Source organism: Gouania willdenowi, chromosome 1 (assembly GCF_900634775.1).
Source record: "Gouania willdenowi chromosome 1, fGouWil2.1, whole genome shotgun sequence".
Lineage (NCBI taxonomy): Eukaryota > Metazoa > Chordata > Actinopteri > Blenniiformes > Gobiesocidae > Gouania > Gouania willdenowi.
This window is the reverse complement of record NC_041044.1, coordinates 17009617-17125562: the sequence shown is the minus strand read 5'-3', so window position 1 is coordinate 17125562 and position 115946 is coordinate 17009617. Positions and strand designations below refer to the sequence as shown.

The following is a 115946-nucleotide window of genomic DNA, read 5'->3' as shown; positions in this document are numbered from 1 at the left end:
CTACATTTGGTTGGTTGAATTCTAGAAAAAAAAAAAAGTGTGTGGCGATTGAATGACCGTGGCAAAATGTGGGTCCCAGGGTGAGACCAGTTGAGAAGCACTGGTTTATGAGACCAGGTTCATGAACTCAGTGTTTTATTCAACTTTATTTATATAGCGCAAAAGTCATCTCAAAGCGCTTAACAATAAAAAAAAAGTAGTCGATCATCTTCTTCTTTTTTTTTTACTTTTAGGTTGTATTTTCTTGTTTATTTGTTAGATTAATACAGTTATTATTTATAAATGGGGTAAACCATCCAAAATTAGCCTACTGTGTAGGTTGCTGACATTTAAAATATTTTGTTGGTGTAAAACAGACAGGTTAGACAATCTAATTGCAATTTTAAATTAATTAATTATTCTTTAACGCTAAAGTACAACCATGTGAGAGTGGGTGTATATAACTGTATTATAGAATATTTCATTTTATGGCATGACTTCATTAATGCTGAAGAAATTAGATATTTAAAACAATAATGATGATGATAAAGTTGCCTTTTTTAACCGCACGGGGGCACCAGAGTACAGTTAATGTAATTACCTTTTTTGTTTTAAACAACACAAAAAGCCTTGCTGGAAGGTTGATCGCCTCTCATTTTAAGTCTCCTTAATGTAAGTAGTTGCACTGTAAGTGTCTGGCCTGTGCATGTCTTTTTTCATATTTCCTTTGAATTTTAATTTAAATTAATTTATTTGTCTTGCCTGCATTTGCCCCAAAAATAATTTGTTACGATATAAAAAGTTAATTTTCCCTGTTATGGTAATACTTTTGTCTTCATTTTTCTAATGTAGATACAAACCTGTGAATGATTTCACTCTTTTACCGATTCTATGGATACATAAATAAAAGCTATGAGAATACAGTAATGTCAAAGTGGCCTATGGTTTCTATACACTATCAAGCATAATCCATGGTATTCAACAACCTTTAGGAGCATTAAAGTGTCTGATATTGTAATGAGTGATATTCCTGAATGTCTAATGTAAAGCATATACAGTATGTGTAGAATAGTCACTGTCGTTGAAAAATGACTGATCAGTCAACATTTCCCCTGTAATTAAAATGATTTTGCCTGGATGTGAAACAACTAAACTTTACATCTGAAAAGGGTAGGGGATGGGTATAGACTCTAGAGGAGCAAGTTTTCCCATTGATGAAATCTACTTTTAACACTGTTATGAACTGTATTGTTTTATGCTTTTTGTACAGTGTTTTGTAATTGTCTGTCTTGGGGACTGCAGGTGGAAATGAGCGCCAAAAGCTAAAGTCTGGTACAAAGCATCTTTTCATATGCTGATTAATGCTCCTGTACATGGTCCCTGTCAAATAAATTAAATTAAACTAAATTAAAATCAATTTGATTTAACTTGTATTTGGTTATTTTGCTGTAACTAAAATACAAATTAAAAAAAAAACAAAAAAAAAACAGCTTTTTCTCCACGATTGCACTTCTATCTGGTTTGTATCACACAGTGCTATGTAGACTGATTAAGCAGAGATCAATAAACTCAGCACACTAACCCTTCTGTGTCTTTTAGGACGTCTCCTATTTGAGTAACGCTGTAAATGAACCAGCCTGCTGAGTAAACAGGGTGCATTTACATTAACCCATGATGACATGATTAGTGTCAAACACTCACAGAACATATTCTTTTCCACCCCATCTTGTAGCTTCGTCTTTGGCTCGACTGCAGGCCACCTGATTGGTTTATCCTCCAGCTAAGCTGAGGCAGCTTACTCGGCTTTGTGCCAATAGCTGGACTGGTGAAGACCTGTGAAAAGAGTAGAGTAGACGGCTCGCATGCTCAGCACTGAGAATGTGGACAAGGAAGTGATGCAGTGTGTGTTTTCGTTAGGCAGTATTCTTGCTGAATCAAAGTAATCAAGGGAGGGATTACTTTTAAAAAAGGTGCACAATGTGAGGCGGAAATGCAGAAAGTGATGTAGCAGGAACACATTACATCTGTCTGCTGTCAGCTCTAAATCATGCGGTGCATGGTGGGGATCTCAGGATGAGACCTGAAAGGCTGGAGCACAAATTGGATTCTCACAGAACACTTTGGCACTGCAATGGATGGACGACGAGATGGGAAAAACATTACCTTGATGAAGACTGCGTGAGTGAGTGAGTCTCTTTGCTGTTTATGTTTCACACGGTATACTTAGAAAATGCACTATGGTATACTTTCATTAATGGATGTGTATAGTAACTCTCTTTTCTCTTCATTGCATTTGCAGAGTACATCTTTAGGGTGTTGGAATGCCTCTGAACCAAAGGTGAGTGTTCTTATATCTTATCACTGCAGGCGTTTATTATTATTAGCGTGTTTACACCCTTACTAGCCCATCAGCCATTTTTTTTTTATTGTCTGATGAATATGGACAGCAGACTCCTTAAAGATCAGGCAGTGAATATTTGACATTTGAAGCTGAAGCTACCTCTACCTTCACAGACTAGTGCAGGCCTGTAGTAGAAGCCATGAAGCATGTTCTGTCTGTCCTCTGCAGAAAAAAAAACACACTGCAGTATATCTCCCCCTCCCCACTTTGCTGACCAATGATGTTTGGAGGTCAGCCTCTCAGCTCCTATCCACTGGCGTCAATCAGTGACAAGGTGGTAATGGCACCTTGGAGAGAGGGGGAGGCAGATAATCTAATGCAATTTATGATGCACGTTGAAATCAATCACGTTAGATTCCCCTTCCTTGATATGGCACTTAAGCACGAGCACAGTCTGTATTGATGAGGGAAAACCTGGTCTATTTAATGAAGGTAAAACATGCCACTGAGGGATTTAACATCATTGATTAGTTTTTTTGGCATTTGATTTCAATAAAACATCTAAACTGCACGCAGTTTATTCAGAGGAAAACACATCCAGTTTTATTTAGCGCTTTTCACTATTTGACCGATTCATTGTTGTTTTTTTATAAAAAGACAGCATGTTTTTCTCATCTGGTGGGCTAAGCACCCACTAAGTGCTGACTCGGGTTTGTTTTTACTATAAGTGGTCCCTAAGGGTGGGAGGACATCAATACTGGAGTGGAATCAGCAGCATGAATCTGCCACTCTGCTGTTAACTCTGCAGTGCAGCTCAGTGAAACGCCACGGAATTCACAATGTTAAAATTTTACTTTTGTCGACTAATGATTTTCATCGTTGTTTTTGCCATTTTTTTTCTTGACTAAAACTACACCAGTAACTTTAAAACCGAAAAACATGACATCACTGTATGATTATGATTATTATCATGTTTTCAAAGTAACTTATTTTAGATTACCAAGAAGGTAATGTTTTCACCGGTGTTTGTCTGTTAATGTGTATGTTATTGAGAAAAGAATTTTTAGCATAGTTATGTTCTCTGAGTGCTCTCTTGTTTACAGATAATTTTTAAAATCTCTAAATTTCTTAGAGCAGTGGTTCCCGAACTTTTCACAGTCCCGTACCTCTTCAGACATTTAACTTGAAGCCATGTACCCCCTACTCCTACTCCTGCACACTTAAAAACATATTAATGTAATGTAATATACAATGTAGTCCTACCTAAAGTGAATATTATCCATCCTGTTGAGGAATAATATATAATAATAATAACTAGAATATTTGCATTTGAGGATGCAAGTGAGGATGCAGGTGCTGGCTCGCATCGTACTGCATTAGCTTATCATTGGCATTAGTATTATCTAGTATTAGCATTATCCTAGCAATTGCAAAAACCAAGCAATAACATTAATCTAGCATCAACATTAACATTAACATAGCACTAGCATTAGCCTAGCATTAATATTGACCTAGTATTAGCTTTAACATAGCATTTTAATTAGCCTAGCAATAGCATTAGCCTAACAATATCATTAGCCTAGCATTGGCATTAACCTAACGTTAACATTAACATAGCAATAGCATTAGCATTAGCCCAGCATTAACATTGACCTAGCGTTAGCTTTAACCTACCATTGACTTTAACCTAGGATTAGCCTAGCAATAGCATTAACCTAGCAAAAGCATTAACCTAGCATTAGCATTAACCTAGCATTAGTCTAGCAATAACAATAACTGAGCATTAGCATTAGCCTACCATTAGGATTCACCTAGCATTAGCATTAGCCTAACAATTGCATTAACCTAGCAATAGTATTAGCATTAACCTAGCTTTAACATTAACCGCTGTATTTATATTCAAATTTCCAATATTGTCAGTGTTTATAATTTTCATTCACGGATGCCCTATGACAATTGACGTACCCCTGGGGGTACCCGTACCCAACTTTAGGAAATGAGGGCTTAGAGGACTTAAGACTTAAGAGTGTTTTATGGCATAAATGGCCCACAGTGTTGAATTTGATTTGAAAACTCCAGTGAATGTAATACATGTTATTAGAGTGTTGCAGGAATCCAACATGTGTAAAGAAAACCCCAAATTTATGAAGAACATGCAAACACCTCTAAGAAAAACCAGGGCTTAAACCCAAACAGTCTCTCTATGAGGTAGCTATGCCACAAATGTCCTTACCATTCAGTCCTTCTAAGTCCTTTATCACTAAAATATTGGTTATGAAACAAAATAAAAAACTTTTTGTATCAAAATGACCAAGGTTATTACTGTAAAGTCAAAGCTAGGCCAGTATTCCATCGTCTGCCGGCCTGTGACTGTACTTTGTCAATGTAATACTGCTTATTTGTTTTTGTTCTGATCCTATCAGTTCACAATCAAAGATGAATTCTCACAGTGTAACTCTTGCCCTTTAACATCTTGGTTGTCCAATGGACGTGCCGCATGATTTTTAATAACTCAAAAAGTTTGGTACCACTTTGCAATAAGGGTCCCTTAATTAATGTCAGTTAATGCATTATTAAGTATTAATTAACTATGGTTTAGTAATGCTTATGAGGCAGTCCTATACATTTATGAAAGTTTTTGTCCAGTTTCTAGTGTTACGTAACACCTTACTGACTAAACACCATAAGTAAATGATTACTGACTGAGAGACGTTATTACGTTTCAATAATATATTAATCAATGTATATCAGGTAATGCATACATAAGGACAGCTATTACATTACGTGACCTTTATTAATGCTTAATAATTTTAGGAGCCACATTTTAGTTGTAATATTACTTATACCTTTTTGTATTTTATTTTGTAATTCTGTTTACCTGAGCTTGATATGGGCAGGGCAAGAAGGCTATTTAGGTTACCATGGTGTTGGTGCAGGTGTTGTTGGGTCGTCTGTGTTCACTGTTTTGGTAGAACTTTCTGTATATGTTGGAAATGCTTTAAGTTATTATTGGAATAAACAAGCAAATATATCAAAGACAAAGATGGACATGTTCATTTTAATTCATTACCGAGTACACGTCAAAACATTAATGCATTAACTGATATGTTAATTAATGTTAGGTAATACAGTATAATAATTAATAACATATTATTAAACTGTTATTTAATGCTTGGTAAGGGACCCGTATTATAATGTATTACCAAAAGTATATTTCAAAATTATTTAGAGAACAATTCTAAAGAATATGAAGGTGACATGGATGAGATAAAAAAGATAATAAAAAAAAAACGTTATTATGTCGGGATACCGACTTACTAAGTCGGGGGCACAAGATATTAACTTGGGGCCCGAGTTAATAAGTCGGGACACGAGATAGTTAAGTCAGGGGGTGCACGAGATAGTAAGGCTCGAGATAATTAAGTCGAGGCCTGAGATAGACTGCGGTAACGCTATCAGCGGTTTAAAACTAGAATGCCCATTTACATCGCGTATTACGGTAAAGCCATCAGAAGCCAACAGGAGCTTCATGGTGCGTTCATGTACACCTGAAATCACACCAACAGCACTGTATAGCCGTATTGTACCAAAAATGCTTCATGGTGCGTTCAAGTACACCTCAGTTGCAAGCATAAATTACACCAACAGTACAGGTGTATTGTACCAAAAATTCATTGAAAATCAAGTTGTTTTCGAGACACTGCACCAGATTTTTGTTCTACAGCCTCCCAGGTACCTCCCTGTCAATTTTCAACTGGAATCACAGTAGCATTTCCTCATAATTACGCAAAACACACACAACACATATAGTACTGTATGGATTGGGTGAAATTTGAAGCACGGTACAGTACGTCTTTACCGTACTACGCGATGAAGATGGGCATTCTAGTTTTAAACCGCTGATGGCATTACCACAGTCTATCTCGTTCCCCAAATTACTATCTCGTGCACCCTTGACTTAACTATCTCGAGCCCCAACTTATTAACTCGGGCCCCAAGATATTAAATTGGGGCCCTGACTTAGTAAGTCGGGATCCCGACATAATTACCTCTTTTTTTTCTCATCCATTGTCACCTCCAGGGCTCCGTAGAAAAATTAAGTAAATCAGGTTTTTTTAGATCCTGATATGATGTTTAAAGACATTAGAAGAACTAATGTGTGAATAAATGGATCAGTTCATGTCCCAGCTCAGATGGGATGGTTTTAATCAGCCTGAGTTGATGATGATCTAGAAAAAAAATACAAAATTTTAGTGGTGACAACATATAGCAAACGTGTAGATGTACTGAATTTAATTATAATTAATGTAGTGGTTAGCACATATTTATTTTATATATCAAGACAAAACAATGCAATTCTGTGACACAACAAACCATTGAAAAAAATAGAACCTAATTTAACATTTAGAATAATGCACTATAATACAATATAAACTTACACGTATAGTGTAATTGTCTCGAGGGAACAATAACAACAATGGTGCAAAATCCAAAAGCATTTGTAATATTAATATTCAATTAAGAGAAAACATGTAGAGTAATTGTAAAGGGTGTGTTTAATGTTTATTGTACCTTTTAAATTATTAATAAAAATAAAAATTGGGGGTTGCAATTTGGCGATGCAGCTCATCCATTGCCTTGGGCACAATTCTGTTCAGTTATTACCACTGAGTAGGCTTGATACAGGGCAGACTGCACAGACAGAAACACACAGTACCAAGGACGGAAGTCAAAAAGCTGACATTTCCAGTGTCTTTGAAGCAGGGGTATACATCAAAGAGTTTTATAGGTCAGTCTTCTTCCTTTGTAATATCTGCATCAATGAAAGCCCGTCTAGCCTTGAACTCAAGGTCCAAAATTTGGGCAAAATCGCCTTGGTTGGGTTTTGTGTTGGGATTCTTGTACATTTTGCTCAATGTTTTGTAGTGACTCACCTGCATCCTCAGACTATAAAATAAGACGATGAGGCAAAGACGTTTCCATGGAAACACTATTACACTAGCATCAGAGAAGATAAATCATAGTTATTGGCATGTGTATGACTAAAATATAATGCACAATTATATTAGAAAGTCATTACTTACTTCCCCCACTAGGTTTGACAAAACCAGAAAACAGTTATATCATAAAGAGTGTAAGGTACACCTATCAGAGGTCAAACTTCACTTCACCTAAAGTCTAAAAAACAATAATAGTTTGAGTAGAGCAGTGTTTTCTTAATGGACTTTCAGATGTTTTTTAGGAATGGTCAATTACCCATTTCATTTGATCAGCTTAATGTTTTACTTATTGTTAGGAAATTCTAAAAATGTGTTTGATATTGATTATGTGGAAAATGACTGTGTCAGCTGATTTAAGTGGAGACGCTTTTCCTGGGGAAAATAATGAAATCATTTGTAAACACATAAGCAAAATAACAGTAAAACACAGGTCATTATCCAACATTGTGTACATTACAATGTACTCTGGCACATGAGACAGAGGCAAATATAATCTCAGTACAGGTTTAAACTTTTTTAGATGTACACAAATCAGAACTATGACAGAATTGTTCCCACTTTTAGCACAAACCTCCATTTAAACTGTCCTCGCTGAGGTCAATCATTGCTCTCAATAATTATGGTTGAACTGCTTGTGTCACCACTTCTGTCACCATCAGTGTCATTGTCTGTGTTGTTTGAGCAGAAGAAACTCTTCTTTAACACCCATCGTTGTGGTGTGGAGCCCTGCCTCTTCCTCAGGGACCTCATATTTTGGAGTCACTTGTACATTTTGGTGTAGATGGTCAACTATGGTGAAATATTAATAATAATAATAACAATAATAAGTGGTTTTTCTTGCTGCTGTCCCACCCAAAGTTTAGGTTAATAAAAGAAAAAAAGTTACAAGTTTTGGCATCATGGTCACTGGTATTTTCACACTATTAAAATTGTGGGAGATTTTAAAAAAGAAGACAATTAAGAGCATTAATAATATGAGACAATATTCATAGTAATAATGCCATTAGTTATTCCAATGTGTGTTTATCTTTTGACTGATGAAATCAATCTCAGTTCCAGGAAAAAGATCCTTCAGGTCATCACGACTAAGGCTTTTCAAAGCCTCCTCATCAATACTGGCAGCTGCAGACATTGATAAAACAAATATAAGTTTATATGTGAGACATATTCCAGCTCCCATTGTTGACATTTATTTATAGTCTAAAAAAGAATATTTGCAACTATCAGATAATTATTTTTATTCTAATTATTAATTCACATGAAATTCACCTACTGCAATATGGATTTTCAGAATAAATACTTGCCAAATGATTCTTAGTTGAAAGGGAAATTAAACCTAAAATACAATGTAACTGGTTATAGAAAAATGGACCAAATAACCACATTATCAACAAAACTATCACTTATGTTGCTGCTTCTGACAAAAAAACACTATCAAAATACAATTTTTTTCATTAAAATCATTTAAACTATTTTAAAGTTATTTACCAATAAAACAAACCAATTCACCTACTTAAAATCATCACCCTAAATGGAAAAAAGGAATAAAAGATCATTTAAGACAAGGTCATTTTCAAATATTTTTTTAAATTGTATGAAAGTAATTTATCAAACTGGTTCCAAGTACAATGAACATCAAACAAAAGATCTGACATGTTCTTATAGTCACACAGTCTTTTAACTATAGTGTTGTTTGCATGGGTTTTTTCCGGGTACTCCGGCTTCCTCCCACAATCCAAAAACATGACTATAAGATTGAATGGAGTCTCTAAATTGCCCATAGTAGTGAATGAGAGTGAGTGGTTGTCTGTCTGTGTTGCCCTGTGATGGACTGGCACCCTGTCCAGGGTGTACCCCCACCCAGCGCCCAATGATAGCCAGAGATTGGCACCGGCAGACCCCCGCAACCCTGTAAAACAGGAATAAGTGGGTCTGAAAATGAATGGAATGAATGAACTATAGAGTAGCATTAGCATTAGCATCACTTGCTACATAACAAGGCATCATATCAGTCTCATGATTTCTATTTGTTATTGAGGTAACACACTCATAATAATAAAATCCTACACCTCAATTTACACAGTTTAGACAATCATATCATTTACAAGATAAAACAACAATATTCATATCTCTATATTTTTCCTCAAAATGGCAATTGGTGATAAAAACCATTTATTTTTTCATCAATTTAGACAAGTCAATTAACACTACAACACACACACACACACACACACAAACACACACACACACACACGTGGTTTAAGAGACCGATTTTGGATTTTCTTGCGTTTTGGTGGTTTATGAGACCACACCTAACGCTACATCTGGTGAACTTAAAAGGCATATCAAAAATTTTGATTTTTTTAGCAGAACACAAATCTGACTTCAAAATCATCATTTTTCTTTTAGAAAAATATGTGACATATCACAGGCTTATGAGGACATGGTTTATGAGACCAAGAGTGTTTATGAGGCCGGTTTACATGTAACACACAAACACAAACCAGGTTATGGTTTAAGAGGACTAACAATCATTATAAGACCTGTTTACATGTAACACAAACACAAACCAGGTTATGGTTAAAGAGGACTAACAAACATTATAAGACCTGTTTACATGTAACACAAACACAAACCAGGTTATGGTTAAAGAGGACTAACAAACATTATAAGACCTGTTTACATGTAACACACGTGTGGAGGCGGTGCTGCTGCTCTGCACCCTCCCCCTCACAAGCCACATCTCAAATGAGGAAAATAAAAAATAAAAAGTTAATAGCAAGGTTAGCATATGTTACAAGTCAAAGCAAACTGATCCCTGCCTCTGATGCTCTCTGCTGCTGTCCCCCTAGCAGGAGATCCTTCTACCTGTTTACTGCCAGTCTGCTCTGGCTGCTGAGCAGTGACAAACCAAAACTGCAACCGACAGCATCGGTATGTGTGCAGCTCATCATGCGCTGATTGTTTGCATTATTTGTTTATTAATTTCAAAATTATGAGAGTGACTAGACCACAACTGTATGATTTATATGTAAAAAGGAAGGATTTAAAAGCATGATATGTCTCCTTTAACTGGCGTACCGTAGTTTTGCCTGAAGTAAAGATTGACAACGACTCGAGATATATTAGCTAAAAGTTTTCATGTTTTTGTGTCAATATTAAGTTTTTCTGCAACAAGCAGTGGCTGAAATAATAGGTCATTTATTCTATATAAATTTTCAAATAACAGCAAAGCATAACAACAGGTTGCATGTATTCTGTTTTTTTTATTTTGCAGAAATGCTGTACTTGAAATAACATTACAGTAGAATAACCAACTTAGAATCTGCATTGTTTCACCCCATGAATTAAATTCAGAGGGTCCAGCTCTGATAGTGGGGTCTCCTAACCCTCTTCCCCTGGTCAGGGGTCTGTAACCTTTACTCTACAAGGAACCATTTAACCTCATCTCACCTGATTTAAAGTCCTCCAGGAGCCATAAATACCTTAAAAATAACTTCAAAATACTTTAAAATAAAATAAATTGACATCAAGAACTACAACAGTATATTGCATCTTCCAGTTCTTACACATCTCAGTTTACATGAACACAATGTTATATACAGAAGTTTTTCCATGTTTCCTTTTTACTGCTGCCCTCAATGTGAGCGCGCACTCAGTGTAGGACTCGTTATTCCTGGCTCCGTTCACGGACCACGGGCACACCAAAGGAGCACATTGGTGTTTATAGTCGGTGCATTCACCGTAGCAAAGATGCGTGAGCGTGCACCGTCTCCTCACCTGCAGCACTGCGGTCAAGCCAGCCTCCACTTCAAAATCCTCGGTCGATAGTTTTGGGAGTAGTCTGGCACGATGTCTCCGATTGTAGTGTTTTGCCTGCTCACGTCTCCGCTCCACATCCTTTTTTCGAAAAGCGACCAAATCTGGCCATTTAGGAACCAGTTTGGCTGCAGACTGGGGAAGGAAGGTGCGCAGGTTTCTTCACATGAGCAGCTGCGCCGGCGAGAACCCATGTTCCAGCGGGGTGGCTCTGTACGCCAGCAGCGCTCTGTTAAAGTCACTGTCCTTTTTCCACAAGTCCTTGATGGTCCGAACAGCGCGCTCTGCCTCACCGTTGGCCTGGGGGTACCTGGGGCTGCTCGTAACATGTGTGAACTGGTATTCTTTTGCAAAACGCCTGAACTGTTCTGATGAAAACTGCGGCCCGTTATCTGATACCACAGTTTCTGCAGTGCCATGTCTCGCAAAGGCCTCTTTGACTGCCTTAATAGTGACCTCTGCTGACATGTGTTTCAGTTCGGCTATCTCAATGTATCTAGAGAAGAAGTCAATAATAAGAATGTACTGTTTCTTTGACCACTCAAACAGATCCATGCCAACCTTCTGCCAAGGACGGTCAGGAACAGGAGTAGGCAATAGTGGTTCACAGTTCTGTAACCTATGTTTTTGACATGTTTCACAACTTTCCACCATCTGTCCTATCTGTGCGGAGATGCCTGGCCACCATACTGCCTCTTTAGCCCTGGCTCTGCACTTTGAAATGCCCTGGTGGCCTTCATGCAAACATTGTAAAATACCTGCTCTCAGCGGATGTGGTATCACAAGTCTCTCTCCTTTCATGAGAAGACCTTGTGCTACATATAGATCCATCCTGTGTTGCCAATAACCTTTTATGTCTGGGTCTAACCTACATCTTTCTGGCCAGCCTGACTCACATTGTTTCCTGATCTTTATACACAGTTCATCTTTTCCCTGTGCTAACTTTATCTCCTCCAGCCTTTTATCTGTAGCTGGGAGATGAGATACTACACAGTCCACAAAAACCTCTACCTCTTTCTCAAGCTGAAGATCTCCTGCGGAGGGTGGGCCTGCCAGTGGAGCTCGCGACAGGGCATCAGCGGTGACGAGGTTCTTCCCTGGAACGTGAACGATTGTGAATGTGAAGCGAAGCAGCCTGAGGCGGAATCTCAAGATGCGGGGAGGAAGATCGTCCAGGCCTCTTGTGCTCAGAAGAGGAACCAGGGGCTTGTGATCCGTGATGAGTGTGAACTGTAGTCCCATCAGATAAGAAGAAAGTCTTTCGCACGCCCACGTGACTGCGAGTGCCTCCTTTTCTATTTGCGCGTAGCGTTTCTCTGTGTCAGTGAGTCCTCTGGAGATGTATGTCACAGATCGCCAAGAGCTGTCAGACTGCTTCTGTGTGAGTACGGCTCCAATACCATATGGCGATGCATCTGCGGCTACTCTTGTTTCTGCTGAGTTGGAGTACTGAGCAAGCACTTCAGGAGAGCTTAATATCTGCTTTAGTCTCTGAAAAGCGGTTTCCTGTGGCTTTGCCCAAATCCACTCATTTCTCTCTTTCTGCAGCTCCTTTAGTGGTGTGGTGATTGTGGCTAACTGTGGCATAAACTTAGCTAAATAGTTAGCCATGCCCATGAGACGACGCACATCCTCTACACTCTGTGGCTGTGGCAGCTGCTGTATTGCCTTTACTTTATTTGGATCCGCCTCAATGCCTTTAGCAGAAACTTTGTGTCCCACAAAGATAATGTCACTTTTGGAAAACTCACACTTCTCATTAAGCGTGAGTCCCACCTCTTGAAACTTTTTGAGAACACAGTGCAGTCTCTTATCATGCTCCTGTTTGTCTCTGCCGTAAACAAGAACATCATCTGCGTGACAGATCACACCCTGGAATTCCTCCAGCATCTGCGACATTCTCCTCTGGAAATGCTCGGGTGCAGATGCTATGCCAAATGGAAGTCTGTTAAACTGGAACCTTCCAAAAGGAGTGATGAACGTTGTGAGAGGCCTTGACTCAATTGTAATAGGAATTTGCCAAAATCCGGAACGGGCGTCGAGCTTGGTGAAAACTTTAGCGTCTTTCATCATTGCTAAAGTTTGCTCGACTGCTGGGAGAATATGCCGTTCCCTTTTCACTGCTGCGTTCAGGGGTGTGAGGTCTACACATATTCTAGGGGGCTTGTTAGCTGGTCTGGGAATCACAACAATACCTGAACACCACTCTGTTGGTTCAGTTACTTTGGAAATGACTCCCATTTCTTCCATTCTCTGCAGTTCTGTTCTCACTGCATCTTTGAGGGGAAGGGGGATACGTCGTGGAGCAGACAGGGCTACAGGTACTGCTCCCTGCTCCAGCTCTATGTGATAAGGCTCTTTCAGCGTTCCTAAACCCTTAAACACATCAGGGTATGCTGCTCTGAAATCTGTCTCTGTTTCAGTGACTGTGTCTACTCTGTACACTAGTCCTAAAGCCTCACATGCTGGTCTGCTCAATAGTGGTTGTACAAGACCTGACACGAGGTAAACATTTTGTGACGTGCTGCGCCCTTTTACTACCAGCGTTGCCCCAAAGCAGCCCTTTGCTTTTAGTGGGTAACTGCCTGGCCCTAGTAGTCTCTTTCTAGGATTTTGCAGCCTGCCGTCCCTGTCTGGTCTATACATATTCTCTGGAATAGATGTGACATCTGCCCCTGTGTCTAGTTTAAATTCTAAATTTTCCCCATTTAACTTGATATTTTGCACCCAGGGCTCTGACCTCTCTGTCCCTATTTCTCCCAGGAACACACAATCCTCGCTGTCTGTATCATTTTGGTTTTCTGTCACTTCACGTAACCCTGCAGCTCTGCTACTGCGACAAGCTACAGCAAAATGTCCTTTCTTCTGGCATTTTCGGCACTGTACATCCTTTGCTGGACAGTCTTTCCATGAGTGTTTGTTCTTCCGACCACAGCGACTGCACTCTTTTTCATTTTGTATTACTTGCTTTTGTTCTCTCTTTTGCCATGTCTGTGATTTTCTTCTTGTTTTATTTGACTGTATCAAGTCCATATTCTGTGGTTTTTCCTCTGCCGAGCTGCTGTGCATAATTGTTTGTTGTTTCTTTACAGTTTCACTCTGTCTGACTTTTTGTATGGCTTTAGCAAGAGTTAAGTCTGAGTCCATTTGTAGCTGCTCTGACAGTCTTTTGTCTCTTATGCCAACTACAATTCTGTCTCTTATAAGTTCTTCTTTAAGCACTCCGAATCCACAATTTTCTGCTAGTTTGTGTACAGATGTGATGAATGATTCTGCACTCTCACCTCCTGGAGTTGAACTGTGCTCTTTCAAAAATTACATTGTGTTTTCCAACATAATGCTGTTCAAATGCTGTTTTGACAGCATCATACTTCTTTTTATCATCAGCACTCAGTGGTAAAACAGTCAAAACGTCATCTGCTGCGTCACCCATTGCATACAGGAGTGAATTCACCTGATATTCATCTGGTTTAGTGTCAAGAGCTGTTGCAATACGAAACCTTTCAAATCTTCTGATCCACTTTGGCCATTCTGAAGGATGTGAAAAGTTAAATATTTCTGGTGGAGTTATTTGTACAGTAGTCGCCATCACTCTGTGTGGATTCCTGGCTTCTCCGCGTTCAGAATCAGACTCTTCAGATGCGCTCCCATTCACTTCTCCCTCCGCCGACTCTTCAGATGCGCTCCCATTCACTTCTCCCTCCGCCGACATGCCATGTGCAGCCGCCCCCTAGCACTCTCGCAGCTAGCAACTAGCACCGGTGACCGCCTCCACCTTTGTGACGGTCATTTCCGGTTTTAAAAGTGCACGAAAACTTCTTCCGCAAGTTAACTACACTGTACTGCACCTGAACATACCGTGGAGACTTGCAGTCCGTCACTTCTGACACCATGTATAATCACGGAACCGGGACACGGTGGACTCACGTCAGCTCTGTTTATTACATAACAGGAAAACACGCTCCAACCCGAAGCGGTGCATTGTGGGAAATGTAGTCTACCGCTACAAATAACTACGTTGTTTGGTTTTTACACCATTCTAACTGGTCATGTTACTCCTCCTTGACTCTGAGACCAAATGAGTTGTTACAAGGTTAACATTTAATTGTTTGGTTCCCTGTATGTTGCACAGTTTGGTAGTTTGTTAAAATGAAGGTGTGAAAAGTCAAACAGGAGTATTATCTCCAAGTCCTTTTTAGAGACAGGTACATTCATTGTACCGTACAATGCAAAATTGTATTGAAATGAATGACCAAAGGAAACCCTACACATGATCATTTTAATTAACACACCCAGTTCAAACAAGAAAAAACATTACAGCAGACATCTGATCTCAACTGTCTGCATGCTTCAAACTGTAGGCTCAGTGTAAACTAATAATAAACTAGAATATTAGCATTTCCTCAAGTTCAAGTGAGGATGCATAGCTGAGACACACCCTTATTGGGATGCTGGACAAAAAAAAGAACATCATCCACCAATAAGGAGCCAGTACCCTCCCTCTCTACACCCTCCCACACACACATCACAGAACGCAGAACTTGTCATGCCATCCACCAATCAGGAGCCAGCAGATGGAATGTCAGTGTGAATTTCACTGTGACATCATCACACACTGCTGATGACATCATCAGGAGCTGGTCACACATCAAAGGACTCAGCAGCACATTGAGTATTCTTTAATGAGGGACAATCTTCTGAGAGAGACACAATAACCCACAAACTCCTTGGACTCAGTGAATTTACTTAATCTCTGTCATTCTGACAACAGTTATATTTTTGATCTAATGATAGAAGTGCATCAGTTCAATGTAAAGACTCTGGAACAAACATGCTTTGAAGCTCTGAAGGATCATCTCTGCCCAGAAAAATGCATTGGGCTGTGGCAGTTTACTAAAGTCTGGTATATTCCCATTTTGTTTCAACTGAAGAATGAGGCCTTTCACTTTATCTGTGAGAATTTTGAGGAAGTTTCACTCTGTGTAGAGTTTTTGCAGCTTGTGGTGCAGGAGCTGGCTGATATCCTGGGTCAGGATGACCTTACTGTGACCCAGGAGAGCACAGTTTATCAAAGTGTTTTAAGATGGATAAACCACATGCCTGAGGAACGACAGGGAGCCATTTCTACTCTGTTACCAAAGGTACGACTGGGGCTGATGGACAAAAGTTACATCACAGACAATTTGCTTAACAATGATGTGGTAAAAACAAACCCTGAGTCCCACCTCTTGGTCTCTGATACCCTTAAAGTCATGTCTCAACCTTCGTTACTCTGCTCTGAGTCTGGGATCAACAACACCTTGTTTTGCCGTCGTTTGCCAAACGCCGTCTTACTGATGTTTAGATTCTTTTCTAAGACCATAGAGGCCTTTGACTACAGAACTAACAGCTGGATCACAGTTCAGACTAATCCCAGTCTGGAGGATTCCATGACTCATTTACTATTCTACAGCACTGTCTTCCTTGGTAGATGCTTCTACATTGTGGGTAGTGGTTTAAGTTGGACCGGCCCCTGTAACAGAGTGTGGAGGTTTAACCTAGTCACACACACTTGGCAGGAGATGTCACCAATGCAGGAGTCACGGTACTTAATGAGTGTTACCATGCTAAAGGGATACATCTATGCTATGGGAGGCTGCAGGGATGATGATGGTACCTTACTCAGAACTGCTGAACGCTACCAGCCCAACATCAACCAGTGGACGTTCATTGGATCAATGAATGAAGGGAGGGAAGACGCCAGCTGCACCACACTGAACAACAAGATTTACATATGTGGAGGATGGAGTAATAGATCACTGAATACTGCTGAGTATTACAACCCAGACACCAACCAGTGGACACTGATCACTCCCATGGGAACACCTCGGTGTGACCTTGGGGTCGTTGCATATATGGGCCACATTTTTGCAGTTGGAGGAAGCGATGGGTTCAGAGATCTGAGTTCTGCTGAGGCTTACAACCCAGTGACCAACACCTGGTACGATGTCCCTGAAATGGTCCACAAACACAGTTACTTTGACATTGCAGTGATGAACAAGCAGATCTTTGTTGTTTCTTGTAGCACAGGAAACAGAATTGTTGAGTGCTATGACTACACTGAAAATACTTGGTCTGTGGTATTTTCTGGCATGAACCATAGTGAGTATGATTGGGTGAGATGCTGTGTGATTTCTGGACTTCCCAACATGGCTGAGTACTGTTCCCCTCGTGAACCCATCATACCCAGGACACAGGTCTAAAAAAAGTCTAAACTAGATACTGAGATGGAGCAAATGTTATTTTCCATGATCCTAACTGGGAGTGTAACCTGCTCTGACCAGGTCTGTGTGTATCAATAAAAGTGTTTAAGATGCTGGAACCAATCTCAGCTCCCTCAGCAGCATTCAGCGACACCCAGAACAGATGGCTAACTCAGCGCTAACAGCACTGAAACACTGAACACAACATATGGACAGTAATGCTTTGACTCTGATGCTCAATTTGGAGACTCCAGTGAACCTAACAAGTTTTCAGTTTTGTCTCTCAACAAGGACAGGCTACAGCTCTCAGCCTTAGCAAGTACATCAGGCATTTTTCACCCATTAAATCTAATTTGCTGAGACTGGATGTTAAGGCAACACTGTTAGATGGAAAGCGCTAGAAATGCTCTTAACACTTGACCATAATTCCCCATCAAGTAAGGTTTTTTTTCCCTCCTCATCCACAGATTAGGAGAGAGAGAGTGGTTTAGCCCATGCCCTCAGTTGTTCAGGGGCATTGTCAGCAAGGATTGGTGGTGACTGACACTTTGATCAAGTGCTAAATGCTGTGGTACAAGTGGCCTTTTGAAAGAAGATTACACAATTTAGCACCAGACTCCTTTGGCTACTACAATCTAATACTTAGTTAGTTGAGTTGTGAACTTTACTGTAATATTTATCCAGATATTGACTGTCATTATATACTGTATTAACAAAGAGCCATGCTAAAAACAATTACCATACAATAATCATGGGGCCAGATGAAATACGTATTCATCTTCTGTAGCTACTTATCATGTGTATTGTCATGTTGTAGAATGGTTGTGTTAGCTACACGTTGATCACTTGATCATATTTTTCTCTTAAAAACATTTACCTAATTGTTTCTAATAATCATACATGACAAAACATTCTCCCTTTTCTAAACAAAGAAAAACTCAATATGTAAGCCTTTTATTCATGGAGGTACTTCTCTGGATATTTTGGCCATTTTACCATTTTGGCTTTTACTTTTAATATGAACCCGATGTAAGCCTCAGTTACATCCTAAGTTTTAATAAACACAGTCTTACTCCATAGGCTGTGTTTGAAATAGCATACTTTGTATATGCAGTACAAATAGTATATACCGTACTGTCTACTATATACTATAAGTATGGTTAAGATTGTTAGGATGCTGACCGTTCCTACTGAAGTATACTTCCAAGTTTCCCAAGATGCATTTCGAACCTACAACGACAACAACCAGAAGCACACTGAGGCTAAATATCTACGTCAATTTGCCACCTTTAGAAGTTCTGAAAGCATTTTAAGCGAGAAAGTGACCAAGTAAAATATCAACATGTGGTCATTTGATCTGTAAAACTCACGGAAACACATTTCATGCTGACATCTCTGAGGTTTTCAGAGACCCGCCATTGTGCTACTGACATAACATTTGGTTAACTTCAAAACAAGAGCCCTATTTACAAAAGCGTTTAAAAAAAACTAAAGGAAGACAAATAGAGATGCTTTTGTTTTGAAAAGGGGATGTTTGATTTTTCGCTTTAAGCCGTCCCAGGACCATTTGACATTCTGCTCGGAATGCATTATGTGGCGGTTGTGTATGACTAGCGTGCCTACCGTGCATACTTCTAAAAATGTCCCGATATAGTATACATCCCAGTATTTCTCATGTACTCAATCCATCCATACTATCAAATGTGAACGCACTACATACTCATTTTGACGTCAGACTTAGTATGAGTAGTACGTTAGTATGACACTTCAAACACAGTCAGCCATAATCTCTTAAAATGTCACTTTTTGGGTTTAATTCATAATAATCATAGTAATCCATCCAGCTTCTATAGCTGCACTCAGGGTAACAGGGTTTAACTAGTTTGTTGCAAGGCCACATAGAGGCCAGTCATCTTAATGCACATGTTTCTGGATGGTGGGAGGAAGCTGAATAACCCAGAAAGAACACATGCAAGCATGGGGAGTGGGAGAAGGAAGATCTGTCCCAGAAAGGCTTCCTGCCTGGCAATTGAACCCAGGCATTCACGTAGTGAGTAAGAAACCAAATTTGCAAATATTTTTCCGGGTCAATTGCTGTGAAGTGAGTTAGAGATTTAGACCTTCCTTGATGTAGCTAAGCAGGGTTGATACCAAACAAGGAAGTATCAGGGGGGGTCACATTCCTCACATGTAAAAAAAAAAAAAAAAAAAAAAAAAAAGAATGGGCAGGCTTCTTTGCCCTATAAGACAATAAAGAACATTATGTGGAAAAAAAAGGATACAAGAAACGAAAACTATATTTTCTTGCTGTTATGTTTAAACACAAACAACTTTCTCCTATTTACATTCAAGTCACTCTCACCGACTCGCCATTGGTAACTTTTGTGTCCATAAGTTGCGTACTATTGTTGTGTAATTCTCCCTCCCTATTGGCATCTAATGAATGCTCCTGCTCTCTCGCCTGCCAATGCAGATTTGATAGGATTCATTGAGCCATTACTTAATTGGAAGCCCTGGGAGAAAGCTGGAAATCAATTCTATCTAGGATTTGCAGCATGATTTGTAAATCAACACCTTTACACTAAAGCTGATTTTTTTCATTTATACAGTTGTCAGTAAGCAAAGGACAGACCTGTTAAGGTTGGTTATTCTACAAAGTCTTAATACTTCAGTGATCGATAAGCTGTTTTCCACAGTGCCATCATCAAAACAACAAAGCATATATCTGTTATAAGAGCATCCCTGTTCTCAGAATACTTCGAAGACTCCAGATCCACAAAGTAAACAAGATGCACTTGAGATGCTTCTCACTGCGATATGACCATGTGTGTTTTCTCACACAACACCTGCTTGTGTGAGCAATGGGAATAACTGTACTTGTCCTGCACCCATCATACTGTTTTTAACTACTGTAACTTCATCTCTGCATTGATCAGATCAGCTTACACACTTTAAACCTCTTCTTCTTTAACTGACAACACAATTCCATCAATTACCTTGATGTTGATTTTGTCTTTTATAGTGTTGGCCCCGTCTTGTGCTCTGCTGGGGGGGGGGGGGGGGGGGGGGGGGGGGGGGGGGGCATATAAGCAGACATCACATCAGCAGTCAGCAATGCAACATCTCATCAGGCTTAGCCCCTCTTATCTGTTCACTAAAGAGCTATGCAGAAGAGGCCTGGCTTGAAGAGCATTGAGACCTGTGAAGTGCAGCGTAATATTAGAAATGGGTTCCTGGGAGACTGTGAGTGATTATTATTGGAGGAGACACAAGGGAAAGGTGAAGAGTTAGATTTGATGCATATAGGGGATGAAGCTACCGTAGCTCCCTTCAATGCCCTAAAAAGGAAATGCAAAGTCGAAAGGTCAAAATGACGTACTGCAGTTACAGAAAACAAGAATGTGCTGCATTCTTAGGACTGCAGTATAACCATTACTGTATTGGTTAGTTTTGTTTTCCATTGTCTATACCAGTGGTTCTCGGACTTGTTTGGCTCAAGTATCCCAGTTCTCCTATTTCTGAATCAAATGTTCCCTTTGTCCAGCTACATTTTGCTCAGGATACTGGAAAAAACAACTATAGAGCATAATGATGAAATAATGTAGTGATAACACACATTTTATGGAATGTAACTTTGTAAAGTGTGAAGAAACAGTATATAGTGCCGCCTGAAATAGATTTATTTCTATATTTTTTTTTTTATCATTTTTGGTCATCTCCTGCCTGGTGACTGCCTCATTTTTAATGCTTGTATTTATTAATTTTCTATTCTCTTAAGTATCCCATTTCTCCTATTTTTGAATAGAATATCCCCTTTGTTTAGCTACATTTTGCTTAGAATACTGGGGGAAAAAAACAAAGAGAAACACTGGTCTATATGACTTAAGTTAAAGGGGCAGTGTTATGAAAAATTCACTTTATAATGGTTTTGCAACGGTGATGTACATTACTTTAGCTTCATTCAGAGGGCCAAAGTTGGAAAAAGTTATGTTTCCTCCCTCCTTGTTATTTCACTTTTTGTAAAAAGTGAGCTCCAAATGGGCAGGTTGGATTAATCTCATTATACCATTAGCATAGCACTAGCATTAGCATTAGCGTAGCATTAATATTGACCTAGTACTAGCTTTAACATAGCATTGTAATTAGCCTAGCAATAGCATTAGCATTGCAATATCATTAGCATTAACCTAGCATTAACATTAACATAACATTAGCCTAGCATTAACATTGACCGAGCATTAACTTTAACCTCGGATTAGCACAGCAATAGCCTTAGCCTAGCATTAGCATTAACCTAGATTATATGTTGGTTTAAAAAAGAAGAAGCTATTTCTGTAACAAGGATTCGATTCAAAGATTCAAGATTTCTATTGGTCACATGCTCATACAGATGTGCAGTGAAATGTAAAAGACTGTCCCGCAAGGCCATGGAACAACAACAAACACTCAATTTAGTAATACATATATAGGCAGAAAAAAATACACACAATGCAAAAATAAAAAGAGTTATATGAATGCACAAACGTAAAATACAGAATAGAATACTGTAAACTGTGCAAAGTGTCAACATGTAAAATATGCAAAGTCATACCTGTCAAGTTTTGGAATTGAAAATAAGGGAAATTTTCAAGTGCCCGCTACGATCCGTCCCACCCACCCAACCAAGCTCCAGTATCCCTTATATTTTAAGACAGGTGTACAATAAACCTAAAATACCCACTTGTCAACCACTTACGAAATACAATTATGTGATTAGAATCTGATAGGTCGACCTTTATTAACACTGAAATGCTGTGAACATTCCTACTAGGGCTGGGAACTATGGACCAAAACTCATACTGTATCTCAATATATTTTCTCAAAATGGTGATATACAATATAAATCTAGATAAATTTATTAAATAAAGTCTGACCAGAAAGACAAGTCTGGGTTAAATTTGCTGATGCAAAATGCCACACATGGACATTTATTAACAAACAGCTGATCAATATGTGACACTCATTAATCATCTAACTGAGCTTTTAGTTAACTGGATTTTAATTTTTATTTGTCCTTTAATGTTGCTGTTCTTATGATATATATGCACTCTTGTTTTATTATTCTATTGTGTTGCACTTGTACTTTTAACACAACTCTGTACAGCACTTTGTGATATTATCTGCAAAAAGCGCTTTATAAATAAACTACTTACTTACTTTACATGTTGTTCTGAGAAGTAAAAGCAGCGACTCCTAAAACTAGTATTTTGATACATAAAAGCTATAATATATATATATATATATATATATATATATATATATATATATATATATATATATATATATATATATATATATATATATATGAAACATTATATATTTCTATATCGCCAAAATAGAAAACTTGAAACATCTTGAATCTCGATATATCGCCCAGCTCTAATTCCTAAATTATAAAACAGCCTAAATAATATTATTAATTATTAATTATTAATATTATTATTATTATTATTATTATTATTAACATTAATATGTTATTACATATTTTCTTATAATTTCTCATGCTCACTCATGTGGTTCTCTGGTATTCACTTATGACTTATTAGACACATTTATTACAGACTTTACATTCTTTAACACTTTTTTATGAAGCAGTTTATATTTGTGGAGCTTATGATTGGCTGATTTTTCATGCTGACTTGGGTCGTTCCTTCCGCTGTGGTAGACGTTAAAATCTCAGTTATTAATCTAACAGAACGTGTAACTGTGTCCCATCCTGCTGCTCTTTAGGAAGATAAACTCTCTGTAACATTTCACAACATCTTTACACCAGTTCTTTGTTTTTTTCCACCTGAACATCTTCATTCATCATCTCTTTTCTAAGTTGTTTCCGGCTTTGTTGCCGCTGTCGGCACTAATCTCGCGAGAACTGCCACTCAGTCCATTTCAGGTGGCAGTTCTTGCGAGGCCAGTGATGGCGTTCAGTTTAGTAAGGCATATTTTAATTATTATTACATTAAAATATGGGAAATTACGGGAAAATACTAAGACGGGAAGATGGCGGGAAAGAGGGGTAAAATACAGGAGTTTCCCAGCCAAAATGGGATACTTGACAGGTATGCAAAGTTCAGAGTGACCAGGGTTCAGTTAAATAGCAATTTAAAATAGTTTAAAAATGATAATTGCACCCACTGAGATGTGGGCTCTTTTCCTGTAGTCAGTAATTGTCTGCAGTCCTTGCCATAAGCTCTTTGAATCACGCTGCTGGAAGGTCAAAGGTCGACATCTCTAGTGAAAAAAAGAGGAGGACCTTCACTGTAGCATCCTGTAGAGTCCTAGCAAGAGAGAAAGTCTCATTTATCTCTGTGGTTTAACACCTATGAAGTTGCTAATGAAAACAGAGTAGGCTGAACTTGGCATATGAGCATTGCTGTGTCATGCTGGTGTAATAACAGTGTTTGCTTATCATTCAGTCACCATCTCTGTTGGTGGGGCAGCCCAATAGCTGCTGACTCATTGACAGGTATTGTGGATGTTAATAGCACTTCCTATAAAAGCAGCTGTCATGGCAATGGTAACATGTTTTATGGATTCATGTTGTGATTTTTCTATTGATTTGTTCATTTATGTATTTTTCTCAACAAAAAAATTACCCTTTTGCAATTTTAGCATTCGCATTTTATAACATCATCTTTTTATGTTAACAGTTGTTAGCAATAAATCAGTATCAAATTTAATATTTGGCTTTTAGTCGTCTTAAACTAATAAATAGAGCAGAGTTTCAAAGGTTGCATCAGCTTAGAAAACAGAAAAATTAAAACTTTTCAAAAGATTAAAACTGCAGATTTTTTCGTACTTTGACCTATCACAAAGGCAATGTATAATCCAAATATTATATAACAACCCCCAGGGAAGATTGGTGGTGCACTGGTTCATGTTGCATCCATTACTGCAGAGATTGTGGGTTTTTTTTTCTTTTGCTGGTGGCTTTGGATAATCAAACATTCCTGTTTTTCTGTCTCTGTTAGTCATTCAATGGACCAGCAGCTATGGAATAAGCTCCAGCAACAGCCACCTTGTAGAGGAAAAGCAGGTTGATTAATAAAATTTCAAAATAAATTATTGTTATGTAGTCCACTGCAAATGGGGCAGCAAAAAGGAGATTTGCACAAATAGTAGGGTGATCATAATCTTATTAATGTACTGGGCAATTGGATGTTTTTATAAGGGATCATGACACAAAAAGGAGTGTTGACTGGGGTGTCCGGACGACATTTTTTTACTTTTGAAATAATACCGACATGGCAGCCTTGAGTATTGGCCCATACTGATATCAATCTGATACGATATCAGCTGGAATAATTTTTTAATGTAGAATGGTAGAACAGGCTTGATCAAGTGATATTATTCAAACAGAGAACAATATGCATGAGAAAACTGGACCTATTTATTAACAACCACAATATATTTTAACCTTAAACATAAAGGAATTTTACAATCAAAGAAAATAAATAAAAGGTAAATCAGAAGAGCCAGAAAAATAACCTCAATATATCAATTTAAAACAAAATTCATATTTTTGAAGTGAAAAATAACAACTAGTTTAACTAAATATCAACGTATTCTGCAATTTACATTCAATGTATCGGAGTGCTTATAGGAAATAGTTCAAATGCAGCCTATATTTTACGACACTCTTTTTTTTTTTTTTTTTTTTTTTGCTGACATCGGCTCGATATCCGATATCAATATTGATTCGGGACATACAGTATTGACGGATGGAGATTTTCAAGCAGCCAGCTCGTCTTATTTTGAAAAGTGCTTGAAAAAAAGAACTTCTCGTCATCGCCTATGTTGTTCTCGATGGTAGCAAAATAATCAATTACCAGAAATCTTTAAACAAAATAAAAAATAAACTCAAAGTTTAAACTTTAAAGGGGAGCTGAGCAGACATGATGCAGGAACCAATCTGAATATTGAAACTGACAGCTCTCAAACATCAAAGTGAGCCTGTGATGGAAGTGGCATGATGTCATTATCAGATAGCGTCCTTATTCGCTCATACTGTATGCCATTCGCTCAATCAGCAACACTGGTGCTACTTTAACATTGACCACATGAGCTTGTATCAGCAGTTCCAAATATGGATCTCCTTGAAAGGTAACTGTGGAAAGATGTGACAGTGTGCCTCTGCTTAGATAAAAGAGTTATTTCCTCACAACACCATGTGCCAGCCCGCTGTCTTCTATTTTGAGCTATTCAAAAATGGGCTGTGTTTATTTGTGTGTGAGTGAGTGTGTGCGTTCATTTGAACACATGCAGGCCTGTGATAGATTCAAATTACTATGGGTGTGTGTGTGTGTGTTGTGGTCTTCAGTTAGCCTCAATATGTCTGAGGGGATAAACTTGTCCGCACTCGACACTACAGTAAATCAATGATGTAGGTGTGGTGTTCAGCTCAACTATAAATGGTTGCAGCCTATTCTTGAATGTTTGCGTACAGGTGCTGAGTAAAGATTCTAGTAATACGATGCAGTGATCCAACGCTGCACCTTTTCCATGCCTGTTGGGATTTGCTGTTTTGGCGACGTTCAAATTCACAGCCATCAGTTCTGCTACTGTGTCTACACCTGTGACACCCGTAGATATCTGCATACCAGACATAATGTTTCGTCATCATCTCCAGCAGCCCTGTCAGAATGCGTAGCTGATATAATGTGAGCGGATAGCATGCTATGATCTAAAAAAAGACCCCTACTTAACAACAGTACGGGTTGGCTAAGGGCTGCCCGTTCAGCACGTATAAGAGTCGATGATAAAAGACCAAACGGATGCATGCTGCCACACATACACACTCACAGATGACACTTCGCAAAAGGTCAGCCATCAATAACAATCTATATCTGTTCACCTTTTAAGTTGACTGGATAAAGGCCTCTTTATGCACTTGTTAACAACAAAGCAGCTCTCACTCGGCTGACTCCATCTGTAGTTATTGCACTGTTGCTTTTATGATGACATGTAAATTACAAACGTAAAGCTAAAACCTCTTGGATGGTCGATTAATAAACATCTTGTACTGGATGATAAACAACATTGTCTGACTGGTAAATTACTTTTAGTAAAAATAGAAATAAAAAATTGGAGTTGTACCCAGATGTACAGTACAGCTTTGTTAGTTTGCTGTTTTATTGCTTCCACACCTTAATAATGTCCTTAAAAGTATCATTGAATATTAGCTACATCAATATTTACCGCTGTAGGACCTGCTTCATAGATAACAAAGCCATATATCAGCTTTCTGTGTGATTCTATATAATGTATTAACCTCTGCCATGCCATCAAAGGCTTTAATAATTTAGAGAAAATGACTTTACATCAGAGGCTTTACATAATTCATAGCTGCAGACATAGCTGTCTTTGAGGATGCACTTTGACTTTATGAATGAGATACCAGATCAAGGATGGACAGACGAATGGATGAATGAGTGGATTGCAAGGTGCAAAATCTACTTTTTAATAATTCATAAGTCCTGTATTTGTTGGAAAAGGAAACAGAGTCAGGGGGACTAGAATATAACCGTTTAAGTCGAAGACACGAAATAATGACATGGTTGAATTCTTAAAACAGACTTATGTGATACAGGTCAACACAGCAGACTTTACAACAAAAATTGTTTGGTATCACTTTACTTGAAGTTATAAACATAAGGCTGACATTACGCTGTCATTATCTGTCGTTAGCATGAATAAGGTGTCATTAAGCTGTCATTAAGTGTCGTTCACTAAATTATGACACCGCAAAAGTTTTGACACCTTTGGAGATATGTTGGCATTTTTTGGGTTAGGTGGAGGGACCTAGTGGGGTTAAGGAGGAATAGGATTAGGGTTAGGGTTAGGGTTAGGGGTTAGGATAACGAAGGGTTACAGTTAGGGTAACGCACAACACTTAATGACAGCCTTCATGCCACCTTATTCATGCTAATGACTAGTGTCGTGTCATAATAATGACAGTGTAATTAGGCTTTACACTGATCCGAGCGGTTATATCGGATCGGCCAATATTTTCCATTTTATGCAATTAATGTGTTCGGCTGTAATGTCTTAATTCTCCGATCCGATCAATGACATCATAATCGTGATGAAACTTTCTGTAGATGCTTCCATTGCATTGTTTTATCCATCTTATTTACAACAAAGAGTTGTTTGCTTTACGTGACAAGGCTTTATTTCACTCGTATTTGTGCACAAAGGTGAAAACCTATGAGTGAACGGCAAAAATGTCGATCGGCTTGAGCTGAGCACCGGGCTCCTTCCCCAGTCGACCGGCTCTGAAAGTGGGGCAGCGTCTGCTGTTTGTGTGTGTGTGTGTGTGTGTGTGTGTGTGCGTGCGCTTGTTTTGTTTATTCAGCCCGAGCATATTTAAAGTGAGAGTCCTGGAACGCTTCATATCAGAGACTTACTGTATGTACGTTTCAGGGCGGTGGTGGACACAGAAGTGTGTGTGTGTGTGTATGCACCCCACCCAGCTTATTATCTATTGCCATTTGCAGTATATAAAAAAAAATTGGAATATTTGTGCAAAAATACACCAGTGTGCACCAGAGACAACAACAACAAAACACAAAAATAGACAAAATAAATGAACACAATAAAAGTTCAAAGGGAAACATTTGACACTATGAAACGAGGTGATAAAAACACACATACAGCCTACTTAAAACAATACAACAATAAAGCAATAAAACAATAAAGTGCAAGAACAGCTTTCAAAGTGCTTTGTTCAGCCTGATAACAGCTTGTTGGAAGAAGCTGTTAATGTGGCGAGATGTCCTGCATCTCGACGAACGATATCTTCTCCCGGAGGTAAGGAGTTGGAACATGGCTTTACCAGGATGGCCAGTACCAGAAGAGTCGTTGATGATTTTCAGAGCTTGGTTTAAGAGTCTGCAATCATAGAGAGCCTCCAGAACAAGCATCTCACAGTCCTTTTTGCAGAGCGAACCACCTTGTTCAGAGCTCTTTGCTTTGGCTGTGATGTTAGTGAACCACACAGCCATCGAGCTAACAAGCAGACTTTCTATGGTGCAGCGATAAAAGTTAAGCAGCGTCTTAGAGTTATTTGTAAATTCCCTAAGTTTCTGCAGAAAGAAGAGATGCTGACGTGCTTTCTTGACAATGTGATTAGTGTTTTGTCCCATCTCAAGTCATTAGACAAAGTTAAACCCAGAAACTTGCACTCCTCAACAATTTGCACTTGGGAGTGATCAATGACAACAGGCAGTTAAAGTGCCACGCACCCACACACATACTCTGACATCAAATGCTATGGAAATTATTCAACAATTCCACTTTCTCACAGTCACAAGGCTGCGTTTAGGTCCCAAAACTTGGTACTGTTTGATTTTCCGTGAATCTGTATCAGGTAGTACAGAAGGAATTTGGTCAGTACCTAAATAAACCCAACTTGAATTCATATGATTGGATCGGTAATCGTTTTTTAAAACTCACTGATTGGTGATCGGCCCAAAAATCCTGATCGTGTAAAGCCTAAGCGTAATGTCTTATGCCTTATGTATAAAACTTCAAGTAAAGTGTTACCAATGGTTTGTTTTCAAGCACTGGAGAAACACGAATACGTAAACCATGAATGTCATGATGAGTTTCAGGAATAAAGTTGTTCGATGCCCAGGCTGCACCCGAGCCCTCCTGACCACTACACCACCCTGCTGCCGTCTAACACATTCCTTTACCTTAATTTATTGCGTTGGACTGTAGCAAAAGGATTTGTGCAGGTGTTGTATTTGTCACTCTATCCTCAAGACTTCCATTTCTACAAAGAACCTTGTCCAACTTTAACTTAATAGCCCTCTTATTAATAGCTTCACATTTCCCTTGAAATACTTTGATGACAACTTAATATGCTGTCAGAGAAAAACACATAGATATAAATGTTGGCACAGTTCTCGTCAATTCCCATGCAGCATGACCCTGCGACTAATAATTCCCTGATATAGATTTAGGCCTGAGTCTTAGTGTCCTGTCCTAATAACATGTATTGCACAGCCTATGATATAAGCTGCACACACATCTGACATGCATTTTATGTCTCTCCGCTAAGGGTGGGACGATATATTGTATTGTGCGACAAGATATTTTGATGTTGAAACACCACAATATATTGTGTTGATGGTACGAGAGGTATCGCTATATTGTAGTCGCAAGATGTGTAGCATTCCTACGGCATCTGTCCCAAGCAAGTGAGTCTTTTCAACTACAGGAGACATAGGCTGTGTTCGAAATGGCACACTCCGTACTATACACTACAAACTCAATGAGTATGTACTTTCTACTATATAAGTATGGTTAGGAGGATTGGGATGAGGAGCGCTCCCACTGAAGTATACTTCCAAGTTTCCCAAGATGCATTTCGAACCTCCAACAACAAAAACCTGAAGCACACTGAGGCTAAATATCTATGTTGATTCGCCACCTTTGAAAGTTCTGAAAGCATTTTAAGTGAGAAAGAGACCAAGTAGAATATCAACATGTGGACATTTGATCCATAGAACTCACGTAGACACATTTCATTGAGACATTTCAGAAATTTCCGGAGACCTGCCATTATGCCACTGACCAAACTTCCGGTTAACCTATTTACAAAAGCGTTAAAAAACTAATGGTAGACAAGAAGAGATGCTGCGTCAAGGGGCGGTTGGGTATGACTAGTGTGCCAAACGTGCATACTTAAAAAATGTCCCGATATGGTTTACATTATATTTCTCACGTACTCTATCTTTTCATACTATCAAATTTGAACGCACTACATGCTATTTTTTTTAAGTCAAACTTAGTACGAGTAGTATGTTAGTATGACATTTTGAACATGGCCGTAGTCAACGCCCAAAGGTCCCAATTGCTGCCTGATAATGTAGACATACTGATATTGTTGAAAAAGAACACGTCAAATAGTTTGTGTTCAATGATCACAAAACATACAATATTGCTCACTCTCTAACACTTGAAGTTAAATGTTGCTTCTTCTTCTCTGTTTATGCCACCCTCCTTTTTTGTTGAACTCATGCACGGTATACATTATGTGTGTCTTTATTTGCGATCAATTGTAAATAATTTATCTGTAACTTCGGTTTTAAATTTGGAAGTCTAACCAGGGAAAGGGGTTGCAAATTAGCCGAGGCTATAGAAACCTGTATGCATGCATCTATTTTGTATCTTTTGAAGCAATATAACATGCATGTGTTCCTGTCAAAAAAACAAATAAAAAAATTATTAAATGACATGACATTTCATCTTATACCACCATTAATTTAAAAGGTTATGCCTCGAGTAAGTATGAGGGTGGTTAACAATATATTGGTATAATTTTTTATTGCTCAACCAAAGAATGCGTAACTTTCACAGATATCACAAACTTTAATGATATAAAGGTAAATATGGTATATAATAGGTTTCCCCTGTATTTATATTAAATGAGTAAGAACATTAGAACAGTTTAAACACTATTGCTGAAAATAGAAAGAAAAAAAAACTGCAACCCCCAAGTTTTTTTTTTAATATATATTAATTTAAAAAGGTATAATAAACGTGAAACACACCCTTTATAATCACTGTACTTGTTTTCTCTTAATTGAATATCAATATTAAAAATCTGTAACTATACCTGCTAATCTTCTGCCCATATTTATAATTATTCTATTTTAATTTGTGTTCTATTCTATATAATTATTTTGTGTTGTTTGCACATTGTGCTCTTCAGTTTTAAAATTTGTGTTACTGACTGGGAATAAGCATTTATTACTTGAAAACCTTTTTTTTTTCTACATTTTTAAGTAATTGAGTAATTTTGCCTAGGGCACCAAAAAGGCTGTCAATCTACCCCTCGATTTCAAATCATTTTAAATCTACGGTAAAATGATCCTCATGATAATTAACAGCAAAACTTGATATGAAACGTATTTCAATAATTATTAACTACGTATGTCTATAGACATACGTGGTTAATATGGTTCCACTGGTTTACGTTAATTAATGAAAGTGTCCATTTGTACGGTTGCTGTACGGACAACCCCCGGTGCTAATTGGTACGGTTACCGAAGTACACATACGTAGCGTCTTCGGGTTAGGGTTAGATTATAACCCAATATCACAACAATTTTTAGGGTTAGAGTTAGGTTTAGGTTTAGGGTTAGGTTTAGTCTTAGTCACGCAACCTAAACTGGCCAATGACTGACCTATCACATGACCTAAACTGGCCAAATAGAGGCGCTGCGTATGGATAGAATGTCAATCTATTGATATGGCAACTGTACGGATAGCCACTGCCTTAATTAATTTGTAGATGACAGTTTTTCTTGAATTTTCATGCCAATTACAATTACAAAGTAAATTACCTGAACACAATTACAATTCAATTATGATTACAACAGCAACATTTTTTTTTTTCCCAATTACGATTACAATTATAGCTATGTCATAATTTTAATGGATTACCAATTACGCAATTACAGTAATAATTGACCCAGTTCTGGTACATAGGCTTACAATGTCAATGTGAACAATGCCAAAAGTGATCTGGCAAAATTTGGTGAACATTAATTTTGTGAACCACCCTAGTAATTGTGCCCAAAGTTAGTGAAATAAAAGCGTGTGTGTGTGTGTGTGTGTGTGTCTGTGTCTATTTTCCCTTTCTAAATAATATTGTCCTGTATCGTTAGAGTGAGTCTAGTATCGTCCCACCCTAGCCTCTGCAGCAGTCAGAAGCCACCGCACTGGTGTGTGTCACTGAGCGGCTGTTGCCAGATCTGCTGCTGTGTGTCCTCCGCAGGCGCTGATTGACCCGCGGCCGTTGCCATGGCTACCCTCAGATCCAATGGGAAGCTCCCGACAGGCTGTTGCGGAATGAAAATAACACAGAGGCCATTTTGCGCATGAAGCCGCTGCATCATTGACTGATAATACGTAAACGTGGTTAGACTCAGTTCATCTGTCTGTCGGTGTCTTTAGACCTCCTCCTCCATTAAAAACATGCAGTAAGTGACTGCAGTAGCACCGCTGCGGGGGTGACACGGTGTGAGGCCCAGTACAGTGACCCGCAGAGGGGAGAGGCTTCTGTTTTGAAGTTGTTAGCAGCACTGGCAACATCCACACACAGGTGTACGGTTTCATCACCGGGAAAGGTCCACCCGCTGCTCAGCCTCTGGAGCCCGCTCTGTTCGTGTGTTATTGTTGGAGTAGCGTGGAAGAGGAAGGTTTACACACGATATGTTTGGAGATGAGTTGACTGTTTAGAGGTAAGAACACACTCTTTTTTTTTTTTTTTTTTTAATTATTTTTTAATGGCTAACATCGATACTGTCTGGCGGCTGTTGCTGCAGCTCCAACCCTGTGGTTTGCGCTGCTACACTGGCATATATGACCATTTTTAGACCACACAGAGCTCCTATTTCTTGTAAAAGCTCATTTTTCATGCGATTAAGCGGGTTTGTTGTCATTTAAAGCGCATTGAGTATTTAAAGAACAAGTATTTACTGTCATTTAAAGGGACAGGTGATCATCAAACCACTCATCTGTTCTGAGTGAGCTAACTTCCTCATTTGAATATAATATAGTGTATTAAAGACATTATTGCAACCAAACATGGTTTAAGATTCAACAACCCAGGGTTCATAAACACGATTTGCAAGCGTAACATCATTTTTTCATTTAACTGCGTCAATTTCATAAAGCCATAAAGTAAATAAAATATATTTGCAAAAGTTAAAAATAACAAAGCATTATTATTATTATTATTATTATTATTATTATTATTATTATAGATACAATTACATAAGGCAAGCACAATGTACAGTACATATATAGTTGTTTCATTTTATAATTCATCTTGAGGTACCTCTTTACAATCTGATTCTCTGATTTCACATGAGTATGATTCTAAAGCTAAGGGTCAGTGTCATTTGCATTTTCAACACAGTTTGCATTAACATGTATTGGAAAAATTTGCACTGGACTACAGTAGAACTGGGACATTGTCTTCATCTAAGGATTGAGTAATTTGACAGACAATCTGAGCATCTGAAAGCTCCATGTTTAACCTACATCCTGAGGATAATCTCTATTGTTCACTGGGATATGGATGGTGATGCAGCACAGTCTGATGTTTGTGAAGTAATAGAGAATTTTTTTCTTACTGCTGATTGGCAGATTGATGATCAATAGATCAGCTGTTTGGGATCTATGCAAACATCTTTTTTTTTTTTATTGTGTACTGCTGATGTCTTTTAGATTGCTGTGCATCATTGTTTCTCCAGTCATTTACTAAGCCGATGACTGCAATAATGCTGTATTGTGGTGCGTTTAGGGTAAATCTGTTGTGTAATGTCTTTTTCTTAATTAAAAAAAAGGCTGGAATTGAATCCGTGTATCATTCGTTCAGTCGTTTTTCATTATGTAACAAAAACATGAAAAATGAATAAAACACTCATTATTTGGTATTTGTTTCCAAAACCAAAATGAAAAAACAGAAAACACTTTGTTTTTCAAATTCAAGCTCTTTTCCTTTGTAAAAAAAAAAGGAAAACGAACACCTTTTTTCGTTTTCTCCATTACCGATTTGTCAAAGTACGTGATCCGGAAGTGTACGCTCATCCGACACTAACGGCTATGCTAACAGCAGTTCGGCATGATAAGATCGCTGCTTCCAACTGTGCATCCGAAATGTGTCCTTTTCGCTTTAGCTGGTGTTGGGCACAGAACCTCCTCACGGACATTTCGGAGGATTTAGAGACTCCTAAGTGTTGCAGAGCGAAAGATATCGCGGAATGTGTAATGCTTCACTTTCGGGTCACGTACTAATCGGTAAATCGGTAATGGAGAAAACGAATAAAGGTGTTCGTTTTTTGTTTTTCATTTTCTGTACCAAAGCAAAAGAGCTTGAATTTGAAAAACAAGGCTTCTTTCGTTTTTTCATTTTGGTTTTGGAAACAAATATCAAATAATGAGGGATTTTTTTTTCCGTTTTTCATGTTTTTGTTACATAATAAAAAACGACTGAACGAATGATACACGGATTGAATTGATCAACTTTTTCTTGTTCCTGTTTGCACTTAAAGATGAAGACATTTCAAAGTCCACATGAATTGCTGGTTAGACTGGGGGGAGTGGGTAGGTTTCCAGGATGCCAGTGTCCACACGTGTGTGGGAGTACATACCTTACAAATGTCTTTATATCAATGATATAATGATAATGATATTTTCAAAATTGAGGAAACATGAACTCAGTCATCAAATAAAAAATCATTACTGCAACTTGAACTTGAGGAAATTTTGATGCTTTAGCCTTGATGGGCTGTTGTTATTCTTATTTACACCGTGGGCCATTGTTTTGGCTGTCGCACGGCACTAGACTGGGCCACAACCCAGTGATTGGGGGTGACTGCTGAAGAGCAGCCTTCCACTTGCCTGCTTCAAGGTTGAAGGATATTTTATTGTCATTTTTTAACATTTCATGAAAAACGAGATTTGTTCCTCGGGGCCAGCAGCATACAAGAGAATAGTAAGAGTAAAAAATATAACATTTATATGTTCCATATATTTACGCAATCCATGAGTGTTAATGTGGTTGGCCTGATGGGGTGGGTACCTTGTTAAAACACCACTGTAATGGACAGGTCTGTTCCAATGTTTTACAATTGAGAAGTCCTGTAACAGTTCAGCCATGTTTGGTGTTTATTGATTCTCAAGTTGCATTTTGTTGGTTTTGTTGAGGTCCAGACTTTTAGGGTGGAAATTACAGAATATACTTCAGACACTGGAAATAATATAATTTATTATCATTCTGAATTATTTATTTATTTTTTATTTATTCATTTTTAACAAAAATGAGGCTCATGAGGCTCCCTATAGCTTTCAAAAATATTGAAATCAATAATTATTTTCTTACAGAGGGTATTAATAATTTTGACACCAAATAAAATCACAATATAACGATTTGTTTACCTAAAAATAAATCACATTGTGCAATAACTCAGCCACCTTCCTACTTCAACTCCTGAAACATCTACAGACCATTAACTTTTCCTGCACCTGTGGTTAGCCTTAAGTTTTAAATCCCATGTAACTAAATCAACTAAAAGACTATTCTGGAATTAAATATACATTTTAATTGTGTGGGGGCAGATTCATTTAACTGCCAACATGCTGGCTAAATATGCATTCTTTATATGTGGCAAGAAATTAGCAATTAGCATGTGTTGACTGACATTATGTGTTATCAAATTCAAGTAATTTTTTGTAGCCCTTCAAATACAATATCTAAAAAATATATTCTTCACATAACATTATCCAATATAATTTTAACTGTATAGAATTTTATACACTATGTTGTCTTCATTAGAGAGGTATTTTTTTTGGCTCCGGAAGGACTTTAATCCAGGTGCGATGAGGCAAAATGGCTCTTTTGAGAGTAGGTTGCAGACCCCTGGGATAAACCATTGCATGCATGTTTTAGGACTAAACTAGGCATGTTTTGGGTCGGTGCGCCCATTTTCTTTCTGTTTCATTGGTTTTCCCTAATAAGATGTCATTACTGGCTATTAAACCTCCCAAAATCATGGCCAACATGGTAATTACGAATAATTAATGTTATTACCTTGATACTTCTTTGCTGTAGGATTTCACCACTAGCACGCACATTACGTATTTAACTTGCGCGTCAGTTCTTGTTACACTTGCTAGACAGGTTGCTATGCATTAGGCCACAGCAAAATATATCGTGGAAATATGCTGTGTGATAGGAGTGTGACGATATCTCGATACAGCGATATATTGCGATATTTTCCGCACGATCGATTATCGATATGCTCCCGCTAAGTATCGATTTTTTTTTTTTTTTCTTTAAAAACCTTTTCTGCTTTTTCACTAAAATGTGCAGGTATGTCTTCACAGAAATTTTGTCATTGTTTGTTGAAGGAACCAATATATTGTTTACTGGAATATTGTACTATAATGGTGTCACTGGTAAGAAAGACCCTATTTATTGTTTACAGAAAGCACTATTGGAGATACCATTTCGTTTACATTGGTTTGTTGAACCTTATTTACAGAAATGTTGCACTAAAATAGTGTCACTGTTCATAGGACACTTTTTCAATTTATTGTCTTTCAGAGATATAAAATAAAAATTGTATATTTTCACTTCATCTTTTTTTTTCTTGTTATGTCATAGATTATCGTAGATTGATTTCTGACCAATATATCGATAATTGCACTATCGTCATATCGTGAGGTAACCGTTATTGTGAGTGGTGTATCGCGTATCGTATCGTGAGTTACCCAGAGGTTCCCACCCCTAATCCAAACTGGTGACTTGGATAGTCAATCAGCTAGGAAATATGTCTTCTTTAGTGTTAATCCACTAGCTACGTAAGCTTGTTTGAGAGAGAGAAAGGAGGGAGAGAGTAATTGAAAAAGGATCTAGGCAGGACTGCAGGGAGCAGACAAATATAGCATACACTAGATACGGTTGATTTGATTGTCCTTATCCATTAAAGCAGAACAGAACTCACAATAACTCTTTGGATACTACTAATAGTAGCAGTAACTCAAATGTAATTTCTTCTGGGTTTGAGACATCCCAGCCTAATGTTTGTAAAGCTTCTCAGTCATCCAGGTCATGTTGTTTCTGGTTGCTTCGTTAAGGGATCTGGACATGAATTTTCATTTGCCTCAAGTATAAACTTCCAGAATACCCCATCCTACCTTAGACAAGTTTCTTTACTTCAATCTGCACTGCTTTATATCTGTGCTGTAGTAGGGATTTACTAGTATTTGTTTAAAATCTTTAACAACAACTGGAGCAGAAGAATCACACGTGTCTTTCCTTTTTCCAACTTTGGTCTGGTTTAAGTGTTTTACAATGTGAGATTCTTCATTGCAAAGCTCTTCTTCAATCCGTGTACCCTTCATTCTTTGGTTATTCTGTTTTAAAACAAAATCAAAATAACAAATAAGCGGTGTGATTATTTTGTTTTACTGAATTAAAACCAAAACAGAATTACAGAAAAATAAAAAACCAGACAAGCAGCGTTTTTCTGTTTTAAAATTAAATCTTTTGTTATGTGATATTTGGATATTTACGGGAAACTGGGATGAGAGCTTCATGTTTTAATCTCACCACACAGAGAGGACCCACAGACGGGGGCAGACTTTTACTCCTGGACAAAAAAAGGAGCAACGCATAAGTCACACAACTGATGCACTAGTGAATTGAAACTTTGTTAATACATAAAAAAGGATGCTACGTAAAACATGCACATGATATGTGGTTAAAGTAACCAGTGGTGGTGTAATGAATCTACTGGTGCATCTCATTTCTTGTGATCAACTTCCGTATGAGTGACGGCTGCCGTTAGTGGCTAGCGGTATTGTAACGTGCAAAAAAATATATTTTTTGCTGCTCTCAAAAAAGCTGTAATTGTTTTTGCAAAAGTGTCAATTCATAGAAGTTGTAACATCTATTGTTCCTCACACCAACCTCACAGTCGATAATCAGTCACCAGTTTATCTGGATACTATTTAGATTGTAACAATGTTCGGTAAAGTTGGCACAATATTCACAGATTTAGACTTCCAGCTTCAATAACTCTTTAACAAAACATCATCGACAGACAAATTACACCTCATTGCCATTGTTGTGAGGTGGACAACATGCTACAAGATCATTTTTATCAAACGCAGCAGAGTAAAAGTTCACCTCCGTCTGTGGGTCCTCTCTGTGTGATGAGCTTAAAACTTGAAGCTGTCGTCTCGTTTTCCCGTAAATATCCAAATATCACACAAACAAATATTTAATTTAAAAAAAGAAAAACGCTACTTATATGGTTTTTTTTAATTTTTCTGTATTTCTGTCTTGCTTTTAAGTCAGTAAAACAAAATAACCAGACTGTTTATTTGTCCTTTTGATTTGGTTTTAAAACGGAATAACCAAAGAACAAAGGGTAAATGGATTTTCTTCTTTTTTTATCCTGCCTCTTACTGAGCGGCAGTGTCTTGCCGAAGCTGATAATGAATTAGGTGTTGAAACTTGTTGGGGTGAGACCATGTCGACACGGCTGTTGTCCGCAGTGGCTCATAGGTCAATGTGTTTGAGCGTGACTTTGTGTTGGTCCCCTTTAAATATGGATTTGTTCTGCTCTTTAAGTTTAATCATCACAAAGCTGATTATGGTTCAGTATTGTTTGGTTATTTTTCTCCACACAAAGTTGTTATGGAAATGTTATCTGAGTCAAAATAGTCTCAGTTGATGGTTGTGATCCTAAACGGATTAGTCGCAGCAGCTTTTTTTGTGTTTGAACATTCAAGAAGTTCATGCTGGACTTCTCTAGTTTATTGTTGATGAAATCGACTGATTTTAATTGGTTCTCTTGACTGGTTTTGGCCTCAAGGTTCACCATTAGCACCTGTCAGTTGTCAGCTTTTCACCATAGCTCGGTGATCCTTGGCACGTGACCAAAACGGTTCTAAGGACCAGCTGCTATTTGATGGCTTACGCTGACACACTGATCACTGCAGTGTCCACTGTCCATTAGAATCCCCCGGCCCCGCTGGATGGCCGTTCAGGGAGCGATAGTGGCAGCAGTGCCGCCTCACACACAGGAGCCGTTATGCCCACACAGATGGGATTATTTACATTACTACTTCATCACTGGCACGATGACAGCAGACACAGATAGTGTTGATCCAGAACAACTCGACCGAGTCCATCTGGGTTAGATTTAAAGGCCGGCAACAGGTTGGCACTTGGCTGAGCTAATGAATGACTTAAGTGTGGCTCAGTACCAAAGGACTCGCTGCTGACCTAGTTTGTTTCTGTTTTGGGAGACTTAATTCTTGCACTAGTTTAAAAAAAAAATCAAGATATGTTTTTGTCTTTGCTGAATATCCAAAACAAAAGGAGAAGAATAAGTATGTTTCAGGAATTAGAAAAAACAAACAAACTGGATCTTTATTGAATAAATCATTTAGCTTCAATTCAAAATATTTTGTTGTGTTCTTCCTGAACTTTTGTGACTTAGGGCTGCACAATTATGGCAAAAATGATAATCACATGTATTTGGATTGACATTTGAATCACGATTATTATTAATAATAATAATAATGCATTGGATTTTATATAGTGCTTTATCATAGACACTCAAAGCACTTTTACATTGATGTGCATTATTCTTTAACTCCACACACGGTGGTGGTAAGCTACTATTGTAGCCACAACTGCCCTGGGGCAGACTGACAGAAGCGAAACTCCCATAGTGCGCCATCAGTCCCTCCGACCACAACCAACACTCACTCACACTACATTCATACAAGGCATTAGGACTGCACGATTTTGACAAAAAACCTAATTGCGATTTTTCTGACAGATAATGCGATTGCGATTCAATTTACAAATTTTAAAAATATTTTGTATATTTAAATGCATATTTTTTTCATATTCCGTGTTTTCCATATTAATTTTTTTAATTCCTTTTTTTTTTTAGAAAAATTAATAAATTTTTCAGAAAATATTAGTTTTTAACTCGTGAGGAAACAAAATGAATACTAATAAATAAAAAAATTAAAAATTAAACCAAAATGTATGTAAAAAAAAAAAAGGTACAATTAAAAGGTAGCTATAAGTTGTACTGAGGAAACAAAATAAATACTAATAAAAAAGAAAACTATAATTAAACAAGAATGTATGTCAAAAATAAAAATGTAATTTAAAATAATGAGTATGATACAATAAAAAAGTATATTCAGTATTTAGTCAGCCACCAATTATGCAAGTTCTCCCACTTAAAAAGATGAGAGAAAATCATATTGTATGATTTTTAATGAATTTGTTTGCAAATTATGGTGGAAAATATGTATTTGGTCAATAACCAAAGTAAACTGTATACTTTGTAATGTACCCTTTGTTGACAATGACAGAGGTCAAACGTTTTCTGTAAGTCTTCACAAGGTTTTCACACACTGTTGCTGGTATTTTGGCCCATTCCTCTATGCAGATCTCCTCTAGAGCAGTTTTGTCGCTGGGCAACACGGACTTTCAACTCCCTCCAAATATTTTCTATGGGGTTGAGATCTGGAGACTGGCTAGGCCACTCCAGGATCTTGAAATGCTTCTTACGAAGCCACTCCTTTGTTGCCCGGGTGGTGTGTTTGGGATCATTGTCGACCCAGCTATGCTTCAATGCCCTTGCTGATGGAAGGAGGTTTTCACTCAAAATCTCACGATACATGGCCCCATTCATTCTTACCTTTACATGGATCAGTCGTCCTGGTCCCTTTGCAGAGAAACAGCCCCAAAGCATGATGTTACCACCCCCTTGCTTTACAGTAGGTATAGTGTTCTTTCTCCTCCACACACGACGAGTTGCGTTTTTACCAAAAAGTTCTGTTTTGGTTTCATCTGACCATATGACATTCGTCCAATCCTCTTCTGGATCATCCAAATGCTCTCTTGCAAACTTCAGTTGGGCTCGACTAGAGATGTCCCGATCCGATATTGATATCGGATATCGGTCAGGTATTAGCCAGAAAACGAATATCGGATTTTATTGAACTGCATCTAAAATCACCGATATAAGCACTCCAATAAAAATTTTCTGCTCCAACACTTCTATCCATAGGTGACTGTAGTTCACACTCCAACAAAGTAACCCACTGTTGCTGACTTTTGTTCTCTGTTTGAGTAACATCACTTGATCAAGCCTTTTCTAACATTCCACACTACAAAATAAGTAATAAAAGTACATATAATTTGTGGTGATATCAAATCGGATCAATATCGGTATCGGCCTATACGCAAGGCTGCAATATCGGTATCATATCGGAAGTGACAAAGTTGTATCGGGACATCCCTAGCCCGGATATGTACTGGCTTAAGCAGGGGGGACACGTCTGGCGCTGCAGGATTTGAGTCCCTGGCAGCGTAGTGTGTTACTGATGGTAGCTTTTGTTAATTTGGTCCCAGATCTCTGCAGGTCATTTACTAGGTCACCCCATGTGGTTGTGGGAATTTTGCTCACCGTTCTTGTGATCATTTTGACCCCACGGGGTGAGATCTTGCGTGGAGCCCCAGATCGAGGGAGATTATCATTGGTCTTGTATGTCTTCCATTTTCTAATAATTGCTCCCACAGTTGATTTCTTCACACCAAGCTGCTTACCTATTGCAGATTCAGTCTTCCCAGCCTGGTGCAGGTCTACAATTTTGTGTCTGGTGTCCTTTGACAGCTCTTTGGTCTTGGTCATAGTGGAGTTTGGAGTGTGACTGTTTGAGGTTGTGGACAGGTGTCTTTTATACTGATCACGAGTTCAAACAGGTGCCATTAATACAGGTAACGAGTGGAGGACAGAGGAAAATCTTAAAGAAGAAGTTACAGGTCTGTGAGAGACAGAAATCTTGCTTGTTTGTTGGTGACCAAATACTTATTTTACCGAGGGATTTACCAATTAATTCATTAAAAATTCTACAATGTGATTTTGTGGATTTTTGTTCTCATTTTGTCTCTCATAGTTGAGGTACACCTATGATGAAAATTACAGGCCTCTCATCTTTTTAAGTGGGATAACTTGCACAATTGGTGGCTGACTGAATACTTTTTTGCCCCACTGTATAAAGTTGTAGTGACATGGATCATTCTGACTGCTCCTTTTTAATTATTTATATGTGATATTAAGGTGTACGAGAACAGCATTAATGTCACCCATTTTCTCCTCAGGGATCAATGGTTTACTGAATCTGAGCAGGATTATTGATTAAGTTTTGATCAACTTAATTTAAATATACCTAAATTCAATGATCTTGATGACATCATTCCAGACCGTAATGATTACACAAAAATAAATGGACGCATGGATGCATCAGTTATTTCACCACGAGGGGCCAGAATATTTTACAGTATCACTCGTTATTATTAAACTACAAAGTTTCAGACTCTGCAATCCCTGGCATCGATGATGGTCTCGTCCACAACAACAGAACAACTTTATCCACAGATCTTCTGTAGCTCTGATGAGATGTTGTTTAAACTCTGAGCAGATGAAACTGATTAAAGCTGATCATGTTTTCACAGAGCGCAGCAGCGCTACACGAGAAACGGACAGAGTTTCACAGACACGTTAAGGTTCGTGATCACGATTAAAATTCGATTGATTGTGCAGCCTTAATTCCTATGTCGTAATTAGAGTTAATACCGTTAATCAGTGATTACAAATGAATGAAATAAATAAATGTAAGGTGGTGGATGGTAGTCTATACATAAAAAGCATATTGCACAGTAGCTGCCTGGCTGGTTTTAGGTGACCAGGCTCTAAGTTTGAGATGCTAATAGCAGTAGTTACATCATCATTCTGAGAATAGCAGGGAGTCTGAGGTCTAGAGGTGCTTGTGCCTGACCTCTCTGCTGTGTATATTCAGCTTTTGTGTGCATGTGTGTGTGCGTGTTTGCCTTTTTTATGTGTGTGTGTGTGTGTGTGTGTGTGGTCATTTCCAAATATACATCTACATATAGATTCCATTGCAATGATATTATTAATTTCCACAATACTTCTATGTGTGTGTGTGTGTGTGTTGCTTCCAATCGAGTCGTCTTGACGGGCAGTTAAAGCGTCATCAACATAAAGTGAAAGAAAATGTCATGTGTGAGAACAGGCACAGAGCAGGCATAGATGCACACAGATGATACTGGCACTGTGTGACATTCAAACCATGCAGCAGAGATGGATGTCGGAGTCCTCCCTGACTTTCTCATTACCATCCTTTTGCTAAGTCGTCAAAGATGCACCCACCGCCTGATGCTCTCTTCTCGCTTACTACGCCGATCGCGTTTGCATTTCTACACTGTTTGATAGTCTGCATCGCCCCGTGTGCGTGGGAGGGTTATGTTTGCACTTATACAGTGAGGAATGCACACATGCAAACATGTGTGCATGTGGTAAAATAGAGATGGTCGGTCCTGTCACTTACCCCCCACCCCACCCGTTTAGACTGGGGGGGTAACTTTCCAGTCTCATAGACGAGCATGCCGGAGTCTGAAAATAGCCGTATCTGATCACTGCTTCACCCAAACAGGGAAGTCTCGTTCACACGTCACTCCCTCTCTTTGGCTGTCTCTCTTTAACTTCCTCCTCATTCTGTTGTCCCTCTGTTTCCCAGGCATTAAACCGACGGACATTAAGGAATAAACTGTAACCAGAGCTAGACGCAGAGAAGAATAATAGAAGGAGGGGAAACCAGAACTTGGACGGACATCCCTCTCACACCTGACTCTCGGCAGGTCTCCGTTTTTTTGGGTTTTATGAAGGTATGACATTTTTTTCTGTTTCTTGGGGTGTTACACCTGTATTGTTACAGATATCGATCACAAAAGACACCTATAATGTGGGATTATATTTCACTGTTGTGTTGGCCGTTTTTATGTTCAAACTCGGATTGGTCAGCAGCGGTTGGATTCATCTCTCTTCGTCCTGCAAAAAATCAAATGCAGAACTTTTCTATAAATTTAAAATATTTGATTTGAAGAACCCACAGATATTGTTGTGATTCAATTATTGAGAGTGAAACACAAGTACGTGTTATCACACCAAAGCCACAGAGGTGGCAAAAGTACTAGTCCTCATTACTCAAGCAAAAGTATAGATACTTGAATAAAAAATTCCTTGGGTAAAAGTGTTGAAGTTGCTCCCTTACTTGAGTAAAAGTAAAAAAATACTTCAGTAAAAAAGTCAAAAGTAAAACAAATGTCCCTTCAATAATAAGACAGGGTTTTTAAACCAGCAAATTCCATATCTTTTTTTTTGTTTTTAAGAACTTGTAGAATACTGGTACAGGAAACAAGTTAAATCTGTTACATTGGAACACCTGGAGAATTTAGCACTCATTATTTAGCACATAATGAATACAAAAAAAATGCAAATGCTTAATAAAACCCAGAGCAGCTTTGAGTTCAACATTTTTAAAAACTTTAAATGTTAACCATAAAACTAAGGGACCTTAGACCTGCCTAACAAAAAAAAAGCTCAAACTACCAAAATCTTGCGTTTTTTTACGTTTGTGAATAAAGTGTGTCAACAAGTGCAAATGATCAATAAAACCCAGAACAGCTTTAAGTTGAACCTTTTTCAAAAACTGGCACATGGCTCCTCCAGCTTCACGGTTGTTGGTTTGCATCTTTTTACATAGTGACGTCATCTTCTAGGGTCTTAAAAGTAATGAGCTCATTTTTAAAATGTAAGGAGTAGAAAGTACAGATATTTGAAAAAAAAAAAGTAAGGAGTAAAAGTAAAAAGTCACCAAAAAAACAAATACTCAAGTAAAGTACCAGATACCAGAAAAAACAACTTAAGTACAGTAACAAAGTATTTGCACTTGGTTACTTGTCACCTCTGCAAAGCCACAATTATGGACCAAGTGTTCAGTTTTTGCCTTTGATGATGAAAGACAGAAAGAATTGTGTCAAATATAAACAGCCGTTTTAACCACTAAAAGCTTTGAAATAGCACCAGCAAATGGCGTTTATAGTTTTAATGGGGAGAACACTTTTACATGTGATGCTAATTTTTTCGTTAAAATTTTACAATGGATTCGTTTTCTCAAATAGAAAAAAAAACCTGGAATTATACAAGTTTGAATTAGAATAACTCCCTTCTCTTCATAATTTTCTTTACCTCTGTCCATTAACTCCTTTTCCCCAGAATCTCAGTTTCCCTCTCTGTACCTTTTACATCCTTCCTTCTCTTGTTACTACGCTGCTTGTCATGGTTTCTCATTTCTCATCCAACAAAGCTATGCTCAAATCCCTCCATTAGTCCAGTCTCTGAGGTGTTGTGGAATGTCACCTTGACCCCTTGGGTACAGAATGAGAGGTGGATTCCACTATCATTTGTCATTACAGAGAAATTTCTTCTATTAAAAAAATAAATAAAAATTGGCCTAACTAAAATGCAGTTTGTGTGCAGAATTAACCAATCGTAAAATTGCAATATTGTTTATTTTATTTGACTTATCTCATTGATGTAGAATAATATTTTTTTATTTATTTTTTGTTAAACACAAAACGCACACAAACTTTTTCTAGCAGAAAATCTTTTTCATTCTAGGCAACATTATTAATGTTTTTATTTGTTTTATTTGTTTTATATTTAAATTGGGGAGCAACAATTATTTGCTTTTGTGTTGAAGTTCTCTGAACTTTCATTATTAACAAATATTACTCAGGGGTTGAAACAGGATCACTAACAAAAATCATATTTAAACCAAAAGGAAGTAACTTAGATTAAAACTAAAGCAAAACATTTATCTGGAGGATAAAAAGCTTTTCAACAATAATTAAATTTTTTATACCGTACTTTAAAATAAATATATTATAGATGTTCCCTTCGGAGTTGTTTAGCCAAACTTTGCTGATGGACGTGTGACAAAATGCTTTGTAGCCAGAGTAAATTACATACCTCAGATGGGCTTTTCTAATGTTTCAGACTAGCTTGGAGGTTAAAGGGTCATGTGACTGTCTAATGGCTGTAAATTTAGCACCTCTGCTAATCAAGTTCCTCTTATCTTCATCCTCGACACTTAGTGCTGGGACCTGTGGAATCCAGTCTATGTATGGGGAATGTAATCTTAGCTACTGCTGATAGCTGTTGTGCCTCAGTGCTGTAGTGCACGACCTAAAAAACCCCACTTCGCTGTATTTTCTTACAAACCTAAGCAGTGTCTGTCATTATTTAAATGGCTTACATTACATACGTACGTAACTCAATGAATAAATGACAGATAAATATACTGTATGCAGAATACCTAACATGCATTGATTTTGTACCTAATGTGAGCAAGAAGGACATAAATTCAACATGCTTACTCAAGTTCCCTCCTGCTCGCTAAAGTGTTTTTTTCTCCTTTTGGTTTGTTGTTTTGATCCAATTTAAGTGATTTAATAACCTTAAGGTTTTAGTTTTCAAACCATTATTTTTGTATTTGTTTTTTTATTTATTTGACATTTCACAGACACGATATCTGAATCCAAGTCAGGTGGTGTCAGGCCAGGAACAGAACAGAAAAAAGTCTGACTGTTAGTCCGATAAGCAGATGATTATTTCCTTGTAAGTGACGTAGGCAGCTGATATTACTTTCAGGCTTTTTTCTGCATATAGAAATACAAGGCTTGATTTTGTGCCACCTCTCGTGTCACGAAAACTGCTTATAAATGTCATTTTTAACTGCAGTTACGGTAATTTAATAGTGACTCTGTACTAACGGCACTGGAAGTTGCTGCCAAATCTGCTGAAGAAAAAGAAGTAAAGGATGTCGATCACTCCACTGTTATATGTTTTTTAAAATTTTTTTTTTACATTTTATTTTCTTCAGATATGCATGATAACTAAAAATGTACATTAGTTCACATTTGAGTTAATTTAGAAAACCATTGTTTACTAAAGAGAAGCTTAATATTATAATATTGGTAATGGAATAAATTAATCTTAACTCCCCCCTACTCATATATAAATCATATGTTAAGATTTCATTTATTTTTCAGGTTATTTTTATCTCCTGACATGTTTTGACTGTCATCTGAATAACTGAATAAACAAAATGTCAACTTACTATTCAAAAAGAAGACAAAATGAATCTTGCTGGAACTATAAATCATATTATTATTATTATTGATTTCTTTTTTTTTTTTTACAGGACAGTGCATATTTACATAACAGCTCAACTGTTGAATATTTCAGTTAGCCAAAAGGCTAGTTTTCCTCTGTAGTCCTAGGCCAGATGTACAATAGGCACCCTGGAAATAGGTAAAGCTAGTTGATTATCACATGGCAAAATACACTAAACATTCCATTACATTTGCTGCAGCAGGAGGAATAAGACACCAAAACAAACCAGCAAAAAAGAGTTAATGCGCGACAGAGCTAAAGTGGGGCTAAAGTGGGAATGCACTGGGGGCAACAGGACATACGGCACAAGCAGCAGTTAATGAAACAACTAGAATCAGTGCTTGTTTTGAATGTTTTTAATTTTTTTCTTTAATTGATGCTCACAACTGAACTGTATGATTGTTCATTTTAGTTTTATTTTGGTACATATTCAAGTCAAACTGAAAAACTATGTAAAATAATTCACACTGTGGTATTTACTGTAAGTTAATGTTGGACATATCTTTAATTTTTTGTTGTCATATTTTAGATAAAACATCCTTTATTGCCGCAGCTGTCATATTTTTGGCCCCTAAAACTAAAAAAATGTTGCTTGTTAACAGTTTTTTTTAAGCCAGTCAAAGACTTGGTTTGTGCATAATCAGGCAGATACTAACTAACACCTCTGCAGGGGTTAAAGGCAGAAAAAAGCCTGGCTTCCCTGTATAAAGCTGATGAATGATTTAAAAGGAACAGATTGGTGTCTGCTGGCTTTAGTTATAATCTCAGCATTTAGATGCTCTCCACAAATCCATGTTGTCAGTGGTTGAAGTGCTGATAAAACTGGTTCTCCTCTGTGTCACTTTAAGATGACATATTCATTCTTTTGTTGCTTTTATTGCCTGCGCTCATTGGTTGGTGAGCATAAAACATCAATGGCTGGCTTTGTCTTCAGCTGTCAGTTTTACTGTTTAAACGTCTTATTTTAAAAGGGCTTCTCCTTCACTCAAACATTTGAGAAAGCTGAGGGCGTCGATGGAGGCCGGCTGTAGCACTTTGTCAAAATGTCCAGTCAGGAAAAGCTCAGGCTGCAGCTTTGAAATTGCCATGACATTCAGTTTCCCACGGACACGTCTCTGTGTTCATTAGTCGTAGCGTCTGCTTGGAACTAATGGCTGGGTCAGCTTGTTGTGTTTGCCTCATATAAATGCTGTTCTTTCCTTTTACAAAGCTTGACTAGCAGAGGTGGCAAAAGTACTAGTCTTCAGTACTCAATAGGGCTGCTCGATTATAGAAAAAATAATAATCACCATTATTTTAGTCATAATTGAAATCACGATTATTTGTCAACCAAAAAGTTTTTTATTTTTTGTATAAAAAACAAAATATATTCTTTAAACATAAATAAAATCCTTCAAACACTAAAATCAAGTGTGTTCACTTTTGCACAAAACAAAACACTTGCACGTGATGTGTCTTTGTTCTAGGTTTCCATCATCAAACCCAAAGTGTTCCCAAATCAGAGAATATGACTTGACACTTGTTTACGGAGCGTTTTTGCTGCGTTTCTACTGCCATGTTTCAAGACATCTAGCAACAACTTTCCTCGTGTTAGCCTGCAGGCTAGCTTTGGCTTTGAGAGCGGCGGGGCGGAGAGAGAAGCTTGCATGTGAGTGGATTAAACAACTCAAACTTAGTATTAATAACATGTGTGTGCCAAGCTTTATTATTTGTAGTGGGTTTGTTTTATTTAGCGAATAAAATATATGTAAAAAAAAAAAAAAATAAATAATATTTTTTAAATAATCGTTTTTTCTAGATTATGTTATTTTTGTAATTGTTGGGTGTAATAATCGAAATCGTAATCGAATTTTGATTAACTAGTACAGTGCCCATCGGAAGTATGCATTCATGTGGGTGCTTAAGTAGGCCAAATGAGAATATGTTTGAAGGTTGGATGTACAAAGTGGTGTACATACTCTGTACTCTGTAATGTTGTAAAGGGGGGTGCAAAATAAAACAGCGTGTGCAATTTCCCTGGTTTAATTCTATGGGACATGAACATGATAAATGTGTTTTTTGTTTTTTTTTACTCACTTTTATATTTTTTTGTTTGGTGTATTTTTCTATAATGTATGTTTTTTGGAGTCATTATATGTATTTGCATATATTTCTGTTGTGTTTTTGTGCATTTTTTGTATAATTATAGTTTTTTGTTGCCATTGTAGTGTGATTCTGAAGTCATTTTGTGTATTTTTGTGCATTTCTGTTGTCATTTTGTGTATTTTCTGTATTAATATTTAGTTTTGTGTATTTTGAGTCATTTTTATATTTTTGTTGTATTTTTCTGTAATGTATGTTTTTTGGAGTCGTGTATTTTGTTTTTTATCTTTCAGTTGTCTTTTTGTGCATTTTTTGTATAGTTTTTTTGGTTGTTAGTAAAGTGCCCATCGAAAGTATGTATACATATAGTGGGAGCTTAAGTAGAGTTGTCAATTATGGCCAAATGAGTATGTGTTTGAAGGTTGGATGCACAAAGAGGTGTACATACTCTGTAGTGTTAAAGAAATATATATAGTTGTAATCTGTGCTTTAAAATTTATATTTAAGTTTAAATAAATCTGACATTGTTTATTATGAAACAGATTGATTTATTGCTTGTGTTCGTTGAAAAATTCATGACAAGAGGCCCTTGAAAAAATAATTGCATATTAAATCTCAATCGCAGTATTGGTGTATAGAATATTTAGAAATGAAGAAGCTTTCTATTGAAATATTTTGTATTCACTATGTGTGTCCACAGATTTCTATACCTTTGTTGTTCTTGCAACTCTACCTTTTTCCCCCCAAGTATAAAACATTCCTCTTTCTCAATGTGAACAATAATGAGCTGCTCTCAATCCACATCGGGCTCTGTAAAGGGACTGTAATGTAACAAAGCCACCAAATGTCACAGCCAATCCAGTCACCCTCTCCCACATCCCTACGTTACATAATTGCGTTTGTGCTTACAGGCCAGTAGCTCTGCTCGTTAGCAGCGTTTATGACGCAATCAGCAAAACACACGGCTCTGTTGTTTTCAGTATGGAAAGCCCTGCAGTAGGCACGCAGGGTCAGTTTGTTGACCTCACCCATTCATTCTACAGCTAGAGGGGGTCGGCTAATGAGTGGCAAGGTTGAACAAACAAGGCTGATAACGGAGACTTTGTTGGAAATGGATGCTTAATAAGTGGCAGTAATGTGACGTGGTGGCAGGACTGTTGCATTGCACTGATAAAATGTTCCCTGTAAAATGACCTCGGTCTGACAACAAGTAACAGTGTTGTCAAAGCAGTAGTGTAAGACAAGTATGTGTTATTCTGGTTATATATTGTATATATTTTAGACTAGAGCATACATATCAAACTCATGACCTGGGGGCCAAATTTGGCCCTTTAGAGCATCCAAGAAAACCATGAATCATTGTGTAAATTACAAACTAATACAGTTGTAGATATTTCTACTAGGGTTACAGAAGTGGGCTTATAACCGGAAGGTTGCAGGTTCAAATCCACTGTGGGACCTTGAGCAAATACCCTACACCTAATTGCTTCCAGGACTCTTGAAAAGGAGATTATTAATCTCAAAGAGACTTTGCTGGTTAAATAAAGGTTAAAAAAAAAACTAGATATCTACAAATTTAATGAAAAATATTCACAAAATTTCCTCAAATTACCTAAAAATGGGTCACAAAATCAAATAAATTGGGCTGATATCTGTCACTGGTTGCTTTGATATTATCAGTGCTGTACATATTTTATCATTCATTTATAGGTGGAAGTTCAAACTAGAGCACAATAATGATTATATTACTATATTTTCCACCTAAAATCTGCGGCCCACTCAAAATAAACTGCTCCATATTTGGCCCCTGAACTAAAATGAGTTTCACACTCCTGTGTTAGAGCATTAGTATGTTTTAGTCTACTCATTTGAGTGGTTGCATTCTGATCTTTACTAAACTAGATCGCATTTGTCAAACTCAAGGGCCGGGGGAAAAATACGGCCCTTTAGAGCATCTTATGTGGCCTGCAGGAGTAAGTAAAAATGAACGGGAATACATGAACCAATGTGTAAATGACCAAGTAATTCAGTAGTAGATCTCAGTCCCCCTAAATACACAAATTCCTTGAAACTGCACAATATTTTCAGGGCTCACAGTTTTCCTATGCGTATATGACATGATAGCAGTCAGTTGTTTTGGGGTTTTTTTTATCTCAAATTGTTGAAAGATATCTTATTTTTTCCAAAATCCTGCAATTTTTCTTCAAATTATTCCACAAAATGTCCCCAAATTAAATAAGAAATAATCACAAAAATTAAAGAACTTTAATTAAAGATCCTGCTGTGACCCACATGAGATGAACTGGTCTGTATTTGGCCCCTGAACTAAAATGAGTTTGACAGCCAAGATCTAAAATTTCTAATGTACATGGGCAAAATTTTCATTACGGACACACGTGGAAAAAACACTGTATGTCCGGGCCCGATACATTTTAACATATTGTTTCTGAAAAAAATTGTACCCACTGAAATAATAAGTGTGACTTGTTTAATAAAGCAAAAAAATCTCAGTTTGATTGAAGATTTTCAGTATTTTTCCTTTTCCTTTCCACTTTCCTTTTTCATCAATTGTATCCATGGAAACCCGAGAACAACTTTTTGATGTCATTTTTTAAAAGGACAATGAAGGACATAAGGTATTACAACAGGAACCATTGAGTTGTACCTCAGTGTGTAATGGCTGTGACCCACTTTCATGTTGTGCATTTTACCACAAAGAGGTAACAGAGTAGAAAGACCATCATCATTCAACCTCATGTTAAACAAACAATAGGAAGAATCCCCCCCCCCCATTCCTAACACAGAATTTTTTTTTAAAGAAAACGTTTTTCCCACTTCACAGCAATAAAAAAAGTTTGTGATTAGCTGTTCTATGTTCCAATCATGAAATATTAAATGCATGTACTTTTTTTTAATAATTTACTATTGTGCTCATGTCTTACTTGAATGCTTTGTTGTTGTTCCAGTCCCTAGCTGTGTTGTCTCCCAGGCCTTTAATGTTGTTCTCACTGTAGTCCAGCAGCACCACTCAAATCAAATATTACCTCAATATTACATAATTAAAATATCTTGGCTCCAGCTTAGTAATTAGGCTAAGAAGCTGTTCCAAACCTGCCCATTTTTGGAGCGCATGGCTCAGCTTTAGTCAGGCAGTTATGTGGTGTCTCAGGGGGGACATTTAAAGGGCTATTATTGTCATTCTGATACTCTACTGTAATATCGCACATAATTTTTGTCTTTGGACTTCAAACTGTTATCTATGTTATTGGTTTGTGACATTTCTTCTTCATGCATTTCTCTAACATTATTGAGCTTTTGACCTCTGATAACCCCATCTATATTGAAAGGGCTGAAAGGAGCACGTCTGTCTGATGACTTCTTGGTCTTTTGAGTCTTTAAATAGCTTTGCTAAGGAGCCTTAATCTGTCAACATCCTCTGAGTATGTCTCAGCCACACTGACCATTCTGGGGTCAAGACCCATGAGGCCAGTCTGTTTGTCTCTGGAGGCTGTTCACTTTCTCCTGCTGCTCTACGCAAACGGCAATGCATTTTATTTTGAAAAGCCAATGTTTGTATCAACTGTAAATTAGAGTGAATTATTCAAAGTAGGCTTTTTATAAGGGTGTTGCACTGGGATATTTTAGATTAGTTTAAATAAGACTTGTTGTGGCCACCTTATCTGTTTATCGAGCTGCATGCCGATACTATTAACATTTAGTTGTCAAAGTGCTTTTTATTAAACCATAAAAACAATTCCTCCCAATATTTATCATTGATAATACACACTATTCATCTACCTTTTGCGCTTTTTGAGGCTGTTTTTTATGGCTATAGGAAGATATCATACTTTTATGTTGATTAAGGTGCAAATTAAATACTTATTATTGGGATTGTCAAATGTGTTGTAGTTTTTCTTAAAGTTATTTGCAAACAAGGACTTTGAAGAAAATGTGGCTGAAGAACCTGTATTTCAGAATCAGAATCAGAATTCCTTTATTAATATCAGGGGAAATTGATTTTGTTACAGCCACAGAAAAAAATAAAAAGAAAAGAAAAAAAAACATTAAAGACGAAAGAAAGAATAAACAATAAATAAGTGTATAATTAAGTAAAAGACTGTTGAAAATAAAGTACAATAGATAATACTACTAATAATATATATAATAATACAAATATATACCAATATGATACAGATGTTTACAAAAATAATACAAATATGATTTAGATATTTACAACAATCAAGCTGTGAGATTACAGTGATGAATTATACAGTCTGATCGTCACAGGCAGCAATGATTTCCGATGGCACTCTGTGGAGCACCGTGGTTGGATCAGCCTGGTGCTGAAGGTGCTTCTGTGACTGACCAGCACATCATGGAGTGGGTGGGACTCACTGACCAAGATGGATTTCACTTTGGTCTCACTTTATAGAGACTTGTGCTTCTATTATTATGCAGAGAAACCTCAGATGGAGGGAGCTCAAAGGGATTGAAAGTAGCTGTGATTTTAGCTGTGGGAGGACTAAAATGTATGATAAAATGTGGATGTTAATGAGTGCCAGAGTGACTCATATTGAGTTCTGATGTGATGTGGGTCTCTCAAGCTTTTGGAATAGTTCATAGCTTTGCTGTTTGTGGTTATAACAGTTGGTATATATCACACATGATCTTTTAGCCACTTCTTCACAACATCCTTCCCTCTAAGTCTAAGGAGTATAAGCGGCAGTGGTTTAATGGGAATAAAGGCAGTTATAGGCAAATGTCTAATTTGTAATTGTAATTCATGAAGTTGGAAGTTATATGAATAATAAACACAGAAAATGCACAAAATGTCAACAAAAATACACAAAATGACAACAAAGACACACTAAACAACCACTTAAACACAAAACCACTACAAAACCAATAACATATACAAAAGGACTTAAATAACACTAAAGGCCAATGAAATTGCACAAAATGATAATAAAAAACAATCATAATAACGCAAAAATATAACAAAAGATAAGATAACCTTTATTCGTCCCACAACGGAAAATTTGCATTTCAGTTACATCCTGTCCAAGAAACGTAAAAAGACAATCACACACAACATGGGAGGACAGGAGCAGGACAAACTGTGGGTCGCCACAAGGGCGGTGCCCAATATGTCTTAGATGAGAAGTGGAAAACAGGCAGTAAGAAGAGGGGGAAAAAAGGCAGGTCCCAAACTATGCTCCTTTAGCGAGGGGCACAGTGTGGGATTAGGAAAAAAACTCCTCAGCACACAGAAGCGCCAAAAAAACACAAGACAATTACAACAAAATTCAAGGACATAGCACATATGGGCACACATAGTGACTCGAAAAAGGCAACAAAAAGTTGCCATATTGACAAGAAAATACACAAAATTAATTAAAAATCACTCTAAAAACACCAAGGGAACCCACACAAAAAGACTACAAAGACAAAACCCTTTGTTCTTTACTGTATTAATGCTCAAATTGGTCATTATTCTAAATGTGGCCCTTGGATCAGACAATCACATTTTTTGGGCCCCGCTCTAATAAAAGTTGCCCATCTCTGCTCTAAGGTGTAGAAGGTATTTTTATATTCCTTCATAATAAATTCACCTTTAAATGTATAAGATTACCTTAAGTATTCAGACTTAAAAGTAGTTATTAAATGAACACATCAGAATGTACCATGTAGGTTAAGGAGCACAGCTCGTTTGTGCCAATGTGTCACTCCATTGACTAATGAAGCATAAAAGGCTTTATGTTGAATCTTGTGCTGTTGTGCAGCTTAAATCACTGTATTGTGTATGTGTTGTCTAGAAAAATTGTACACAGTAATTATAAACTTGTTGTAATCAAAGACCTCTGTCTTTATTTTTTAATTACTGATTTATTACCCAAGGACTCATCATCAAGTTCATTATTTAGACTTGTATTCATTTATTGGCTTTAATTAAAAACATACATACAATTTGTATGAGTATGCATTTAAGACCGTTTGGCCTTAACGTTTTGCAAAAGTCTGGCCAAACGAGCAAAGTACCTCTCTGGTCCAAAGCATGCAGCTTTCTCTTTCTATGTCCAGCCATAACATTACACCATAGCCACAGCTGCTGTGTCGCCGCTGATCTGTCCACAGGAAACATGATGCTGTTTATAATCTGACTATCACTTGGATGCCGACAGCCTGCGACGCCAGACCCATGATTTACCCCTGAGTGTGCACATGTGTGGGTGTGGGATTTGTATTCATGCGTGTATGTATCTCGCAGACAGATTTATGAGGTTGTTCTGTATGAGGGTGAGGATTAGGTCTTGGGGTACAGAAAGTATCCCATGGTGCATAGCCTCATGTAAGCCCACCAGTAATGATATTTCTTACTTAATAGCAGAAGCAGCTGTGTTTGACATACTGTATGTGGGAAAAATCTCACTACAGTAATGAGCTATTTATTTGGACTTTTTTTTCAGAGGACAAAATGCATTAGACCATTGGTTCTCAAACTATTTTTACTCAAGTACCCCTGTTTTCTTATTTCTGAATCCAAGTACCCCCTTTGTCCGACTACAACATTTTGCTTAGAAACGATTTAAAAACAACTATAGAGCGTATGAATGAGTGATAACACACATCTTAAAGGGGACATATCATGGTTTTAAATCCTTCCTTTTTACATATAAATCATACAGTTAAGCGGAACTGCAATGCTTGGGTCTGAATTTCTCATTATTATAGCTCCCCAGACCCCTTTTCTACCACTTTTCTGATGTGCTTCTAAGAGCAACTCGTTTTGGTGCGGTCTCTTTAAATGCAAATGAGACACTTCATACCCCGCCCCCTCTCCAGGTTCAACTCCACCCTGCTCGGCCATTTTTGTAGTTTGATAGAAGAGATATGGCTATGTAGTGGCGCAGAAAAAGTTCATTCATACGTTATTTACACATTGTCAACAACAGAAGACTTGTCCATCCAGCCTTACATGTTTGAGCCAGAGTCGGACCCAGCGGAGCGAGATGAAAATGAAGATGATGAACCTGCAGAACCCTAACAAGTGAGCTAACACAAGCACCGAGCTAACGCTAGCGCCAAGCTAACGTCATGAAATGCATTTTAATACAGTCTTTTCGGAGACAAAAACGGCAAAATGAAATGACTAAAGAAAACTTTAGACTTAAATTAAATCACGTAGGCCATATCATCAAGGATCTAAAACGAGCACACAGCGCCAACATATGAAGACGGTGCAACTGCTAATGCTAACAAAACAATGACAGGGACGTCTTATCATCACACTTTTTAGCGTTATTTACAGCTTACCAAAGTGCTCTGTTCGTCGTCTCTAAAGATAGAAGGAATTGAACCCTCAATCAGACAAAGTCTTTCGGCAAATCCTTCTTTATACTGGCGGAGGTTGCTGAAGCAGTCATCCTTGAAGTGCTTTGCTCGCACAAAAATGACCTTACCCACAGATGTGGGTACATTTCCGTGAAAAATAAAACTCAACCAGGCACTTTGAAAAGGTTCTGATGCTGGGAGACGGTGTAATGAAGCGTGTGGGTTACTACATCCAACAACCGAACATTTTGACTTATCCTCTAGTAACTTCTGCATCCTGGAGCTTGGACTACAAAATAAAAGCGAGAAAAAAAAATGGCGGATTGCTCGTGTTGGGCCTGGAGTTGATGTCCTAATTTGGCAGTTCCGCTGACGTTATTGTTCAAAAAACGTAATAGAGAATCGAAAAATCGAAACAGATTGAAAAATATGACCAAAACAGAATATAAAGATATCAACGGAGCACCTGAAGAGATTAATTTGAATATTTCTGTGCTTCTAAACAATCTAAATATACATCAAAATGCATTTAAGGGCTAAAAAAGTGGATTTAGCATATGTCCCCTTTAAAGAGTCTCATTTTGTAAATAAGTACAAAGAAACACTATTTAGTGCAGTGGTTCCCACCCTTTTTTTTGAATCCCAATTTTGATACCAAGAATTTCTGCCGATCCCAAAAACATTTTTTTTAGAATTAGTTTTCGATCATGTTTGAGCTCAGATATTTTTTTTCACGTCACGTTAGTTGACCAAGATTCACAAAGTGAAAGTATAGAAATACAGTTGTTTAGGATTGTGTATTGTTTTAAATCTATTTAGATTTTTCTGAAATTTCAGGCAACCCCATTTAAACTCCAGGTGACCCCACATGGGCTCTCGACCCCAAGGTTGTAGAACACTGATTTAGTGTATCCTGAAAAGACTTATTTCTATAGGTTTATCCTTTCCAGTCATCGCACGCCGGTTGTTGGACCTAGATTGACTCTCTCTCTCTCTCTCTCTCTCTCTCTCTCTCTCTCAAGTACCCCCTGTAGTGCCTATATAAACACACTACAAAAACATACTCAGTAATGTGTGTTTGTTTTTGTTTTTGTTTTTTTTTTAACTATTATTATTATAACAGTTAAGAATTCTATGAAGATCTTTCAGGACTCACTAACTAACTTCAAATATATCAACATTTAACTTTAACAAAGTTAAAATGTCGTTATAACCTTCTATTTTAAATTTTACTACTGGTATTTACAATATAAAAATAAAAATGTATACATAATATTGATATATTCAAATGTGATTATCCACTTATTATAATAAATAATATTATTTCTGTATTAGATGGACAGTTCAGACTTCTTAAAGGAGTCTACACTTATGTAACATGAGATAAGGGAATTTAATTGAAGATTAATACAGTACATGGACGTAACTGAGCTGATTACCTTCTTGAATAAGCCTACATTCTGAGTGAACTCATCCTTTTGTAACTCCGTAAGTTGATCATTTATACCGTAAAAGCGGTGCTGTTTATGATAAGGGACGTGATCAGCCAGTTGTCTCCCCAGTCACCCTGCTGCGCGCACACACACACACACACACACACACACACAATTGTTAACTGGTAATGATGTCACTAGAGCGATGAAGTGACCAAAAAGCACCACTGTGTTCAAGCGACTCATCACAGGCGATTGAAGTGACTGTAGTCGCTACAGTCGCTGCGACTCTGGTACTGGTCCGGAGGCAGGAAAGTTGCAAGCGCGGTTTTCTGGCCAGAAACAGCAGGGGGGATGAAAGACCCCCCCAATCACCCCATAAACACTTGTATTACCCTCACAGGCACTACGAGAAGGATTTGTTAAGGTGAAAAAGTTACTTAGTTCTGCTTTAATACGGTAATAATGGCTTGGATTAATATAGCGCTTTTTTCAAGGAGACTCAAAGTGCGTTACAGAAACTACATAATAACTACAGAAATGATTAATTCACACCTGTCACTCAACACTAACGGTCCCTCTGATCGCCACCAACATTCATGCACAATTCATACCAATTTGTACGATGCAATGTGGGTAAAGTACGTTGCTCAAGGACACAATGACAATGACTCGGATAGAGCGAGATTCAAACCCCCAACTCTTTGGTTTTTGGACAACCCACTCTGAGTGGGCCACTGAGCCAGGGTCACCCCACTTAATTGTAGGAGGCATTTTAGCGAATATACTTTTGATCCTTATCAACATTTTCTTACATTTTTGGGAACAAATTTGCATAAAAATGCTGTGATGGCAATAAATGCTCCAACTTCAAGCATTACCGGCCATGACAAATACATTCTACTGGTGGACTCAGAAGGTTTTAATCAAAGCTATGGAATGGAATGGAAATCTTTCATGACATGCACACAGTTGTACAGTTTTAGTATTTTGGTGTTAATCAATTCAACAGTTTCTGCAGCGTAATCCAAAGCCTTCACATCAGCATCTTCCAATACCACATGGATATCATAACCATCTGTATGTCCCAGTTAGTTGCATACCAGACTTGTATGATCTCAACTGCAGCCAATATAGCATGTCACCTGTATTTTCAGTCAGGACTACTATATCCCACGATGACACACACAAGCATGCATTCACGCAGCAATACAACACTCAGTGCTTTGCCTCGGGCTTTTGATGTGTGCGTCCTTCATATCAATCATCCAACTCTCTTCAACTGTTCCAAGTAAAGGCCTACACTGAGAGGAGGTGGGCATCGCTCAGGGATACGCTTATGTAAACAAAGCCCCATTGGTTATTCATGTCTCATTGATGTGCCAAGGTCTCAGTTCCAAGATATCAGACATTTTTCAGGACCTGTCATGGACTTGACATGCAAAGGATGCACAGTTTTGAAATGGTTTTGATTTCTGATGGATATTAGATTTTTTTTTTATTCTTATTATTATTATTATTATTATTATTATTATTATTATTATTATTATTATTATTATTATTGCTGAAGGAGAAGATTGCAAAAAATGTGTTGAATTGTTATCCTGTAACCATTTTTAGATTTGCATCACTTCTTAGCACATTGGAAAAAAAAAACAAAAAAAAACCTGTTAATTAATTATTTGTTAATGGTAAGTAAATTATGAGTTACCATTTATGAGGATTAGTATTAATAAACAAAAGACCTGTATGGGTTTGCAAATATTGTACATATTTCTGAATCCAGGGTGCCTATCTTTACATTATATTTATATACTGGTAAATGCCCATGCCTTTACATTTAGTCCACTTGCTATACATGTGCAGTGAGGTCTGTGATAGGGAAGATTATGTTTCCTAAAGCTGGGTTTCTCAACCTTGGGGTTGGGACCTCATTTGTGGTTGCGAGGCACTTACCCTTTTTTGGCAACTACACCAAATTTGCCATATTTTAACCTATTTTTATAACTTTTTCCTGCCATATTTGAGCTTATCTTAATGCATTTTTGCTACATTACTCCAATTTCTGCCACTTCTCTATCAAATTTCAATGACTTTTCTACACATTTTTTCCACTTTCAAGACATTTTCGGCACCTATAAACCCGTTCCACCACTTTCCCCCATCTCATGTCACATGTTAATACATTGTTGTCACTTTTAACCTTTTTTCACCATATTTCATGCTTATTTTTCCCAATGTAACCATATTCACAAATTGTCATGCCCATAGATTTTCAGTTTAAGCTAATTGTTCCAATTTTGACACTTTAAACTTTTTTTTACCACTTTTTCTGTCAGTTTTTGGCCACTCTAATTTTTTTCTGTGGGTTTTAAAATGCCATTTTACTATCTTTTCCACCATTTTTGGTAACTTTTAACCTATATTATTTCTGATTAAAGCAAGGATTTACATCTTTGGGATGACTATATACTATGGCCCAAATCAAATTTTTTTTAATTTTTTTTCCCCAAATAATCTGAAACTTCCTGGATAACAGTGGATATTATTCAGATAGATAAATGATGTTATCACAGATTCATAGAACAAGGGACCATTATTTTGCTGACTTTATGGATGGAAAAAAGGTCTCCGCTTTATTCCCCCTTATAGATGGTCCTGTCTGTGTTCAACCACTTTCAGGTACACTGGGGGTCCCCAGTCTCTGGAACCTTTATTTTGGGGGTCGTGGGTTGAGAAGCACTGGCCTAAAGCATTGGGCCACTTGTCTTCACGTGCACGGAAACAAACCAAATGTTTGTTCTTAACCCTCTCTCTGAACAGACACATGTATATACTGCCTCCTGGCATTTCCATTCATCATTTAGTGTTAGCTCAGGATGAACAATATTCTCGACAGGATGCTTCATTTACTCGATTTGAAAATGGAGATCCATAACAAATGTCATCAAAAGTCACAATTACTGTGAAAGTAGCTGACCACAGGCTCAACTCTTGTAGTTATATGCCAATAATCATAATCAAAGGACTGGAAAATAATAACATGAATGACTGGATGTGAAATTTGGCTGTGTTCAGTTGTGCAGCATTTTAACTCGGAAATAGAACAAATTAGGAAAGTTTCTTTGTGGACCGTTGGGGCTTTACTTCATTGTATTCATTCCAACTTTCACAGGGCTGATTACACAAATCTTAAAAGCTTAAGAACATTCCTGGCTGTATATCTGTTACCAAAAATAAATCTCTCCCTCTCTCATAACATGCCTATTATCACCTCCAAAATAAAAGTATTTCTTTATCGTAGTGTTGTATTTTGACCAACTGTATATTTTCAGTATGCTAAACGTGCACTTTTTGGTTGTAGTAGCAGCAGTCAGAGTGGTCTCAGTAAATATTTATTATCCCCCGCCATAAAGTGTGGAGGGGGGATATAGGTTTGAGCTCCATCCGTCCGTCGGAGTTAAAGGGGACAGCTTTTCTCAGAAACCATTTAAGATAGGATAACCAAATTAGGTGTGTGGCTTCAGAGTAGGGATGTAACGATTCACTCAACTCCCGATACGATTTGATTCACGATACTGGGTTCACAATATGGATTTCTTACAAAATGAGACTGTAGACAAATGATGACTGAAAAATATCCATTTTTTTTCTCTTTGAAAATACTGTACTATTTTTTTATCTTTCATTGTCAGAAGAATCCCTTGATAACACCATGCAAAACAATGCAATTTAGTTAAAAATAAATCCTGAATGAAATAAATAAATAAATAGTACAAATGAAGAAGAAGCCTATTTATTTAAATTCTGGCTCTACAGTAAACTATGCAATGTAAAAGTGCAACTGAAAATGTGTTTTGTGCTTTAACAATTGGACTTTAAAACAAATCCCATATCAAAGAAATAATATAAATAAACAACTATGGCTTTCATTCTCTCTCACTTGTTTCTCCCTTTCCTCTCTGTGCCTCTCTTACCTTGGATTTCATTATGTTCTTTCTTTCTTACTTCTTTCATTTTGTCTTGGGGAAGCCAAAATGCTTCCACACTTCTGATTTGAAACACGGTGGTACGTCCTGAATTTCAAATTCTAAATAGACAGTATCAATGTGAACCGTAACATCTTTGAATCAATTTTGAACTGCCTCACGATGAATCTTTACATCCCTACTTCAGGGTATCAATACCTTGATGGAGTTTGAAAATGAGAAGTGCGCAAATATTTTTTCCGGAGTTATTGCCCTTTTGCCTTTTTTTTTACTCTGTTCGAGGTAACTTCAAAGGGGACCGCTTTTCTTAGAAACCGTTTAAGATAGTTTGTTTTTTTATATTCTGATGTGATAATATTTTTTTATGTAAACATCTAAGTTTTTAGATTTAGAACATTTAGGAAAATGTTGTGAGTTATAATGAGAACCAATCTTGTTTACTTTAAATTTTTTTTTTTTAATCATCATTAAGGTTTGTGCATGCTAAATTCTTTGGTTCTCTGGTCTATTGAGTGAAACATTTTACTTGTACATCTATAATATTTCAGTTTATTTTTTGCTTTGTTATAGTTAGTTTAAAGTGTGTGAAAATGACTCTGGTTTATGCCACGTTTTAAAGCCCAAGTCGTAATTCCGAGGACTTTTTATTTTTCAGAAAAGTGTTTCCACCTACAGCAGATCTGTAAGAAGTGCTCTTCACCATGAATACAGGTAGGCATACAACACAGCTGTTAGAAATATACTGTATATATGATATTCATCCTTTCAGCTCGCCTTGTAACTAATGAACTGTTATTGTAATGAAACCCTGCTCTAATGTTGACCCTGTTTCACTACTATGGTAATGATCCATTTTAAGCCAGTTGTATTGTGAGTGGGTTTATTAAGCTGCGTAGGCCTGTTACATTTAGCCACAGTAATGTATTCGCCTGGAAATAGGTTTGTCATGAACTTGGCAACCAATCTGAAGAGTGTGTTTCTCATATCCAGTGATGAGTAATTCATCAATGTTTGCCTTTTTTTTCTAAATAAAAAGATGACAAAGACAACCTTTTCCTATTATGGATTAAATCAATAATTTACTTTATCTTCTTTATTATAATTTTTTCACGTGGCTATTGAGTGCAGAGTGTGGGGTTGCTGGAGCTTATTCCAGCTTCCTGTATCAGGGAACACAATGGGAAGGGTGCAGGTTCAATGCAGGGCTAGATTTGAATAACATGGTTGGATAACCAACAGAAATCAAACTCACAATTGTACACATATTTCTTGTGTGTTGTTATCAGGGTTGGGGTCAATTACATTTTCAGTTACCCATGTTGGATTACAATTCAAATCTGATTACAGTGACCAGCATTTTTTCCAATTACAATTAAATTACAATTATTTTCTATCCTCAGAAAGTCAGTTACAAATACGTTCTCAATTACAATAATCACAATTACTGAGCCTGAAATAAATAACATAGTTATTAACCTTCATGTTCTGTTACCTTTTTTGTTAGCATCTCTTATGATATTGGGTCCTAAATCAGCTGTAAAATACACAAAAAAAAATATCTAATTTATTTCCTTTCTATTGGTTACCTTATTAGGCTTCCTAATCAATGAAAGTATAGGTTTTAATATTTTTGGTGTGGATGTCTGAGCCTTTTTTGTGACATTATACCCCTCAATTTATTTATTTTTAAATGGTAAAATGTGGGGAAACTGGATTTTAAACATATTTGAATAGTTGTTAACTACATATATATGTAGAACTGTACATAGAACTGTAAAATGGTTCCCCAATTACGAATTTTCATGACAATTACAAAGTGAACAAACTCTCTCTGAATTTGGACAAAACAAAATTCATGTTATTTGGTAACCATAATACAAGCAGAGATGTGAAAATGATAATTAATAATGTAGATATTGAGAGGGTATAAGAATACAATTTTTTTGGAGTTATATTGGACCACAAACTTTGCTGGAAAGCCCACGTAGGACACATTGGCTCTAGATTAGCAAGAACTGAGTGTTGGGTGGAGCCAACTGTTGTACTGCCATACCTGCTATATTGTGTTGAGGTGTGGGGGAACACCTACAAAACCACCTTACAGACATTATGTATATTACAAAAAAAAGCAATAAGGATTGTACATAAAGTGGGTTACAGAGACCACACCAATCAACTGTTCTTAAAGTCAACAGCATTAAAATGTATGGATCGTATCAAATTTAAAACAGTGCAAGTAGTTTTCAACGCCAGAAATAAATTATTTCCTGAGAACTTAAATAAAGTGTTTATGGTCAGAAAGGGAGGGTATAAACTTGTGGGGAGAGCAAAACTCAAAACAACCCAGTGTAAGAACGACTCTCAAAAATAATAGCATTACGGTCTGTGGGGTGACTTTTACAAGGTTTAAAAGAAAACATCAAAATGAGTAATAATGTCAAAAAACTGAAGATGGGTTGGTTGTAATTCTGAATCTAAATGACTTAGGAATCATTTTAATGTTTGGGATTTTTGAAGCACTCATTTTTCTTCCAGCTACAAACTGATCTGCTGCCGCAATAATCAAGCTTTTTTGAATGCATGCGCTTTCGCCTATTTTGTGTGATTTTTCTCCTGCTGGTTGCATTTGTGCTTTTGTGACAATGCATGTGCATGTGAGATTTTTTTTACTTCTGCTTCTATCATCACCTGCTGCCTCGGCCATCGTTTCTCAGATTGCGGCGGATGTGCTCGTAAGAGTGTGGCCATGTCTCTCATTCTCTCTCCTATGAAGAGGGTTAAGAGCTCCCCAAATCTAGCCACAGGTACTAACTCTCACAAACTCACAATTCTACACACATTTGTGAAAAACAACCATATTGTCAAAAGTACCAGCCATTCATTAATGGCAGAGCTAGAGTATTAGTGAAACAACAAGGTAAGTCTTACCAGCTTGCTGTTAATAATAATAATAATAATAATCTGTTTAGCATTTTGAACTTGGTGGACATTGTAGAACTTAAAACGATTTTGCTTGATTTGATTTTCTAATTTGGAACGTTGAGACTGCAGGGTGAAGTTTGCTACTTCTCTTTCTATTGGTTTATTTTTTGATTTGCTTTCGTTTCATCTTTTCTTTGCATTGAGCTGCTTTTGTTTCCTAAACCAGTCCTTACTACTGTGGTGGTAGTAATGGCCGGTTTGTTGGCAATGTTGCCCCACCCTTTTCCAGAGTGAATACACCCGCACCTTCTCTGTATGTTTTCTTTGATCTACCTTTTGTCAATGGTTTTAATTACCTTTTTGTGGGTTTATGAAATTAAATTATGCATTAGGTTTGCTATTAAAAGTACACCGGGGTTGCTGCTAGGGCTGGGCAATATGTACGAAAATGCATGTCAGCTAAATATTTTTTTCTCAGAATGGCAATATACGATATAAATCTAGATATTTTTAACTCAATAAAGTCTGACCAGAAATACAATTCTAGGTTAAATCCGCTGATGAAAAATGCCACACGGGCCCATTTATTAACAAACGGATGCACAATTTGTGCTGTTTTTGACTTTTTCTTTTGTAAGGGACATCACATGTGAGTGAGTTCTGTAGTGTGGCTTGTTTAGGGGAAGGTCTGGGTTAGGACGCACTCATTAATCCATCTAACTGTGCTTTTCATGCTGTTCTGAGAAGCTGCTAAAGCATCAACTCCTGTAAGTTAGAATTTTAATACAAAATAAGCTATAAAATGTAAATGTATTGATATAGAGGATATTGTAAATCTCTACATCACCAAAATAGAAAACGATATATCTTGAATCTCAATATATTGTACTTAGCTTTTCCTTAATTTCCTCTTTTTTTTGCCAAATGTTTCAAATTTAAATGGGGATTTGTAATTGTTGGGAAGACACAGATGGAGACATTTACACATTTTTATTAAAATCACAAAAACAAACTGTGCTTTTGGCTTTTTCAATTAAAACCCATGAATAAAATGAAATTTTGAAGCTGGAACTAATCTGTTTAAATTTGTGACTATTCTTTCAAACTGGTTAAAATAACATAAAAAGCGTAATTACAGTACATAGATCAGTAAAATAATTAAGTTATTTGGATATAAAGTAAACTGTATTTCTCTATTTTTAATGTTTAGTGTTGAGCAAAGCCGTTCCAGTAATATATTTCTTCTTGATTATGGATTACACCTTTCAACTTTTTACACTAAAATCATAGTTCAAAATATATATTTTTGATCCACTTATTCTTCCTTACTCTGTGTGCCATTATCACTGTTGCCATTACAGCATCTACTTTCATTAGGATTTAATCCAAAATCTATTCCTCTTCTTATTCTGCAGGGAGTGCTTCTCACTCTTCAGACTTGGGTAAGTTCCTGCTAAATGAAAGCTCCGAAGCATTCCGCTCCAACCAGGAGACATGAGCTGCAGTACGTGCCTCCCAGAGTAATTTAGTAAAATATTCATTGCATTTCCAGATTCTTGGCGCTCACACAGCGTAACAGACGGCCTTAAGAACGGAGATACCAGTAGCTCATCTCTCACTGTCAAAGGCTTTCGAAGTGTCAGACCCAACCTGCAGGACAAAAAGTCCTCCACACAGGTAAGGACATCCTCCAAGGATTTAAGCCGTTTCACTTCGATTTTTACTAATAGAATTATATTAAAGGGTACCTGTAGTGAATCTAATTTGCAACCTCTATTAAATGATACAGCCTATGATAGATGAAATTCAGTCTGGTAAAGTTGCCAGGAGGAGAAAACATAGCTTGCCAGTGCCATTTTTAGGGCCCTATAAAATCCGCGTTAACGGAATCGCAGATGGAATCACGGAATCGACCAATGAAAACAGTCAAACGCGGAAATGGACAGAATCGGCATGATCGTTTTTTTATGGAGAAATGTTTCTGGGGACCGCTTATTAGGTGCACCGCCCTCCCCCCTCCTGTCCTGGTTGCATTAAACTCCGCCTAAATCACCACAAACACTGTCTAAAACAACGCCAATCATCACTGACTCTTAAATACAGAGCCACCAGTGCCTGTTTAGCTTTGCTGTGCCTGTAAAGCTCCGTCCGTATTTTTTGCGTTTGCCTGGTCAAATCAGCCGCACGTTGTTTGAACGTTGAACTGTTGTGCCTGGCTAACTAGAATAACTCAGTCCGTGCTGTCGTTTAGTTCTTTTTATTCCAGCCTTTCGTCCGTGCCCCGTAGGTACACATTCACAGTCAGCAAGCTACCTCAAGTACAACAGTTTTGGTGGGAACTTCTGGTTTAAAAAATAAAAGTCAGTTGGAGCAACGTAATGACGGAAATATGGTGACATTAATGCTCATACATCTTTACATAAAAATAATTAAAAAGGAGCAGTCAGAATAATCCATGTCACTACAACTTATATCTACCTTTTAATTGTCTTACTTTTTTTTTTTTTTTTTTTTTTTTTTTTATTAATTATTATTGTTTGTTTTTTTATTCATTAGTATTTATTTTGTTTCCTCACAGGAGTTAAAAACTAATATATTTAAAAAAAAAAAAAAGATGAATATTTCTTAAAAAACGGAATTTAAAAAATTAAAGTGGAAAACACGGAATTTGGAAAAATATAAAACAGATTTTATAGGGCCCTACATTTTAACCCCCTCAGACGCTCGGAGTGACGTGCAGCGTAGCACTACAAGGTTTTTAGAGGAGGTTTTCATCATTTAATCCCTTTAATGTCCCTTTTAGACTCTTTCTTAGTAAGTTCAAACTCTCTCCTGTTCACTCGTGCCAAGCAGAGCGATCTCTGTACCATCTCGTATGTAAACAATGACTGCAGGCTGTGGCTGTGCAAACATACAATAATAACTAAACATGGCAACGGTTCCTCCAACATACATCTTTGTGATTTGCATAATAAATAATAAGACAACATTAAAGAAAGGGTGGAGAAAAGCACTACAAAAACCTGAATAAGTAGGAAAATTAAAGACATCAGGTAAGAGCTAATGTAAACACTGCACTGGAATGAACAACTTGACATCACATCTGGCTCAAAATGGCTACTCTCCATGGATTTTATTTTCTAAATATGTTCAACAACGTACTTGAATATGTTTTCTTGAACATATGTGCATATCTTTTGTTTTTTTGTAATACGTAAAATAATTGTGTTATAAACATGGCTAGAGGTAGTACAGGTACCCTTTAAATCAGGGGTTCTCAACTAGTCTCACGCTGGGACCCACATTTTGCCACGGTCATTAAAACACGACCCAGTTTTTCTTAGAATTCAACCAACCAAATTTAGTTTTTCAGAAATAGTTGTTGAAAACAAATTTCACAGAATGCCTGTCAAAAGAAAAAAGTTTCTTTCAAAATAAAAGACAAGTCCAACATGAGAGTTATTAAGTATGTAGTTATTTTTGACCAGCTGTCTGCGACCCACTTTTGGGTCCCAACCCACCAGTTGAGAATTGCTGCTTTAAATGTTGCAGTGTCATCTTTTATAATTTGACTATCATTGTCCAATCTGAAGCTTTGTGCTGATATTTTTTCCTGTTTTTTTGTTTTGTTTGTACTTACATTGGCTGTTGCTTTGTGATTGGCTAACAAGGATATCAATTGTGTGCCGTTGCCACCACCCAGGAGAGAGAGTTTTCAGTTCTCGCCCACTGACTATAATCCACCTGAATGCAGCTCGGTCATCCCTCTGCCTGATAATGTGCGTCCCGCAGTGCTAACATTCACTAAAAAGGAGAAGGCAGCTCTAAGAGAGTCGTACACTATAAGCAGCACATCCTCCTACTCTTACTCAGAGACCAGTTCACACCCAGACCAGCAGGGAAATATAACAATTCCAAACAATAACAACAATGCTTCTGCATCTGTTTCTGCTAATGTCCAAGAACGTAAGGTTGCTACTGTTAAGCTAACACCCGTCACAGTCCCAGACCCTCCTGATCACCTGTATTCCTATGTTGATCCTAAACCTAAGACCCCAACCACATGTTCCACTCCACCTACTTCCTCCACTGTGCAAAAGAGTCCCATTCAACCTCAGCCACAAACAGCATCACTTTCTGTCAACTTGAGCACAAACAATCTAAAAAGTCCAGTGTCAGGTCCCAGAGCTGTGCTGGAAGTCCCTGATCAAGCCTCAGATCAACCCCCAACTCCAATTCCATCCCACGTGGAGATGACAAAACCTCCTCCTGAAATTCCACCTCGATCTTCGGCTGCAGGACTATTGGTATAACCTGTCAGAAATGAGCAAATAGAGCAGTGACAAAGTGCATCCTGATATGTGTTTGGGTTTGTGATGGGGGTCATAGTGACATCAAGATCTAAAAAAAAAGGGGGTTACCTACCAACCAAACTCATAATTCTTTGTTCGCAATGGATCAAGTAAAGGTACTGTTTTCTAGTCGGGCTAAACTTGGTAGACAAGTGGTCATATATGCTCTCTTTTTTTGCATTTTAGATTCAATGCTACTCGCTTAATGTGGTGATGTTGTATGTGATAAACAAATGTATTTAAAGGTCTAGACCAGTGTTTCTCAAATGGGGGTACTTGTACCCCTAGGGGTATGTGATGGCACAACAGGGGGTACTTGAGCAAGGTAGATAGTGGAAATATAACAAATAAATGCATTAAAAATATGGGGTTTTCTATTGTTTATTTTTCATTAAAAAGGATAATCATAATAATGATGATGGAAAAGATCTTAATTAGAACACCAGGCGGGAGATGACTGGAAATGATTAAAAACTATAGAAATATTTTTATTCAGAAGGCACTAATTACTGTTTCATTCTACCTTTTTACAAAATGAGATTTTTAAAAATGTGTGTTATCACTCGTTAATTTCATCATTATGCTCTATAGTTATTTTTTCATAGTATTCTGAGCAAAATGTTGTAGTCAGACAAGGGGGGTACTTGGATTCAGAAATAAGAGAAAGGGGGTACTTTAGCAAAATAAGTTTGAGAACCATTCGTCTAGAGTCCCAAGGTTCCCAAAGTGGGATATGGGTATCCCCAAGGTACCCAAATAGTCATTGGGGGTACATGAAAAAAACATAATATAAATAGAGCATCAGGCAGAAGCCTCCATGCATTGCCACAAATTACAATCAAAAAACAAAAAAACAAATTTAATCAATACTAAGTAACTTTTTTACCTTAATGAATCCTTCTTGTAGTCCCTCTGAGGGTAAGACGTACTGCTTTACGACAGCCCAATGCACACTAATGCTAGACTATCACCATCCCTGTGGCTGCTCACGGTTGTCTACAAATTCACTTTTTTCAAACTTATATCATGGCGGAGCCAGCAAAAAAAAGGCAGAGAAGACCTTTATCCAAGGAAAAAGAAACAGGAATCGTATCGACAGAGGGCTCAAACACAAATCCACTTGGGGAAGGCATATGGATAGTACCCACCTGTTTACGACAGTGACATAACCAAAAGGGACCTTTAAAAGGAGCACTAAGAGCAAAAAAGTTACATATTTCTGCTTTAATCAAAAAAGTGCAAATATGACTAGAGCTACATTATTTTGCATTAGCCAAACACGCTTGATGCTCTTTGCCACCACGTGTAGAATGATTTAAGACTCAGACAGAACATTGCAGAGTGGTATATGTATCCTCCCAACCTCACATTTCTCATTAAAGTAGTAGCGAGTTGGGGTGATGATATGTATGCAAGTATTACTGGTATATAATCAATCAACAAATGTTAGGTTGATTTCTTTTTTCCAAAATAAAGGATTGTTTTTCACTGAAAATACCAGTAGACTAATTAATTAAATAAATCGAGTGATAATTCTGAATAAGATGTTTTCTTGTGTGCATACAGATACATCTTTTTTATTATATATTATTCCTCACTAGGATAGGTAAATTCAAAGACAAATTTCACTGTAGGGATACAATGTGTATGACATTTGATGATGTTTAAGTGTGCAGGAGTAAGGGGTACATGGCTTCTGAAGGGGTACAGGACTGTGAAAAGTTTGGGAACCACTGGTCTAGGCTACAATTATTGTATATATGATGTACTTACTGCCTTCCACAGTGAACTAACAGAGCCTTTTCAATTCACAGCATGATTCATGTTGTCAGCGGATGACGCTGCAGCCCCGGTGTCGCACTGTGGAGAAGCTTTTTGCTTTCTGTTAAAGTCTCTTGTTATACCTCCACACATCTGTCTTAGACCACATTAAATAAGCAATGTCACTAAGCACTTCTCCCCCTTCTTCTTCTTTTGTCAATCAATCCCCCTTCTGTTCCACACCAGGGGCCCCCCTCCCCTGACCCCACAGCACGGCACTTTCCCTATCGCTGCCACAGCTCAGACTCACTCGACTACCTGTCAGGCCTAATGCCCAAGGCCCTATCGCCCACCCCGTATGTTCCCAGTGGAGCTGGCAGAGCAGCTGCTGGGGTCAGTGGGCCTGGCCTCTCAGGAGTCAGCAGCGTGAGCTTCGGGGGCTGCGTGTCCCCCTCGGCCTCCCCCGTGACGGTGTCAGCCCTCAGCCACTACTCGTCATCCACGACGGGTCTGCTGGACGAGCTGCAGATCTGCAGCCTGGACTCACCTGGCGCCTCACCTACGCCATCGCCAACCCTCAGCAATGTCTCTGCCTACACATCCGCTGCTGGCCCTGATGATGCGCTAACAACCTCTATGGGCTCCACCGCTGCAGCTGCCCCTGTCACTAACGTAATTATCACAGCAAGTCACCGATGTAACATAACACAACCACATAAAGCCAATGTTTGCCTTCGTCCTCTCATTCACTGGGATGGCTGAACCAAATATCCACAAAAAATGTGATGACCACCTGTTTTCATCTTTCACTAACCATCAAGTACACCCTGCCAGACACCCCATTAAGTCTAGACCCTCTTTGTCTCTTTATTTGTTAATGTGTCTTTCTGACTATACTGTCTCTGTGCACTTGTCAGTGCTTGTCTGCATTGTGATTTTTTTTTTTAATATTTTAGCATCCCTGTGTGGCTTGCTTGCAATTACAGCCAGTCTATATCTGAAATTCATGATCTGACAATACTTTTTTGTTTTCCAATTGCATTGCAGAAAATCTTCACTTAAAGCATATAAACATCGTTAAAAAAAAAAAAAAAAATACAATAAATGAATGAATCATGTCTCGCTAGAAATATTTAAAAGAAACAATGACTCATAAGATCAGATGTGTTGATAGAGCATGTAGTTGCATGAGGATGATCTGTTTCTATAATACTAATATCATTGGACTGGACAATTTATGTTGGGCTGCATCCATTTTGGTTTTATACGCCATTCACTCTGCATTTGTCTTACCAGTCCATGTTGGGTTTCTTGGTAATTATTATTATATGGCATATATATATATATATATATATATATATATATATATATATATATATATATATATTAGTCTTGGGTGAGAAATGTTTCTAGTTCTATGACTTTGCCAATTGGCCATATCTAAAGTCATGCTTAATGGCTTAATTACATCTCTAGTTGATGTATTTGATAGTCTGTAAATCAGTTCAGAAATCTTGTATCCTTGCCACAACCCTTCAGAGTTTTAGCTCTAACATAATTGGGATCAACAACCATAATTCTCACCCTGTTAGTAATGTGACTCACTTAATGTGCTTTTTGATATACTGGCAATAAGTGTGCAATTTATTTTTTAGGTATAGAGCGCTCGTTTCATGTCAGTATACCTACCATAATATAATAGTAGTTGCTTTTAGACACTATTCTTATGTATTTTCACTGTAAATCAATCTTTGGTGTGTGTGTGTGCGTGTGTGCGTGTGTGTGTGTGTGTGTGTGAGAAAAATGCACTCGCTCTTTATGCTACATAGGAGAATATTTGAGCCTTCTTTTGTGATTGTTTCACAATCCAAATAATACTAACTACGTACATGAGAGAAGCCTGTCTTTGTTTGAGTTTTACTAATCCTTATATTAGTAAAATGATTGGACCAGTGCTTATTTATCTCACTTGATGAAAAATCCTGGTTTCTCTTTTTTTGTTTGTGTGTGTGTGAATATTTTTAGTTCCATTTTTGTTTGTTTTTGGCTTTTCTGCAAAACTTAAATTATGTTCACTGTCCAGTGGCTAATTATCTATTAATTTCTTGTAATTCATTGTTTTACGTTTGTGTCGTAATGTTTCTCTTCTCTGTCGATCACTCCCAGGGCCAGGTTCTCTCTCACGCTATGAATGGACGTTCTGGACATGCACAGAGGCCGCTCTCACCCCCATCCTATCCCCCTCCCCCCACCTCACTTTACTCTGGCCTGCAGAGGCAGAGCAGGAGTTCAGGTGAGTCACCGGTTCTTTGTGTCTTTTGTTTGAGCCAAGGATTCCTGAACCATTGCCAGTAGTTTCCTGGTGATGTCATGCTCTGTTCAAAGTATTTTGAATCAGTATATTGTTTGTTATACCACAGGTAGCTAAGGAATCTCGTCGATTATATATGACAGTCACTTTTAGAATTGAGTAAAATTACTATGTAGTTGTTCAAACCTGAGAAGCATTAGAGAGACAGAATTAAACGTTTTGTTTTGCTTGAATGAATCGATCGTTTAATTATAGATTTTAAATGAGCAGAACGTGAATCAACAAAATAAGTCAAGTCAATAGGGAGACAAGCACTCATCTAACACAGCTGTGGTCTGGAGTAGACACCGTTCTAAATGCGTACAGACATTGGCCGTTTCTCAATCTGTGTACTTGTGCAGACTTGTGTGCTTCTCAGCAAGTCCGCTATAAATCCCCGGATGAACTTGCTCCAGAGTATGCATCAGAGGAGACTTGTGTGTACTTCGGCAGCTATATTTCCCAGCATGCACTTAGAACATGCACATGATTCCTTTATTATTATCACCATTTTGTAAATTATTTTTTCCTTTTCTTCTTCACTCATTGTTATTATTTTTCAAATATTATCTTTAATTATTGATTTAATAAATCTATTTATCTAGTTCATCCTTCTACCATTAATAGCCAACTATTATTTTTCTTCTTTATTTATAGTTTTTTATTATTAATATTTTGTAAATATGTTTTTCCTTTTCCTTTTATTTATTTATTATTAATATTTATGTGATAAAGGGCAGCCACAACAGCCATACCTGTCTGATCCATTGTAATTGATCCTTTACTGTATGTTTGGACAAATTGCCTGTATCACCTATTGCCTGGTTGCTTCTTAGGATTTTTGTCACAGGTGTTTTTTGGGCATCTAATTAGCTATGACCAGATTACCTATTTATTAAACAAAACATACACACACACACACACACACGTTTATTGTATTTACATTTTTGTTCATTTTTTTTATTTATTTATCACCAAATGTTTTATTGGTTTACAAAATAATATTTACAACAATGACATCTACTCAATAATACATATTATTTTCTTTGATGTTTACAGTGGAGCGCACATACGTTCTCCAAGTTTGCCTCCACCAGTCCGTACCCAGGAGTTCACAAGAATGGAGTATGCATACTTAGAATTGAGAAACGGCCATTGTCCGAGCCAACAGTCCCAGGGTCGGTCACCTCCAGCCCAGAATGTAGTTTTTCTCAGCATTTTATTCAGTCGTTATCTGGTCCCTCCTCCCTTTGGCATGGAGCATGACTTCGGCCATGTGTCTTCTTTTGTTATGTTACGTAAGACATTTGTGATCGTCAGAGTCAAAACTTTAGTCGTCACACATCAAGGAGGAAGAGATGAAGACATACACATTTTATGTGAGCCAGGCAGAAATTCAAAAGTGTATATCTATCAGTAGTCTTTAATTAGAAAACTTTACATTTAGAAATGATATGATCAGTTATTACAGTTAATTAAAGATGACGTATACTGCTGATTTAAAACAATACAAATTACGTACAAGATTATTGATTGATGAGTTATTATTTATCATTGAGGCGTCTAAGGTGTGTGTTTATTTGGTTTATGTATATGAGTTGTTTAATGTGTATTGAGTTTAGTATTCAAAAGAGAAGGCAGACTTTTTATTTGTTAATTTTTTTTAGACTTTGGTACTCGGATTCAAACTGCCTTTAGTGATAAACTCAGTGTCTCGTCGCTTACGTAAAGCTTGTTTTATTGGTTAGATTTAGTTGAAACTTTTTTATCCTTGTCCCAGAAAATAGGCCTTGAAAAAGTGACCTGACCGGGGATATATTTAAAATAAGGATTATTTAAGGCTATGTAAGGATGTATATTTATAGTATGTCTTAAAGAAGTGAGAAATCACCTAAATACATGTAAAGATACAAACAGTTTAACAAAAAATAAAGATTCAAAATATAGCATCTGATAGGAATTGAGATGAATGTTAAATGGACTCGAAATGTTGAGTTTATATTCAATTTGTTTAATGTTTTGATCTTTGATGAAACTATTCAAATATTACAAAAGAATTACAGATATTTGACATTCTCTCTTGTTTTCCTTGTTTTGTGTAGAGGGCAGTGAATCGTTCACCAGAGAGTCCATGGTGTCGGGTCACACCAGCGTCAGCAGCACAGTGCCTATCGCTCATTTTTCCGAGGAAGAAAAGAAAGTGTCCGTCATTAAAGCACCTCATTATGAAGGCATCGGACCCGTGGATGAGTCGGGAATCCCTATCGCTATCCGCACGGTGAGATCCCTCCAGACGGATTAGGAAGAATCTGCAGTGTAGTAGATGAGTCACATTTGTTACTAATGTTGCTGACATGTAATGTCCTGTTAGAATGAGAGTGAAATTACTCTGTAGTTGTTCAAACCTGAGAATCATCAGAGAGACAGAGTCAGAGGTTTAGCATTTCTTCAATCAATCAATCATTTATGAACAGATTTGAGATGAACAGGCTTTACACGATCAGGATTTTTGGGCCGATCAGTGAGTTGAAAAAAACATTGACTGATCCGATCTTTTGAATTCATGTTGTTTTTTTAGGCACCAACCGAATTCCTTCGGTACTGCCTGATGCACATTCACAAAAAATCAAACGGTACCATGTTTTTGGACCTAAACACAGCTTTGTGACTCTGAGGGAGTGGAAGGACTTTTACATAACATTTGTTGTCAGTGTGTGTGTGGGGGTGCGTGGCCCTTTAACTGCGAATGAGTTTGCTTGCCGCTCGACCAGTGTGCGGAGTGAGGGAACGTGTGTGAAAGGAGCAGATCAATTAAACAGATATATTTGGTATATGGATAATTAATGTAAGGGCTATTGGATATAGGGGTATTTAGTATAATAATATATAATTATATTATGTCAAAAATAAACTATTAATAAATAATATTTCACATCAACAGTCCGATGTATATTAGTTGTATTACTGTAAGAAGCCTATTCATTTCCGTCTTCTTTAATAAGATGTTTGTGATTGTGAGTGTGCTGGCTTGTCTTCTCCTTTTTAAAAGCAGACTAAAATAGAGAAGAATGAAAGAGACAAGCAATAAAAGAGGAAATAGAGTTGGAAAGGAGAACAAAGAGGAAAGAAGAAAAACAGATGCTTTTTGTTTTGAACAGACAAACATTTTTTGGCCTTCTACGCTGTAACCGTGGAGAGTGAAGTGGTAATCGGCTCGTCTTTTAGCAACGCCAGCAGCGCTACATCCTCGGTCATTCTCCTTCTCTGTGGAGCTGAACTGCCTTTTCTGTGACCAGAATAGTGGAACAGTGTTTAGTGCTGCTGAATAAAAGGAGGATTAAAGTCTCTGCCATTTAATAGCTCGTCTTTGAAGTGGTTTTTAGTGCACGTACATTAGTATCACTCCTAAATTCTTTTAGCCGCAGACACAGGAGCCAAACCAAGATGTGTCTAATCAGCCTTAATGAAATGTTTTTACCCTCCTTTTTAATGAAATAAGTTATTTAGTTGCTGTACAACTACATCATGGCAGGCTTTGGAAGCTTTTTACAGCTTTGGTTGAGAAAAAAAAATCTGAATTAATCACAAAGAATATCAATTATATACAGTAGTTTTTCTTGATATAGTTAGTCTTGATATTATCTAACAATCATATAACAGTATTTGTATTTTAGCATTCTTTAGGCTTTTACTGTTTAATGTTTCTGCAACACTTTACTTGAAGTTTTGTACATTACGCTGACATTACGCTGTCATTATTATGACGTGATACTCGTCATTAGCATGAATAAGGTGTCATTAAGTGTCGTTCATTACCCTAACCGCACTAGATCCCTCCACCTAACCCAAAAAATGCCAATATAGCTCCAGAGGTGTCATAATTTAAAGAATGACACTTAATTCATGACACTTTTTTCATTCTAATGAGAGCTTTCAATGTGTTGCAATGGTTACTTGATGCACTTGATTTTATGATGGCAGTGTGTAATACCTGCATTATTTGTAAAACACTAATAATAAATAATAAATAGAATGTTTTGAAGCAAATAGTTTTGACTCACTTTGTCCTCTGAATGATCAATATCTTCTGATGAACATGCTGTATACAGCAACTTGATTTTTCATCTCTAGGTAGAATATCGCGATACATAGCGGTATTATCGTATCGTGATACGTATCGTATTACAACATCCTTGCCAAGACTCACCTCTAATCCTCATATTTAACCACATTTATTTAATTCATGTATCTTAACGGCACACAATAATGTCTTATTAAATGATTATGACTGTAGTATATATAATAATTTTTGTTGTTAACTTGTTCCCCCACAGACGGTGGATCGGCCAAAGGATTGGTACAAAACTATGTTCAAACAGATTCACAAAGTCCACAAAGCAGGTAAAGCTCCACTTGAGCCCAATGAAGGACTGAACTGCTCCATTGTTGTGTGCTATGATGTGACCATCAGCCTCTTTGAGCGCTCGCTCATCTGTGCATGCTGCTTGTACTGTATATGTGCATCTGACCATACCAGGTTCTGTTCAGCTAAACGACCCAAACGTCCTCCGAGCCAGCGCTCATTAGATGTGAACTAAAGTCTTGGAGGACTTTCCATCTTGGAAAATCCACTCTCATTTTGTCAGCTTCTCAGAATCACATAATCATTACAAGCCTTGTTTGTTTTTGTCTGCTCAGGCTGTTTTTGACAGATTCACAAACTCACAGACGTGTGTTAATCACAAAAAATTCACCCAAAGCATGTTTATTTAATAAGAGTTTCAGTTTGGTCAGTCATTAAACTTCAAACTTTTAATAACTGGTTAAACCCACTGTTTTCTGCTGCATTTCATATTTATGACCCAGGGTTGGGGTACTTATAATTGTAATTGCATAATTGATATATAATTACAATTATGATGTAATTACAATTGTAATTGAGTTCAGATAATTGACTTAGTAATTGAATTTGGCATGACAATTTTTTAAAAACTGTCAATTACAACTATATTAGTGTGTTTTACATGGGTCAAAACCAACCTGTTATCATAAGAGATGCTAACAGAAAGCTAACACAAAAGGAAGGTTAAGTTTCATCTTTTTTTTATTAAAGGCGCAGTAATTGTGATTATTTGTAATTGAACTTCAGTAATTGAGAACTTAATTGTAATTGACTTTAAGGGGAAAAATAATATTTGTGTTTTTTTTTGTAATAAGTATTTTATTATGTTTTCAAAAAAGTACAAAAACAAACATTCCTTTATAATACAAGCACATTTCTTCCAAACTCGGTGTTCTTTATAATGTCCACACTTGTATTCAAAAGAATACTTTTGAAAAAAAAGGGAAAGAAAAAAATCAACAGACAAGAAAAAACAGAAAAAGAAAACAAAGCAAAAAAAAGAGGTTGTAGCTCAGACCAGGGGTGTAATTGAGAAAACTTAAAAATGTTCTTTTCAGCCTCTGTAGAATTAAATTATATTAGTAATTTTAATTGTAATTCAAAAAAAGTTGTAATTGAACATGGATAATTGAAGACGTAAAAATGTAATTGACCCTAACCCTGTTCTGAACAGTCATCAAGGTTTTGAGTATTTACCTTGTTTTGGTTTTATACTGTTGTACATAAATAATCCAGTGTATTTAAATTGATTTAGGTGAATTTAATGTTAAATAGTGTCTAAATAGTGTCACATTTATTTTAGCCAAAGTCGCAGTATGTCAGTGTCTGTCTCCACTGTGTAAAACCAGACCAGTGCTGGTCCCACAGCAATCTGAAAATAAAATGTGGGACCTACAAATCATAGACGACCTGAGACCTCTAATAGGGCCTCTGAGAAATCTAGAAGGTCTCAGAGGTCTGCGCTCATGGAAATACTGTCCACTAATAAAAAAAAATTAAATGTTCCCACAATGTCCCAGCTATGGTAGTAAGCAACACATAACGGAACTAGACTTTCCTAATTTAGTGTCCCAGGTAAGCACTCACATATCAATCTTTGATATAATTCTGTTTAAGATGTAAGCAGGTCCAAATGTATTTGCAGAAATGAACAATAAGATCACTCTTATTGTGATATTACTTTTACAGTCTTTGTGGATTTTAATGTGTTTTAAATCACTGTTACATGGTTTATTAGTGTGATATAAGCAGTGTTAATTTTGTCAACTAAATGTTTTTGTCATATTTATCGTAGAATACATTTTCATTTGAGTGACAATAAATTGACTGTGACTACTTTAAAAAACAAGTTCTGATGAACTACGGCCGGGCCCGCGGAACGTCTCCGCGCCGAATAGCACGTACCACGTTACCGAGAATACAGTGAAATGACTCGGTTTCAAACAAATGAAAATGTGTAATGTAAAACCGTAATCTACGTTGAATTGCCTTTGAAGCGATATATCAGACGACTATGTTCCGATAAATTTAGAAATTACCGGAAAAGGGGGTGGGTCTCAAAAAGGTCTCTGAGAGGCTCTTGACATGCACTCATAGTGTGTCCATGTGAAATTACAGCCCAATTCAACCAGCATTAACGGAGTAGTAGTCATTTGAAAAAGGCGCCCCGTGGCACACACGGAGTAATGGGCCAAATTCATATATTGGTATGTGTCAATGATTCGGGGCCACCAACTGTCACAATATTTGACTCACAAATAAATGAGAAAATAACTTCAATAGAAATTGCCTAAAAAAGGGGGGTGTGTTCCTCAGACCCCTAATCAAATTGTGCAAGGCATAATTGTAATCTACGTGAAATTACTTTTGAAACGATATATCACACGACTACGTTCCCATAAATTTGGAAATTACCGTAAATGGGGAGTAGGCCCCCGACCCCATTAAAAAAAAAAAAAGGGCTTTGAGCGTCTCATCATATTCATTCATGAAGTATTCATACCAAACTGTATTCCGATCTAACAAGAACCAACGGAGAAGTAGTCATTTGAAAAATGTGTCCCTCTGGCGCCCCTGTGACACGTACGGGGTAATGGTGTGTGCCAATGATTCGGTACCACCAATCGTCATAATATTTGACTCGCAACAAAAAGAGAAATCGACTATTGTTTTTTTTTTCTTTGGAAAATGGAAAATCGGGCTCCGAGCGTTGATGCATACACATCCATAGATTATAGCTACCAAATTTCAGCTCGATCCGTTCACGAATAACAGAGGAGTAGTGATTTTAACTAGTGCACACAACAACAACAACAACAAGAACAAAGTGAGTGGCATTTTGAGTCCGGGTTACCTGGCCTAATAAAAATAAATATTAACAGTCGACTAATAAAAACAAAACTACAATTTTGTCACATGGGACGAAATCCAATCAGAACTCTACACATTGATAACATTAAATCTGTGTTTGTCTTTACAAACATTAATACTATTCAATATGAGGTTGATAAATGGTATATTGTATTTGACTAAAATCTTAATGTCATTTATTTCACTTGAACTAGACTACAACTGAATTTTTTGAAGTTTTGACTAAAACTACATTATATTTTAGTCAAAGGAGTTTGAGTAAAACTAAACACTGCATATGACTAATTTAAAGTGCATATTTGGAGTTTTTTTTTTTTTGTGCAACTATCCTAATCATCCTTTTAACTGTTCTTCAACAGATGATGACTATTCAGACACGTACAACGCAACATATGCTTTCATAAACAATGGTGAGACATGTTTTTGTGGAACTTAAGATTTGTCCTGTAGAAAATAAATGATTTACTCCCGCCTGTCTCACCACATCTCTCTCCATCATTTCTATGGCCTTGTTCTCAGCAGATGACAACAGCCTGTCATCCAGCACCACCACCACCATGGCTCACCCCGCTCCCCAGACACACACTTACAGGCCTCTCTCCAAAAGCCCATCAGACAATGGAGGCTTTCTCGGGCTTAGGGAGCCCACGCCATCCCCAGTACCCCCACCCCCTCCACCCATGCCATCGCTTCTTCAGCTGAGAGCCCGGGACAGTGACCGCGACAGAGATTTAACAGACATGTAGGTGAAAACTCACAAACTGAACAATTAGTCTTAAATTAGTGAATTACGTATCATTAATTACAAGATTCTGATAAGCAGAGGTGAAAGTAATGGATTACAAATACTCGTGTTACTGTAATTATGTTGCATTTATGGGTACTTGTACTTTTTTGTTTGTTTTTTTTAAGTACAGTAATTCATTACATTTCCACACTCAATCATTAAACTTTGTATTTTTCTGTTTTAAAATGATCAACGGACATTGAGAAGGTACAAAAAATTCAATAACCTGACAACAAGTAAATGTATCACATTATAGCCAGATTAAACGTAATGTTATTGTCCATATGTTCTTAGTCGTGCCATTTCTGATCAACGTCCAGCCACTTTCTATGGTTCAGGTTGTGGTTTCTACCTATTATGTTGTTACACAAGTGGCACATTTGGTATGGAACTGTTTTAGACTTCATAAATGTAGCTACACTTAGAGCCTGAGAATTTTTTTTTTTTTTTTTTTTTTTTTAATTAGATTAATTGGTGTTATTTTTATTTTTTTTAAAAAAAAAAAGAATTGTACATTTTTGACAAACCTTTTATTTTATACAAATGCCTTTGTGGAAAATAAATTGCAAGATTTTGTCTCTGAGATGTTTGTTTACTGTAAACATGGGGGGTGAAAGTAACTAGTAACTTTCACTTTAAGTACTATTTAATTGAGCTACTTTTTACTTGAGTATTTTATGTATGACTTACTTGTACTTGAGTACAATTTCAATCAAGTAACAGTCCTTGCACTAGAGTAGGATGTATCAGTACTTTTTACATCTCTACCTGTTCATTTTGTTGCTTTTGTCTTATCATTGTATGTTGTTTTTTTTATATAACCTCCAGGAATAAATGGGGTCCTCCAGACAGGAAAGTAGACACAAGAAAGTACCGAGCAGAGCCCAAAAGTATTTTCGAGTACGAGCCTGGCAAGTCCTCTATTTTAGAGCGTGAAAGACCAGTGAGTATGATTTATTTTTTTTAATCTTTTTTAATCAACTGTTTTTCCAACTCATAACAATCTCTCAACAAATGTGACTATAAAATATAAAATCATGTAATCGTTTTGATACATTTTTTTTTCTAATATTCTTTTTTTGGGGGGGATTGTTTTCTATCATGTTAAAGCATTTTTTTTTCTTGTATTGCATAAATGTTGCCTTAAAAATGACTAAATATTGACTAAATATTGAGTCACTAGCTTTGAAAACGTTTTAAATTTACAGCTTTGGTTGAAAAAGGAAAATTAATTATATAAAGTAGTTAATTCATCATATGAAATTATTTGGTTGTTTAGACCAGTGGTTCTCAACTGGTCTCACCTTGGGACCCACATTTTGCCACGGACATTAAATCGTGAGCCACTATTTTTTTTTTTTTTTTTAGAATTCAACCAACAAATTTTAGTTTTTCAAATACAGCTGTTGAAAACACATATGTAATATTTTTTCCAACATAAATCCACACATTTTCCTCTGTAACATGCATTTCACAGCATGCCTATCAAAAGAAAAATTTCTTTCAAAATAAAATACAACATGAGAGACATTACAGCTGTCCGCGACCCACGTTTGGGTCCCGACCTACCAGTTGAGAATCATTGGTTTAGACTTCTTTAGGCTTTGAATGTTTAATATTCATTTAATATTAAAACATTTAAATATAGGTTTGAAGTTTGATAAATGTCGTAGTACGAAAAATGATACTGAGAATGAATAGCTCACAATAATGTATTATTAGATGGTTATGACTGTAGTTTTAAGTTAAATCTATTACGGTAAGTATATATTTCCTTTCCCACCACAATCAACTTCGTCCCCCACACACGGTGGATCGAACAAAAGATTGGTACAAAATTACTGTATGTTCAAACAGATATTATTTTCATGCTTTTTTTTTTAATGCACAATATGTTGCCATAAAAATGACTAAATATAATCCTTGAGTCACTTTTACAAATGGTCTGTTTTGTGCTTGTTACTCTGGTAGACATCACTCTGTGAAAATGTCACGGCCCCATCCACCCACGCTCCATTCAGCCGAGCTGAAACGTGGGCTTTAATAGCTAACTGCGTCTAGGACTTCATCCTCTTCCGGCTGTTGGCTGCTAACTCTTGTGTGTGAGGTGAAAAACAAGCAAGCGGGATAGAAAATGATAATGACTGCAAAAGGGTAGGAAGAAAAAAGCTTTTTGTAAAGGTTTCACTGATGTTCAAAGTGACGTTTGAGGGGAGGCAGACAGCAGTGCCAAGGCAGCAATGAATGAGTCACATCCTGATAGATTAAAGAAATAATAGAGCGACCTGTGTTGTGCACACTTTATCTGCCTTTATTTAAGGTAACTAACTTCCTGTTTTTATGTGGAATTACTCAGTATTTGGGATCCACATTTTTATACAAGAAGATTCACAACAGATGAAAAAACAAAAGGAAAAGAGAAAATGACTGACTTTCTGCACAGTAGTGACTATCATCTCGTCTTGATATGAAATTTGATCTCATTCCATTACAGCTGAATGTGTGAGCCATGCTGAGAAATCTACAGAGAATCTCCTCTACTTAAGGCTTTTGATTGTTAGTTTAATGAGCAGAGACACACACAATATAAAAAATAGGAATATTTAGTATGTTGTCATTTTTAATAATTGAAGATACTTTCAGACTTATTTAATCCAGCCCTGTTAAATTGTAAGAAACCTTTCGTCAACATAATTTGCTTTAGTTTGCTTATTTTAATTCAGAAGAAATGTAGTAGTTTTTTTTTTTTTTTTAAATGAATGAAATGATCATTATTATTGAAAGTCGTCTTTATCAGTTCTACTTTTTTATTAAGTTGAAAACACACGAGTACACAAACGCACACAACAACAAATGGCTCATTCCATGTCATTTGACAAATGGCCCACGGAATTAAAATGTTTTACCAATTGTACCGCGAAATTTCAATAAGTACGCTGTACATTTTTAGTTTGATCGGAATTAATACTTTTTCAGATTTGGCCAGTTTAGTTTCTCTCGTCCTTATTTTTCTTCCATTTTCAGCTTCCAGTCTCTCAGAAACTACACCACATACTAAACAGACATTTGGTATACTAAGACAGCTCCACCTACTCTCTGAAAAACGTCTGCTATACATCCTATCTGCCAGCCTATAAAATAAAATTAAAAAAATTAATTAACAATAAATTATTATAAGACACAGAGGCTAGCTACAATGACCCCATGTAAACGATTTTTGATATCCACGAGTGGTGAAATAACCCAAAGTTGGGGTCCAAAATAAAAATAAAGAAGTTGCATGAAGAAAAATAATTTTAAATCCCAAGAAAGCGTTATCTTTATACTAAGTTAAAACAGAGTTCAGATTTTTGAGATTCAGATTGATTCAAAATAGTTTTAAAGAAATGTTTTTTTTAGATTTCAATAGACTGTCACCCAATACCCAGTGCATATGTCTGACTAATCATTAGTGATATGAACAGTCTGTATACATATTACGGGGAGCTCAGGCATATGCTAAGTAGTTTACTGAAGGCCTAAACATGTCCAAGCCCCAAATCCCGACAAAGTTTTTTCCAAATTTTAGGGGCTCGCATGTCCACCAGATAGGATGTACAGTATAGCAGATATTTTTGTATTTTCCAAGAGAGTAAGTGGAGATGTATTAGTATACCAAATTTAATTTTCCTATATGTTATAGTTTCTGAGATATTGGAAAAATAAAATTGAACAAAAATCGACACACACCCACCTCACTAAATTGGCCATATCTCAAAAAGTATTCATCAGATCAAACAAAAAATATAGTGTCAACGAAATTATTAAGGAACAATTAGTAAAAATTCCAGATTTTTTTTAGACCGAAGTGCGTGGGATGTCTTGGTGACTTGGAATGACCCAAATGTAATATCTGAGGATACACCAACTGATAGTTTTGGTATTTAACTGGAGGTTTGTGGTAACATACCATCACAGACGTTGTGATGTATCCATCCCGGTTCATTCTGTGCTCCTCTCCCTGTGCCATCTGTGCCCGCTCCTAACCATGAGGTTCATGTCTCTCTTTGTGTGTGTGACTCCTTTTCACACCTCTCCTTTGTCCCTCCTCTATTTCCTATCTCTCTCACTGTCATGCTTTCCCAGACCTATGATGACATAGAATTAGAGAACGAGCCTTGGTATAAGTTCTTTTCCGAACTGGAGTTTGGGCGCCCGGTAAGTCAGGGCCTAGCTAGTGCCTCCACCACAACCCTGCCATAGGCAGATACCCACTCTCTGCACCCCACCAATGCCTCTTGCTTTTTTTTAAATGTGTATATAGAACAGGTGGGGCTAGTTGTATGGGCATGTGGTATTTGTTTGGTGCTGTGACTCCCTCTCTTCCTACACACACACAAACAGGCTTTATATCAACTCTGTTTAATGGAATTTCTTTAGCCAGGTGATTTGCTGCTTGACGTGCACTCCTGAAACTAGGGCATGTATTTAGGAAGTGAAAGACAACAGTAATGTAGCAAAAAGTGTTGGGAAGTCCCTGTGACTGTTTTTGGGCTCAAACATAAGAAATCACAGTAAGAATGAAGTAAAAACATGTCTATGCATCTGCCTACGGGACTGCACCTCCTATAATGCAGGGTTGGGGTCATGTTGGGGGGGGGGCTGAAAATAAAATGGGATCACCTGAAATATCCAGTAATAATACAGTTGAAAAATGACTCATTAAAAATATATTTTTTAATAAAAAAAAAAAAAAACTTTTAATGTATTTGTTCAATCATTTTATGTATCTATTTTGCACAATAAAAAAATACATAATATCACATAAATAGATATACAGTGCATGAAGAGGCTGAAAGCTCAAAGAGCTTAAATAATAACAGTTATTTTTTTCTAAATTAAAACATCACACACAATCTCAAACTATTCTATTTCTATACTTTCACTTTCTCAAATGTAAATCTAGTTCAAATGAAATGCTGTATAAAAATATCTGTCACTTGTGCACTAATCCTGGCTGTATTTCTAACACAGTATAACACACATGATATAGAAAATAATAATAATAATAATAATAATAATAATAATAATAATAATAATAATAATAATAATTTTAGAGAAAATAACTCTCTGGGGTTGCCAGAAATTAGTAGTATATAAAAATGGGGTCATGACAAGAGTGTTTACGGTCAAAATAAACTTTTGAGTGTTAATTTCACCCATTTACATATTTTTTTTTCTTTAAGCTAATGATCTTTAATTTATTGATCTATGACCCTGACACTATGTTTTGATCTGATTTTAAAAAAAATAATAATAATCTCCAGCAGCTTTAGTGTAATCGTAACCAATGAGTATGTGCAGTTTTTTAATCTTTTTCGCATAAACCTTGTATTACATTGAAGCATTTGTTCTCTGTTGACTCGTCTCCTGTTTAGAACTGCGTGTCTCTCTTTTGTGCTTTTGCGCTCTCTGCTGGATGTAGATGGTCATATTTTCCTCGAGCTTCAACACTATGTTGTTATCTTTAGCCCGACATAATAAGGCTAGATATAGATAAAGTAGATACATGATGGCATGCACATTTTGTCTTGTTATAACCAAGACAAAATGTGTATGAAAAATATTGACCTAAATCTATTTAGGTCGTTATTTCTCGTCTTGAGTTGACGTGATTGTAGATGGAGTACAGCAGATTTCTCCCTCTATCTGAGATTTCAGATCACTCAATAAATCACAGATAAATGTAGAAGTTCTCTTATCGAGAATCTGTTGATGATCCATTGAAGAGATTTTTAGATTGAAAAATCCCGATGTGTTTTGACTTAGTGAATAGTGAAAACATCTTCAGGTGCACTAATAGAACGGTAGTAAAATGCAATATTTGATGGTGCCATCTGTCACACACTGAGATGCAGCACTGCAGCATTTGCATCACTTGACTCACAGCTTGTTTTTCCACCTGCATGTGTGTGTGTGTGCTTTGTGTGTGTGTGTGTACTTGATACAAAGGTTTAATTTGCTTTTATAGCTCTGCAATTTTGTAGTTTATAGATTTGCTAATGATTGAACAAATGTGTTTTGTTAATCTTGGATGTGTGTGTGTGTGTGTGTGTGTGTGTGTGTGTGTGTGTGTGTGTGTGTGTGTGTGTGTGTGTGTGTGTGTGTGTGTGTGTGTGTGTGTGTGTGTGTGTGTGTGTGTGTGTGTGCGCGCGCGCGCGCGCCATGTGTACAAACAAAGCACATGTACGATACGATACATTTATGAATCGGCCCATCTCTTGCTACTCAGACTCTCTAATGGGTATCACTCTCTCCACATGTTTTTTTTGTTCCTCCCCCATGATGTCACCACTCCTCCTTCACTTCATCTTCACCTTCCTGCTCCTCTTCCTCCTCCTCCTCCTCCTCCCCTTCCTGCTCACTGTTGCTGCTTGGGGCTGAAGCCTCCTAAAAAAAGGCTGGATTATAATCCAGACATCTCCACCCGCCAGCACATCGAGGTAATTTCTCATTCACGAGTGTGTCAGCGATGGTTTCAATGTCACTGTTTTTAACTGCACTCAATATTTTCTTTAAATGTCCTAATAACTTTGGGAAGGAGGTGTGTGAAATTAATCTTTTCAGGGTTGTGAGATTGTCTTCTGGATGTCCTGCACACAAGATGAATTAGGTAGTCCTTACAGTGTTACAAATAGTTCAAATTATCTCGTCATGGTTTGGATTTTTAATACATTTTGGATTGTAAAGAGTTAATAGTTGCTGCTACCCAGACCCATTCCATTTGATCCATGTCAGGTTTTTCAGGGAAACATTTCCCCCTCCGAGTCGTCCCGGCAACATTATTTGATTACCTTTTGTCACCATTGTCGAGAGCAGCGTAATGAAATTATTTACAGCTGCAGTGTGCACCAGTAAAGCTCTCCTTGGTCGAGCGTGCCATGTGGAACAAGTATCCATCGCACCTTACGCTGGGGGAGTGTTTTGAGTGTGACACAACATCAGCTGCATGTAGGCTGTGCATTGTAAGCTGCTCTACCACTGCTCTTTGTTCCTGCGGGGCTCACGTTTCTCTTTTTGTTGTCTGCCCTGTTTCAGTCTTCACTTTTCATCGCGCCTGCCAACAAAGCTCCAGAGAGACCTGCGAGGTAACGGCTGCTATTTTCATTTTCCTCCTCTGCATCCTCCCCCCACCCCCATCCTCCCTCTCCCATCCTCCCAACATTAGCCTGCCCTGCTGTGATTCAGCTCACTATTTAAACATGTCTTTATTGCCTTCTTTTTAACTCAAGCACCATGTGTCAGCAAGGATTCCTCTTTGTCCCTTTTTGCTTTTGAAGGAAATGCTGAGTTCTTTGCCTCCCTGACTGACGAACAGAGTCAGAATAAATCACCCAGGCCAGCCCTATTGATGCTGCCCTTCACCTCCCTTCCTATGCTCAACCCTCCCCTCCCCTCTCTTTGCTTTTCTTCCTTTCATGGCCTGCTTATTCAGACGCATTTTCCTTTGGTGAAGAGAAGCCAATGACCAGAGATGGGGATGAATAGGCTGTGCAATTTATATAACTCACTCAAAGTGTGAGTCTGAATAGAAGGCCAGAAGCCAGTTGACATTTGTTGGTGTTCCTGACATTCAGACAAACTTTTCATCGTTTAAATTCTGTCTGTCAAAAAAGAATCACAGAAGAAGAGGTTTTTTTAACGTCTGCTTAAAGAAGTAGTCTGAAAACTAAAAATTAATATTGTGGAATTTCATTTAGTCAGACAAGTTTTTTAGGAAATGCACTTTGATCTCCTGACATGTTTCGACTGCCAACTGTCAGTCTTCCTCAGAGGCGTCCTTGATCAGCAGACGTCTCTGAGGAAGAAGTTGGCAGTCAAAACATGTCAGAAGATCAAAGTAAATTTCCTGAAAAAAAGTTGTCTGACTACATGAAACCTTAACATATTAAAATTAATTTGTTTTCTTGTGATTTGGAAATTATTTGGCAGAAGTTTTAGTTCTACTCTACTCTGAAAGTGGCTGCTATGGATGTTTGTGTTGCAGCGCGGCCAGTGACTACAGGAAGAGGAGGAAGTCTGAGCCATCAAGTTCCGAAGTGAATTCTCATTCTCAGAGCAGGGCTGCCATCTCCCCTAAACCTGTGGATGCCTGTGGATCCAGCAGCAGCCTAAAGAAACCTATAGTTCGTTCCTCACCATCCTCACCGTCCAAACCCAAAGGTAAACACATTCAAACCCTGACATTGGTTGATATCCTGTAATGTTCAAAAACTCCCCTTTTATGTTTGACCCTGTTTTTCCACAAATGTAGAATTTGCTAATCTTGGGTAAACATTATGGAAATAAAGGTTTTCTTGCTGGTTAAGGTCTAACTTTCTTCCCTCTTTTCCAACTGTGATCTCTTCTTAATGTTCTCCTCTTCCCAGCTACTCGGGGTATTTTCTTTTAACTTGCTTTCCTCCCTCTTCTCTCATCACGCTGCTTTCTGTTGGACGCCTAAAAGGTGGGGACGCATGCAACATGTATTCAAACAGTTTGACATCCCCAGGTCTTCTTCATCAGCACCCGTTTCTGCCTCCTGACTCCACTGACTCCGCCCACTCAAACAAGAACGCCAGCCAAAAGGAGAGCGCACCCTCCAAGTCTGTCAGCTGTAACAACAGCTGGAAGACGAACCCTCGGCATCCTGGGAGTTGGAGCAAAACAGAGGAAGTGCCTCCCTCCCCTCGCAAGCTTAAGTCACGTAGCTGTGATGACTTACTCAAAGATGGCCATTCCGGCTTAGGGGGGCGGAATGCCCCCCGATCAGAAAGTGCTGGATCCCTGCTGTGTGATGGGAACCCATTCACAGTCTCTGCTTCCACTCAGTCGTTGCCCAGGCCTCACCGGCGTCGTGCACACGACTCACCAGGCTTTCTGCAGCTGTATCGTAAAATGCACCAGATTGACCGCACTCACCTTATCCCATCTGATATCATCCGCTCAGTCCGTGCACGCATACTAGATCTAGAACGTCAACCTCATCTGCTTCGGCATCGTCTCTCTCCTTGGACACCGTCTGGAGGTGCCGACGTGCCACATGATACAGTGCCAGCTCGTATTTCTGAGTATGAACGCTTAATTCAGAAATCCAAATCTCTGCCAAACTTGGGCGACGGTGAGATGCCGTCAGGCTCTGCTACACCTGGAGGTTCGTCATCTCGAGCCAGCAGTGGTGGTGGGGTCACACCCAGCTTTCCAAATCGTCGTTTTTCTATTGAATCGCTTCTTGAAGATCACAATGGCAATAGTGCCAAGGTTTCTCACACTACGGTTCACTTAAACCAACAGCGCAGCCCACCTGAGGGTCAGCCTCGTGTCGGGCCAGAACCGAGTCATGGCGTGTCCTTTCCTGCTCCGTCAGTTCCCCAATGTCCTCAAGCCAACCCGGACAATTCTGACAGTGAACAAGATGCTATTGCATCTGACCTCAGTGATTTCATCCAGGTAGAAGGCTCCTCTTTCTGCAGTGAGAGTGACATTGACCATTGTTCTCTGACCTCCTCTGAGAGTTTATACGGTTCATCCACCGTCCACCCACGTCACCTCCGTCACCACCATCATCATCCCGGACACCAAAGTGTGGGACAGAACCAGGGTTACCAGCACCGCCACCTCATCAGCAGCTGCAAAGGTCGCTGCCCAGCCTCATACACCCGTTTCACAACCATGCTGCGCCATGAGAGAGAGCGAGCTCGGCAGGAGCACCAGCGCCAGAGAACTTCCCAGCAGAGCCGCTCCAGCCATAACAAAATGCAGAGCTCCCAGTCACAGCAAGGGATGTCTAAACTGGCCTTCCTTGTCAGCCCAGTGCCTTTCCGCAGACAAAAGGGCTCCCCACCTACCTCTAGAACAAGCAATGGAGGCAGCCGCCCTAAGTCCAAACAGGCCATTTATGAAGCCTTAGATGCAGCTTTGAGAGACATTTATGAGCACATCCAAGCAGAGAGAGGGCACATGAGCACCAGAGCTCCCAATGACAGCATTCTGAGAAGAATCCTGGCCGAACTGCTGCCAAACGTGCCTGAACGGAGTTCCTCATTGACCGGTAGTTGGCATCGGTGTCACTCCTCAACATCGTTTTATCCAGAGGAGAGTATGGCTGGCTATGCCTCGTATAGAGGGGAGTCCTCCACACCACTGTTACAGTCACCGCGGTCACAGTCACCCATCAACGCCTGTTACGGTAGATTCTTGGAGAATGCAAACAATAATGAATACGGAGAAGAGAAGAGCATTGGAAATGGTTTCTATTATTCAGGTGCACAGAATACACCATTTACACTTTAAATATGCACGCATTCCTTTCCGTTCTACCTTAGCATGGCCACATACATTTTAATACACATGCATACATTTGATTCTTTTTGATTTTGCTTGCACTTGTTGCCCAGCTCATCTCCTTTACAAGCCTGTGTTTCTTCTTTACTTTTGTGACTTTGTTCTGTGATGAAAAATCTCAGGTAAAGTCTCATTTATTTCATCTGTGGAAACTCACTTAAAGTTAACACCATCCTTTGTGTTTCTGAAAGTTTTTAATAATCAAATATCACTGGAGCGACTTATTGCAAATAAGATGCAAAAAAGTAAGTGACAAAATATTTAAAAAGAGAACTGTTTTTTTTTTTCTTCTTTTGTTTTAAAGAGAGGGCTTTATTGTTAATTCAGTGTAAATTTAAAGAAAAGATGCAAACAAAAGTAGTTTTAAGTTAAGTCGTAATATTACAATAATTTAATTACATTTGATTAAACAAGATGTATTTGATTAAGCTTTTTTTTTTTTTTCTTTTTACAATGTTTTGATTTCCTGTATGTTACTGGTCTCTTTGCCTTGTTGAAACCACATGTTAAATTCTTCTTTTTTCACATATTGACTTTGTTTTTAACCTACAATATTAATTTAATATTCACAGCTGCAGCAAAACATTTGGACTTTAAAAGGGCTTAGTGCTATGCTGCTTTCCTTCATTGTTGTGAACTCTAGTAAACTGAATTGGTTCAGCAGTTTCCTGTGTTTCTCAAGCAGAGCCCAAACACCAACACACCTTAACCAGTGTTTCTGCTCAGGCACTTTTTTAAACCGATGGATCATAAAAGACAGATAGGTGTCAGTTTGTTTAAACACCTATTGAAAGTGCCTGGACCCGGTCTAGGTCAAAGGTTCTTATAAGTTAACATTCGTTATAATGGCAATTAATGTTAGCTCATTCTCTGGGTAGAAATTCAAAGGGAAGGAGGGAAGCTATATCAATAGCCAGTGTTGTCTTGTGTCAGTGGCTCCAACCTCCAACAAATTAGTTTAGACACCTAAAGTGGTAATACATGTAAAGAGCATCCATCATATAACATAACAATAATAATATAACATTAATACGTTAAAATGCTAAGCATGAGGTTAGTGTGTTATATTATTTTTCTAAAAACCTTCAAAGTACTTTTTTTTTGTTGTGTTTTCAACTTATTATTTTTTTATTTATTTTTTATTTGCCGGTCGTTGATAATTATTATTATTGTTGTTTTTTTTTTGTTTTTTTAAGAAGTCGTCTTCGATCATGCATTTATTTATTGGTTTGCAGGTGTCCTTGTGATATACTTCCACCTTTTATTCTTCAGCCATTTGCTTTTAAATGTGTTTGTTCATATTTTTAAAGAAGTCCTTTCTATTGTACCATTGTTTGTTTCTTTTTTAGGGGCTTGCACGTGTCTCTATATATAGTGGCAAAAGTCATATTGCCTTGTTTTTTTTTTTTTTCCTGTTTAATGGAAATTAAACAAACCTTTAACCCAAGATTTTGTTCTCATTTACGTTGTGCAATGACACCATTTAACAAGAAAATCATATATTTTTTGTGTTATGTTTTGGTTTTGTTCGACATACCTCACGTAACAATGGGTACTATAGTAACTTGTGTAAACAGCTGAGTCATGTTTCTCCACTTATCACAGACCAGGATGTCTCCAGGAGTTACTCCACCTTGGATGGACGTCAGACCCCTCAGAGTAGAAGACCGACCCCCGACAGGGAGGTAAGTCATCAAAACCTCAACACCAGCTGTGATGTGATTTAGGGCTGAACGATTTTGGAAAATAATCTAATTGCGACTTTTTTCCTCAATATTGCGATTGCGATTTAATATGCAATAATTTTTTCAAGGGCCTCTTGTCATGTATTTTTCAATGAACACAAGCAATAAATCAATCTGTTTCATAATAAACAATTTCAGATTCATTTAAACTTTAAATAAATATAAAATATAAATTTTAAAGCACTGATTACAACAATAAAGCAAACAAATATGTGGCTTTACCTCTTCAACATATCGAACTAACTGGACTGCACTTCTTAAACACTCTGTGAACTTAACAAGACATGACAAGAAAAATAATAAGAAAAAACTTGCAGCCTTTGCCATCAGAAAATCGTGTTTTATGATATCGCGATAATATCACAAAAGCAATTAATCGTTCAGCCCTAATGTGATTATAATACATTATTTAATCAGCCTACAACAAACACTAAATCTTAAGTGTCCTGGAAATAACGCTGGGTAATGCTTCCTGGCTTTCTGTCTCTCACAGGTGTCCCATAAACAGATGACACAACTTATTCTGTTCTCTCTCCTCCATCAGAAACAGCCTGCAAGAGCCATTTATGATTTTAAGGCACAAACTGCTAAGTAAGTACAGGAAATATAGCATGGCGTGCACGCACACAGGAACCTCAGCTTATCAACAACTGCTTAGCACTTCTCGTTTCATCACGCACATTTCTATATGTGATCTTACCATAATGTCACAACACCGTGGCTGGCCTCTCTGTTTGGCAGAATGTGCATGATTAAAGCTGATGTGTGTAGTGTTTAGTCTCACTTTATGGTGCTTTACTGACAGATTTGTGCTTTTGGCTGTTCTCACAAAACACTGTCCACTCCAAGTGCTTCAGTTTTAACTCAGCTGGTGTCTTTGCAGTTGAAAAACACATTTCGATCCTACATTTGTGTTACAGGGAGCTGACATTCAGAAAAGGCGATGCAGTTAATATCATTAGACAGATAGATACCAACTGGTATGAAGGAGAGCATCGTGGACGCATGGGAATATTCCCAATATCATACGTGGAGGTAAGCTTATTGGAATCACTGGAATAAAATGTATTCAATATCTTTTTATCCAAGATTTGTCAAAAAAAAAAAAAAAAATGGAGCTAAATTTTTGTAGTTTACTCACGCTTGTTTTTACCCATTTTCTCACATGTGCAGAAACTACCTTCTACTGAAAAGCAGCAGCCAACTCGTCCTCCGCCTCCAGCACATGTCAGAGAGATCGGTGAAGCAGTGGCACGCTACAATTTCAATGCTGACACAAATGTGGAGCTGTCACTTAGAAAGGTAGCGCTTTAAGGGCCTGTACTACGAAGCTAGATTTCCTCCTATCGCACTAACTTCCAGGATTGAATCGGTGTGTGTCCTACGAAGCTGGCTAACTACTTACGCGACTAAATCACCATGGTAACTTAGGCTGAACTACCCTGGTCAGGACCAGGTTTTGTTTTGGCTCGGATATGAGCGAGTACTAAAGTCCCGCCTCCTGACCAATCAGTTCTCTTAGAAAACGACCTGCCCAATAAAAGGAAGATTATTGGGAACACATCACTATGTGGATCTGATGTGACGCTGACAGGAGAGAGAATATTTAGACATTGATGCAATTCCTTTATTTACCGATGGCATCTTATAGGAAATATAGACTTTTATCTGATGGACTGACCTACATTAGTCAGCTGATAAATCCTGTGTCCGATAAATTCATTAATGTATTCTGTAGTGACACAGAGAGCCTCAGTCCTGTAATAAAATATGAATATATTCCACCTTATGATGTAGGCTGAGCTATGAACGCAGCATCAGAGCCACAGACAAGGTGAAAGTAAAACTGATCAGTGTCTGTTTATTCTTTGTTTATTATCGCACTAATTTAAGCATTAACGCTCATCAATTCCTGCATTATTTACAGTGTTGTCTTTGGTCTAAATTATTGATTTTAGTTCTTCATAATTTTTATGAATTATTTCTTAATTGTGACGTAAGTTGCTCTTTACAGTTTCTCTGTGATTGTGATTGGTCTGACGCTGTAATCTCCACCTCTGTCACAAGAGTGCACACGTACCCAGGCTGAAATCAACATGCTTAACATAGCAAGTTGTAATCAAGATTCATAGAACAGCTTCTGTCCCACGGACAATGTTTGGTTAGGTGAAGCCAGCTAACGGCGATAGATCAGGATATAATTATCTAGCTTTGTAGTACAGGCCCGAAGTGTGTGCTTTTTCTGTTTGCTGTCTTTAACACTTTGTACCAACGCTAATGTGCCAGGTTTTGTATTCTTCTGTCATTTAGAAACTTTTTTTTAGTAAGCATTTTATATAAACTTGTTCAAATTTGATAAGATTTGATTTATTTATTTTGATCATTTAAATGACAACTTAAAAATAGTTTAAAATAAATGAACATCAACAAAACAGAATCTTGCATCTTCAAATTCTTACGCATCTCAGTTTACATGAACGAAAAGGAGTAGGAAGAAGTATAAACTCTCGAGATTTCAAAACCTAAACATTAAAGTCTCAATTTGAAAACTATAATGTGGATAAACAATCAATGCAGTGTAATACTCACACAGAAACCGTGCAATATTTGTTTTTTACATTAACCATACCTCCTTTTCAAATAATGTATCATATCTCAATAACAAGCGAGCACCTTGTGCTAATTATTTAAAAACATAACTCTGAAGAATTATTTCTTTATGCTTCTTTTTAAACAGAATTATGCTCTGAATTATTTTAAATACAGTACTCAGTCTGTTCCACGGTTGAACTGCACATATGGTAAAGCAGAAGCTTTTCATTGTTGTACAAACACTGCAAACCTTTAGATTTGGTTTCCCTCTTACCTTATAATATTAAAAAACTGTCACATTCAGAGTACAGTATGTCTGTGTTGGCTTTACAGGACTTTTCTTTTGTGTGTGCGTGTTTTTAACGTTCTTCTTTCCTGTCTGCAGGGTGAGCGAGTGATTGTCATACGACAGGTGGATCAGAACTGGTATGAGGGGAAGATCCCAGGCACAACAAAACAAGGCATCTTTCCCGTGTCCTACGTCGACATCATCAGACGCTCCTCCTCCAGAAGCTCCACCCATTACATAGATCCTCATGGTTACCCTAGCAACAAGACGCCAAGCTCGACACCCATCAAGGTAAAAGAGTAACAGATTCAAAGTTCTGATAGTTGTTGATAAATGAGCCATCAAAGTATCACCTGTTGTTTCGAGAATTTTTTGGGGTTTTCGTGGAGAGAAGTTGTGTTTAAATGTTTACATTTTACCACCTGATGAGGTGCTACATTTAATGATGGTAAATGGTCTTCTTCAAAGAAATACTAGTGCTTTTTTCTGCAGACCTTACTTTCAAGCTTAGAGACCATGTAATTGTTTCCCCCTTCAGACATGTAATCATTTAAAGGGGGGGGTATTATCTAAAATCGACTTTTTCAAGATTTATATCACATTACTATGTCATTCATTCATTGAAGACTTGCCTGGAGTATTGCCTTGGCTCATTCATGTATGTTTGAGTAATCTTTAAAAACACTGACGGCATCCATTTTAGGTGTAGATTCGCCAGAGTCCTCCTAGGAACGCCCCCACCTCCTAGAGACACCTCTGACCTTTCGTCACTGCCCACCGCTCCACAGCAGAGTGCCCCTCCCCGCATCTTGAGCAGACAGTAGCGCAGCGTTTTATTGCAAAACATAGTTTCATATTGGTGTATGCGATTTCATAGCAACATGTAGCTTCATAATGTAACATATTTATGTTGCTTTTAACATAAAATAAATTATGAATCAAACGTTTAGCTGTTGCCCTTTATGATAAAAAAAAGATTTATATTGCTGAATTGCAAAATGTAGCTTCAAAATTACGTGTATTTCTTTATTTATTTATGACAAGAAGGTTGAATATTACCAAGCAGACACGTCTTGTAAGAGCCTCTGAACTCTCTCAGATTCATCTTCAAAGTCATTTTCCGGGTCAGACGCAGGATCAAAATGTTACGAATGCACAATATCCTGCGTGACCATTGTTCACAAAGTGATTAAGTGTTGCTCCTTTCCAAATGTCAAGTTAAAATGCACCAAAGATCGATAGTAGTTTCAGCGAGCTGAAGGGGCGTGTTGGAATGAGTAGGAGCTTCTTAAAGAGACAGAGGCCTATTTCAAGGCGTTTGATACAGACATGATGCGAGAGCAAATTTAGTCAAAGCAGTTATTTTAATTTACTGCATTTACAGACCAACATGAGGTTGCATCATCATTGTAGTGTGCTATAGAATGGTACTATGTGATTGAAAAAAGCACAATACCCCCCCTTTAAATAGACACATTGTCCATTCAAACTATTGTAATAAAAAGTTATGTTATTTATTTTTATTTTAGTTAAAAAAAAAATAAAAGAAAACAAATCATTATACTGTATACCAGGTGCAGTGTGGGAAAGATTGTTATTGTGTTTAGGGAGCCTTTGAAAATTTAAAGTATACTTGTTTTTCTCCAGATGTGGCTTTATCAAAGTTGTTACAAAGGTGTTTGTGAATTCTAACCAAATGTCTTTTAGTGTTAATTGTTATAGCTCTTATCACCAAAATATTCATCTGACTGTCTCCTCTGTGAGTTTAATGCCAACTGTGCGTTAGAGAATGAGCTTTTGACCAAAAGATCCCGCAATCTGTCCTCCTGTGTGTATTTGTATTTCATAAGGACATGGTTTTAAAAAATGACAAAGCACTGAAATGGGTAATGAATGAAATTCTACTTTAGCTACAATTTGTATTCATATATCTCAACACAATTGATTGTGAGATGAGATTAGACTGATGAGGTGGGTTAGTTTTACCCAGCTGTTAATGGGTTCTTACATTAATAAACCTGCTTTTCTGTAATTGTATCCATTTTTCCAAAGTTCTGTTCACCTTAAAACAGCAAGGTGTGATGATTTAGTTTGTAGTTTTTTAGTCTCACAACATGCGATTAATCAAATGTATTTAATACTTGGGACCAATGAGAAAGTTAAATTTAGTTATAAATGACATTTTTGCATTAATTCCATTTACTTTTCTACCCTTTCATCTGGCCACAGTTGGTTAAAGTCTCTAGGTAGAACCAGGGTATGGTAATTATACAATGTTATAATATCAACAATCAATCAAACTTTATTTATAAAGCACTTTTTGCTAAAAAAAAGAAAAAGAAAAAAAAACACAACAACATATTTGCTAATAAATAGGTATAAAAGCATGAGAAACATAGACAAACCACTTCAATTTGGTCTCATATTTGAAACCGTTAAAGACACACACACGCACACACTGCTCCTAACCCAACCTCCTGTTGGGCCGCTCCTCCTGGAAAACCCAGTGCAGTGCAGTTAAAATAAAGCTCATTTAATATTAGGTATTTTTGTCCCTTACAGATTTTCTATTATTTGTCTTTTTCTGCCTCTTGTTACCCATTTCTAAACTTTGTTTAAGAAGTTTAACTCCCAGTTACCCTCACTTTGGGCTTAGATTTCTCTAATTTAATATAGTTTTTGCCTTTACACAATATTTGATACATCGTGCATGTACCTTTTAACATCTACGTGTCATTGTATCTGTTTCTTGTTGCTATGATACACTTCCCATAATGTTCATGCAGGGTTTAAATTAGGCCAGCTTCTGAAAGTTAAACCCTTGTTGCAAACGGTTTTTGTTTCACTCTCTGAATCTTTTGTCCGTTTTATGTCCATGGAGCTTTTCTATCACCTCCCTCTGCCCTCCACCCACCATGACCCCCCCTCAACCCTCCCCTCTGCGAGAAAACATGACCTGCAGGCTGTCACCTCAGAGTGGCTGTCCCTCACTCTGGACCTGTCGGCATCCACCACCACCCCGGCACCACCCACACCACCTCCTCTACCCACTGACATCACTCCAGCGTCTAAGGCATCCTCACCTCCGCCGTCACAGAGATGCTTCCCCTTTCCAACATCTACACTTCCTGTTTTTCAACATCCAAGTCTTAGTTTAGCTCATACTGAACCTTTCCTTCAACCAACTTCACCTCCACCTCCTCTTCCTTCTCCTGTCCATCATTCCTCATTTATCCCTCCTCTGTGTGACTCCTCATTCCAACATAACAGTGCTGGAACGTTGCATATTACTGAAGCAGCCCCATCACAACAGGTTCTATCTGAGCTAATAAAGCCCCCCACACATTCTGCAAACCAGCACAAGCCAAATGTCCAATCACACAAAAGCAGGAAAACCTTTGACACTAAACTAAAAGTTAAGGATCCTTATGATGACCTGTTGACGATGATTCTGGAGGAATCCTCTGCCGTAGAGAATGACTGCACTCTCAGATCGTCCATAGTTGATTCCCCACATGATTCTCAGTGGAGATACTCTCAGATCAAATCTAAAGAGACCCAACGAACAAAGCCCTCAGCAGCTTCTCCACAGTGTGACTCCACAGGCAGTTTACTGTTGGACATGGAGGTTCACAAAGCTGTAAAAGTGGAGCCTCTGTTCACTCTGTGGGGAGAGCCTTCCACGTGTCTGAGTGAGCAGACATCTAGTGCTAAAAAGACTCCAGTGACAAAAGCAAAGGGTTACACAGAGCTGTTTATTGAGGAAGACGATGACATAGAAGAGGACAAAGAGGAAGCGTTAAACGAGAGACACAGCCCTCAGGTAGCGCATGGTGTTAGCTGCATCAACTAAGTCTGCAACTTCTGGATTGTTTTTATTGTTAAGCTGCTTTCACGCCTGCTTTGTTCAAAATATTTAAGTCTGTTTTCTAGGTTCGTCCTTTAATTGAACCGGTTCGCAAAAATAGGCTGGTGTTCACATGTGTTTGCTTGAAAATCTCTTCTTACAAAACTCCAATTTGGTAAATAGAAGAAAAACAACAGAAGGAAAAACGATAGTGAAAAAAATCTGGCATCTTTATTAAAACGGCCTGAACTCACATTTGTCTACTTAGCAGTATGCGCTCCTTTACACTTGGTACCAGTGCCTCCTACTGGCACAAATAGGAAAACCTTTAAGTGCGTGAGCCCTGCAACAATAAAGTAGAGTTTATGTGCATGTGTTCTTTTAAACACCTCAGTAAAGAACATCCCTTTTCTAAATATTCAGATATGTAAATACTAAATACTCAGGGAATCAGATATTTACTGATTCACACTACTACTGATTAGGAGTTGTTAGTTATGTTGCTCTGAAGTCAACTGATGTTTTGCTCGAGAAAAAGCTAGAAAGCCACTCATCTGTTTTCGTCATGTTTCTTCAGCAGTTTTGGTGATATTTTTTATTTCCATCTTTCTTATTTCCATCTCAGCATTCAACAGACCTATAGAAGGCTAAGCTTGTCTACCGAAAACACACAGTAACTGTTCGAAATGACATACTCCATACTGTACACTACAAACTCAATGAGTATATCCTGTATATATACTTGTTATGATTAGGATGATAACCGATGATGGCCATTCTCACTGAAGCATACTTCCAAATTTCCCAAGATGCATTTCAAACCTACAAGTTAAGAACCTGGGGCACACTGAGGCTAACTATCTCAGTTGATTTGCCACCTTTGAAAATTCTGAAAACCTTTTAAGTGAGAAAGTGACCAAGTAAGAATATCAACATGTGCTCATTTGATCCATAAAACTCGCGTTTACACATTTAATTCCGACATTTCGGAGACCCGCCTCTGTGCTACTGACAAAACTTCCAGTTAACTTCAAAACAAGAGACAAGAAGAGATGCTTTCTTTTTGAAAAGGGGATGTTTGATTTTTAGCTTAAAGATCCCTCCCACCCCGCTGCTCTATTGCCCTGCCTCCAAACATTCCAAAGTCCTCCCTCAGAGGAGCTAACAAGCTAACGTTTGCCCGACAGCAACATCACAGTAATATAAAATGCACTGTTAAAAGCATATTACTGCAGCGCTTCTCTCTCTCAATGTGCACACACCAATCTATCAGCAGCAGCAGCAACAACACAGTGTCACTCACAGCAGCCCACACGGAGGCTGCAGTAATGGCAGAGCACACAAGAACAAACAACACATGCACTACAGAGTTCTAGTGTAACAATTACAAATCAAACATTATGTAAATCAAGCTAAAAAAATTACCTCTTTAGCAGGAAAGTCGCCAATTCCGTCTTCTACTCCTCCAGACAAAAAAAGACAGCGCTCCAGGCACTACTTTGCAATGAGCATTGCTGTGTTTTGGCCACGGAGGAAAAGGGCACAGGCTGCAACAGCTGTCAGACAGTCTATCAAACACAATCCTGGCTCTGATTGACGTCATTCTTAGTAAGAGTAGTTCCTTTAGTATGCGATTTCAAACACAGCCAAAAGTGACAAAATAAAGTATGTCAATGTGAACTACACTGGTCGTTGGAGACAATATTACTTTACCACTATGTCCATTCAAAAAATGAAAATAATGGAAAACAACTAAAGTAATAATTAAATACAAAATAAAAACTGTACAGGTTGTTGCGCTAAAAGTAAGCAGTGTTTGTAAATGAAGTGCTCGAAATTCAACAAAATAAAATAATGCATGGACTTAATCACCACACAATAAAACCAAAAGAGATGTAATTCCATTAACTCAACCAGTCATTATGAGATTTTTTATCATTTCTATTTTTCATTGATGTTCCGTCCTTTATTTTAGTCCAATGTAAACACAATTGTGAAGGTTCTAGAGATGATTGGACTTCTGTCTTTACTCCAAAGGCTGATGTTTCTTCTCCCTCACAGACACAGCTTCCTCACCACACTATCCCATCACCACCCGATACTCCTCCCCTGACACATGCTCCGCCCCCTTCTTTGCCCTCATCATCATCTCTGTCTCGGTGTAAACAGCAGAACCGTAGCCCCATCCCTTCTCGCCCCCCCTCCCTGCCTCAGCTGTCTACTTCCCCCCTCCCTCCACCCTCTCCATCTGTCTCACCTCCCCCCTCCTTGCCCTGTCAGCCCCGCCCTACTGCACCTTGCCCTGTGACAGAATCGCCTCCACCCCTCCCCTCCATCCCTTACAGTAAAACTACCTCTCCTCCCCCACGCTCTCCACGCTCGCCCCCCACTGGGCCCCATCCTGGGCGTAGATCTCCTAAGGTCAAGGTAAAGCCAGAGAATGGGAGTGATGCCATTGGCCTTGGTTGGGTTTGTGATGCTTCTCTAACAAAGTGAGCTGAGCTGATGTGATTAGTAAAGGAATTGATCAACCATTTGATCTAATGGTGCTTCTACCCAGATAATGGTTGGCTTCATTTGTCTAAGGAAAAGTCAATAACTGTGTCATGGTTTATTTGACTCTGTTTAACCTTTTTTGCACCGTGTCCTCAGGACTTGTTTGTTTGGACTCTGACGATTCAGATTTGAAATGGATGATTGAAATGCAGTGTGTAGCGGATTTTGCTTACGCTACGTTTTTTTTCAAACGCTAACCCTTAATCTGCAGTATGGATGGAGGAAAAGATGCTCCTCTTACTCCTCTAATGAGAACTCACTGCAGTGTGATGGGGAGCATGTTGACGGATGACTTGATGCATGTCATGGTGTTGTGGGCTAACAGTGCCGTTAGCTGACGTGGGTTCAGGTGAAGGTCTTAGATGTGTTGCTTATGGTCTTTCTGCTTGTCAAGCAGGATCCTGTTGTTGGTGGTAAACCTCCTCGTAGCCCCATCTTGATGCGGCGCTCCTATCTGTCATCCATTAGAGGTCGAAGGGTAGGGCTACTTCCCTCATGTCTGTGACAGGAATAAAAAACTTCATCATTCCTAACTGAGCACAGATAACTCTTTGTCTATAAAACCCTTTTCAGGAACTTAAGAACAAAATGATCTAACCTATGACTCTGTAAAGCCTTGATAAGCCTCTAAAGTAGCACATTTCATATATTGTGTTCCGTTTTCTCTTCCAGCGATTAGTCCAGGATGCACTCCAAGGAGGTGGAGACCCGTAAGTCACCCATTATTTTTATTAGAAATGAAACTATGTGTTCTACAAAGGGTGTTTTCTCAGGGATTATGAGGAACCATCTGTCTAATAGTCACACCTGAACCTGTATGTGTATCTATCTACCACAGGTACCAGGCTGTGTACAACTACATGCCTTGCAATGATGACGAGCTGGAGCTGAGAGAGGGAGATGTTGTTGACGTGATGGAGAAGTGTGACGATGGCTGGTTTGTTGGTAAGAACTGTGTGAACTAAGAGAAAATAATTCATTTGTAAAATCTAAACTAATGCTGAATGATGAACCTAAATCGCATCGATATTGAGGTTATTTTCTTCCGTCTCCATCATTTGAGTGATACTGTATATACTGTATATATGTCACCATGAGGAAAAGGACGTTTTTTCAACAGAGTGGGAACTGTCGCCCCCTGTGGCCACAGATTTTTTCGGGTCACGGTTTTTATTTATCATCTCTCAGTAAACAAAAGAGCTTTACATCATTTTTTTTTTTTTTTTTTTTAAGTTTCACTAATTTTCAGAGCAACCCAAAGCAACACAAGTTGTCATTTTGACTCAATGGGCTAACAGGGGCTAATGATGTCACTAATGACGTCATTTCAACAAGGTGGCGCACAGGGTAAAGTAGTCCCTTTTTTAAAAGTTAATAAAACAAATTTGGTGCAAAATAATGCGTTTTGTTAGGCATAGATCTTCTAATAAGGACATTTCAAAGGTTTTAGGCCACATTTGTAAAAACAGTGGAGGATCCCTTTAAGTCTGTTTTTTCAGTCCTGGGGCAGTTTTTTGCTGAAATAAATATACATTTTAATTAGAATTGTTTCACTCATAAACTGTGCAATACATGATGGCGTTACATAGGATGATCATTTTATGGCGAGAACCTGGATGCAGATCAGCCCAATTTCTCACTTTCCCTGTGGAAGGCGATTCGATGGGATCTACTTTCTACGTTCCATTCATTGGAACACCTGTCAGAGGCACAAAAGTGTAGCAGAAACTTTAGTATTTGAGTGGTAAAATATCTCATCTTTTGAATAATTCTACTTTGATTGACTCCACCTCTACGTATATGATGTCTATGGTGTGCACACCTTTCCGAAGCAGTGAATGTGCTTCCTGGCATTCTCAAAATTTAAATCAAGTTGAATGTGCAAAAAAGCAGAAATTACAGTTTTTCAAAATAAAATTACCAGAGCATACATAAAAATGAGATAGGTCATTTTTTTTCAACTTTATTGTTTTTTTTGTTGTGGTCCATTAACAAACGGTCCACACATCGTTACTGGTCTGCGGCCCGGTGGTTGGGGACCACTGTATTTAGTTAACCAACAAGAGCTAATCCTGCTGTCTGATTATTTAAAGATGCCTAAACTTTTTGCTGCTTCAGCACTAAATATTATTCAAAGCAAAGATAATTGAAAAACGTAAATATAAAAATCAGTTTGTGAATAGTGCATTTTATTATTTTATTGAAACTTGTATTAGTCATTGATTTTTAAATGATTCCTATTTGTTGTAAGATATAACTCAGTATGACACACATTTGGCTGATGGAGCCTGCTAATTAGCCTAGCATAGCTTCAACGTCAGTTTCCTGACCACATTTTAAATCAATATCAAATCAGTTTTTTTTTTTTTTATAAAAAGTGTTTTTCATCCAATAAAATGCAGCTCGTAAAAACTGGGATAGCAATCCAAAAAACTAAAAACAACATAAAAGACAACATTCCTAAAACTATAAAAACCACATAAAAGTTCATCCTAAAACTATGAAAACAACATAAAAGATAACAATCTTAAAATGAATTAAAAAAAAAATGAGCTGAAAGCTAAATTAAACAAGTGGGTCTTGAGCCTGTTCTTAAAAATATGAACGTTCTCTGCAGCCCTGAGGTGCTCCAGCAAACTGTTAAAATGACGACCTCGTGGCCGCCTGTCACTTCGGAGGTTCTTGTGCATACTAAATTGACATACAATAATTAGAACAGTAGTTTACACATTTACGGAACAATTCAATACAATAATCTCAAAATACCTCGTGCAGCTGGCCTCGCTGCTGCAGGTTGCTCAGTCAAATTCTAAAATCCCCCCGATAATAAGGGTATATCACAAAATAAAATTGTCTTTATAGCTAAATAAATGCATCTTATTTAGAAAATATAACATATTGTCACAGCATAAACCATATTAATTTTCAACAAAAAATATTTAGCCTTTGAATCAAATTATTAATGTCTTTAAGTGCAAAGTCATTTCAACGACACTAACACTCCCACAATAATCACTAATTCTTCTGGTTAGAGTCTAAATTGATTTTACTGTGTGTCAACCTCAAGTAGAGTCACCACTTTGTGAATAGGTCTTTCAAGGTATATTAGTCTAGTTATTGGTCTTTCAAGGTATATTAGTCTAGTTATTGGTCTTTCAAGGTATATTAGTCTAGTTATTGGTCTTTCAAGGTATATTAGTCTAGTTATTGGTCTTTCAAGGTATATTAGTCTAGTTATTGGTCTTTCAAGGTATATTAGTCTAGTTATTGGTCTTTCAAGGTATATTAGTCTAGTTATTGGTCTTTCAAGGTATATTAGTCTAGTTATTGGTCTTTCAAGGTATATTAGTCTAGTTATTGGTCTTTCAAGGTATATTAATCTCGTTATTGGTCTTTCAAGGTATATTAGTCTAGTTATTGGTCTTTCAAGGTATATTAGTCTAGTTATTGGTCTTTCAAGGTATATTAGTCTCGTTATTGGTCTTTCAAGGTATATTAGTCTCGTTATTGGTCTTTCAAGGTATATTAGTCTCGTTATTGGTCTTTCAAGGTATATTAGTCTCGTTATTGGTCTTTCAAGGTATATTAGTCTCGTTATTGGTCTTTCAAGGTATATTAGTCTAGTTATTGGTCTTTCAAGGTATATTAGTCTAGTTATTGGTCTTTCAAGGTATATTAGTCTAGGTATTGGTCTTTCAAGGTATATTAGTCTAGTTATTGGTCTTTCAAGGTATATTAGTCTCGTTATTGGTCTTTCAAGGTATATTAGTCTCGTTATTGGTCTTTCAAGGTATATTAGTCTAGGTATTGGTCTTTCAAGGTATATTAGTCTAGTTATTGGTCTTTCAAGGTATATTAGTCTAGTTATTGGTCTTTCAAGGTATATTAGTCTCGTTATTGGTCTTTCAAGGTATATTAGTCTAGGTATTGGTCTTTCAAGGTATATTAGTCTAGTTATTGGTCTTTCAAGGTATATTAGTCTAGTTATTGGTCTTTCAAGGTATATTAGTCTCGTTATTGGTCTTTCAAGGTATATTAGTCTCGTTATTGGTCTTTCAAGGTATATTAGTCTCGTTATTGGTCTTTCAAGGTATATTAGTCTAGGTATTGGTCTTTCAAGGTATATTAGTCTCGTTATTGGTCTTTCAAGGTATATTAGTCTAGTTATTGGTCTTTCAAGGTATATTAGTCTAGGTATTGGTCTTTCAAGGTATATTAGTCTAGTTATTGGTCTTTCAAGGTATATTAGTCTAGTTATTGGTCTTTCAAGGTATATTAGTCTAGGTATTGGTCTTTCAAGGTATATTAGTCTAGGTATTGGTCTTTCAAGGTATATTAGTCTAGTTATTGGTCTTTCAAGGTATATTAGTCTAGGTATTGGTCTTTCAAGGTATATTAGTCTAGGTATTGGTCTTTCAAGGTATATTAGTCTAGTTATTGGTCTTTCAAGGTATATTAGTCTAGTTATTGGTCTTTCAAGGTATATTAGTCTCGTTATTGGTCTTTCAAGGTATATTAGTCTAGTTATTGGTCTTTCAAGGTATATTAGTCTAGTTATTGGTCTTTCAAGGTATATTAGTCTAGGTATTGGTCTTTCAAGGTATATTAGTCTAGTTATTGGTCTTTCAAGGTATATCAGTCTAGGTATTGGTCTTTCAAGGTATATTAGTCTAGTTATTGGTCTTTCAAGGTATATTAGTCTAGTTATTGGTCTTTCAAGGTATATTAGTCTAGTTATTGGTCTTTCAAGGTATATTAGTCTAGTTATTGGTCTTTCAAGGTATATTAGTCTAGGTATTGGTCTTTCAAGGTATATTAGTCTAGTTATTGGTCTTTCAAGGTATATTAGTCTAGTTATTGGTCTTTCAAGGTATATTAGTCTAGTTATTGGTCTTTCAAGGTATATTAGTCTAGGTATTGGTCTTTCAAGGTATATTAGTCTAGTTATTGGTCTTTCAAGGTATATTAGTCTAGTTATTGGTCTTTCAAGGTATATTAGTCTCGTTATTGGTCTTTCAAGGTATATTAGTCTAGTTATTGGTCTTTCAAGGTATATTAGTCTAGGTATTGGTCTTTCAAGGTATATTAGTCTAGTTATTGGTCTTTCAAGGTATATTAGTCTAGTTATTGGTCTTTCAAGGTATATTAGTCTAGGTATTGGTCTTTCAAGGTATATTAGTCTAGTTATTGGTCTTTCAAGGTATATTAGTCTAGTTATTGGTCTTTCAAGGTATATTAGTCTCGTTATTGGTCTTTCAAGGTATATTAGTCTAGTTATTGGTCTTTCAAGGTATATTAGTCTAGTTATTGGTCTTTCAAGGTATATTAGTCTAGTTATTGGTCTTTCAAGGTATATTAGTCTCGTTATTGGTCTTTCAAGGTATATTAGTCTAGTTATTGGTCTTTCAAGGTATATTAGTCTCGTTATTGGTCTTTCAAGGTATATTAGTCTCGTTATTGGTCTTTCAAGGTATATTAGTCTAGTTATTGGTCTTTCAAGGTATATTAGTCTAGTTATTGGTCTTTCAAGGTATATTAGTCTCGTTATTGGTTTGCTATTGTCAAAGGTGGTTTCACTGGTCTTCAGTTTCACTTTTCAAACTTTGCCGTCCGGGTTTTCCAACGTTTCTATCACTCGAGCTAGTTTCCATTAACATCTTGGAGCGTTGTCATCCCGTAGTTTTACAATATCATTTACTTGAAGGTTTCTTGAAACTTTTTGCCATTTCTGTCGCTGTTGGAGATTCAACAGATATTCTCGCCTCCATCGTTGCCAAAATTCGTTTGCTAGAAACTGTACTTTTCTCCATTTTTTTGTTCAAGTACAAGTCTTCCTTGCAAAACTGTCCTGGAGGAAGATTACATTGTTCATATGTGACTGGGAGTTAGTGGTTCTGGACCCATGGAATCAGTAAGATATTCAACACTTAATGGTCTGCTATTGATAATTGCCATTGTCTCATAAAGTAGTGTTCTTAGACTAGTTGTGTTGAGTCTGTTTGAGGACTTGTCAAGCATTGCTGGTAGCATGCTCCGTACTGTTCGAATTTGACGTTCCCAGATGCCTCCCATGTGGCTCGCTGATGGAACGTTCATCACAAATTCACAACCAATGGCTCCTTGTGGTTCTTGACCCATATGTTTCATTAACTCCACAAATTCTCTTTTAGCACCCACAAGGTTTGTCCCTTGGTCGCACGTCAACTGTCGGACAGGACCTCTTATGGCAATCAGAGTTCGAAGGGCATTCATGAAAGCATCTGTTGATAAGTCATCGAGTGTTTCAATGTGCACAGCTCACGAACATAGACGTGAACAATCTTTAAGTGCAAAGTAATTTCAACGACACTTACAGTGACAAAGGCTGTATGACAACATTAAAACAGAGAAACAACGGGAGGGAAAATGGAGTGCTTTCTCGTACGGTCGCCCTTGATATTGTACATGATATGAGTGATAATGTGTTATAAAGGCTATTTTACACAATAGGTGAGCCTTCAGATTTTTACTTGTCCCTTGGGCACAAAAGGTTTGGGAACCACTGCTCTAAAGAAAAGTAAGACACCATATTTCTTTAATGCTCACTAATGGTTTTCTAATGTTTGTTATTGCGGTGTGTGTGTTTTGAAGGAACGTCTCGAAGGAGCAAGTTGTTTGGAACCTTCCCAGGAAACTACGTGAAGCAGCTATAATGAGCAAGTGATCCGTCCCTCTCTGTGAAACGTTGACGACCTTCAGCTGAGCACCTGCAGGACATTAAACCTGTCACATGTTCATATGTTTGACACTGTGTGGCTGGTTACCTCCACAAAGACTACATTACTGAGCTCTAACTAGCCATCATTAGTGAAAAACTGTCTGAAATATCTTTTTTTTATTTATTATTATCTTATCTTGATACCCGTATTTTTCTATCACGGAACACTCAGAACTCGAGCTTCAGCCGGTGAACTTTGGACCACAGTGGATTAGGAGTACAAGGCTTTGCCACGGTCACATTTTTCTAATGTTTCTGCAAAGTTTTCTAAGATGATGGACATTTCAACCCACGGTTCAATTTGACAGTTAGTGCAGAGTTTACTAAACGCAGTATTGTGATGACTGTTTTTTTTTTTTTTTTTTGTGCAGCCAATTCGTTACTTCACTATAACAAGTACAAGGATGTTATTACATGTGGAAAACACTGCATGTGTGAATAACCTGTGTCCTGGGAATTTATTTTATTTTTTATTCGAGGATTTTTTTTTCAGGATGATTTGTTGCTGGTACATTTATTATCATTTAGGATTGATGCACTTTAACTAAACATAAACACAAGTTAGTGTTTGTTTTATCACCTTATATTTACACACTATGAGTTGTTGGTGGCGAGGCGTGTAGAGAGCATTCACTGAAAGGATGTAAAACTCTATAAGTGTTATATTTATTAGAGGACGTCGATCAGACGGTTTTAGAAAAGGAAGCAACACTGCGTTGATATTTAAAGTCACATTTTAGCAGCAGCTACGGAGCAAGATGGTTCATACTGAATCCGTGTACCTTTCGTTTTTTGGTTATTGTGTTTCAAAACCAAATTCAAAAATAGAAAAAATAGATTTTTTTTGTTTTATTATTTTAAAACCAGAAACAGGAAAACGAAAAAACCAAACAAGCAAGGTTTTTTTTTTTGTGATATTTAGATATTTCCGGGAAAACTAGGACGAGAGCTTCATGTTTTAATCTCACCACACAGACGGACTTTTACTCTGCTGCATTTGATAAAAAATGATCTCATATCATGTTTTCCACCTCACACTGATGGTAGAGGTGTAATTTATGTGTCGATGACGTTTCCTTAAAGAGTTATTGATGCTGGAAGTTTGAATCTGTGAATATCTGCCAACTTTACCGAACAGTGTTACGGTCTAAATAGTATCTGGATAAACTGGTGACTAGGCAGACTTTTGCTCCCGGTTCAGACATAAAAAGAAGCAATGCATAAGTCACATTACTGGTGAATTGAATAGTTATTAACACATAAATAAATCAAAACCAAAAAATGGATGTTATGGAAAACATGCACGTGATATGTGGAACCAGAGGTGGTGTAATGAATCTACTGGTGTTCCTCGTTTCTTGTGATCAACTTCTGCGTGTTGACGGCTGCGCGTGCTGTTAGCGGTATTTATAACGTGCAAAATAAATATTTTTACTGCCCTGAAAAAGCTGTGAAGCTTTTCATGAGCTAAAACATCCACAGACTGGATGAAAACATGCAGGACCAGAAAACTGCTGAAATAAATCCTAAACAGTGTGAGGAAACCTGTGGAGGGAAACGAGGTACAGCAGACTTCAGTTCTTGCTCTAATTTTCCTGTAAATATCCAAATATCAGACAAAAAGAAAAATGCTGCTTATCTGGTTTTTGGTGTTTCTGTATTTCTGTTTTGGTTTTTAAACAGTAAAACAAAATAACCACACTGTTATTTTGACTTGGTTTTAAAACGAAATAACCAAAGAAAGAAAGGTACACGGATTATACTGGTTTCTGTATGTTTAGTGTTTAGTTTTTGTTAGACACACACAGGATGAAGAAGCAGATTTTATTGTGTCATCGTGGGTCACATCTTCCTCTGTGTAATGTCTGTGTTTGTGACGGACTCGCATGACAACAAATCCTAAAATGTTAAAGCACCTTAAAATATGTCATCATTCATGGTTTCTGTCATTCACTTTTTCAGTTGGTGTGAGATCACCTCATGTGTGTTGTTTTTGTAAGCATTTTCTATGAAAGCTGTCAAAATGGCCAACTTTCACTTTTTTGCTTTATAAAGGCCGCTTTTTCTCACCCGCCATCACTTTTTGGTTTCTGAGTTCTTCCTCATCAGTGGTGCTGAACCTCACCTTGTATCTATAGAGGAGCCTGTGGGCCTTTATTTCATCTACAGTGGGGTTTTTTTCATGTGTGTAAACTGAGGTTCCTGTAGGTAGAGTTTGAGTGGAGTTGGTGATCGTTGCCTTACACCGACTCACTTTTACTAATAGCCATGTCAATGTCAACCTCTGTGATGCAAAAAATGCATTTGTAGTCTCTAGATAACACATTAGTAGTGTGTGTGTGTGTGTATGTGTGGGAAGAATCACAAACATTTGGAAGCCTGATGCCAGGGTTGGGAACAATTACAATTTCTGATTACAATTACATCTTCAATTGTCCACGTTCAGTTACAACTCCAACATTTTTTCCAAGTACAATCAAAATTTTCCGAATTATCAAAGTGAAATTACAATTTATCTCAATTACTGAGCCTTTAATAAATAATCTCATTGAGCGTAACCTCTTGTGTAAGCATCTCTTATAACAGGTCAGTTTTTGTCTTAAATCAGCTGTAAAATACTATAAAAAATATTATCTAATCATCTCATTTGTTTCTCATCTCGTGGTTTCCTGTTAAGCTTCATAATCAATGAAGAAAAATAGTTTTCATATTTTTGCTGCGAGCGTCTGAGCCTTTTTTCTGTCAGTAACCCCTAGATTTCTTTTTTTTTTTTCATAGTAAAATGATCCTGAAGAGAAGTGACAGGTAGTGAGTGGTAAAAGTAGATATGAAACATATTTTAATAATTAATAACTACGTATGTATAAGCCATAATGCTGTAACATGGTTCTACAGTTTTGTGTTTAATAAATTTGTCATTTTTTAATAGAATTCCCATGCCAATTACAATTCCTTCATAATTGTAATTATTTATGAATTACGCAATTAGAATTAGAATTGACCCCAACCCTGCGTGACGGCTGAAAAGTTGTTGACAAAGCATGAATTTGATCTGGGTTATGTAAGCTTAGCCTCTATATCTAAATCATGTCCTTATCAAATTACCTGCACACTATTTTACACAACATTAGCATTTGTTGGATGACTTTATGGGGCTTAATTACTAATAAAAGTCCATATGGTGGTACTTCTGATATCATTTTCCTTTCAACAAAGAATTAAACAGGAACTTGGCTTTATTAATTAACTGGACAGAAGGAACAGGAAGTGCACGTTTGCTGGGCTTCATTAATGGAGGAAACCCTTGTAATGATCACAGGGTCCTTCTTGCAACCATAGGTTAATGTGCAGATTAAAAACTGGCAAAGGTCAGTGGGAAATGTTATATATATATATATATATGTCTGATGTTCAGTAAAACTGAAAAAAGCTCCAAATTGATTTCAATGTTCCCAAACAGGGGTACGTGTACCCCTAGGGGTACAGGAGCACATTGCAGAGGGTACTTGGAAAGATTTAACGATTAATTTAAAAATAATCCGGAAAAATTCCAAGGTTTTTTTTCAGGCATTTTTTTTGTTTTGACAAATTCACCACAAACTAACAGTACTGTTGATATAAAATACTATATGTTTTTGTAATTTATTGAAACGGGATTATTTGATGCCGTAGAGGCCACTTTTATCAAACACAGGAGACCATATTAACTTACTAGTGATGTAATTTTATTAAAATATTTTAAACAAACAAATTACACTTTAAATTCCACTCATTGTTTTGAATTTGTGGATTAATGTTCAAGACACATTTAGGGGTTTAGGTGAGCCTGCTGTTTCAAAAATGATATATATGAGTCTATGGAGGGTACTCATGATATGAAGGGGGTTCATTTGACAAAAATGCAAAAAGGGGGGGGGGGGGTACACAAGACAAAAGGATTGGGAACCACTGCTTTATATCTTCAGGTTTGATTAGATCTGAGGGGTATTCCATAAAGCAGGTTATGTTCAAACTCTGAGTATGTTCAGGCTGAAATAAGTGAAACTCTGAGTATCCCATTCCTAAACGTGAGGTATGTTCTTCTCTGAGTATGTTCCCATGGCAACATTGTCCGTGAACTAAACCTGGTCGCTGGCAGGTTTTATCAAAGAAACCCTGGGTTTCTACCTGGCTCCGCCCACCTGAACACCGTTTCTGAACACTTTAATAAACCTTAACACTCTTCTCTGAAACACATTAGTAACATCACACACCACAGACGTGTTCACATCATTACTAATGTTGTGTTGCTTTAGGTCTTTTTTTTTTTTTTGTGCAAACGGTAGTTTTTCTTTATAACATTGTGGACACAGATCATTAAGTGAAACACACTGAGAGGTTGATCTGCATTAAAACATCTACTGACGTCTGTAGTAAAGTTCACTGAATACAAACCTGTGGATAATATGAAGGAGGAGATGATAATTTAAATAAATCCACTTTTAAGACTCGATTGTTGTTTTATATTGTTATAAAGTTAAATCTGTAGATCACGGCTCTTTGAAGATATGATGGCGCAGTGAGTTGTGACGCTGCTATTGGAAGTGACGGGGCACGGGTTAGCGTCCTGCTTCAGTGTTTTTTTAGGACGTCGAGATGACTCTGGGGACAATATTACATTAAAAATCAATATAAATGATGTGATATCAAGCGGCATTTACTGTCTTTATATCCAGTGTAACAGGAGGGCTCTCTATGCAGCCATCTTATGCTGCTGACACGTCTCCTCAGACACATTTTATTCATATAATTCACCGCTCGTCATGTCACTGAAGCAATAAAGTGATGAAGCGACCAAAAAGTGTGACTAATTATGGGTGATTTAAGCCACTATAATCACTGGAGACTGAACGCACCTTTAAAACAGGCTCATATTCCTCAAACACCGGCTTATTTCACCCATTAGGGTGAATAAATCACTCTCTTCTGTTTGGTTACCATGGCAGTGCGAGTAAATCTCTGATCCATTGATGATGGCTTTTTATCGCTCGCGTGCACGTCAGTAACCCAAGGTTTACATACTCAGGGTTGATTGACCCACTTCATACCAGCTGTAATGGAATCCGATACCCAGAGTTTCCCATTGCTGGGTATGTTGACCCAGAGTTTATGGATAGACTCAGAGTTTGTTAACACTCCTTTATGGAATACCCCTCTGGTCCAGATGCTTAAGTCTTGTCTCGTCTACTAGTTTTAATCCAATCATCAGTGATTTAAACCCACGCTGAAAACACTACTGAACACCTTAGGAATGCTTTGGCACTTTGCAAATACACGATCTACCATAACATCATGACTGCCAGCCATTCGTTATTGTAAGCCGTCTCCCAAAAACAGACTATAGGGACTTGTCATGCACATTCTACAGGAGCTAGAAATAATAGGTGGAATGTATTTAGGGTTATTTTCTGTCTGTTGTGTAACACTTTCTCATCCTGACTGTCCATCAACCATCAAGTAGTTACATTTTCAGAAAATTCAAACATTTGGTACAAAACATCTGCAGATGGGTTGTTGTAGAAGTCAAAAGTCTCCAAACCTTATTCCCATGATGCATCCTGGTACCACGTGTTGACCAGGTAAGTGGCACACACCTGCATCCAGTTAGCCAATTAGCTGCAGTTTCCTAGCTTAGCATAAATAGGACAATTTTCAGGACTTGACAAACCCTGGGATAAAATTGCAAAAATATTAGAAAACCCTTTTAAAAGTGATAGTATTATAATCTCCTTTGCTATAAATGTTGATCACCCTAACATATATATATATTATCTTGTTTTAGTATTTATTACACACGCAAAAAAAAAAAATTGTTTGCACAAATGTACTTTTGATCCTACAGCTGTTTTCAGACATAACCCTATAAAGTAACATCCTCACACATTGGGTCATCTGCATTAGGGGTTTAGGTGAGCCTGCTGTTTCAATAATGATGCATGTCCCCCCTGGACTGTCTTATCGAAGGTTTGCAAGCCCGATGGCCACTTGCTTGGAGCGGCTATGCTAGTGGTGGTAGCCGCTACTATCCAAACACCGAGTCCTATCAGTCTCCGTGGATCCTGCATCACCTCTGCCTTCAAGCGGATGTCTGTACGTGGAAAACCATCCCTGTGGAAGCTGTGGATGTCGCTGTCATTAACCACTACATGCCTGGATCTCTGCTAACACACCACGCATCATGTTGTGGTCGTTCACCTCGACACAGCATCACCAGACTCTCAAATACAACCACCGAGCTCCCCTTCAGCAACTGGATATTCCGTGGCGACCTCGTTACATCCATAGGGGATCAGGGCGCCGGTATGTTGTGTCCCAAAGCGGTGACCACAGCTCCATCACATCCCTCTGGTCGGCATCACGTCCCGTCGCACAACAGATGCGTCACCGTCTGCGTCATCAGA

General features: G+C 37.5%; 1 protein-coding gene across 14 annotated transcripts; it reads left to right on the top strand.

Annotated features, from left to right (window-relative positions):
• The first annotated feature begins 1809 nt into the window (after positions 1 to 1809).
• Positions 1810 to 110416, top strand: sorbs2a (sorbin and SH3 domain containing 2a). 14 transcript variants are annotated; one of them, XM_028472695.1, is made up of 30 exons: positions 1810 to 2161; positions 2279 to 2317; positions 43578 to 43725; positions 62569 to 62624; positions 64628 to 64717; positions 66251 to 66277; positions 66388 to 66512; positions 71195 to 71620; positions 73115 to 73241; positions 75401 to 75576; positions 77633 to 77699; positions 80931 to 80981; positions 81091 to 81313; positions 82187 to 82301; positions 85484 to 85555; positions 87784 to 87840; positions 88436 to 88485; positions 89385 to 89560; positions 89844 to 91640; positions 93326 to 93405; positions 93959 to 94056; positions 94386 to 94500; positions 94639 to 94767; positions 96443 to 96637; positions 99228 to 100169; positions 102255 to 102620; positions 103147 to 103227; positions 103422 to 103459; positions 103588 to 103694; positions 109380 to 110416. In XM_028472695.1, the coding sequence occupies exons 4-30, from the start codon at positions 62615 to 62617 to the stop codon at positions 109439 to 109441; spliced, it is 5802 nt and encodes a 1933-aa protein (XP_028328496.1). In that variant the 5' UTR covers positions 1810 to 2161; positions 2279 to 2317; positions 43578 to 43725; positions 62569 to 62614; the 3' UTR covers positions 109442 to 110416. The 14 variants fall into 14 exon arrangements, with proteins under 14 accessions (XP_028328496.1, XP_028329045.1, XP_028328573.1 ...); XM_028472772.1 differs by lacking the exons at positions 1810 to 2161; positions 2279 to 2317 and adding an exon at positions 32270 to 32671 and having other exon boundaries at positions 81094 to 81313; XM_028472853.1 differs by lacking the exons at positions 1810 to 2161; positions 2279 to 2317 and adding an exon at positions 32270 to 32671 and having other exon boundaries at positions 94010 to 94056.
• The last annotated feature ends 5530 nt before the right edge of the window (positions 110417 to 115946 follow it).

Bases quoted from the DNA above. Each gene is read 5' to 3' on its own strand.
- sorbs2a (XM_028472695.1), top strand. The intron at 75,577-77,632 runs GTGAGATCCCTC...GTTCCCCCACAG, and splicing joins TCCCTATCGCTATCCGCACG to ACGGTGGATCGGCCAAAGGA. The intron at 96,638-99,227 runs GTAAAAGAGTAA...ATGTCCATGGAG, and splicing joins CAAGCTCGACACCCATCAAG to CTTTTCTATCACCTCCCTCT.